General features: G+C 37.0%; 2 protein-coding genes across 4 annotated transcripts; one reads left to right on the top strand and one right to left on the bottom strand.

The window, feature by feature from the left end:
• Nucleotides 1-6471: 6471 nt before the first annotated feature.
• GTF3C3_1 (General transcription factor IIIC, polypeptide 3) lies at nucleotides 6472-37122 on the bottom strand. 2 transcript variants are annotated; one of them, XM_051210992.1, is made up of 19 exons: nucleotides 37022-37122; nucleotides 35495-36988; nucleotides 35219-35453; nucleotides 32624-32700; nucleotides 32452-32569; nucleotides 31527-31603; nucleotides 31139-31253; nucleotides 30847-31013; nucleotides 29054-29141; nucleotides 26841-26899; nucleotides 24233-24336; nucleotides 24079-24166; nucleotides 22014-22163; nucleotides 20440-20613; nucleotides 17235-17628; nucleotides 8787-14499; nucleotides 8207-8294; nucleotides 6811-6890; nucleotides 6472-6650 (listed from the first exon to the last, which is right to left on the bottom strand). In XM_051210992.1, the coding sequence occupies exons 2-16, from the start codon at nucleotides 35573-35575 to the stop codon at nucleotides 14105-14107; spliced, it is 2322 nt and encodes a 773-aa protein (XP_051071020.1). In that variant the 5' UTR covers nucleotides 35576-36988; nucleotides 37022-37122; the 3' UTR covers nucleotides 6472-6650; nucleotides 6811-6890; nucleotides 8207-8294; nucleotides 8787-14104. The 2 variants fall into 2 exon arrangements, with proteins under 2 accessions (XP_051071020.1, XP_051071019.1); XM_051210991.1 differs by lacking the exons at nucleotides 6472-6650; nucleotides 6811-6890 and having other exon boundaries at nucleotides 8787-8911; nucleotides 10271-14499; nucleotides 24079-29141; ... (1 more) ...; nucleotides 32452-35453; nucleotides 35495-35593.
• Nucleotides 37123-47041: 9919 nt separating this feature from the next.
• DGAT1_1 (Diacylglycerol O-acyltransferase 1) lies at nucleotides 47042-93160 on the top strand. 2 transcript variants are annotated; one of them, XM_051210989.1, is made up of 10 exons: nucleotides 47042-47526; nucleotides 60282-60410; nucleotides 69124-69209; nucleotides 70179-70334; nucleotides 72134-72700; nucleotides 77558-77820; nucleotides 81107-81345; nucleotides 83854-83919; nucleotides 85886-86209; nucleotides 91767-93160. In XM_051210989.1, the coding sequence occupies exons 1-9, from the start codon at nucleotides 47426-47428 to the stop codon at nucleotides 86190-86192; spliced, it is 1914 nt and encodes a 637-aa protein (XP_051071017.1). In that variant the 5' UTR covers nucleotides 47042-47425; the 3' UTR covers nucleotides 86193-86209; nucleotides 91767-93160. The 2 variants fall into 2 exon arrangements, with proteins under 2 accessions (XP_051071017.1, XP_051071018.1); XM_051210990.1 differs by lacking the exons at nucleotides 47042-47526; nucleotides 91767-93160 and adding an exon at nucleotides 55758-55846 and having other exon boundaries at nucleotides 85886-88452.
• The last annotated feature ends 30459 nt before the right edge of the window (nucleotides 93161-123619 follow it).

Genomic DNA, 123619 nt, shown 5'->3' with positions numbered 1-123619 from the left:
AACCAATTTCTCAGGTGAAGTTCAACGCTAAATAAATTCATATTAAAGGGCAGTGGTGCTGTTTCATGCTAACAACTTTGATTATAGGGTTGAGCAACATAAGCTAGATTTTCTTCAGTTTACGTGAGTACGTAAATCTACGTTGTGGAAGGCCAGATACACAATACCATTGACTACGAAATATCAAAATTCTATCTCAAAGTCATATCGACTCTATGTAAAATTCATAAGTTAGAAATAGGAATAAGGCTCGATCATAAATATATATAATTTATCAAGACAATGCTAAATTTACCTTTAGAGCTTGATCATAACGTTTCATTTGAAACAAAATCGATAAAGCCGAATTTCGATCTTCATGTAAAAAAGAGAGTGAATTTTATTGAAGTCGATATCAGTTATAGGAAAAAAAACACGCTTAGCTGCAAAAACTAGAAACATGATTGCTCAAACAATAGCATAGGAATTTAAGACAACGTAAGTTAGTAAATTATGATAAACTGTAATGACTTCTAGAAAATTTATATGACGTTGAACTTCAAGCAGAAGCGCGATTCCATAAAAGTCGAAACTAAACGGATCATTGCTTTAATTAAGAAAATTAATTCTCACTAAGACACTTGGAATAGTTTAATAGTCCATAGTACCGAAACAGAAGTTTATTACGGTAAATGCGGTTAAAAGAGAAGACATGAACTAGAAAAAAACCTGACTGCTTTTAATTTCTGCGTCAAGTAATTATCGGTCCTGGGATTTAAAAATAAATCATAGTGAATCCCAAAACCAACTTAAAGGCTCTATTCACAATTAAAGATAATTGTGTTTATTATTGAAGAACTACGGGGAAACTGTCAGGGGAAATATACTAAACCAGAGAGGCCGGTCAAGGACAAAGAAGTCAAGCCAATCACTGGGATTCAAGAATAGAGGAACAGATGAGTGGAATACTTCGAGGAGCTCTTGAGCAGACCAACTCCATTGAATCCACCAGGTATCGAAGCAGCACACAGACCTTCCAATAGATATCACTCCACCAACGGTCGAAGAAATCAGGATGGCCACCAGATAAATCAAGAGTGGGAAAGCAACAGGACCTGACAACTTACCAGCTGAAGCACTGAAGTTAGACATAGAGGTAACTCCTTGTTCAGATAGATTTGGGAGGAAGAACAAGTGCCAACAGACTGGAAAGAAAGGAGATTTGAGTAAATGTGAAAACTACAGAAGCATCACACCTCTATCGATACCAGGAATAATTTTCAACAGTGTCGCTGAACTAGATGAAGGATTCAGTAGACGCCCAACTTCCAGAGACCAACGGACCGTATTCCATAAGGATCGGTTGTGCACAGACCAAATCACGACATCACGGACCACTGCTGAATAATCAACTGAATGGAACTCGTCACTATACACCAACTTCCTTGATTATGAGAAAGCATTCGACAGTGTGGATAGGACAACATTATGGAAAATTCTTCGACACTATGGAGTACCTGAAAAAATCGTCAACATCATCGGGAATTCGTACGACGGGCTACACTACAAAGTCGTGCATGGAGGACAACTGACAGATGCATTCTAAGTGAGGACTGCAGTCAGACAAGGCTGCTTACTCTGCCCCTTTCTCTTTCTTCTTGTGGTTGACTGCATTATGAAGACCTCCACATCTGAGGGGAGGCACGGGATAAAATAGACAGCTTGGATGCAACCAGATCTGGACTTCGTAGATGACCTAGCTTTTCTATCCTATACACACCAACAAACACAGGTAAAGACAGTCAGCATGGCAGTACACAACAAGCATCAACCCAGTCACACTTGATGGAGAAGCTCTGGAAGAGGTGAAAACTCCCATGTACTTGATAAACAAAATTTATGAACAGGTAGGATCTGTTGCAGACTTAAAGGCGAGGATTAGCAAAGTAAGGATAACATTCCTATGGTTGGAGGACATACAGAACTCAAAACAACTGCCAACCAATATCGAAATAAGAATCTTAAATACGAACGTCAACATAGTCCTGCTCTACGGAGCTGAGACTTAAGGAACTATCACAACCATCATCAAAAAGGCACAGGTATTCGTAGACAATTGTCTATGTGACATATTGGGTGTCCATTGGCCGGTTACCCTCAGCAACAGCCTAGTGTGGGAGAGGATAGACGAACTTTCAATCTAGGAGGAAATTAAGAAAAGGGTCTGGATGTGAATAGGATACACATTGGAGAAACCATCAGGCTGCATCACGAAGCAAATACTAACTTGAAAAGCTGAAGATGAGCGGAAAAGAGGAAGGCCAAAGAACACACTGAGTCGGGAATTTCCCAGGCAAAGGTGTGATGGAGAGTGCTGGTGTGCGTCCTATGCTCTTCTACGTAGCCCATGAAAATAAGTCCCGCCATAGTCTGTGGAAAACACGATGTTGGTAGAGTTTCAGGTTCGTAACATCATTTCTCGCCAGCATCGGCAAAATTTCTCATACTAAAAGTGGTGCAAACCCATCAATTCTCTGAGTCTGCCACTTCAGTAACCATATGTTTTTCATAAGAATGTCAAGCCTCAATTATCAACACCCTAAGAGGAGATTTTTACTGTTTTATCTGTTCTAAATCTCTATCTTTCCATTTTCTCTAATTTTGTTGAACGCGTCGACAACCTCGCTTATCTTGGAAGTCTGGTCAGCCTTAATGAGTTGGTGTCTGACGAAAGCTCTGCACGGATTCAGAAAGCTCGTTTGACTTTTGCCAACTTATATCACCTATAGCGAAGGTGATATATCTGTTTACCAATCAAGGGAAGAGTATACTGCACAGGAGTTCGTTCTGTTCTACTTTACGACTGCGAAACGTGGCTATTAAGAGTAGAGGATACTCGTAAGCTACTAATATTTAACTACAGATGCGCTATAGAAATATTGCTCGCATCTGCCGGGAACACCGAGTAAGTGGTAGTGAGGTTAGACGCAAGTTATTAGGGAATGATGGTAAATCATTTGATGAGGTTGTGGATTTTCGCCGACTGAGATGATTGGGCCACGTGTTGCGTATGCCTGAACACCGATTACCACGACGTGCAATGCTAACCGGTGTTGGGAATGGTTGGAAGAAAGTTAGGGGCGGCCAAACCAAAATGTGGCATCAGTTCATAAAGCCACTAACTTCTAGTCTGAACCATGTTGATAGATGCAGACTACTTGGTTGGGGTGCACGTGACTATCGTAACCAATGGTTGGGGACTCTCAGTGACATGACTCAGAATCGATCACCATGGCGTACATGTTGTTTACACCCTCTGTCTTCCTTTAATCTAAGAGATTAAAATCACTTCATATCTTTCTCTTTACGAACTAATTCTATCTTCCTGTACTATATTCTTATAAGCAATCTTTTTTTTATATATTACAACCAATGACTTAGCCATTCCTATGAATCTGTTGTTCATCTTGCTGTGCCAATGCGATATGGACCGATGCATATATGTGCCTGGCCCTACGTTGTAGCTGACTGACTGATAGCATGTGTCACCCGTAACGTTTCCGTCCTTCTAAAAGTACTGAATCTGAATGTTGTCATTAAATTTCACACTCCTAGCATATAGCATAATGAACAAAAGAATAGTTTTACTCTTACTGCTGTAACGGCTATGATTATAAGATAAGCTGAAGAATAGAATGTAACAAGGGTTGTGAAACTCTAGGTGTAAATGTCGTATTATATTACAGCAAATTCAAAGGCTTTTCGGGGTGGGGGTTGAGTCCACAAGGTCAGACGAGTGATTGGTTGGAGACATTTACCGATGCGCGACTGACGAAAAAGTGGCTCATCATTGAAAACGAAACTCCTCTGATGTTTCAACCAACCTTGAGTCGGCGAGAGGAAGCGTCTGTCATTCCCGAGATGAATTTGGGACCCACAGTAATGCGAAAATCCCAGCCATTAACGTGGTCGCACAAGTGCTTGCACATTCCGCTACTTGTTGTTAAGAAAACCAACCCCATTTCTCGTTCAAAATAGCAGTTCAACGTAAACCACGTTTGCTTAGACGAACAGTGACCGATAAATGTGCATAAACTTACGATCGAACCATTTTGGTTTTACCGGATTTACTGAACACTGACGAAGTTAAGGTGTTCCCACAAGGCGGTATTTACTGACAACGGAAGGAACGATCTACAGAGTCGCATCCAAAAATGTCACCCTAGAAATTTTCACGTCCCGCATCAAAAGCTTTGACGTACAGATGCTTCTTAGATGAGACTCTAGATTGTTGTGCTTTCTCCGGAACGCAGAATCGAGAAAGAACCGTTAACTTCGTATGACCTAATCAATAGAAATAACCATCGAGACGTGGTCCTTATATATTTAGGTTTTTGATTGCTACATCATGTAGTCTTAAAATCAAAAACAGAGCAGGCTTATATATAATAGAATCAAATGGACAATTTCTTGTGCACTGTCCAACTACAGAGGACATTAAGAACAGGGAAAATAGGCTGAAAGTCGGTCAGGCCAAAAAGTGGCATGAATTCATACTTAGTTGAACTTGAAGATGCCACAGGTATTCAGCGATTATGCCCGCAATACCTTCATGATCGATAGATTCCAAAACACTTGAAAGTCAGGATGAATGAGTTCAGACATAGTTGCCGATATATTGAAAGGGGTTCGATTTAAGCTGGCTGGTAGTTGCAAAGTATGCACAGTGGTATAACGAGCCAATCAGAAGTAGTCAAACGAAGTCACTTGTAAGTGCAAACCAGCTGATTTAGTTACGTGCGCTTATTGTAGTAAACGATTAGTGTGACACGATTGAGAACCCTTCGCAGCTGTGAAAATACGTTTACTCTTTACCTTTCTACCTTTAGATCACTAACCTGGACTGTTCATCGCAATAAACATCTTCGCAGATATGTCCTATCCGTAATTCCTTCTAAACCCAGTAATCAAGCTACTACTTTGTGTATTGATGTGGAATTGCAACTTGAACAGATGCACACATTTTCCATGTCCCAAACTGAACATGACTGACTGGGAAACGTTTTCAAGTCAAACATGTAGACCATTGATATGACCACTCGGAAGTGATATCGGCAACATAAAAATTGATATTTTAGGTTTATGTGAGCGAGATGTAGAGAGTCCTAAAGAGTATGACAAACATAAAGCGATTACCGTTGAGTGAGAATTTGGGATCATTGGCAAACACCATTGTTTGTTTTTCACACTTTTTCTCATCAGGCATATTTAAGATTTGCATATATGATATTCATGTTTTCAACATGACTGAACGGAACTGCACTCAAGTTAATACCGAGGAAATCTGAATCATAAGCATGAAGACTATTCATCACTGTATTTATAGATTCTAATGATTTATTTGCTAATGACAGTAATTGTTAATCCGGTTCCGATCAATATTCGTTCGTCAATACTAGTCAATAAACTACTAAGTGAAATCCGGACATTTATACGGTCTCAACAGCTTATTTTGCGTACCAAATAGTATTCTGTGTACCGAGGACTCTCTCAGCATACCAGGAGTACCTCTCACGAACTCTGCATCATGCCGTCTCTTTGCATCACCAGTTAGTATATTTCAAGTCAGTATTAATCTGTATCCCAGTGACGTCAATCAAATAATTTATCCTAAAATTTTAAACCGACTATTCGGGAACACTAGCGCTTGTAATTATAATTTGGCGTCACAAGATAACGTCTTCCTGCCTATACGGCACGACTGTTTTATACAATGTTTCACGAAATTGGTAGTTCTCGGACAGAAAATTGGTTGGTATTCTACGTGTTTACTAAGTTTTTTCTTCTATTGAAATGCTTCACATTCTTGTTTAGCAGTTTGTAAGGGTATGAAACTAGTCAATCTGGTTCCTATCTACAAAAAAAATGAAACTTCTACACAATGAAATGAAATCATTAGTTTTAAATAAGAAAGTATTTAGAAGTACTGAAAACTCGAGACTATGGATTCGCGAATAAATAAACAATGTTCCAGAAGTGTGAACGTGACTATTTAACTTGCTCTGAGATAAGCAACCAGGTTTATTGGAGTTTAGGTGGAGCGAAAATTAATCACTGAAAAAACTGGGACTTGATATGCTTCTAAGTAGGATCACTTTTAAAAAGTAGCACAAAGGAAGGTGCTTTTGTTTTCCACTGAATCTGTCACTTTCATTTCGTACGATATGATGGATGTGTAAGTTTTGACAAATAAGACAAGAGACCTTTAGTAAGATTTCGTTTGAATTATGAATACATCCACCCTTAGTTCAAACAATATTTATCCACAATGTGTACTTCACAAGTATCTCAGACTAGGTCGGTAGAGATTAATTTTTACAACTGCACAACCTGGTTTTGAGCTGGTCTATAATGCTGACATAGTTAGCTAATTGGTTATACCAGTAAGAAATAATAATTTGATTTAAAACAGATCTTAAGGGAAATTAAAAGCTTGAGTTAGACTTTTATATATACTATTGTGTGTAAAAAGTAAATAAATCATAAAAAATATAAACACATTATTAGATGACAACATATTTTTGGAGTATATGACGAGCCATTGATGGATTCCCATTAGTTCGATACAAAAGAGCTAAATTGAAAGCAGCTTCTTTATACAGATTAGTAAGCTAATAAAATAAACCAAAAGTGAAAGAATAATAAATGCAGTCAGAAGATACGTATGACAAGAGTTTTTAAACTAAAACAATATACGAATATAGGTTAAGTTAATCAACCTCCGCAATAATAACAATAGTGTATATTCAGAGAAAAGAAAGCAGGACTCACAGACTTCTCTTCAGGATTGTTTCCAATAGGCTCCATATCAAGGACTTTTTCATAATAGTGAATAGCCATATGAGTGATTGCTGAATTAAAAAAAGTGTCTATTTAGTACAGTACCGATGATAGTTAACTACATGCTCAATTACGAAAGTGTCAACCATAAAATATACCACAGAAAGACGAGGTAGGAAAACTAGTATTGTTTTTACAAACTAAGCTCATGTCCATCCGTTAATAAATCTTAAGTTTAACAAGAAATAATGAATCTGAAAGCTGTTCTCTCGTGAATTTCCCTTGCAAATGTTTACAAACGATGTGGTCTGATTAACATATTAATATGCTTGTCAATGACAGACAAAGAAGAGATATAAAAATAAATTTCTATTTAACAAACCATATAAGATAAACACTATAACCTGCTTCAATTTGACTCATTGATATCCACAAATAACACAAAAATAACTGTTTGGAAGAACTTTGTTTAGTAGATACAAATGTCTATTTTACATTTAGTTTTGAACTAAACAAAACAGAGATTAAAATAACTCAAGCCGAAACATACACAAACTATATTAAGCATGCGTTAGTAAAATGTACCTTCGAACAACCTCATTTTAAAATGTTTCGTTAGAAAACACATAATGATGATGGAGACGCTCCTGCTTAAACCTTTGTTAGAAACAGAAGTAGACGCCCAAAAACTATGAAAAGTGTACAGATTAAAAACTTGTATTAATATCCATGATAATTTCAGTCGGAAAAGTATGAGTCACTTTAAACTTTAATTACATTTCGCTATTTTTACTATTGGGTGAATAAAATTGTTAGGACTATGAACCGTTGTCCTAGTCATATAGTACCCAGTCATAAAATCAAAGATTCTAATTTGTATGTGACCTAACAATAGAACTACACTCTATAGCTGTATAGGGGATTAAGGAATTTTGAATTAAGAAATTATAAATGGCTGCAAGAATACCAACAACCATGTGAAATAAAAATAAACAATAGGAGATATAACTTAAAATATGATTTTATGGTGAAAGCATACATCAATAAAATGCTTAATTTTTTGGTTACTTATGGTGAAACTATCACAAAAATAATGAGACAACTGATAAAGGGTGAAAATGGTATTCATGTAGCCGAATGAAAAAAGATCACTAATTTACTCTTAAAACGTTTATGTGTCCAAGTAAAGGACATTACAACCAATGAGCAAAAGCCTCAATTCCTCCTAATAAAAAAAGCTACAAAAGAGCATTCTATAATCCATCAGATTACCATCAGTCAGTTGACTGAGAAAACGAAGGACATCACCACGGGGAATGATACTATCGTTTGATGAAGATATGTATTCAAGTCAGGATTTTTGAAAATAGAATGCCAGTAAACTTACAAAGTTGATGACAAGCACGTGCTATATTGTAGTAAACCTCCTGACAATCACCACGTAAACGTTTATATTCCCCAAGAAAGCCAACAGCCTTAAATAAATAAATAAATAAGGTATAATGATATGACAAAAATGGAATATTTAGAAAAATATCAAACTATGTATATTAGGGGTCGTTACTACAAGATGATAAGTTTAAAGACATTCAAAAAGGGAAGTCAAATACCGTTGTAACTCCATAGGACGTCTGAGTGAGCAAGAGAACGTTTTTTTATGTCACTGACGCATGACGTAAAATATCACTTCATATAAATCTTAATTTCCTCTATAGGGAAGAGCTTCATGATCACAACTGATTATGGCTATCAGAAGCAGTTTACGCAAACTGCTCTCTAAAAAAGTTACATCCAGATAACAAAACTATTTTATTCACTAGTAGCGTTATTCCATTGTAACTGGATATGTAAGTGAAATAATTTTCGAAAAGAGTACTGATGTAATCCTCAATTTTTCTTTAGATTACGTTAACACGGCAACCGATCACGTAATATATTATGTTTTTAAGAGTAGAAAAGAAACTTACCTGTAAAACAGCAAGATGACGTGAACCAATGTGTTTTTGCATGGACATACTTAGAAAGCCAACAGCGAGTAATAAAGTAAGAAGTGCATCGTCCGGAAATTTTTCTCTCATATTGATTAGTCGGGCTTTCAGTTAAAAATTAGGAAAATAGCACAGTATGAAATGAGATTCGATGGTCATAACACATATCATTCAATACAAAGTTAACGTATGATTAACAGTAAGTAATGTATCATCAAAAGAGAAGACCAATTATGAAGCGAAAACTACCTGCGTAATTCTGTAGCACAGAGGTTCAAAATCCATTCACTGGGCCACATGATAAAAATGAATACACAGGAATTAGCATTGACAATCATACACGCACTATATACAACATGTACCCTAAGGTTTGTTATCCTTATGTGAATATACAAAATTTATCCGTGTGAAAATACACTAAAACTAAATAGTTCATGAATTTGGATTCCATTGCATCTAAGCAGCGTGATTAGCAAATAAGTTATGTGTGGTTTGTAAACAGCGAATAAAGCTTTACACAATTACTGATTTGAATACTATTTTTAAAAAATGAAAACGGATTACTTTGATATTGTTATAATCTCTTTCTTACGGTTATGACCCAGCTATTCCTATTGCTTAGTATTCTCGGACACCGATTCACTCGACAAGACCCCAAATCAAAACACGGTTGAACAGAAAGGAGATTATATTCCAAATAACAAGGTTAGATGGAAGTCAGAAGCCAGTAAGAAGCACAATAGGGAAAACGTCAGTGTATTTATAGTTTTTACATGAGAAGATTCTAGAGTATTCTCAAACTATCGACTAGTGCTGATTGGATAAGAATTAGCCACATTTGTGTCAGGTTCTACGTTAATTATGACTGAATTATTAAAGTCACAGAATTAAGTCCAAAACGACGAAGCGCTGGGTAACCTTTCTCAATTTTGTATCTAAATGCATCTACAATAACATACTAAATCAATAAGTCATGAATAATGGTACGATATATCGCATTATAATGCTTCACACAGATAACTTACACCCATTCATTTTTCTGATTTTCGACTACAAAAAACGAGCCAAAGATAGTTTACTTAAACAGACTATTCGTTCTAATTAAGATCACGAGCCGATCAATGTTAGACTGCCACTAAAAATCTGGAAGCACTGAACGGCCGTTTCGTCCTAGTATGGGACTCCAGAGCAGTACTCATACACGATACTACACGCGGGATTCGAACCCAGAACTTTCGGTCTCGTGCGATGATCTCAATCAAAGCACAACAATCTCCACAACCCTATACTTATAAAACTATCTTTTGTTGAATCAAGAGAAGACTAATGACCATCGATTCTTTAGTGAAGATAATCAGTAAAGAAATAACGCCAGAAAATCAACAAACAAAGCAAAAAATAACAATCACAGCAACAATGAAAGTCGACCATGTAATGGAAATAAGTAGAATAAGAAGACTTGCCAATAGCATAACGATATGAACCTCGAACCAAAGTGTCACTACTAGCAATAGTACCGATAGCCAAATTCAAACTATCCTGAAAAGCATAGAACAATAAATATGTATGACGGAAAAAATTCAAACCGCACTCAAGAGAATTGGTACGCCATTTATGATAGGCTCAACGGTAATCGCTTACCTAAATCAAAACGATAACGAGAGTAATATTAGTGGTATTAGTGTACCTTGTCTCACACATGTATATTATTCAGTTTATGGTGTAATCATCTAGTACTTACTTTTGATCAAATTATACGAACCAAAGTGTTGGGATACAGTCATAAAATAGATAAAAGAACATTAAAATGCAAAGAAAATAACGTTGAAATCTTGTCGACATTTAGTAGTAAGTCCTGTGAGATAAGCCTACTTTAATGTGAATACGCTTGTGAGCCTTAGAGATACAAACCAACGCTGATCTAAAATATAACGAAACTGTGAAACCGTCAGTAAATTTTGATAATGAACTTTCCAGTCTACAATTTCATATAATTAATATTGAGACATAACACTAAGATTTGTTTGTATTTCTAATAAAATATATATAATAAATTATTCCGTTAATTGCATTTCGATAAAATGATAAGCAATCAAGATATCATTTATTGTGCGGGTCCAGTATGGTTAATGCGTAACAAGTCAGTTGAACACTAGATTCATTTACAAAAAACCTACTTTAGTAACTAAACGATCCAAAAATCTACAATGTTTAAAATCACGTGAAAGAGTGATTGCCAGATTCATCACATTCCAATACTGGTTATATTCACTCCACTGGAAAAGAATTAAATTTATGTAAATCTCGTGAAAAAATATCACTGGTTTCAGAATTCATTTAAAGTTTGACGATAAAATAAATAAATACAAACATGCAAACAAATGAAGTTCGCCAAAATTATAATCATAATAAGTTACTGAATCATAATTATTTCAACATGTGTGCGTTAAATAGTTATCTATCCCTAGTAATAGAAAAGTCGTAAATTATAGCCTTCATTACATATCAATAGTGCTGTTTTGGGGACGTTAGATCCCCAGAACTCATTTGTAAATGCTTTAATTTTGTAATTTTATTTTGGAAATTTAAATTTCCTTGTTTTCGCGTCAAAAGCGCTCTTTTTACCTTCATGTCGTAATTCCCACTTGAGAGAATATTTAACGCTATTGGTCTGTTGTGTATTTTTAGTATGCTACTTTTGCTACGCTGTTACTATTCACTCATGCTTCTGGCTTACGGAATATACTTTCCCGTTCCAAGTTTGGACTTCTTCCTCTATTTAGTGGGGCTGAGACGCATCAAATAGTTAGCTTATTGGTCTACGGTCACAAGTCTTTGTTTCGTTTGCATACTAAGTGAACTCGTAATAGCTTCAAACCTAGTATACTGTAAGCCTAAAATGTTGGGAGTCTTTGTAGAATAGTTAAAAGGAAATAAGTATACTTCTGTTACTGTTATGTCCCGATAAACATAATGAATGATAACTTTTGTGATCCATTTATGTACATTTTTATCGTATAATTGTTGAATAACTAAACTATATATATTCATGTCCTTCGTATTATGAGCTATATTTTGACCTATGAACTATTGTTATACGATTTACCGTTCTTCAATTATACCCTGTCTATTAATCACTACATCCCACGTTCACAGCCACATTTAGCCAAATCTTGTACAAATGTTGCTTCCTATTTTATGGTACGATGTGGTCTGTCTGGTTGGTATGTAAACCCAGTATGCTTGAAATAGATGATTCATATTGCAGAGGCTGAGATTGGTGTTCTGAACTTAACTGGCTGGGCTAGGCATGAAGTAGGGCCAATAGGCACTCTAGACTACTCGTACGTGTTTCATGCGTCACTGGTGCGACCGATAATTCATTGCTGTCTAATTGGCGATATCGTTACGTTATACATTAGCAAGGCACTCAGGCCACAAGTTATAACAGTTACACAGCAAAATACTGTGAATAAAACATTCATGTGAGTGAATGAACTACGTTTGGTTGATTATCAGTTTGAAAAATACATGTATCAAGTTATTTTAAGCAGAGATGGATGATGGGTAGCAATGAAGCCCAGGACATATCTTAGTCCTAACCGGGACTCGACACCTGGATATACCTGCATCCCAGATCTGCTGATACCAGCTAAAATGTTGATATTTTGATAGTGGTTTGCTTCATTCTGTGTTATCATTGATTATTATAACCAATAAAAGTTCGCCAGAAAAAAAGAGTCATTTATTACAGTTAACTACAGTTCAAATCCCTTTTAATATGTAAAGTTTTCAAATCAACAGAATGATTACAGCTTTTCACCATACACATTTAATTTATATTCTACTTCGATTCGTTGGATAGGACTGTTCTCTGGGAGTCTATGGGAGAAGGGTTTGTCTGAGAAGTTTATTAAATTCTTGAAAGTTCTATACACAAACACCTGTCTTTATCGTTTCGTTCAAGCAATGGGGTTATACAGGGTTGCTCAATCTTACCATCCCTCGTCAACTTCGCCACTGATGACATTCTGGAAACAGCTCTGATGGATGTAGGTAATGGTGGTGTGGATCTGTTGCATGGAGACACAATTTTCGACCCTGAGTATGAGGATGATATTGTCTTACTGTGTGGTGATCCCCAAACCAATCCGTACATAGTCAGTTGTCAATCATTGCCAGTAGGTATGGTATGTTCTTCGCACCTTCCAAGTGAAAAGTACTTCTACAAGACTGTTAAGATCCTGATCCTGAAGGCGCCCTGGATAGCAAGCAGACAAAGACAGTTGAGAAGTTCGTGCATCTGAATAAATGACTAAGTGCTGGTGCGGGCGTATAGTGAAAGCCAAAAAGGCTTATGCCAATCTGGGCCATCTTTGGCGCATTAGTGATGCTAGTCCGGATGTAAAAGGTCAGTGAGAGCAATTTTGTTCTATGCTTGTAAAACTTGGCCTCTCCGAGCTGAGAATATTAGACGACTTTCTGTGTTTGGGGTCCTATAGATGGTGCAATACAATGGCCAGAGACACTAACAGAAACGGCTCAGGATACAAGCCAGTGGCGATCCTAGTGTAACTTTTTCTACTTTCTTTATGGAAGTGAAAGTAATCTTTCTAACTGAAAGAATCCTTTTTGGTTGTATCTTTCCTGACTGAACTACTTCAACCATTAATATCATTATTATTACTTCATCACCATACAGTAGTTTCTACTCATTTTTGTTCTTTTTTATTATATTCACCTTCCTTTCTCCATCTCTTTGCAACCTCATCTTTATTGTGGGGCGCACATATATTTTGGTTCCCACTTGTTCCAATGTTTATGTGTTTAAACAAATAAATAATAGCTGACAAGGCTTAAAAAATAACTGCTTTTCCATACGGCATTGAAATTATAACACATTACCCTCTTAAAGATGATGACTGAATTTCGAAAAGCCTGAATTGTAGAAGCGTTAGAAACGAGAGCATAAAGATTATCAGCTGGTCTCTAATGACATTTAGATGTAATTTTAACTATAAAATGTTGTACTTAATGGCTGTTGCTAATAACAACAGCTTGGAAATGATTAGCGATTTAGTCTGGTAGATCAAACGGTAGAGCAACAGGTCAGTAACGTTTAGATCGCTGGTTATGATTTTCCGAAGTATTAATTTACATTATTTCAGATAGTTTGATTATTGATTTCCTAAACTGTACATTCCTTATATTTGATGAAGATTATCCTCACTGGGAATACTTCCTACCATCGCTAATGAATATGTTCTAAACAGGGAAATACTGCAAAAACATACGTTTTAGACGATTACATATATATTATAACTGACCTGCTTTTGAATTTTTCGTAGTTCCAAAAATGCTGGCGTGCCATGACGTGCAATAAGTGAAGAACTAATTAAAAGATGACTTGCAGCTAACCGACGTAGATCATTGCCTTGAACATGAGGTAATAAAGAAGCCCATGCAGTAGCTGTTTCCAATTGGGGCAATGATTTTGGCAAACGAGCACGTAACACATCCACAACACGCAAAAATAATCCCCAAATATCTGAGCTGCTTACACCATTTGTTTCTGTAGTTGAGCGTTCAGCGTCTATCTGGTTAGATAATGTATCAGTCAATGCTGGAGCAACAGAAGCTAGTCGGTCAATCACTAATTTTCGATGCTGTTCACTATCAAGAGTTAAGGCAACTTTAGAAAGAAGGTAACGAAAGATAAACAAGAAAAATTATTCACCACTAACATTATCCTTATTAGATTTCATACAGATTTACATAAACTCAATTTTAAATGATCTGAGAGCAATTATTCTCTCTGTAGTCCATAAACAGTGTGAATGTTTCGATGAAAATAGATAAAACGGTTTACTTATCAGTTATTAAGACAGTGTTGTTGCACAGACAAATGAAGAAAAATCAAAATAAGTGGTTGTTTTTTGTTGTTATTTATACACAGAATATATCTTAATTTGCAGATAAAACTCTTGGACAAGGTAATGGTGGAATAAGTACAACACAAAGTATCTAGGTAACAAAAAGTACCGGCATCTCATAAGCAAACCTTATGTAGTGTCAGTTATTATGGCAAGCCCATATACCTTATTCTAACTTCCGGACATCCTATTTTATTCATTTTACTTGAGCATGTCCATGTCATGTTGCACAGGCTGTGCTGATTGCGTCGGATTGGAGATTGCGCTGGCTTCGCTGAATATGTTCGTCGAACGTATAGAGTGCAGAAGTGCCTTCATTGACGTAGCTTGCTGCGTTGCGTTCGTCGTCGGCGGGCTTACCAATGAAAAAGGCCCGTAGATCTGACTCCATTTAGATTGTATAAATGTTTGCTATCGCTTATTCTCGTTTATAATAGTCGACTTAAATCGCGTTAGTCCATAACGGAATTAAATAAGTCAATTAACGAGAATGGCATTTGAATACATATATTTTGTATATGAAGTGAATGAAACAGAGCCAAGCAAAATGACGCACAGGGAGGATGGCTGGGAAGCCAACTCCATTTTAATTAAGCGTTACTCAATATTTATAGGCAGACAAAATAAACTACAGACATGTGATGAATCATGGGACATGAAGTGTACACACATATACGCTCATGTGAAAACAGTCAAGGCTAATAAGCGAATAATTGACAAGGTCAAAATATGGCTCAAGTAAAATGAATAAAATAGGATGTCCGGAAGTTAGAATAAGGTATATGGGCTTGCCATAATAACTGACACTACACTTACACAGCGCAGTATAACGATATTAATTAAGAATCCAATCTAAATGAAATGAAACAAAATAAAATGAACTGTTCAGTCAACTGTTTCCAATGTAATCATGCTACAGAACATCAAAGACAAAGTTTAAGTGTACTAGAAAGAAATACTCTAATTCCAGGAGCATAGAAAAACGAATAACAAATCTACAGTAGATAGCATAATACTATAATTTAGATCATTTTACTTCTCAATGTGAATAATTGTAGCAGCAAATTCTAATTCAAACTATAACTAATTACTATTGTCCAAAAGATGAAAGTTAAACACTTTGATAAATATTACGCATCTGCTTATGTACAAAGTAAATACAGTCAGGCTGAAAGATTTATTTGACTTTAAATTTGATAAATCTTACTAGAACGGTTGTAGCTGGATTCTTAGACCCTTACCATATTTGCAGACTAATTCTACCCACTAACTCAAGCAACAGAAAAAGGGACGTATAAGTACATCAAATTGTTTTCATTTATAGTCTTCGAGATAATGTTGATATAGTAACAGAAGTAGTTGATCAACCAAAATTTGACACAATCTTTTATTTTTCCAAGCATTTCTGAGAAGCTTCTATTTAGTGCCGATTAGATGAAACGTTTTCAAATTTTTCGAGCATATAGAGACTCTACCGAGGAACATTTTCCGGTTCTCAACAAAATTATATAAGTAATATATGTGAGCGTATTATTCGAAACAGTATAAATCCCCCTATTTTACTTTAATATTCAGTAGACTATCAAGGTTAAATCATTCAGTTGTGGATTTAAATTCACTTGAACAGGTAATTAGTCCTTCGGTTACGGTGTGCAAATTTGTTTACATTAATGAAGGGTACGAAACTATATTCAGTAAAAATGTCTACAACTACCCATAGCCTGCACTTCAATTTGTCGTATTTATTAATTCCGTCCTCATTATTTCTTGAATAATAAAACATAAGAAGATAATTACTTATAATATTATGACAAACTGTGTACATTTCAATCTCATCGCGATATATAACATAGAGAAAACAGGATATTTTTCAAGCTGGATCAATAATAAAAGTGAAAACAGAAATCTGTTAAATTTTGTAATACATCTGATTTTGCCCCCAAATGCCCTGGTACGCCCGAGAGTGGGGAGAGTCCGCTCTCCCTCTCGAAATACTCTCACACGGCCACGCGTATATAGCCTCTGTCAGGGAAGTCCTACTCACTGCCTTCTCGTGGCGGGGGTGTTGTTTACGAAAATGAGAGGACGAAAAGCGAATGTCCGGCGCTTTAACCGGATTCAAAACCAATGGTGCGCATGGGCTCCAGTATCCTGCGGGAACAAATGGCGTATGAACCAATTGTTGGTCACCGGCTTCCATGGGACTGCATCTCCTTACGATGCTCCACTGCCTTGTGGATCAGACCTTCAGGTCGAAGGCTCGGGGTGTGGCCCCCTAAGAAAACCACCTGCTTCGGTTTGGACACCCGGGCAGTATCACAGCCCTCACACATATCGAATGAGATTTGTGTGGCGCATATGTATTTGGTGTCTCTTTGTACCATTATGTATGTGTTGAAATAAATAATAAATAAAAACATCTGATTTTAACAAATGACATTTACAAGTAAAAATATGGGAAATAGGCTATTGATTCAATAAAAAATTTACTTACGTTGAGTAAATCTAGGTCCGCAAACACGTGTCACATCACTAAACAGCAAAGCCCAAGCTTCTTCTAAAAATGAATCTACACTTTCTGGTGTATCAAGCATTCGACAACGTTCGTAGGCTAATCTGTATGCCACATGATCACGGGAGACAAGGTTAGCAGATGCATCGAGCCAGTCGCTATCTAGACAAACTTTCTCAACAGAACATTCATCACTATCGATGTCACCAACAACTGAAGTTTTTCGTAAGTCAGAAGAAGCAAATGATCTAACAGTTGATCTGTGACTGGATTTCAATGGAGATTTTTCTCTTTTCTGTACAATTAAATCACACTGTTCGGTCAAAGATATTTCGGGTTTAACACCTTTCTGAACTAAATTTGAGGGATTTAAGAACTAAAATTTCAGAGAAACAAAAAAGATAAAATTGATATTATAACCAGAAATAATAAACATAAACATATCATTACCAAAAATCCCATTTCTTAAAGATTCAGAGATTCGATACAGACAACGTAAGTGAAAAACTAACATATGCACATTTCAAAAACAAAAATAATAAATGTATTTACGAATAAGTAAAGATATAACTCAATAAAGTTCCAAACCCCTTGCGAGTAAATATCGCTCCAAGGTCTGGATAAAGGAGGAGGGTAGAAAACAACCTTGCTAAAAACCTTAACCAAGAGAATCATTTAAACTGTGACCTGGTAGTTGGAACGATCTTCATTTAGAAGAATCATAACGCCTTATGGTAAAAGCTGAGATCCTTTGGATATCACGAGGCCGATGCCCCTTCTAACAACTAGAGCAACAATTACGTTAGGTACATGATCTTGTGGACGAAGACTAAATTATAAGTAACTTCTAGAACTAATTATGGACTGTTATTATATATATATATATATATATATATATATATATATAGGCTTTCGTTTGACCCATTGGCGACTATTACTACAGTCTTTCACGCTAACATCGATTTAAGATTGATCTTCTATAATTGTTATTTACTATTTTATAGTATGATGATATCTGATTTCCTTGTATATAAACTAGGTATGTCTGAAATATATGATTCAGACAGTGGAAGCTGAGATTGTGTTCGCGAGTCAAACGGGCAGGTGTAAGCGAGAAGAACCAATAATGACTAAGAGTAAACTCAAGGTTGCTGAAAATGATTAACGCGTCATTGAGCTGGCACAGAGCCAAGGTCGTACAAGTCAGTGTTCTGATTATCGACCATGTCACATGGTGATTGAAGGGGCTTAAACATAACACACGAAATGCCAAAACAATGTGGGAGTCCATGAAGACCAGTCAAATAGCTGAAGAAATGAGGAAATCAAGTCTGTCTCTGCTCGGAATGAGTGAAACCCATGAACTTCGGGAGAGGTATTGTTGTACTCTGATCATGAAGAGTTGCACTGACGCTATCCGAAGAAACACCGAAAGCGCTTACATGGTGGGAATCTCATGGATCTAGAATCATCAAATCATTCTACAAAACAAAGGAGGGGATCACAATGAATGTTATCACCAATGAAAGTGAAGAAGACGATAAAGATCACTTTTGTGGGAGGTTGCCAGGATCAGACATGACTGTACTGATGGAGGACCTCAATGTCAGGGTCAATATGAACAACACCGAGTATGAACATATCATGGGACGACATGGAATGAGAGAAAGGAACAAGAATAGTGAAAGACTTAGAGATCTATGTACTTTCAACAACATGGTTATGGGAGACACTAACACTAACTTCAATCTGACAGGAGTTGCTGACCCGCAAGAAACGCCATCATTAAGAATGGACCCCTATCGAGACCCAGGACAAGAAAACAGCAGCTAACAACAGTTGAACAAGAGCAGAGAAGGCCATGGCACAGACCGAGTAGACACAAGCAAACTGGAAAGTGAAGAGCAGCATTAGAGGTGACAGGCTTGATACATGGAAAACTTAGCATGAACGGTGGAAAAAGATCCAAGATAAGGAAATATGAGACAACGAAGAAACTAGCAGGGAAATGTGGTGGACCACAGTAACTAATCCAGAACAAAGAATGTAAGCCAATCACTGAGTTCCAAGAACAGCGGAACAGATGGGTAGGATACTTCGAAGAAATATGGGGAAACTGTCAGGGGAAATATACCAAAGCAGAGAGAGCGGTCAAGGACAAAGAAGTCAAGCCAATCATTGGGATTCAAGAATAGAGGACCAGATGAGTGGAACACTTCGAGGATTGACAAGGAGGATGTGATGCATATAGAAAGTGATACGTCTTGTCGATTGAACGCTATATTCGATTCCTAAGCTATTCGGGTAACCCGCAAGCTAGAACTACACAGCGACTTGAACACCAGAAAGATGACGCAAAGTATGAGAGAAAAGACTTTACTTCAAGGTTCGTTCTCGTACAGAAAATCATGGGTATTTATAGATGTTAGCGTTTGTTAAATCAACATCATATTTCGGCCAATCCGTTAGCGACATATTATGCTACTGACCAATAGTAGTACGCCAAGTTGGAATTCTAGAATACTCCATCGTGCTCTATTTGGCAAGGACTCTTCAGTTCCTTTTGGGCCTCTGGAGACTCCGTTGAAGTTCTCCGAAAGCCGACTCAACAGAAGGGCACAAATTAGCAAAGCAAAGATAGCACTCCTGTAATTGAAGAACATCTCGGACTCGAAACAACTGTCAACTAACATCAAAGTCAGAACGTAAAGACAGTTTTATTCTACTGAACTTAAACGTGGAGAACTACTACAACCATCCTCAAAAAAGTACATGTATTTATAAACAGTTTTCTACGCAAGATACTCCACATCCACTGGACAGATACGATCAGCAAAAACCTAATGTGGTAGAGAACAAACTAACTCCTAGGTGAAGAGAGAATTAAGAAAAGACGATGGAGGTGGGTATGACATACAATGAGGAATTCATCAAACTGCATCACGAGGCTAGCCCTAACTTAGAATCCTGAAGACAAAAGAAAAAGATGGAATTTAATGTAGACATCAAAAGAATGAATAGCAGTTGGAAACAAATGGGAAGGAGAGCCCAGGACAGAGTTAGTCGACGACCTATGTACCACTAGGGGTAACAGGCGTAATTAAGTTAATAACCATTTAATATAAAATTGAAAACATCCATTTACGCAATTTATGAATCGTATGAATAAATATTTCTCGAAACTTACTTTTAAAGCCTCCTGATTCCTACCAAGGCGTCTAAGAAGATTTACAAGACCCAGACGTGCGCCGGTATGCCGAGGATCAAGATTTTCTATGACATGGCGATAGGCTTTGATGGCACTTTCTGTTTCACCTGCTTCTAAATAACATTCAGCCAGTAATGTCCAAACTTGTACCAACTGATAGAAATAAATAAAATTAAAACCAAAGTATGGAATAGTAAATTCCCTAAAATTACCGAAATAATCTGGAGATCTAAGAAACAGATTGATATATGGCTAGAGAACTACAATTACCGTTTTCCACACGTCAAATGATCACTCCGAATTTGAAAGATAAACTGCCTAGACTAGCCACCTTTTTTGTATTTATCAATTCAACTGCTCTTGTGGAGCAAGTTATATTGGCAGATGTTCTAGGAATTTGTATATTCGAGCTCGTGAGCACCTCTCAGTTTGTTTATGCAAAGGTGTAGTTAAAACGGTTAACAACCCCATTTTAGCCCATTTAATGACTTAACTCCCAACGAACCTAACAGATCTATATCTTCAGACTGCTGATTTATTCATAACACGACATTTTTGTTCACGCATTGTCATTAATTCTTGTACATCAATCCCCACAGTACAATTTTAAAAAAGATGTACATTTAACAAAAGGATGTTTAAATTTATAACAATCAACACAAATATTATGATGACAAATCTGAAATTAACAAAGCTTTACGAAATTTTAACTAGAATTGTAATCGGATATAACTAGGGAAAACTCATGGTAGACAATAGATGGAAAAGTTAAAACTTCATGCTAAAAATACACACTTATATTTTCTGCAAACAAATTAAGTGAAAGTTACTTTAGATTCTGTTGTCTGATTAATGACTGATCGAACCTATACTATATTTATTGTATGCTATTAGAGGAGTAGATTACTCTGATTCAACATAAGTAACACAATGCAGCCTACATTTACAGGAGCCTAAGTACATGTCATGCTTCTTAGTTTTGATTTAACGAATTTGAAAACTGGTGTAGGAAGATTAAGAAAAATTGTTTAGATTACTTTGAATTCATTACATGAATAAAATGCATCCTCAAAAACTAGACTACTGAACAAAATGTATATTTGTTCATTAAAATTTTTGAAACCATTTTTCATGTGAGGAAAGGGTAAATTACCCGTTCTAGTTACGTGATTTTGTATTTAACTCATGTGAAGAAGTGAACTCATCGTAGACGAGTCTAGTAAATTGATTTATCACTCGAGTTTCATCATTGCTCAAGAAAAATGAAATGAAAAAACGCTAAAAACCATACATATTTAGGAATACGGTTGGTTCTGATTAAAGCAGATAATATCTGAATCTACCTCATTATTATAAGCATGGTACTATTTGAACACAGCTTCAAAAAAACAGATACATATAGTTGCCCTACAAAGAATAAATCTAAAAAACCACTGATATACAGTTGATTTTATCCTAACAAAATCAACTCCAAAAATCATAAAACCGGATATAGTACACTAGTTACAGTAATCGCGATGTCAAATTAACGAAGGTGGAAACGATACAAATACCTTACAGGTAACATTTGATTTTTTGAGTTTCAGAATAAGCTGAATCGATATGGAGTATAAATTTTTCTCTTTGTAAGCGACAACGATATCCAAAAGCCAATTAGAATATTTTACAATATTTTCATTTGTGTACGTTGATTCAACACGGGACTATATTAAATAAATAAAAAGCAAATTTAAAGCTGGGGTGGAACAAAGATGAAAATGAGAATAAGGAGAAGATTTGTAGTTCAGGTGGATAATTTTCATAAAGTTTTGTTCTCTGAGCTGGATGGTTTGGTCGTGGAGCTTTCATCGTTCTTCTGAACGACACCATCAGCACAAACTTCAGATAGAAGTGAAGTGTTCGGATTTCTCCATATGCGTTTCACAACTTGTTCTGTACACCTCGACGTTGATTGGTTCTTATTGAGCTTAAATTTGTCATTGTTTACTTCCTTGTTTTGGTTGTGTTTCCCATTGGTTTGATTTTTGGTCCTAGATTTGTGCATAATTTTTCTAATTGGTTGATAAATTGGATCGATTTCAATGTGCTTGTTGATTGCTGATTGACCCGAGTGCCAGGCTTCTAAAAATTCTCTGGTGTTTTTGGAATTCCCCCTGTCCAAGATTTCCACATTTTTCCAATCGAATGAGTGTCCGCAGTTGTCCACGTGTATTGATATAAGTGAGGAAGTACCATAGCGTATGACTGCTAATTGATGTTCATGCAGGCGAAGGTGAAGGGGGCGTCCGCTTTGTCCGATGTAGTGTTTTTCGCAGTTGGCACAATTTATTTTGTAGATGATGTTTGATTTGTCTCCCTTTGTTATTTCATCCTTTGGTTTGCATAGGATTGATTGTAGTGATTTTGTCGGTTGGTGTGCTACACCTATGCCGAAGGTTTTCCGCAGTCTCGTTGCGGTTTCTGATATGCCTTTTATGTATGGTCGGGCGATCCTTTTGTTGATTTCTGTGCTTGACTTAGGTTCTGATGCTGCGTGCGGTTGGTATTTTTTGATAAAGTTGATTGGGTAACCGTTCTTTTGAAATACGTCCTTCAGGTACTTCTCTTCATTTTTTCGTGCTGCGGTGTGTCCTCGCCCTTTTGAACAAAGTGTGTACGCAGTTGATTTTGTGAGCTCTTGGGTTGTTGTTATTGTAGTTGAGAACAAAACTCCATCCAAAAAAAGATGAAAATAAATGGTCCTGACAAGCCAATAATATAATTAATTAAATAATGTTGCTCAATAATCCAGTACAGGTTTATGTACCCAGTTTTGAGTCAAACATCTATGGATGCTGGTGATACATTTCGGGACAGTAAATCTCAATATACGAAGGTGAGTTCAAACTTGTGGTGCTAATCCATTGGGGTTTCCTGGAGGGGGTTCGAATCCCATTCCCGTCGCCAAATTTGCTAGGGTTGAATCTATCAGGAGTTCACTTAATCTGTGAACGAGAAACAAGATTCGGTGACCAAAGACCAGTAAGCTAGCTATTGATGCGTCCCATCCCAGCTAATTAGAGGGAGAAGTCGATGCTCGGAATGGGGAATTATATTCTGCAAACAGCCAGAAACGAGCGATAACAACAAATACAATTCAAAACGTATATATACAGTAAAAAACTGTCCTTGGGAAGAGTTACCAAATGGCATACTAAAAGACATTGTGTCAAAAAGTAAGCAATCATTTTACTGTACCAGTAATTGATGTCAACATTTCATTACATGACGTTCATGGGTACACCTGTCATGTAGCACAAGTAGTGCTAAATATTGAGATGTCACTTGTAACTGTCAGTATTTTCTAAATTATAATAATCTGTAGTTTAGTAAGATTAACCTACTTAGCACTAAATGATGGTTCGAAGGATTTTTAAAATAGAATTTAGTCATAACAGAAATTACGTTTATGACATCTTAGTGAATCTTTAAAAACCACAAATAAGAATCACTTTTGTTTAACTTTTACGCCATTGCAATGGCTTGTGGATGTTTTTATAATGTACATAATCTATTCAAAACTTTTGTGCAGTTGTGTTAAAACAAAGAATATTAGAGAAATACAATGTATCAACTCACCACAACTAATGGGCCAAGTCCCAGATGTGCAAAAATAAGAAACAATTTCAACTGTAATTCAACAGGCATATTATCAGGGAATTCACATCTAGATAAAACAAATAAACAGATAAATTATATACGATAAGAAATAACCAGTGATGAGTCAATTTACCTTTTAAATTTCTCCACAGACGACAACTTCGATGAATGTCTGTCCATATCAAATAAATCCCCAGAATTCAAATACAGTTTGACACCACAGAAGGAAGTGAAAAACTATAATTTTCAACAATGAAAAATATTTTCCAATTTATCGTTTAAGAACTCAAAAGTTTATTAAAGTATTTACAGATATGGTAACACAATGTAACTGATTACAGAAAAAACAACTAAGTTAATAAGATAAAAAAGATTTTTGTTTATCTATGCGAGTTCACAAAACACATTACAATATTATGCAATTAGTTCTCTTGGTAAACTTTTGTAAAGTAACAACAGCCAGCAACGTAGGATGAATGAAATGGATTAAGGGACGGAGAGGATATAATGTAATGGAGTATAAGAAATATATGTAAACTGTTATGATTACGATAGACAGAATGATAAAAATGACAGTAATTAATAAGAAATAATTTTAAAGCAATCACCGTAGCGATGATAATAACACTAATAATGACAACAATAGCTGCAGAGAATAGGAGAGTGTTATATTCCGGCGGGAATTATGAATAGTAACTTTTGAGAATTATTTGTGAACCAATACGATACATATACTTTTATGGTATGATTATTAAGTAGATAAACTATGCATATTCATGTTCCTCTTATTAAAAGCTTTATTTTGACGCATAGAATATTGTTATACGATTTACCGTTCCTGAGTTCTGTCCAGTCTATTAATTACTGCCTACCACATTCACAGCCACTTTTGGCTATATCTTGCATAAATGTTACTTTCTATTTTATGAAGTGATGTGGTCTGTTTGGTTTGTATATAAACCCAGTATATTCGAAATACGTGATTTATATCGCAGAGGCTGAGATTGGTGTTCTGAACTTAACTGGCTGAGCTAGGCACGAAGCAGGGCCAATAGGCACTCTAGACTGCTCGTACGTGTTTTATGCGTCACTGGTCCGATCGATGATTCATTGCTGTCTAACTGGCGGTATCGTTACCTTATATATTGATAGGGCACAAGTTATAACAGAGAGAACAGATTAAATAGAAAAGAAGTCAAACATTCTACTGAATAGTGTTGAAATAATAAGACTAGTTGTAATGGTAGTAAATTAGGAATAAAGATCAGGCTAAAAAAATTGAATTTTATATATTTTGAAGACGAGAACTACTGAATACAAGGTAGGATATCATTCAAATGGTCACCATGAATGTCAGGTGAACCACAGACTTTTTCAAACACAAATTGGAGTAGAGACGTCAAATGGTGGTTGTTCTTTAGTAGAGTGATAGTCTACCATTATTTTGCTTGTTTATCACTTAGAAGACAGTAGTATAAGGGTTTACTGAGTAATCAGTGTTTAAAATATATCTTACTATGGTACTACTAGGTAGTTTGGAGCCATTAAAGGTTAAATTCTTTGGGATATTCCATTCTAGATAATACCCTATCTACGTGCTGATGCAGGTACAGGTGGAAAGGTAGATATAACTGGTTGTAATTAGCGAAGGTCTATGTTAGTTTATCTGACTAGCCATTTTGTTAAGTATGTGATAACTACGTTAGCAAATGAACAGGTCAGTGTAATTCTGAGCCTAAGTCAACGTTAATTCTGAACACTAACATCATCTCCTTTGATTGGAAGTTTGTCAAACAGTAGCTTGTTGCGGCATCTCAGGTGTATAAACAGCTGTTTCATCTAAAAATGAACATTTGCTAGTAAGTGACCACGTTGATAAATACAAACACGAGATTATTTTGAGTATACAAAACAACATAGGGACAATAAAAATAAATTACAAGACTAATCAAAATTGAAGTAATGAACAGAAAAAACCGTCACACTCAATGAATAGGTCATTAAAGGTTAAAGAAGATCAGCTAACCAAACAATTGTAGAGTTGACTGACACTAAATAAGAATTTTACGCTTTACTATGATATGCCTTTTTAAACCAAAGTAGTGCTAAAATTGTAGCATATTCATATCAAAACAAATTATAGAAATCTAACATAACCTAACAGAATTCCATCATATTCGTTAATATGGACGTATACCCATGATTTACTGAACGATTTTCTAGAACCAACTAACCAGTTCCGCATATTCATGAGACGCTCCAGAAAATATTTACTTGATAAAACTCGTAATTGTTTTTGCCTTCAACTTCTTTCGTCAAGAAATTTAGCGAAAATCCCAAAAGATATACAATGATAATATAAGCTACTTGTTTACTAACTGGAACATTTGATCAGTGTCAATGTGAACCCTGATTATTTAACTTATTCTGTTCTGTCATCTTAGCAAACCAATTTCTCAGGTGAAGTTCAACGCTAAATAAATTCATATTAAAGGGCAGTGGTGCTGTTTCATGCTAACAACTTTGATTATAGGGTTGAGCAACATAAGCTAGATTTTCTTCAGTTTACGTGAGTACGTAAATCTACGTTGTGGAAGGCCAGATACACAATACCATTGACTACGAAATATCAAAATTCTATCTCAAAGTCATATCGACTCTATGTAAAATTCATAAGTTAGAAATAGGAATAAGGCTCGATCATAAATATATATAATTTATCAAGACAATGCTAAATTTACCTTTAGAGCTTGATCATAACGTTTCATTTGAAACAAAATCGATAAAGCCGAATTTCGATCTTCATGTAAAAAAGAGAGTGAATTTTATTGAAGTCGATATCAGTTATGGGAAAAAAAACACGCTTAGCTGCAAAAACTAGAAACATGATTGCTCAAACAATAGCATAGGAATTTAAGACAACGTAAGTTAGTAAATTATGATAAACTGTAATGACTTCTAGAAAATTTATATGACGTTGAACTTCAAGCAGAAGCGCGATTCCATAAAAGTCGAAACTAAACGGATCATTGCTTTAATTAAGAAAATTAATTCTCACTAAGACACTTGGAATAGTTTAATAGTCCATAGTACCGAAACAGAAGTTTATTACGGTAAATGCGGTTAAAAGAGAAGACATGAACTAGAAAAAAACCTGACTGCTTTTAATTTCTGCGTCAAGTAATTATCGGTCCTGGGATTTAAAAATAAATCATAGTGAATCCCAAAACCAACTTAAAGGCTCTATTCACAATTAAAGATAATTGTGTTTATTATTGAAGAACTACGGGGAAACTGTCAGGGGAAATATACTAAACCAGAGAGGCCGGTCAAGGACAAAGAAGTCAAGCCAATCACTGGGATTCAAGAATAGAGGAACAGATGAGTGGAATACTTCGAGGAGCTCTTGAGCAGACCAACTCCATTGAATCCACCAGGTATCGAAGCAGCACACAGACCTTCCAATAGATATCACTCCACCAACGGTCGAAGAAATCAGGATGGCCACCAGATAAATCAAGAGTGGGAAAGCAACAGGACCTGACAACTTACCAGCTGAAGCACTGAAGTTAGACATAGAGGTAACTCCTTGTTCAGATAGATTTGGGAGGAAGAACAAGTGCCAACAGACTGGAAAGAAAGGAGATTTGAGTAAATGTGAAAACTACAGAAGCATCACACCTCTATCGGTACCAGGAATAATTTTCAACAGTGTCGCTGAACTAGATGAAGGATTCAGTAGACGCCCAACTTCCAGAGACCAACGGACCGTATTCCATAAGGATCGGTTGTGTACAGACCAAATCACGACATCACGGACCACTGCTGAATAATCAACTGAATGGAACTCGTCACTATACACCAACTTCCTTGATTATGAGAAAGCATTCGACAGTGTGGATAGGACAACATTATGGAAAATTCTTCGACACTATGGAGTACCTGAAAAAATCGTCAACATCATCGGGAATTCGTACGACGGGCTACACTACAAAGTCGTGCATGGAGGACAACTGACAGATGCATTCTAAGTGAGGACTGCAGTCAGACAAGGCTGCTTACTCTGCCCCTTTCTCTTTCTTCTTGTGGTTGACTGCATTATGAAGACCTCCACATCTGAGGGGAGGCACGGGATAAAATAGACAGCTTGGATGCAACCAGATCTGGACTTCGTAGATGACCTAGCTTTTCTATCCTATACACACCAACAAACACAGGTAAAGACAGTCAGCGTAGCAGCAGCCTCTACAGCAGTAGGTCCTAACATACGTAAGCAATTAAGCAAGATTCCTTAATATAGCACAATAAGCATCAACCCAATCACACTTGATGGAAACTTATATGTACCTGGGTAGCATCATAGATTAACAAGGAGGACGTGATGCATATGGAAGGGCACAAATTAGCAAAGCAAAGATAGCACTCCTGTAATTGAAGAACATCTCGGACTCGAAACAACTGTCAACTAACATCAAAGTCAGAACGTAAAGACAGTTTTATTCTACTGAACTTAAACGTGGAGAACTACTACAACCATCCTCAAAAAAGTACATGTATTTATAAACAGTTTTCTACGCAAGATACTCCACATCCACTGGACAGATACGATCAGCAAAAACCTAATGTGGTAGAGAACAAACTAACTCCTAGGTGAAGAGAGAATTAAGAAAAGACGATGGAGGTGGGTATGACATACAATGAGGAATTCATCAAACTGCATCACGAGGCTAGCCCTAACTTAGAATCCTGAAGACAAAAGAAAAAGATGGAATTTAATGTAGACATCAAAAGAATGAATAGCAGTTGGAAACAAATGGGAAGGAGAGCCCAGGACAGAGTTAGTCGGCGACCTATGTACCACTAGGGTTAACAGGCGTATGTTAGTGCGTGATTAGTGAGACAAAATGGTTTTTAAATAAGGACCGGATACAGAGAATTAAAATTTGATACGTACCATTATCCGTTCCATGATCTGGGTATTGTTCAAAAGCATTTTCATACGCCTTTACCGAGTTGTGTGGATCAAGTAGTTTGAAAAATTGCTATGAAAAACATTACATTTTTGAAGAAACCAAGTGAAAATGCAGCATTTGCTTACGAATAGAATATATTCCTACAAGATTTCTGAGTTGCAACCCGGTTCAAAAACAAAATAAGGGTACTGAGGATATCTTACTTAACTGCATTATCTTCAGGTAAAGTTGTCATGGCGATATTGACAATATAAATCCCCAGTAAGATCATTATTTACCAGACATGTAACCGAGTTACACAAATTGTCTTAAGCCTTCAGTACAAAACGTAATCCTCTGTAATATTATATCGTCCATTTTAGCGGGAATATTCTATGTAAGTTTTGAGGGTTACGCTATTACGATAGTCGACTTTGTCAATACACACAATTTTTTGGATATGAACCAAATGTTACTAACTGCAAATATTCTATGAGGCAACTTATCAATACACCATATTTACAATAATATATCCTAAATGTAGCAGTGCGATATTAGTAAAGTACTGTCCATTATAAAGTGGTGTTGGTAAATTAATACATGATCATGATTCAAACAGTAAGTCAGCAACAACGTAGAACTTCGTACGTACGTACATCAATTCAAGTCGCCATACCACATTAGCACAGAGATACAGTGGTCGATTCAAACCCCATAGTGGTAGATGTAGTAAGATTATAAGCGGTAATCGGAAAGATTAGGGTTTGAAGATGTTATTCAATGAGTATAATACAGTGAAATAAATTTGGAAAGAGAAAAAAGGACATGAAGAATTCAGAAGATTTGGATTTGGGAGACCACAAAGAGTGGATAAACATGCACCATTGCAAACGATTTTGAGCCATATCATTCAAGGTCTCTAACCATCGGTTGCTATAGTCTCGCGGATCCCAACCAGGTAGTCTACACCTACCAACATGACTCAGTCCACTTGTCAGTGACTTCATGGACTTGTGCCATGTTTTGGTCTGGCCGCCCCTAGCTTTCTTCCAACCTACTCCTATACCATTGAACATCGCACGTCGAGGCAGTCGGTCGTTGGGCATACGTAACACATGTCCCAGCCATTTCAACTGATGAAGTTTCACTACTTCATCAATTGATTTGCCATCCTTACCTAGTACCCGTTTCCTAACAACTACATTACTTACTCGGTGGTCCTAGGATATACGAGCAATGTTTCGAAGACACCTATAATCGAATACTAGTAACGTACGAGTATCCTCTACTCTTACCGGCCATGTTTCACAGCCATAAAGTAGGACGGAACGGACTGCTGCTTAGTAAACTTGTCCTTCGGTTGTTAGACGGATATCTCGCCTACTCCAAAAATGACGCAACTTGGCGAAATCTGGTCAAGCCTTCTGTATCCGAGCTGAGATTTCTTCACACACCAGACCATAGGGGCTGATGAGACTCTCAAGATAAGTGAAGTGGTAGACACACTCAACAACTTCACTCCCTATCATTGATTCGGATGTCGATGCAACCCAATCCTGAGGCAACATTTTGAGGGCGAGAATCGCATCCCGAACATTCATACATTGTTGCTTATGGTGGTCAGAAAACTGCATTTCGTCAGCGTCTTCTACCATATTATCGGCATATTTTAAGTCAACAAGTGAATCTTCCTGTAAAAGTTCAACCCCTGGAAATTTAGATGAGAAAAGTGTTATCTCTAAAAGCACGTCAACGACAAAGTTAACAGGTTAGGATAAAGTTCAATAAAACTTACATCGGCTAGCTCTCGAGCAACTTCAAATTGTTTCTCACCCGTCGACTCCGGAGTAACTGAAAGAGCGGCCAAACGTAACTGTAATGCCTCTCTGCTTCGACCAGCTACATGACATAAGTCTATAAGACGTTGGCGTAATGATGTATCAGCTCGATTTCTTCGAAGGGCTGAAGTGGTGAAATAATAAGAAAACCCAAAGATGTACTTCCTCTCTGCAATAAAAAATATTTTAAAAGTCCTATTGATGAATACAAGTAGGCTACTTTCGAGCTGATCACGCAAAAATGCATACCCTGTCGTGCATAGTGTATAGCAAGAGGGAAATCCTCAGCTTCTTCAGCCCAGTCCACTAGAGTAAGCCAAGTATTTTTGTCGGATGGGTTTCTCTGAGCAGCTTGATATAAAAACTGAAAAAGAATCACAACCAAAGAATCGAATTAGTTGGCAGAACAAAAACGTTGCAATCGGTGTGCTCACTATGAGGAAATTAGTCCTAAACATAATATAGCTGTAAATTTTAGAATAATTTTGTAAATCACAGGCCGGGAAAACAACCAACTTCTCATCCCTATTACTCTTATTTTAAATAAATGTTGAAGATCTCTCAATAAATTCGTAATCAACAAAGTTCTAATTATTTTTCAACTATAAAATGAACTGTTTGATTCGGTTAAACTCACTTCTTTGGCTTTTTCTTGATTCCCACGACGAAAACTAATTTCGGCCAAAACAATATATGGTTGGGAAGCTTGGGGAGCTAAATACAAGAAAGAATAACACTGTATGCCTTCTAAGTATTTAGTGCCAATAGATGAATGAGATAAAAGTAATAGCATCAGAAAACTTTTACGCAATACATGTCATATTAACTATGAACTGAGCGCATGTAATTTCTTAGTATACAACATTTTACCCAAGAATACGCTTGAAATAGCTAATAAAAGCTATCTGTGAATTCAAGATTTACAACTTAATTAGTAGATGTATCTATCAAATATTGCAAATAAGGACTGTTAAGCTCTTTTTCTCACCAGTTCTATGAATGTGTACTGTATTAAGAAAGCAATTCTACTTTTTCGAGCCAAAACTGTTTATACAAAAACCTAACGGTGACAAAGATGAACGTCTCCCCCAAATTCTGTTAAAAGGTACGATTGGCTAAAAAAGCGATGAGTTCGAACAAAATATTACTTTGACGGACAAAGTTTCGTCTTTCTGATGTTCAGAATTTTCATGCTTATTAGTATTTTGGAAATTTTGATAACCTGGTCATATTTTATCCATACAGGAAAGCTGGTTTTTCCGCTTAGTTAAAGTGTTTTGAGATATTAACATACTCGACAGTAACAGTAGAAATCCCACATCAAGAAATGTACTGAATCCAAAGCTTGTAAATGTTCATTTTGGCAGTAACATTCACGTATATTATCAGATTCTTTCATACATACCAACCTCACTATCGGATATTTCAACCACTAGATAGCACTAGTTAACTACAATCTACTTCTTAAAACTCACAAAATACAAGACTTGTTAAGTAAAAATAATAAACTGTATTCTTTTTTACTTAACGGATACTGTATAAACATCAACTAATAAGTTTACCTGTGTCAATGATCTGATAGCAAATACGTTCAGCGTGTTCAAATTCATCATTGTTCAAATGTCTTTCAGCTTCTCCAAGATATTGTGCTAACTCAATTGGTAATCGAGCACGTTTAGACTATTAAGTTTCATAGAGGTTAAATGTTAATTTTTCAGAACAGATAAAAGTTACAATAAGTGGTCCTCTCAATTTCAGTTTTTTCTTTCCAACTGTATCAGGATTTTGTCGTCTTTTAGATCTCCTAGGTCCTAAAAGAAATATTTTTAGAGTAATCTTTTTTTCTGAAAATATCACGTAAGTAAAAATGTCTAGAATGGCAATAATTTGAATCCAAGTATATCAATAAAAGCAAATTATTCGATGAATATGATTTACTAAACATCGGCTTCCTCAATATTGAAATGATGACAAGACCTGAAGGAATTCTAAGGATACGTTTACATAGGACATTCACTTGATGTCCAACTAACAAACTCTTGCATGTGAATGCCTATTAGTAGAAAGAGGAACTGGGTTATAACACTGCCCCATACACATATACATAAATGAGATGGATTTATGAACCCAACTTCAAATATGAGGGACTAAATCTAAGAAAAATCCTTATCGGGCATAGATATCCACTAATATCTATTGACCCGAATATAAAGCTCAAACTTCCAAAATTAACAGCCACTGCACCATAAATGGACATTGATTTCAATGGTGACAAAGCTCTCTGCACCTCAAAGAGAATTTTTAACTCTCTCAAAAAAATGTTTTTGCATCAACTTTGAGATTGGTGTTCACCAGTAGGCCTATATTCAATGATAATCTAAAGAAGAAGCTTTCGCATCCGACCACTTACATGTATATTTATAAATTCACTTGCTTCTGTGTTGTTACACATATCGGGTGTTCAATGGACATTCTACCAAATCAGATTTAAAAGGATTATCCCCGATGGATAAAAAGAGGTAGTATTGGACTAACGAAGACCTCAACCATTTAACATCTTGTGAACACTCGTCATTCAACAAAAGCAGACAAACTGCTCAAATTCATATACACAGTGAGAAAAAAACAGACTGAAAGCTGTGAGCTTCCCTTTCCTATGGTCTGTTGAAGCTTTTTTCAAATCTTAGGAGGAGCCATAACTATGTACCCAGAAGAAACTTACTCAACCTCTTTTACCGTCACAGTCTTTTATTTATTTAATCACATAAACATAGGTACAAGGAGGCACCAAAGGGATATGCACCACATAAATCATTCGACTTGTGTGAGGGCTGGGATACTGCCCTGGTGCCCAAACCGAAGCAGGTAACAGTCTTAACCTTTAATTTCCCAGTTATCGCCCTTTCGTTTAACACAATATTGAGTCTTGTGCATAGCAGTATCAAAACAGCTTACCGGCTGAGGTTGCAAAACTTATGAATACTAAAATTACAAACAATAAGACGGGTGCTGTTTACGAAATTGATAGGACGAAAAGCGAATGTCCGGTGCTTTAACCGGGGTGGTGGACGCCGAGGGTCCATCTAGGGGAGTTGGAAAACTTTAATTCTAAACCGATGGTGCGTATGGGCTTCAGTATCCCGAAGGAACAAATGGCGTATGGACCTATTGTTGGTCACCAGCTACCATGGCACTGCATCCGCTGATGTTGCTCCACTGCCTTGTAGATCAGACCTTTAGGTCGAAGGCTATGGGTATGGCCACCTAAGAAAACCACATGCTTCGGTTTGGAAACCCGGGCAGTATGATAGACCACTCACAAATCAAGTGATTTGTGCGGTGCAAATGTATTCAGTGCCCCTTTGTACTAATATTTATGTGTTCAAGTAAATAAAAAGCATCTTGTATTTTGAGCACCATAACTACAAAATGAATTCAGATAGTCGCAATAAACTTCAAGCCACTACTGAGAACTTTTAACAACGAACTATACGAGCAAAGTGGAAAATCTAAATGACTCTTAAAACATAAAAATAATATAAAGGTAGTAATGTAAACAGTTGGTGACTTTGGGAGTTCAATACGAAATGGCTGAGTTAGGAATAATCGTTTTAGGTCATTGGTCCGTAGGGTAGAAAGTTTTCTGCTCCAAATTTCGATTCAGTCAGGACTTAATTGGACAGCCGCGGTCAGTAGCCAAAGACCTTGGGTGATATGACTTAGAATCGGTCACAATGGCACAAATACACTTACTCTTTATCTTCCTCAAGATACTGAATTTCAGTATCCTTTCATATGTCTTCCAACCCTGAGCTTTAGAACAATATTTCCTTTGCTTATTCTATTGCATTACCACTGTTACACTACTTCGGTCTTTTTATCTTTTTGTTTTATTTATTTCGCCTAATCATCCCAGTGTTGTGTGGCAGATAAGGCCGACAGACGTCTGTCCCAAGCTCTACGTTCGTATGGACTAGACAATCTATTCTGTTGTTGGGCCACTTAACACAAAGCACTCAATCACCTCTGAATGATAGTTTAAGGTTGCTTTAAAATTGACAATTTGCCGAAACAATAATTCTTCATGGTTGTAGGAAGCACCTATTCTGATATTACGCATTTCGATCATGTATAAGGTCCCGAGGGTGTGTTCAGCTTTGAGACAATTATAGTATTGCTTCATTACTTAATGTCAGACTACATTGTGAACAAGCGATTTCAGAAAAGAGAATATCGAAACTGATTGTTAATATATCCTCATGGTTCTTACATATAATACAATAAGCGTATATTTGTGGTAAAATTTAAATAAATCGTAAGTAAAATTACGTGTAGAATATTCAGAATCGTCGTTTTTGCTAGAACAGTCTGAATCACTACTGTGGCAAGAATCATTATCCAGAGTAGTAGAGTGGTGCATTTCACGCATCAAATCATCAAAACTGATAATCCCATTCAAATATCGTGAATAAAGAGTTTCATCAGTTACGAGACCATTAAGAAACGAAGAGATATATGTTGAGTCATCTGCTTCCGAAACGTAACCACAACTAGAATCAAATTCCTATCGAAGGAAAATTTAGCCGAACTCTAGACAAAACATACATTCAGATCGATAACTTCGAAGTCTTGAGCCAATTCCAATTCACCACCGACACCCCAATCATCACTATGTTCCGCGTCCATTTAGGATAAAACAATTTACTATACAAAAGGAAAAAGCAAAAGTGATATCGATGTGTATAATTTGAATTAGGCATAGCAAATGATGTTATGACATCATTCTCATTGTAAATATTAGACAGATTGTGGGTAAAGAACGTTGTCTTTATCCTACCAACGTTGTGGATATGCACCTGCAGAACGGTGCCCAACCAGATGATAACTTTAATAGTTGAATTCACGAGTCGACCTAAGCTAGATCACTATTGAAAACCTGGAAGCACTAGACGGCCGTTTCGTTCTAGTATGGGACTGTTCAGCAGTGTTCATCCACGATCCTGTATGCGGAACCTCTGACCTTCGGTGTCACGCGCGAAGCCTAACTTTAAGACCACTGAGCCGGCATCTGGTGTTAATGTCTAGCCTCGATCCATGGTCTTGCGCAACAATACATCGTAGTTGCGCAGCGTTCAGGAGTCCCATGTTAGAACGGAACGGTCGTCTAATGCTTCCATCTTCAATGGTAGTCCAGCTAAGACCAAGTCACGAAGTCAACAAGTGGAATTACTATAGCCTTCACAACTCCTCATTCAGACGATAATTGGTTGACATTAAATGCAAGGTCATCCACTACTATGGTGAGTTAAAAATACAGACACTCATTTGCTATAGTTGATATAGAGACTGCGAATGGTGTCTTAGTTTAGTTCCATAGTTTACCTGGTCACCATATCAGTAATTTGACGGGCGGAAACACCTTGCCACTAAACGCATAAAAGCTTGAAAGTTAGGTACAATAATTCCATTTATGTGTTGTGGAGGTGCATTGAAAGGGAAAGAAGGGTTTTTTATAATTCCGTTGAGATGGATGTGGTTAAGATGAAGGCTGGAAACAGTCAGGCTCAATATCATATATTCAGGTCACTGAACAATATCGTTTCATCCTTTTCGAAATAAGCTTGTCTTAACGAAAAATAGTTAGGCACAATTGAATGTGTCACCCTACACGTCCTAGTCGAGTAAGTAACGTTTCAGATTTGAGTTAATCCTTAAGATTTAATAAACTTAAAGCTGTTCTGCAGAACGTGTCAGCTATATAAGACTTGAGTGCAAACATTATGCAGCTGATGTCTTATTGTGATGGACGCGAACATAATCGAAAACTTGATACTGGACAAGCAATTTGGTATTTCCTTTTGTCATCTGAAGAGGACCTGTGGAAGTTGGCTGCATGTCTTCAGCAGGATATGACTATAAGTTGCATGCCAGATGCATGATAATCCTGAAACGTCCATGTGCTACATTTTGTCATACGTCATGACACCTGAAGTTGACAGCCATTTCATCACCTTACTTGCCACTTCATCAAAAAAACGTCTCAGAAGCATACGGAGAAAATTCCTTTTTCTAGTCATTGTTTACGACAACGTCGCTGTCCTTAACGTCATTCGTCAACGAAAAAGGACTTACAAAACTATGTGATATCATGATGCAACAGTACTTTCACAGAGAGATTATTTTAATTGAGAACAGTAACGCTGAAGTTTAAAAAACGCGCAGCTACCCTTGGGCTCAACTTAATTTTCGACTGAGCTTCTTATCATTCACTTACTTTCGTGTAGACAACTGAACTTACAATTAAATGCGTAACAATCGTAGCTCGAGCATTTGTCTGTTACTAATCTAATTGTAAACTATAATGTTACCTCTAGACCATAAATGCCTTTAATCCTACATCGTTTTCGAATGTGATCGACTGCATTCACGGGACATAAGAGAAAATTGTGGTTAGTCGAAAGAAAGACGGTTAAGAGAAATCTAGTTAATTTAGCGACATTTTCAATATAGAACAACTAATGGGTGAACTTTCACATTACTTCACCATGACAGCGAGAACGACGACTTTGGTGCGTATTCCAACTCATTCCACTAAAATTCTAACGGAATGTCTTCTTCAGTAATTGACTCGGAATATTTTAGTACCTTCTTAATCATACATAAATTCGTCGGCCACATTATTTGCCTTTCAATAAGAATTCACTAACAAAGTTTGTGATGAAGTCACAGGTATTCAGTGTTTGACAACGCTTCTACCAGTAACGCCTTCTAATATATTTCGTTCCCACCCAGAGAAATCAAAAGACAGAGTCAAGGAGATCGGAAGAGTATATTTGGCGATGACCAATATATCGGAATTCTCTGATCTAATCTGGCTAGCGATTGCGGTTGATGTTGAGCACGGCGTTACCACACGTGATCTGGTGCGGATGCATGACCGAGCACCTTCAGCTAGATGAGTCCACTAAAACATATGGTCAGCATCCAATGTCGAAAACTTACAGAGCTATTTATTTTGGGGATTTATTTACCGCTACAGATCACTCCCCCCCCTAGTGGGGCTGTGACGACCCTAAGACGTGGCCAGCCAGAAGTTTAAACCCAACGAGTTTAACGTTGGTAAACACTCTTCTGATAGCTTACTAAATTTAGCAGCGTCTGGTCGTCTTTCCTTACTATATGGGACCGAGGTACAACATAGTAAAAAAAGAAAGTTACAATGAAAATTTCGGCTCCTCATAAACGTCATCGTTCTTTTCCAGCCGTCCTGGAAAAGAAAAAGAAAATGTAAGTGCATGTCGAAATACACTCGTATGTGCGTAAAAACACAATGTCGGCGGAAAAAATGGAAAATAAACTCATGAACACGTAATAGCATTAAAAAAATTGTTTTTTTTATTTTGTTTTTTTTAAATAGAAATAAAAATATATAAGCATATTAAAATCTTTTTTTTTAAAAATAATATTAAATGTCGAGAAGTGCCTTACGTGCAATAGTCGTTTAAATGTTCTGGAAATCTCACCCTTCTTCCAGAACGCGTCGTTTTAAGTTTATTTTCGGATACTGTCGAAGTATCATCGTGTGTGTTGGTTGTTGGATGAGATATTGTAAGTGTCGGAGTCGTGTCGTTCGATTGTACCGAAGGAAAGTCGACGTGGATAGGATTTCCTTCTAAATACGCTGCTTTTAAGCGATCGATGCTGATGCTATCGTTTGTTCCGTTCTTATCGACCATATAGTACTTAGATACACGTTGAAGAACTTTGAAGGGTCCTTCGTATGCTGATTCGAATGGTCGTCGATATGAGTCTCGACGAACGAAAACGTGTGTACTATATCGTAAGTCAGGTTGAACGAAAACATCAGTTGATTGAGGTCGAGTGGAAGCAGGTTTAACTGAACGCATTGCGTTTGTAAGCCTGTTCGTGTAGGAGGTTAGATCCATGTTCATTGAAGAGGATGAAGGATCCACGAATTCTCCTGGAAGTCGAAGTGTCGTTCCATAAACGAGTTGAGACGCAGTGTATCCAATGTCAGCTTTCACTGCATTGCGGATACCTAGTAAGACGAGTGGAAGAGCGTCGGTCCACTGTGAAACGTTTGCTGCTGATAGCGAAGCTTTCAGTTGTCGGTGAAAACGTTCTACCAACCCGTTTGCTTGTGGGTGGTAGGCAGTCGTTCAGAATCGAGTGATTCCTAAAAGTGTGGTCAGACGACGGAAAAGATCAGATTCAAACTGACGTCCGCGGTCTGTAGTGATGGTTGAAGGGCAGCCGAAGTTTGCTACCCATCGTTCGACGAAGGTGCGGGCCACTGTTTCAGCAGTGATGTCCTTAATAGGTACTGCTTCTGGCCATCGAGTGAAACGGTCTACGCAGGTTAAAAGATAAGAGTATCCATTTGAATCTGGTAAAGGTCCTACCAAATCCAGATGAACATGGTCGAAACGGGTATCGGGAGTTTTAAACGAGCCCAGGGGACATTTATTGTGTCTGATAACCTTAGATTTTTGGCAGCTTACACAGGAGCGTGCCAACTCCCTCACGTCTTTATTCATGCCAGGCCAGCAAAACCGTTCTGCTATAAGCTTGATGGTTGCACGAACACCTGGATGCGAAAGTTTGTGCAGTGTGTTGAAGACATTGCGTCGATAATATTTCATTGTGACTGGGGATAATTTGCAACCAGTAAAAGAAGTTACGCAAACGGACAAATTAGTGTTTCCGTCTACTAGCCTCCGTTTGCGCGTGTCGATGATCAGATTATGGTGTTGTAGAAGATCCATACCAATGATTGGCATAGAAACATCTGCAACAACGAAAATCCAGTGAATGGGTTTGCGTAAACCCACGTTAAGGTAAACGTACCTTTTGCCATATGTAGCGATCGGTTTTCCGTTTGCCGCCTGTAAGTTTAAGGTCGATTCGTGTAGTCGGTCGTTAGGATTTGCTGAGAGAACGCTAACTTCTGCGCCAGTGTCAACGAGGTAGCGAACTCTCGTTGTCACATCTGTGACGAATAACAGACGGCTTTGTTCGCCGGCTACGGTTGCCGTTAACGCGTGCCGGCTTGGAAGTTTCCTGAATTGTTTTTCGAATCAGTCGGTTTCGTGTTGGGAAAATTGCAGGGTTTTCTGCAATTTCTGGAAAACTTTCCATACTGGTTATGATACCAGCACCAGTCGGGGTTATTTGTCTCTCGTGGTCTAGAGACAGATCGCTTACGTGAAATGCTTCTACGTGGTGTGCGCGATCTCTTACGGTCGGTACGAAGACTAAGATAACGCGTGAGTGTGTGACATAAGTCGGTTATATCATTCTGAGTCGTGTGAGGCCTCTCTTTGACTGAAAATACCTCGGTAGTAGAAGGTTTCGTAATTTCTAGAATGCGGTCGGCAGATGCAGCTAGCTCGTCTAAGCCGTTGTTCTGGAACGAGACCAGAACTGCTTGCACCTGTTGGGGAAGTTTTGACAAGAAGAGTTGTTTGAATAGACCTTCGTCGAAAGTTCTTAGGCCTATAACCTCTCTCATCCGTTGCAACATGTCTGTCGCAGAACCGTGTTGCAGGTCGATGTTATTGAAGAGTTGATCTAACCTTTGTCGATCGGTTAGGTCTCCTCGTTTAAGAATCGAGCGTTTTAAGATTTCGTAAGGATCGGAAACATCACTAGTAAACATACTAGGTGCTACGTACCTGTTGAATTCGCGCGGTAGTGCCTTGACTACTGCGAGGAATTGTGCACGTGTGTCGATCACGCCGTGCTCGGAGAAGTCGGCTTCTGCGTAGCAAAACCAGGCTTCGATGTTGTCGGGCCAGAAAGGCATCAGTTGAAACGAAGGTGGGGACAAAGTCTTAAGCTTGAGTACTTAAGGTGTCTGTTCAGTCATGATGAAGTATGAATTACGATAATGAACGAGGGGAAAATATATATATCCAAGAAAAAACACGAAAAAAATCACAATGTTTAAAAAAAAAATAAAAAATAAGGCAATGATATACAAAAATCCCAAAAAGGAACAGACTCACAGTTGCAATTAGGTGTACCAGATCACGTCGGTCTCACCAATGATGATGTCACAGGTATTCAGTGTTTGACAACGCTTCTACCAGTAACGCCTTCTAATATATTTCGTTCCCACCCAGAGAAATCAAAAGACAGAGTCAAGGAGATCGGAAGAGTATATTTGGCGATGACCAATATATCGGAATTCTCTGATCTAATCTGGCTAGCGATTGCGGTTGATGTTGAGCACGGCGTTACCACACGTGATCTGGTGCGGATGCATGACCGAGCACCTTCAGCTAGATGAGTCCACTAAAACATATGGTCAGCATCCAATGTCGAAAACTTACAGAGCTATTTATTTTGGGGATTTATTTACCGCTACAATTGCTTATGGATAAACTTTAGTGCCTTAGAAATTCCATGGTATTTATTCGTAACAAAATGCTGAACAAAAACTACGATTCGAATTCTTTGGAGTGACTTAACTCAGAATCTTCGCTTTATGGATGTATGCTTATCTTGAGCCTAAAATTCTGTACAACGACCCACACCATTTCCTATGATGATGTCACAGGTATTCAGTGTTTGACAACGCTTCTACCAGTAACGCCTTCTAATATATTTCGTTCCCACCCAGAGAAATCAAAAGACAGAGTCAAGGAGATCGGAAGAGTATATTTGGCGATGACCAATATATCGGAATTCTCTGATCTAATCTGGCTAGCGATTGCGGTTGATGTTGAGCACGGCGTTACCACACGTGATCTGGTGCGGATGCATGACCGAGCACCTTCAGCTAGATGAGTCCACTAAAACATATGGTCAGCATCCAATGTCGAAAACTTACAGAGCTATTTATTTTGGGGATTTATTTACCGCTACAGATCACTCCCCCCCCTAGTGGGGCTGTGACGACCCTAAGACGTGGCCAGCCAGAAGTTTAAACCCAACGAGTTTAACGTTGGTAAACACTCTTCTGATAGCTTACTAAATTTAGCAGCGTCTGGTCGTCTTTCCTTACTATATGGGACCGAGGTACAACATAGTAAAAAAAGAAAGTTACAATGAAAATTTCGGCTCCTCATAAACGTCATCGTTCTTTTCCAGCCGTCCTGGAAAAGAAAAAGAAAATGTAAGTGCATGTCGAAATACACTCGTATGTGCGTAAAAACACAATGTCGGCGGAAAAAATGGAAAATAAACTCATGAACACGTAATAGCATTAAAAAAATTGTTTTTTTTATTTTGTTTTTTTTAAATAGAAATAAAAATATATAAGCATATTAAAATCGTTTTTTTTTAAAAATAATATTAAATGTCGAGAAGTGCCTTACGTGCAATAGTCGTTTAAATGTTCTGGAAATCTCACCCTTCTTCCAGAACGCGTCGTTTTAAGTTTATTTTCGGATACTGTCGAAGTATCATCGTGTGTGTTGGTTGTTGGATGAGATATTGTAAGTGTCGGAGTCGTGTCGTTCGATTGTACCGAAGGAAAGTCGACGTGGATAGGATTTCCTTCTAAATACGCTGCTTTTAAGCGATCGATGCTGATGCTATCGTTTGTTCCGTTCTTATCGACCATATAGTACTTAGATACACGTTGAAGAACTTTGAAGGGTCCTTCGTATGCTGATTCGAATGGTCGTCGATATGAGTCTCGACGAACGAAAACGTGTGTACTATATCGTAAGTCAGGTTGAACGAAAACATCAGTTGATTGAGGTCGAGTGGAAGCAGGTTTAACTGAACGCATTGCGTTTGTAAGCCTGTTCGTGTAGGAGGTTAGATCCATGTTCATTGAAGAGGATGAAGGATCCACGAATTCTCCTGGAAGTCGAAGTGTCGTTCCATAAACGAGTTGAGACGCAGTGTATCCAATGTCAGCTTTCACTGCATTGCGGATACCTAGTAAGACGAGTGGAAGAGCGTCGGTCCACTGTGAAACGTTTGCTGCTGATAGCGAAGCTTTCAGTTGTCGGTGAAAACGTTCTACCAACCCGTTTGCTTGTGGGTGGTAGGCAGTCGTTCAGAATCGAGTGATTCCTAAAAGTGTGGTCAGACGACGGAAAAGATCAGATTCAAACTGACGTCCGCGGTCTGTAGTGATGGTTGAAGGGCAGCCGAAGTTTGCTACCCATCGTTCGACGAAGGCGCGAGCCACTGTTTCAGCAGTGATGTCCTTAATAGGTACTGCTTCTGGCCATCGAGTGAAACGGTCTACGCAGGTTAAAAGATAAGAGTATCCATTTGAATCTGGTAAAGGTCCTACCAAATCCAGATGAACATGGTCGAAACGGGTATCGGGAGTTTTAAACGAGCCCAGGGGACATTTATTGTGTCTGATAACCTTAGATTTTTGGCAGCTTACACAGGAGCGTGCCAACTCCCTCACGTCTTTATTCATGCCAGGCCAGCAAAACCGTTCTGCTATAAGCTTGATGGTTGCACGAACACCTGGATGCGAAAGTTTGTGCAGTGTGTTGAAGACATTGCGTCGATAATGTTTCGGCACGATTGGGCGATCCCTACCTGTAGATGTGTCACAAAGTAAGGTTTCCTTACCTGTTCCCATCTGTTTGATGCGTAGTTTAAGTGTTGTGGACGATAACTCGTGCTGAAGATCACTGTCTTCTTTTTGAAGCTCGGCGAGTTTAAGAAGGTCGATTCCTTGGAAACTGTTCAAGGAAGTTATGCGAGATAAGGCGTCTGCAACTACATTGTTTGCTCCAGAGATGTGTTGAATATCTGAAGTAAACTGCGAAATGTAGTCCAGTTGTCGAGACTCACGAGGAGAGTACTTGTCAGAAGGAGAGCTTAACGAGAAAGTGAGCGGTTTATGGTCCGTGAAAAGAGTGAATTCACGGCCTTCGATATAGTGTTGGAAATGCCGTACAGCACAATACATAGCTAGGAGTTCCCTACCGAATGTGCTGTACCTCGATTCGGTGTCTAGCAACCTTCTAGAGAAAAATGCCAAGGGTTGCCAGGAGTTGTTAACCCATTGTTGTAAGACTCCTCCGATTGCCGAGTCGGATGCGTCTACTGCGATGCTAATGGGTGCTCGGGTGTCCTGGTGTGCAAGCATTGTTGCTTTAGCGATCAGTTCCTTAACTGTGGAGAATGCTTTTCGTGCGGTGTCGTCTAAATTAATGGATTTCGCATTTCCACGAAGTTGGTCGGTCAGAGGTTTCATAAGTAATGCGCATTTCGGTATGAAACGTCTATAGAAACTTACGAGGCCGTTAAACGTGCGTAATTGCTTGACGGTGGTCGGTTCTGGGTAATCCAGAATGGCCGCCACTTTGGTTCTAAGGGGTCGGATACCTTGAGCATCGATAGTGTGTCCTAGGAAGTCTAACGAGTCGGTTCCGAATTGGCATTTCTGAACGTTTACAGTAATGCCATGTTTTTGTAGTCGTTCGAAAACAAGGTACAGATGCTTGAGATGTGTTTCTCTGTCCGGACTTGCGATTAGACAGTCGTCAACATACGCATGTACGAAGTTGAGACCTCGAAAAACGTCGTCTATGAATCTTTGGAATGTTTGAGCAGCATTCCTTAGACCGAAAGGCATTCGCAAAAATTCGTAGAGTCCGAAGGGAGTTATGATAGCTGTTTTCGGAATGTCGTCAGTAGCCATAGGTATTTGGTTATACGCTTTAACCAAGTCGATTTTCGAAAAAACAGTTGTACCTTTCAAGGTAGCTGTCAAATCGTGAATGTGAGGCAACGGGTAACGATCGGGAATGGTTTTCGCGTTCAATCGCCGATAGTCACCAGTTGGACGCCAATCGTTGCTGTCCTTTTTAGGGACCATGTGCAACGGAGATGCATATGGGCTACTTGACGGTTGTATGATTCCTAAGTCTATCATATGGTCGAATTCGTTTTTCGCTAACCTTAGCTTTTCAGGAGCTAGTCGTCGTGCTTTAGAGAATACAGGTGGTCCTGTAGTCGTGATGTGGTGTGTAACATTGCTGGTTACACACAGTAGTTTCGGTTGAGTTTGTTGTATCCCAGGGTACTTATCGAGTAGTGGTTGATAGAGTGGGTCTATCATATGTTTAACTGTGACTGGGGATACTCTACAACCAGTAAAAGAAGTTACGCAAACGGACAAATTAGTGTTTCCGTCTACTAGCCTCCGTTTGCGCGTATCGATGATCAGATTATGGTGTTGTAGAAAGTCCATACCAATGATTGGCATAGAAACATCTGCAACAACGAAAATCCAGTGTATGGGTTTGCGTAAACCCACGTTAAGGTAAACGTACCTTTTGCCATATGTAGCGATCGGTTTTCCGTTTGCCGCCTGTAAGTTTAAGGTCGATTCGTGTAGTCGGTCGTTAGGATTTGCTGGGAGAACGCTAACTTCTGCGCCAGTGTCAACGAGGTAGCGAACTCTCGTTGTCACATCTGTGACGAATAACAGACGGCTTTGTTCGCCGGCTACGGTTGCCGTTAACGCGTGCCGGCTTGGAAGTTTCCTGAATTGTTTTTCGAATCAGTCGGTTTCGTGTTGGGAAAATTGCAGGGTTTTCTGCAATTTCTGGAAAACTTTCCACACTGGTTATGATACCAGCACCAGTCGGGGTTATTTGTCTCTCGTGGTCTAGAGACAGATCGCTTACGTGAAATGCTTCTACGTGGTGTGCGCGATCTCTTACGGTCGGTACGAAGACTAAGATAACGCGTGAGTGTGTGACATAAGTCGGTTGTATCATTCTGAGTCGTGTGAGGCCTCTCTTTGACTGAAAATACCTCGGTAGTAGAAGGTTTCGTAATTTCTAGAATGCGGTCGGCAGATGCAGCTAGCTCGTCTAAGCCGTTGTTCTGGAACGAGACCAGAACTGCTTGCACCTGTTGGGGAAGTTTTGACAAGAAGAGTTGTTTGAATAGACCTTCGTCGAAAGTTCTTAGGCCTATAACCTCTCTCATCCGTTGCAACATGTCTGTCGCAGAACCGTGTTGCAGGTCGATGTTATTGAAGAGTTGATCTAACCTTTGTCGATCGGTTAGGTCTCCTCGTTTAAGAATCGAGCGTTTTAAGATTTCGTAAGGATCGGAAACATCACTAGTAAACATACTAGGTGCTACGTACCTGTTGAATTCGCGCGGTAGTGCCTTGACTACTGCGAGGAATTGTGCACGTGTGTCGATCACGCCGTGCTCGGAGAAGTCGGCTTCTGCGTAGCAAAACCAGGCTTCGATGTTGTCGGGCCAGAAAGGCATCAGTTGAAACGAAGGTGGGGACAAAGTCTTAAGCTTGAGTACTTAAGGTGTCTGTTCAGTCATGATGAAGTATGAATTACGATAATGAACGAGGGGAAAATATATATATCCAAGAAAAAACACGAAAAAAATCACAATGTTTAAAAAAAAAATAAAAAATAAGGCAATGATATACAAAAATCCCAAAAAGGAACAGACTCACAGTTGCAATTAGGTGTACCAGATCACGTCGGTCTCACCAATGATGATGTCACAGGTATTCAGTGTTTGACAACGCTTCTACCAGTAACGCCTTCTAATATATTTCGTTCCCACCCAGAGAAATCAAAAGACAGAGTCAAGGAGATCGGAAGAGTATATTTGGCGATGACCAATATATCGGAATTCTCTGATCTAATCTGGCTAGCGATTGCGGTTGATGTTGAGCACGGCGTTACCACACGTGATCTGGTGCGGATGCATGACCGAGCACCTTCAGCTAGATGAGTCCACTAAAACATATGGTCAGCATCCAATGTCGAAAACTTACAGAGCTATTTATTTTGGGGATTTATTTACCGCTACACCTAGTTGTTATCCATTGTTAACCTCCGCCACTCTGGTGTAGTCTGTCCTATTGTAACTAGGGTGGTAAATGTCCTTTTCCCTACAACATATCGTGTTTTTCGCCACGTTAAACATGGTTTTACTATTATTACTACTTCCTATTTATGAGCTCCTCAACTAGGATAAAGTCATGGTTTACCACTCCACTCTGATTCATGTGTCACAATTTGGCACGGTCGCCATTATCGCACATCAGCATATAAGTCCTGTCACTCTTACTATCATCGCCGTTTCTTCTATTATTTTTACAACCTTGGCCTTCTCACAGTGCCGGGATTACCAATTAGTTGTCTTATCAATTCATTCTTGAAACCATTGTCTTCTATTAGCATTTGAGCAATTACTTAATTATTTCAATATTGAAACTAACCAACCTCCTGTTTGGCATCATGATGGCTATTGGTACCCAGAAGCCCTAATACCCTGAGACAAACTAATTCACTCAAACCACATGACATGCAAATCCACAAATAACTCTCAGTGTGACTAAAATTGGTGCAGTCAATTGACTGGACTTATATTTAGTGGACATTATCAAATATTAGGAAAGGTACTGAAACAACAGGAAGTGAGTGCAAAGAAAGCAACCAGTTTATACAATACAATGGCAGAGGTATTGAATATTGGATACCTTGACCACATTTTCGAACTGCGTATGAGTTTTTGCTGTGAGGCAAATTTTACTTCAAAATGACAAACAGAATTAAATCCACCAGGGCATTAAGCACAAGCAGTATACCGGCCTATGCCTTGATACGTAAACTTCATTTTGAACTATCTCCAGATAAACCGTAAGTAAACATAAACTATTGGTTTGGATAATTGTGATTGAAAATCGTACTTTCATAGAGTTGTATATGTACTCTGAAAACCGATACCGAATATCTCAGGCTTATTCATATATCTAGAAACTATTTAGCTGTCCAAATGGTTTAAATCCTATAGTTTAATAGAGCTATATGATATATAATTTATGCTGTGATTTTAATCAGAACTAAATCAGTTTTTATTCATTAGTTAAAAAGTCGTTTTCAAATGAGTAATTTTTATGGATGAGCTGCTAACAAATAGGTATTAGACACCGTCAACATGTAATCACCAATTAAACCTTCCACGACTCACGGGATATTAAATAACTATTTAAAAATGACATATCTAAAAAAACATACTTTTTCATGAACCATACAAATGATTCAACTTCGTCCGAAGTTTACCTCGCAAGGCATTGATGAGAAAATCGTAAAGGTTAGTGGGGATAAAATGTGTGACTCCCAAAACTCTACTTCTGCAGATGATGCATGATAAATAACACTGCCTCTGACAGTTTGTTTGACAGAAGTAGTTGATTCACAGTAGAACGATATATTGACAATGTGTTACGTAAATAAGAGGATTAACAGTATCAAAGCTTTGTGCTCTTGGTTGTTCTGCTTTGTTCTGTTATGGTTTCATGTATTTTAAGAAATTAGCATGTTATCTCACAAGAATATTTTGGCCATATTCTAGTTTTACTTATGTAGGGTTGAGACTCACATTCAATTCAAAAACTATAAGTTTCGACCACATTAGGTTTACTCCAGATGCTATGAAATGATGTAAAGAATGCATTTCATCTGCTTCATCAAAGACCTAGCTCATCATATCTGTAAATCAAAGGTGTTTTATAACCATTTGTGGTTAGTTTCAGTGAAAATTTGTTTCCCTTTATTCATGCACGATTTATATACATCTCTTCTGAATTGATAAGAACGATATTCGACCTTCAGTTTTAAGGATGGCATGTGGATTGACCAGTGTTAATTCTTTCAATTTGTTTTTCAGTGAAGATCCTGTTTTTACTGGCTGGTGTTTGTTGATGAGTCCACTATTACTTACTCAAATAAGGTGTTTGATTTCCCAAGAAAAAGTGACTTGAAAACATTAAACTTTCCACCGACAAAAGTACACAAAACTTCAATCAAACATATATATTTCTTAAAAAGTTATTTTTTGTCCCGTTTTCACTCACGAACTATTCAAATTCAAGTTGTCCGCATAATGAGTAAAAACAGTCTTTTATTTGTGCTCGTTTTCTCGTAGTAAAAACTAAAATTTAGTTTCTACCCGATGATAAGGCATATTAATTATGTGAACTTTAATATCAATCAATATCAGTGTACTTGTATTCTCTGTATCTGTTGTTTTAGAATAATTTCGTCTGAAATTCCAAAGATTTAAATTGCATATTTAATCTGATATACAATTTTTGCATGATTTATAGTTTTTGATACCTAAAACAGATCAAAAATACTTATGACTGCTGAATTGGTTTCATATAACTACCTAAAAACGCAAAATTGCAGCGTCAATTACAGAAATGGTTAATTCGGCACATCGGAAATTCTTACTATATGACTGTGCTCTAAAGACAGAGATATCGCTAACCTGAACTGACAGAAGGCAACAGAACCTGGAGAGTTAATTTTCCAGGTCATTATGAGTTGTGTTCCTGGATCAGCACCATGAGTAGACGAAATGTTAGGTACATTCTGAAACCGGAATATAATTCCATCCCACTGGCCACAGAAAACTATTGCTACTGTTTATAAGAAGAGACAGAGGTCGTTCTGCAATAAATGCAAATCAATTCCATAAATTGTAGCAATAAAATTCGGTTTGGCTAGTAGTGCTGTATATATAGATATGAAATCATTTACAAGAAATATTCTAAGTTAGAATAAACACTACAGGTAATGAGCTTAAAATCTGTATATATAGACCATAGTTGCACAACACTAAAGTTGTGTGAAATAAGAAACTGGAGGGTTTTTAGGCAAACTTTTAATAACATGACTAATTCCCTATCCCTCGAAATATTTTGAAACTCACACATACATACAGACTCTAGATAAAAAATAAATTCTTAAACTTAATGATAACACAAAATTGTTGATCAAGGTCCCCTATACCAGTGCTTATTGCATCAAAGCTTGCAAAAGAACAGCATCACCTTAATAAAAGTTTGTTACTCAACCACCACCTGTCATGCAAGAGCTCATTACAAGCTATTGTGTTAAAAGACGTCAAATAGTGTCTGTTGGGATTTTCATTATCATCATCGTCCTTCACATTTACCACAAATGTTTTTCTAGGAATGGGAATTTTAGTATGAATTTGTTTAAATCTACCCTTCACTTGGAGATCCACTTATCAAATCCAATGGTTCTGTTATTTAAAGGCACTAAAAATATAACATGTTTTTGGGTTGTTGGGAAAATGTTCCTTTTTCCGTGGTGAGATGACAGAAACCTCAAGGGGCTATACTACGCCTCATCCTTGTTAATATTTACATTCATCACAGATTAATCTTCCACACCAAATATTATAGTATCCGGAAAATCGAACAACAAGTATATATAGTTCTCCGAAATAAATGTTTTTGCTTTGTCACTCAGTGTATGACAGCTTATCTTGATTAAATCGGTTCCCGGAAAAATCGAAATCTCAACAATATTCGGCGATTGTGACTCGGTTATTGATACCCTTTAAAACAGTTTTAGAGGTTACCTTTGATAAACTTATTACAGGTTCCAGCCATAATAGATGTCTTTATTGTATTTGTACCTTGCCAAAGAATAAGCAAATCTTAGTTTGCATTGTATGTCATATCTTAATGTTGTTATATTTAGTCTGATTGAAACATCAAAGAACAGTGCCACTTATTAGTGAGAATTTTAGAGATAAAACAGAATTAACTTCATGGTAATTTGCAAACTATGTTCGTATCATATCTTCCACTATATAATTTATTAACGAAATAAAATGACACAAGTTCAGATTATAGTCAGTTAAATAGGAGAGGCAGATACTAGGTTGTTACATGTAGACAGCATTAAAGTTACTTCTAGTCCGTTTTCGTAACTTACCTGCCATTTTCAAAAAAATTCTTCTATGTTAGTACACGAATATTTGTTTAATGTTAAAATTCAGTTTTGCGCTACTGAGTAGTCATCATGGAGGGATTTTATGAACAGACTTGAACATCTTAAAAATATATATTTGTCTTTTCAATGCTTTTACGGTTTATATTTAAATTTAAATCGAATCAATTATTTCATATGTCAGTTTCAGCTGTATGCAATAGCTTGTACCTAAATATATTTTCAACAATAGATTTTCTTATTAATCACATTAGGCAGATAAAGTACGAATTGGAAAGGTGATGCAAATTTCGGTCAATATATAACAGTCATGGACCATTCATCTTTATGTTAAGTTCTTGTATTTGATTACATTATTATAATTCGTGCCAAATTAGGGACTAGTTTAAGACATCGTTGATAAGTGCTTTTACAAAGCCTTTACGAATTCTTTAACTGAATAAACAAGGGGAAAGTCATCAACAACCAGTGAGTATACAACATATCGAAGTACTTCTTGAAAACATGAGCTAACTGGTTTCCAGTTTTATAAGTATCGGTCAATGGACCTGTATTTTCTGATACAGATTAGAATAAAAGTTTTAAGACTAATGCACAAAATTTTGGATTCAGTTTTGACTTACTTAATAAGTGCAAATTAGTAAATAAATAAGAATTAGCATAACTATACACTGTCATCAAAATAATTAGCTACCTTAATCTTAAGTCAATTTAAGTTAAGCAGAGGTAATGGCTGATTGACTGAGTACTGAAAGTCGTTAACAATTGCTTTTCTACTGGCGTATTCAGGGGCTTGGAAAGGAAACGTTAGAGACAAAATGACTTGAAAAAATCCGTACATTTTAGTTTACTGACATATGCTGTCTAAACTTTTATCAGTGTATATTTATAAAGAAGCTTATTGCACTTATGAATGCCAAGGTTTTGATTGGTCGATATAGATAGAAACTACTTCTAAAACGAATTACTAATACAAACTGTCTATAACCGGGCGGTATTGGAATACTGTTGTTTCATCTATGTTTAAAAGAAATATGTAGGACTACTAAGAAGCCTGACCGTTTTTGCTACCTTGACGCGGTAGTCGGGCTTGCCTATGAACCGACCGAGCTATGCTGGCTGGAACAATCGTTTCTCAAGGTCCTACCATGCCAGCCAGGTCGGTTGAAGAGTGGTAAGACTAAAACCAACAAACCTGGTGTCTGAAGGCGAAGTCGTACCGCTGATAGCACAGAGGTGTGACAGCAGTAAGGTGATTCCTTCAGACAACCAGCATAACAGCAATGTTGCCTTCCCACAAAAGAAGGGTTGGGTTAAAGAGGTCAACCCTAAAAATACACACCTCGCCTTATCCCACAGATGTCCGTCTCCGGTGGTAAGGTTCCAATAAGTATGGAACTAACACAAAAATTCCCCACTAAAAGGTCGTATGTGATCGGTCTCAAGCAGTTGTCCCTTGAGCACTGCGGTCACGCCCTCAGGTTACTAAGACCACCTCCAATCATATTTTCTCTCCAGGTACCTCTACAAGAACCCTTCCACGGTGTGGGCAACCGGGAAGTGATAACCGTCCTCATACCTCTAACAGCACTCAAGATCACTGTATCCATAATCAATCTTCCTCTTCAATTCTTATTATTCCTCCTATGTCGAATTTCAACTTTATACTTCCTTTTTTGACTTCCTCCTCAAGTATCACCATGGCCAACGATTCTAGTGCACAAAATATTGTCCCAGGCCCACTGAAACCTCGCTCCAAACTAGACGTTAGAGCTTTCAACGTATGTACCCTATGTCAAATCAGCCAGCAGGCCTCTTTGACCAAGACCCTAGAATCTCGTACCATTGATGTATGCTGTATCTCGCCAAAATTGAGAGCCGACGAGATACACCCTCCGTGTATCTGGCGGACCGGTGACTAGTTCTCGTGGACTGGCAGGTGTAGACATAGCACTAACTACGAGGACAGAACAAGAACTTTTAGGATAGATCCCTGTTAACATATATGCTGTTCGGCTAAACGGCTCCGTAAGATCTCGGAAGGATGGGAACATACATCGTTTCTGCCTACGCTCCCATTGGCTGCAGCCTTGATGAAGTGAAATATGACCTTTACAGAAAACTTTCTGAACTTCTTTAGAAAGCTGAACGCTCAGACACATACTCGTAGCAAGTGACTTCAATGCCCAAGTAGATACTTTAAACCAAACAGAAAGATATTCAAGTGGGTATTTTAGTATTTCGGCTCAGCGAACAAATAATGGTAATCGTCTGCTGCAGCTGTGCTCAAACAGTCGTTCATTTTCAACAAGCCCTAACTTTTAGCATAAAGAGAGACATCGTCTAACATGGAAATCCCCTGCACCAAACCAATGCTGGACTCAAGTAGACCATATTGCCACCGGTCATCGTTGGAGAGGATCAGTAGGAGACTGCTGCCCGTTATGGAATACATGTTTAGACTATGATTATGCTCTAATACGATAATGCATTTGCTTGGACCTTACTGGAAGCAGAAAAACCACGTCAAGAGGACCCATTAGAGTTGAACTCCGTGACGAGAAAGCCAAAAGTATATTCCAGGAACAACTGAGGCCACACCTAGGCAAGTCTGAAAACGAGGCTGACCAAGATGTTGCTTGGAAAGATATATAAACAGCTGTGGAAACAGAAGCGACATCTATTAATGATTTAAACCACAGGGTTACGAAAAACCAGTAGAATTCTATTAAATCTATTGCACTGATAGATTCTCGTAAACTCATTCCATCAGGCTAGGAACATGATGAAGAATGTAAGCAAATCAAATTTAGGTTAACCAAAAGTCTACGTAACGATCATAAGCAGTAGTGGGCAACGAAAGCAAAAGAGATAGAAAAGGTAGCGGCTGTAGGTAACACAAGACAGCTTTTCAGACTAATAAAAGAAACCGGAACTAAGTTAAATGTGCGGCAATCTGGGGAAAAGATGGCACTCTTACCTGCTCTCAGTCTAGACGTTTAGAACGATGGGCGGAGCACTTTAAGGATCAGTTCAGCTACTGTACAACTACCCATCATTCCCAAACAGTCTGAATGGAACATTGAAATGGACCCCTCGACTCTAATTGAAGTCCAAAGTGCTATAGGTAATCTGAAACAAGGAAGAGCAGCCGGTCCAGATGGATTAACTGCAGAAGTCTTTAAGTATGGTGGTCCAGTTTTAGCGATTGGTTTGACTAATATTTTAGCTAAAATCTGGGATCTGGATGTAATCCCATCTAACTGGTACCAATCACTGATCGTCCCAACATATAAGAAAGGATCAAAATCTTCCTGTGATGACTGTAGAGGGATAAGTTTAACTAATATAGCGTCTGAAATACTAGCATCAATAATTATCGGGTGCCTAACAAAGACTCGTGAACTGCAAACACGAGAAAACTAGGCTGGCCCACTATCTCCATTTTTGTTCGATTTCATCATGAACCTACTACTGGAAATGACGTTCTCGTCGATTGAATTTTCGAGAATCGGTCCCCTACCAGGAGGTCCATTTATTGACTTGGAATACACATATGAAATATTCGTGTTTGGTGATGACGCTGATAAAATGCAGTCTTTTGGTAGCATTGAGCAACAGTGCGAAGATGTTTTGGATACGTTTCTTTTTCTCTAAATGTAAATTGTTGCTTCAGGACTGGCCTGAGTGGACACCTGAACTAAGGATAGGGAGTGACAACTTCACTTATCTTGGAAGTCTGGTCAGCCTTAATGAGTTGGTGTCTGACGAAAGCTCTGCACGGATTCAGAAAGCTCGTTTGACTTTTGCCAACTTATATCACCTATAGCGAAGGTGATATATCTGTTTACCAATCAAGGGAAGAGTATACTGCACAGGAGTTCGTTCTGTTCTACTTTACGACTGCGAAACGTGGCTATTAAGAGTAGAGGATACTCGTAAGCTACTAATATTTAACTACAGATGCGCTATAGAAATATTGCTCGCATCTGCCGGGAACACCGAGTAAGTGGTAGTGAGGTTAGACGCAAGTTATTAGGGAATGATGGTAAATCATTTGATGAGGTTGTGGATTTTCGCCGACTGAGATGATTGGGCCACGTGTTGCGTATGCCTGAACACCGATTACCACGACGTGCAATGCTAACCGGTGTTGGGAATGGTTGGAAGAAAGTTAGGGGCGGCCAAACCAAAATGTGGCATCAGTTCATAAAGCCACTAACTTCTAGTCTGAACCATGTTGATAGATGCAGACTACTTGGTTGGGGTGCACGTGACTATCGTAACCAATGGTTGGAGACTCTCAGTGACATGACTCAGAATCGATCACAATGGCGTAAGTGTATACACTTTTTGCCTTCCCTTAAACTCTGAGATAAAAACACCTTTATATCTCTTCCTAGGAACTAATTCTTTTTCCCTTTATCATATGCTTATATGAAATATCTTATTTACTACCATTGAAATAACTGCTTCTATGAATTTGGTGTTCATCTTGTTGTGTTAATGAGGTGTGGCAACTTGAACCGATGCATATATACTAAAGTTTTTATACAACATGGACTTAATGAGTTGAAAAGAAGTTTTCAAAAAGTCATCTAGGTTACTATTCTGGATAACTTGTTGACTGTTCAAATGTCCACATAATTACCGACATATTTCTGTCCGTACCCAAATGCACTACAAATCATCGCTACAACGAAAAGTCAGGTAAGGTTAGGGCACTTATTATAACACAGAAATTAGAAAGTATCAAAGGCTTTTTATCTTCAGTTAAGATGACTACGGTGAAGCATTACATTGTTGCGTACCTTCTTCAAAATGCAGTATTTCATTATGAAGACGTTTGTGCTAAACAAATGGAAAAACAACCTGGAAAGTGCAGATTACACTTTGATTATTATCACTTCAAAAATTAGACTTTCACGTGATTACAATTTTAAGATTAGATACATTTTGCTAATCACACCATATTAAGATAAACTTTGAACTTGTTTTGCAGACACTGGTACATTTCACCAACTTTACAAATTTATTGGTTGGTTAAATTTGTGAAAATATCTGATATTATTATAAATAATCATGTTTCAGACATAGTTTTTATTTTAATACCATGAAAAGTATCATCAAACAGTTATATATTATTGATTTAACTCTCAGTTAATACGTCACATACTGAAATGAATAAACCGTAAGTTATTAAATATAATTGTTAATACTAAATAAACTTTGTGATGTTCTTCGAGTAATGGAAATAATATGAAATACCGCTACAGTACATCAAGTATATCTGTTTTACCATTCATAATTTGTACAAATCAATTAGCTAAAATAGCTCACCTTCATTATATAATTTAAATGAATTTTCTCCTTCCATTCACGATAGATTATGAAATGACTCACATAATATAAGATATGATGAAATTGAAGTTCATAGCTCGGAACTTCACTGCTAAATATTATAGAACGCTTTTCCGTATAGTGTCAGCAAAACTAGGATACTGTGTAGCGAAACAATAGTTGGATATTTTTAGTAACTTGAAAAACTCCGGGTGTGGCAAGCTTTGGTTTCGAACTAATCTGTGTTCCAGATGTGTGGATATATTTATCAGTAGATAAATTCCTACAGGTTAAAAGACCATATATTCTATGTTTGCATCTACTTAAGTCTACCATAAACTAACTACTATTCTTTTTATTAAGAGTTTATTTGGGGAGTTATTTGTAATCTATCAATTTTTTCTTACAAAATTGGAACGATTGATACTGAAAGGCAAATCATGTACTTAAATAATTAAAAGTTGATATTCCATTCCTCACAAGGGATTTGAAGTGGTTCTTCCAGTAGTGAATACGAATTACTGCTAGCCTAACTAGGTATTGATATTTTCAGACTTATAAAAAGCATTTGAAATAAATGAAGAGATAATTGTAAACTTCAACTAAAAATGCTATAGGTCGTTGTTACCTTGATGTAGATATATACGGAAAATCGCTACATTACCATTTCAAAAAAGCTTTGAACAAATGAAATATCCTCTTAGAATGTGACAAAAACACAGTGAAATCACTTTTCTGCTACGAATTTTAATATTCTTGTTTTAACCACGTTATTCATCACTTGGCTTCTATTTGTAGATCTTCACTGCATCTTTTAATGAGTATCATTTTGTGTTTGGTTATCGGTCATCAATCGTGGTCAGTCGATTTCGTGTAGAATCTGTCTAGATACGATATATTACCAATAAAATTCAGTATTGTTTCAACCGATAGGAGCTTTGCTAATACTTAATTGCACATCCAGTGGAAATAAGGCCTGTGGTTCATTAAAGCTATTTTTATGACCTAATCAAATTCTTATGTATGAATTAATTACTTCATGTTGTAAAGCTTTTATTGTTAAACAAACAGAAATATGGTATAAATTTATTTATTTCAATTATCGGTGGAATAAATATGAAATTATCAGAAGAGGTTTTGTGGAGATTTTAGAAATTTCAATAGTTGAAATCATGAGTCAATTGAAGCTAGACCACTATGGAAAATCTGATAGGTCTGATAGGTCCTGGGTTCGAATCTCGCGGGGGGCGAGATGCGCACTGCTGAGGAGTCCCATACTAGAACAAAACGGCCGTCCAGTGCTTCCAGGTTTTCCATGGTGGTTTAGCTTCAACTGACTCATGATTTCAATTATTGAAATATGAAATTATTCATTAGTTTGATTACAAAAAGTTGTCCAAAATACTGTTCAGGAATGTGACATTTTTTTGTCTGCACCATAGACCAGAAAAAGGTTTTTTTAATTAGAGTTCATTAAGTTTAAACGTTCTTTTAAACAAACTTATTTTGCTAATTCACAATGAAGAACGAGCATAAATTCTTATCTAATGGATTCATTGTTGAGGCATTAAAAAACAGAAAGGCGATTGCCTCTTTACACTTCTTATTGTTATTGACGAAAATGTAACTTTTGAAACGTGAATAAACCGTAGAGCTGCAATAATAGCTTAATTTTTTCGCATAAACAGAGTTTGTTTCAATAAACTATCTATTTAATTCTTTCCATTTAATCCAACTGTATATATTCGAGTACAGGAATTTGGTGGTTAAAAAGTAACACCTTTTCCTATTTCATTTATTTTTTTAATAATGAGTGACCTGATAACATTATTTACTTTTAAATTCAATAATTTATAAACAACAGTTTTCTGATGTTACTTATATTCTGTAAATGACAAACTTGTATTTTAAATGCCATTGAACGTTAAACTACAGGTAATATTAACACCAAGCTTAACTTTGACTGAACACAATTTATAAACCAAAGATGATTGTAGTCATTTGAAATCACCTGAATAAATGCTGAAAATTTAAAAAGATCATTTGAGTGTCATCAGTGTTCATTTGTGTACTTTACAGAATCCATTATACAATATCCTCTTTGAAATGTAAACACTATGTGTCCATTAGACAGATTAAGAGTCATCACGTGTCTTTATTTTATTTTTATGATAAATGGGATTTAAGAGTACAAAGCATGATGTATCACAATAATATCTTTAGTTCTCGCAGGTATTTATATGTTTTTTTGTATGACCATGAGTAAAAATCTATACCTTACTGTGAAGGAAACATGAAGTTTGAAAATCGTACTCAGATATCCTTATGTATGCTCTTTCTTTAAGTGGAAAATCGAATTTCAAGCTTCCCGAAGACAGATAAGTTGGATAGCACTTTAACTTACTGCACTACACTCCTACTTCTTAGTTATCGAACCGGTTACTTTAATTTTAAAGGAATTAATCTATTTAAAGACTTTTGTTGAAGCTTTGAAACTGCAATCTTACGCAGTAATTATTATAAGGCTTTCAGAATTCATTTTAAGTAACAACATTTAATATACTTTACTGGATTCTGGAGTTCAAACACTCCGATAGTCAAACACTTTGTGAAAATAAATGTTGACTATCACAGTCGAAATCACTAAGTGATTTTAGTTAGACCACTGTTCAAAACCAGAAAGTGCTGGAAAGTTGTTTTTTCTTTATGTGGAACTCCTCACCAATGTGCACTCACGACCTTGACACGGAGAATCAAACCCATGACTTGATTTCACGGGTGGACAGTGTGATGACTTCATTCAAGGGAAGATGAATGTGTGCTATTGTGAATTGATTGAAATTAGACGTACACGCCACTGAAAGATGGCTTGGTGGTCTGAAGATTACGGATTCGCCTAGGAGACTGGGGATGCTGGATTCGTTTCACTGTACCGAAATGGTAAATACACATTCATTAGGATTCTCATACTAGGTCGAAATGGATGTTCAGCGCCTCCTAATTGTTATAACTAGTGCCCTTGTGCCCTATCAATATATAAGGTAACGATACCGCCAGTTAGACAGCAATGAATCATCGATCGGACCAGTGACGCATAAAACACGTACGAGCAGTCTAGAGTGCCTATTGGCCCTGCTTCGTGCCTAGCTCAGCCAGTTAAGTTCAGAACACCAATCTCAGCCTCTGCGATATAAATCACGTATTTCGAATATACTGGGTTTATATACAAACCAAACAGACCACATCACTTCATAAAATAGAAAGTAACATTTATGCAAGATATAGCCAAAAGTGGCTGTGAATGTGGTAGGCAGTAATTAATAGACTGGACAGAACTCAGGAACGGTAAATCGTATAACAATATTCTATGCGTCAAAATAAAGCTTTTAATAAGAGGAACATGAATATGCATAGTTTATCTACTTAATAATCATACCATAAAAGTATATGTATCGTATTGGTTCACAAATAATTCTCAAAAGTTACTATTCATAATTCCCGTCGGGACATAACACTAATTTTTAACAATGGTCTAGCTAAAATTCCTTTGTAATTAAAACTATAAAAATTCTATAGTTTGAAGGAATCACTGTATTCTGAAAATAGAGACTAAACTTAAATGGTCTTGAACTTGTTTAGGACTTTCGTCTTAATGGTGTTAATGATACTTTCGGGAAATGAGGTTCGTATCTTGAAAATCTATGGCTAAGAAGTTGTAAATCAGAAAAGTAATGAGATTGCTTTTGGTGGTATTCTAAGTCTTGGTCAATCTAGTGACACTGCAGTACTGTGGTGAATGTGCTTATAATATTTTAATCCATAAAAATGCCTTGAGATTTATTATTCTATTTTTTTCTCACTCTTCTGTTTTGCTTTTTTAAGGACGATTTTCTGTTATTGAGTTCTCTATGATTTAGTATGCTGGTTTTTCATATTACCCCCCAAAAATACATACCATTTTTTCTTAATAGTTTTTCTCTCATAGATGAATTTTAAGAACTTTATCGGCTTATCCTTGCTATTATCATACTACTGTGACAAAATTATTTGGTTTCATGAATGTACACCCACTAAATGCAGTTTTAGTATTATTTTGTGACAATTTTCGAAGTGTGATTTAAAAGGCGAACAACTAGAACATATATTTCTAGAAACACCCAACACTTAAGCGGAATGAAAAAAGCTGTCAGAATGTGAATAATCCAGGACAACAACCAGACAGACTCGTTACTGCTGATCGGTATTTTACTCATATAAAATATGTCTTCACCTTTCTCTTTCCACAGAATTCATCGACCTGTTCAATCCCTCTTTTCGACATCCAGCGGATTTAACAACTTTCGTGGTCTGTTAAATCTGGCTGCCTTTATACTTGTCATCTCAACATCTAGAATGGCATTAGAAAACATTATCAAGTAAGTTTTATTGTGTATATAATCTTTTTTAATATTGTACAGTGTTTCGTGCAGCCCAGTGATTTTCAATAAAGCTGATTTACTTAAAATTAGTTTTTACTACCTATTACAGGAATTTCACCAGGGAGTTATATTCAGTTTTAGTATTGTGATAACCCTTTTATTATGAAACAACAACCATTTTTAAGTTGTGTCATAACTACACCAAAATTTAAACTGATTGGTTTTTTAAATTTAATTGAAGAGATTAACTTGGGATAAGTGTTTATTACACAAATTGATAACAGACTTAGTCATCTGGTCAGTCACCATAAAATCAGTGTAACAGAAGGGCGAATTCATCTTCAGCAAGGCTACTTAGTGTACATCTACTTTAGCCCCAGTATCAATAAGTACTGATGTTTTTTCAGAATGACTATGTTTTGTATCGCAAATGTATAAACAGCTATAGTATATTGGTGAGTGAGTGAGTTGGAGTATTTCAGTATATTTTTACTGTTCACTGTAAATAGGTAGCATCCAAAGGTGCATCTAAAATTAAGATTTATTGCACAACGGGTTCCACTTATCATTCTACTAGTCATCAATAGCTATTCAGAAATGACCTTTAGGTTATTGAGTGCAATCTACATTTTTAATATTTTTAAATTCAACCTGATTCTAATGTTCATTCCATTTACTTTAGCCGAAATTTTCGCAATACTAAGTAATAATAGTTGGTTCGGTTCTGTCGGCCTCCCAGCTTCCTGAAATACATACTGCTCAATTTTAAGTAAATACTAAGTCTAAACTGTCTCAACTTTTCATTTTCCCTATCCTACATGTAATAGTAAGTCTAGACGAATAAAAACGATTACAAGGTTTAAAGGGCAAAATGTCTGTTATATGACCTGAAAATCACGAGCTTATTTTTATCAATATACTTGCAATTAGAATAGTTACGCAAGAATTCATTTTACAATTATTGTTGACTCGAAATTAAATTTCATTTCTTTAAGAAATTTCAACTGAACAGGGACTGTTTTATTCTCTTAAGTTTACTGGATTTAGTGAAAGTATTTCTGGAAGAATTTAAATAGGTCTTTAACAGTGATTTAACAAATCTTTATTAACGAGTCGAAATATTTGAGCTCTTTTTTCAAAATCAGGATATTTTAGTGGTGATTAATTACACTTCACGAACTTAAACTATAATTTATTGATTACTTCATACATTTCAGTAGAATTACTTTTTAAATCGGTCAAGTACCTCATTATAATTTTCATAACTACGGTCATATTATATTGATTGGCATACTTTTTATTTTGCATGATCCAATGTTATCGTCTTTTTCAGGTTTTTACTTTATATGCACGTATAAACAATAAATTTATTAACGAATTACAGCTTTAGTTAAGGTTTCAGTGACTAAATTAATTAGTGTAGTCGTACAAAACCAGAAATTTGAGTGAAGACCTTAGTTTATATCACGTTATCTATGTGATGTTTGTTGTATGTGTCCTGATCAATTTACAATGTTTTTGATAAGATGAACGGTATTGCGCTATTATTATTTTTTTATAATAACAGTCTTGCGTAATTGATAATTCCATTTCTTTAATACCCAACTTTAAAGGTTACTGAATATAATTGTACTTTGTAAAGTCTAACTTATCTATTCTCGTCAAGGCACACTCGAAGTTATTCTAGTCAAAGTAGTTAATTGACTGACATGAGCTAATGAAAAGTGAATGTAATTGGACTAAGGCAAACGGATCCTACAGTTTGATACGAAAAAAAATCATAATCTAAAAAAGGAATTATTTCTAGTTTACGCTTTCTGTTAATAGCTGATTTATAACGTGGATTGAAACAGGATTAAACATACGACACAACATCCCTTCATAAATTTCCTTGTTGTCATAATATTATGATATTCGGTTTTAGAGTTTCAACTTTGTTTGATTACATTTTCAACATATATCAGCCACAAAGTACTTCGGAAAAAACCAGTGTAATCTTATCCAAAAGATTACGATTCGAGAAGTGTATGAATCGTGAATGATTATCTTGAATATTAAAATTTCCCTCGACAAATTTCACCTTTATACCACTGATTTGTACATTAACTAATCCTTGATCGAATAGTATGTATCATGATCATATGAGATGAATATATTATCTTAAAAGAAATCGAATTCAATTATTCAATTTACTAATGATAATATTTTAATAGAAAAATCTGTCAAATGATTTTGTTTGGCAAATTCAATCATATGATAAAAATATAGATGGATTTGTTGAAGTACAACAGCTGACTACCAATTTTTATGGTAAATTCATATATTGAGTGGTTCAGATTGTTAACTTTTGTTAACCATAACGGAAAGGGCTTTTATTATTAGGTCAAAAGCTTTACTGTTCAGTACTCCGCCTGTTGAGATTTACTATAACTAAGTGTTCCTAAAGTGATATCTTTATTCTTAATAATCTATGGTATCTGTTCATTTAGTATCGATTCATCATATATAGTATTGGTAAACAATGTTTTGTTTACATAACTGTGTAGTCGTCCATAAATAAATACAACAATGTTCCCTGCACAATTTATAAATCGTTACAGTTTGTCGAAACTAAAACACCTATGACTAATAAACATCATTTATTCAGGTGAAGATAGATTGGAATACTGGTAAAGTTTAAAGTAGTAACGTGTCAAATGTTATTTAATAAGTTTGTTAACTGAAATATCGATCCATGTTACAAACGTATATTAATGCAATTAGGAATGTACATTATGCAGATAAGGAGGAATTTTATTTTATTTTACTTTTCCTAAAGATCGGTCAACAAACTGCTTGGTTATTTTTAAAAGGGACTCGAATATCTACCATCTCGTTACATGTTTTCTACTTAGTACAGATACTACTTAATACATATGCTAGGTTAATCTATTTTAATCACTGGTACTTTGAACAATGGGAGTGAATCAAGACGGTATTTCAGTGGCTTAAAATAATGAGTCCTAAAAAATACACAAATGAGTATTGCAACCTATGATTCTATATGAAGTAACATGTATTAGTCTTACTACCATTGACTTGACAAATAAATTTTTCAATGGTTAAGATCATGAGTCAGTTGAAGCTAGACCACCATGGAAAACCTGGAAGCACTGGACGGCCGTTTCGTCCTAAAATTTTGTAAACAATGAATATCAAATGTTTGCACTCACCAAGCTGGTATTATCAACTAGTTCAAGTGCATTAATTATGTAATTTACAGAAATTATACTAAATAATAGATTTTGACCTCATTATCCAACTCACCATTTATAACGTAAACCACGAAAACAATAATCAAGTTTTGTGACGTAAAACAAACAAAATGACTTTTACATTAGTCCATATCAAAATACACTTCTATGTTATATCATTATACATCACTAACATGAATTCTAATAAGCTTATTGAAAGTCAGAGGTTAAAGTCGCATATATGTATTCCATGAAAATTAAATAAAAATAGGTAGTAGTTAAACAATGCTGACAAAATAAGTTTCGACTTTGTCGAACAAAATAACTCACTTTTATATCTCATTTCGTTGTTACAATAGTAGAATTTAGATGTAGGCGTTTAATTTTAGTTCGTGGAACTTTCATGAAACCTAAACTGCATAATAATATAGTACCATAAGATATAATGGCGTTAATGATGTTACTAAATAACGAGCCAGAAATAAAGATTTTAAAACATTTTGAAAGACAACCAGTTCATACTATAAATGTTTATCTATCGTAAACTATAACTGATGTATTCCCACAATTATATTGATTATGGCCAAATCAAGGCTATGGATATCAAATGATTTCTTTTGATTACAGAATTTAACTTTCTGGATATTTTAAAGCAATTTTACTAGTAAAAGCTTGCATGATGTATCAGCATTTCTTAAATAAAGGGTTCTCATTCTTAACTGTGATTTGTTGTCCTGTCCTTGAAATTAAACGTTTGTTATCATTGATTTACATTAGTTTAACGAGAATATGAATATTTTTAATCATAGTTGTCAAATACATAGTTTGTTTGGTTCATATTACTAACTAATTACAAAAAATTCTCTGCAGGGACTCGAATGATTGTGGACATTTGGAGCTAACAAGAAGCCTTAAAATATAATGAATTCACTTTATTCTGTAACTATTCTCCTCGCTTTATTCAAGTATATATATATGACCAAATTTTTACATTTGCATATTAAACATCTATCAAATCTGACTGAATATAAAACGATTTTGCTTCTTATTGTTCAGGAAATATCTTCAAGTTCCAAACTTAAAACCTTATCCAGAGTGACTTTTTTCAGGAGAGGATAAGATCGTCTACTTAGATATTAGGGATTCCTGAAGGAGTTTGCTCTATGACAGGTCAGTTTGTTGTTACCTATTACACCTAGAACTGACAATTCTTTTACAAGTGAGTGTGTCAAGAGTTATATTTCATCAAACTGACCGAATCAACTCATATAATTACTTATCTTAATATTGTATATAACAAATTACTTACTAATCAGCTCGAATCTTTAGGCGAATTTCCATTTCAAAAAATGACAAGATATTCTGCAAAGAGCTCACTTTTCAACTACTCCATTATTGTACCATATCTCCTCTAAAAACAAAAGTTGGACCTATCTCCGATGGTTACTGATCTGACTGTAAGTCAGCTCTGTGAATTAGGTTCAATATAAAAAAGGAACTATATTCAAAGCATCTTTGTTAGCCTCATATTACTAAAACAAACTCTTGGAATAAAAACGGTTACTGTTATGCTGTATTCGTAAAAAGGTGGAATAAAATACATGTTTTGAAAGGAACACTTGTATCGTGGGCACATGACTAATTTGATGAAGTTACAAAATCACATAACTTTGTTTCATTCACTCAGTTAAGCAACGGCTTCCGGCAATTACATCATTCTACGTCTTTATGAGAAAATAAGAAATAGATATTTAGCCTGTCAGCTTTTTGACAGTAAACTGGAAAACGCAATTCTGTTATACAAATCGGTTTTAAAATATATTATTTGTTTATTTATTGCTAGAAAAATTCCATATATCTCATACAACTTTATTCACTTACATCGTTGCGAAGATTAATGGCACTACTCTTTACGTAAATCTGCAGTTTCTTATTGTGGCATTTTCTCAGTCAGTCTTATCATTATTATTTTTATCAATTTATGCCACATTCATAAATAGTGATTCAATAAATCTAAAATCTGTGACAAAAGTCACTTTCTATAGAGATTGAAATATAATATTAATCACGAACTGACAGATGTGAAATTTTAAAATTTAGGGAACGGTGGACAACTGTTCAATTTAGTCTGTTTATCAAATTAACTGTTGATCCAGTAAGGCCAAATGTAGGAATGTAAACAATTAACTGTATTCGTTATTTCTTGTAAATAACTTACATGCATCACAGTTATTTTGACAAATGGAAAAGTTAAAAATGGCAACTTACATGTCAGACCATAACCTTTAACCTCTACAAGCATGATGACCCTAAAGTTTTTACATGATGTCATTGACAAAACTCACAAGATCAGTGTATGTGTATGTAACACTTAATAGCTTATGATTTCGATAATTATACGTACGGGAGGATTTGTTTAAATTGTACGTTAGTTTCAAACTAGAACAAAACAGCTTCTCAATGTTTCACATATATTAGAGCACAAAAATGATCTAAGAGAATAAATAATGTCCCAGAGACAGGGAAGAAAACACCAATTCATTTGCACTGTGGTGGAAGGCTACAAATTCTTTTTGTTCTATCAAACTGTTTATTAAGCTTTTTTACTTTAGAAGCATCTTACAGTACATATGGGGTTGAAAATCCTGTAACTGTTCGAAATACTCTAATCTCATATCAGATAAGGGATACGGATAAGGTATCGATAGTTATTGTAATATTAGACGTTTTGTACTAGGGAGGTTATGTTTATGTTTTATTGTTTTCAGCCAATTTAGAACAAGGTAGAATAACATTACTCATAAGGTAACACTAGCCGTCGCTTATCATGTATTAAATATGAACCACTAATTGTGTTTAAATCGTCAGAGAGTTTCTGCGACGCTAATAAAAATCAAATGATGGCAGTTGAGTGGCTCTAAGCTGCAACATTTGGTGGCTGATTCAGTGGTAATAATATTAATTATTTCTTTATGGGACCGATTTCCTTTGTCATTGGTTCCGTAGAATAATAGATCAATAAGGAATACCGAATGTTGTACCGTTTATTTTTCATTATTGTCAATTTTCTGTTGACTCTTTCTGAAGTTTAGACACTTGTTTTCTCGATTTAAAGCTCGCTCACACTGCAAACACAGTTGATTAATTCAGAATAGCTGACAGGAACCTATAATACTATACTTAAGGTTCTGTTTTCTAAATATTTAGTATTTAAAATAGTCATCTAGTTTTTGCCTAACTTCAAGGATTTATGTCTTATTACAAATTTATGCATTGTACTGTATTAACAGACTAATCAGAATTCTAGCTGTCTTACTGCGGCACCGAACTGTCAGTAAAGTTATCAGCCATACCACATCAGATTTCTATTGCGAAAAAGATGTTATTTAACATTTAATATAGATACTGACTTTATGTCTTATCAATTTCGTGCGACTTTGTCTGTTCTAAGTATTTTTAATTGAATAAATAATAAGTTCTGACTATCCAAATACATCTCCAGTTTTTACCAATCTGTCTGTACACAACAGTTATGCTGACGATAGCTATCAAAGAGAAATAACTTGTTATTGCTCGTAACATAAAAATTTTCATATGCTGGTCTTTTAAAGAGTTCAATATGTTTCTGTAAAGTTCTCAATATGAGACTCAAAGGACTCTTTGATCATCAACTAAGGTTGGTCAAAACGTTTACGAAAAGCGATTGTAATTATATAGAAAGTTTGTTCTGTTACAATACTCAACCATGAAACACTCCTGAAACTGTGCTGTTGTCACCAAGAGCTAATAAGGTATAAATTACAACTAAACAGTTTGATATTATATCATCATTTAAAGTAGTTGTTCTAACTAAAATCTATAAGATTATTTGTAATCAAGGCTCAACAAAACTTACCTGATACTGAAGATTACCTAACACTATAAAATTTATCATCGGTTTAAGAAGACTCGAATAAGGAAGTAATTATTTATGGTATTAAAAACTAATTACATTTGCTCCCGAGTATTTAGAGTTGCTCGACATGATGATATAGACTAGCTGGAACCCATCAGTTTGTGATTATGTTTATCTGTCAAAGACTGTTTTATTACAACCATGGTCATTAACATTAAACTATTGAAACTCAGCTTGATGTTTTCTGAGTCTGCCACGTTAATATTTGTACGATATAGACGAAGGTTTATAAAACTGGATTTCTTTGATCACATATAAGTGTGGGTGCTTTTTCGTAACTCAGTAGACTACGGATCAAAAATAAAGTTTAGCGTAACATGATGTACTAGAGCAGTCAAAAGATAGTGACTAAATTACTACGGATATTTCGGTTATAAAATAAAAATCATGTTAGTAACTTTAGCAGATTTAAAAGTTAATTATTTCGAGTTACTTTTATGCCCAGTCTCAATAAAGAAGAAAACAACCGTAAGAGTCGAGTAATTTTGATCGTTCTCTTTACAAGATTCTTATTAGCTGCTTAGAACCTAAAATTATGAAATAATTTTACGAATCAAAACCTATTTGACTAAAAAATACTGCAAGAGTTAGTCGCAGAAATGTTTTACATCTGAAACCAATATAAGTGAATATCTGAAGTATCATACGTTGCCGACAAAAACATCTACTAAGGGGACGATCAAATGAATACTCAAAAGTATAAGGAAAGTTTGACAAACTTTTAAAAATATCAGTTTTCTGAAAATGATTAACTTTTTACAGGATTTATTACAGTAGGTTAATTATGAAGCTATACTTTCAGAAAACTCAGTTCTGAATAAGGTTTATTTTAACTCACATAAGAAGTGTAGCTATAAGTTTGAAACTATCGGCTTACATATATTTTACAAAACAACTAAACTTATTTAGATATAGTACACGACTAGGTTACAGATTGATAATATTCACTCATTAACTGGTTACGTTTTCGTTATGAAATCTATTATCTTACAATCTGATGTATTCAGTACATTGCGGTGATGAGTGAATAGATGAATTTGAGGTTCCATAGCGATTATTATGATCGTAATTGTTCATATGGTTTTATTTAGTATTTAACGAATATATAGGATTATTAGTAGTTTCCAACTTACACATAACTAGCTTCCTGTTTTCATTAGTCGTGTTTTAATTGAAACTTATACACATCTTTGTAAACTCAGTGTTATTTCAAGAGTGTAACTCATAACTACTTTCATGCAGAGTGGTGACTTATCCACAAAGAACTAATTAGCAGTTTTATTCTACTGTAGAGCTCTTTGCATACTATATCATTTATTCTTTTGTTAACGGAAATATAGCCTTCATGATCCAAAAAATACCATACTGACGTCAAGCCATTGTTAAAAAATACAACGGTTGATATCTTTATCTATCAAAGTAAGTATGTATCTATTGTTTATCAATGTTAAAATTAATTTCATAAATTACATAGTAATATTTCTTAACTACATATATGTGCGCATGTGGTTGGATTTTATAGATATGGAATCATCATGGATCCATTTTCATGGATTCGTTTTCTTTTACAAGCTCAACAGAAATGTGCGGTAATTGGGTTATTTGGTTGTAAGTTCGTTATCGTTTTCTGATCATTATTCGTCGTACACAACGCATTTACTTGTTTTCCATAAAATCGTAAAATACTTTCATGATCTCCCGTCGATCCAGCTTCATGAGTGACCTTCAGAGAAACTATTAGTCATCTATTCATAAATATCTTTATTGGAAACTATTAGAAGATTTAATAATGTGGGTATAAATTCACATTTATTTATACTTAGGACTGAAAACACTACTCATACAATAACCCTTATTTTTAATAAACGTGGTTTGGTTAATGAAATATATTTTTCGTAGATGTTTCTAGTTGTAACACACTTGTTATGTAAGTGGGGTTTTTCCATTAACACAAAATAAAGCCAGTTTTGTTTGATAATCAACGGTTGCAAGGGCTGATAAGTTTTGCTCGAACACTTCAGATCCGCTAATCAGACATCACTATCAGTATTCTCTAGAAAAATACCCCATTTCAATCAACGAACTTTGACACGAGTTGTGTATCATTCGCAATTGGTCAAACAGATTTGCCTTTCGTGTAAAAATAATGTTAATCCAGAGCTATACAATGGATTTCTCAACTTCATCTGTTACAAACTAGCTGATAACATGAGCTTTCTTCAACTTATTTATTAAGTGATTTGGCCTCACTAATCTGTCTAGTTGATATTACTACTGATCTCTGTACAACATAAATGTCATCACTACTTATAAGAGGACGCAAGAACAAAAAAACAATCCCGATTACTTATGAAGGTCGTAAGTCAGGTGTAATCTAAATTACTATAATTATTGGTCCATTACTGAGTTAAGGGAACGTTTTCAAGTGGTACTCAGGCTAATCTTATACCACAGTTGCACGATGACCCAATCTATAAGCAACCCTACCAGTTAGTCAATCACCAAATGTTATTTTAAATTCCAAGTTTACATACTTTTTAAACGATATCATAATGTTTTTTACAAATTTCCACCTAGGTACTAATGTTTTTATTATATTCGCTTGGTTAGTTGAACGTGCAACTGTTCGTGGTTTAGTTGGTGGTAAATTTGCAATGGTGCTTATTGGTTGGAATTTATTTTGCCTGCTCACCTTCCCGACCATCATGATCTTATCAATGGATTTTAGTCCTTGTACGTTACATATAAATGATTTATGAATTTATAGATCTTAATGTGTTCTTCATTTGTCTTTGTGCATTCACGTTCTTTACAAGTATGAACGTCGTGTTCACTAAAGGCGTTTAATCGTTTTCGATATATATATTAAACGAAACGGTTAGCAAAAGACTAATTATCATGTTATGAATGATTTAGAAAAATTAATAATAAATAGTTAAGTCTCATGTGGAATAAATTGTTGTTCAAACGTTCGCAAAAGATGATATCATCTCACTACTTGGTATGTCTGTCAAGCAGATGAATACACAATGGCTGGCTTGTGTCTAGTCTTCTAAGCTAGCTTTAATCGATAAGGTTTGGTGTAAGACTGTGTTGGCAAAATAAAAGTGGCCAGATAAATTAATAAGCTGACTGACCTCTCAGTAGTTTGAGTCACATTAGATTGCTAGCCATTGTTTTTGAAGGGATTAAATAACATGCCTAAAAATCATTTCTTATTAATTTGTTTGTTATTTTCTGTGGGGAAGTAAGATAACTTGAACAATTGCTCAATTATACGGCTTTCTGAAATGTCATTTCTCTGTTAATCTCATATAATATCATATGGAAAAATGAATATGGACGAATAGAAGCATGGTATGAAATTTCTGACCGAGAATTGTACCCTTTAAGTGGTATGATAATAAACCTTATTAATGTACATTATTAACGTATGTATGCTACTTATGTCGACGGACATAAGTAGTGTGTAACACCAATCAGAAGTGAAATGCTTGGCAGCAGAATGTTGAGAAGATCGAAGAGAAGAGAACGGGAATGTAAACAGAGAGTAATTATGATAGCAATGAAGGACGATGAAGTTTGAGACGATTGATGGAGGATTCGCCAATGAAGTATTTAATGTATGGTTTCCACATTCTATGAAGGAACTTTGTAATTTTGTATTAAACAGTAAATTGGTTGTCTACACCTGAATTCTTGTACACTACACGTATATTTTAACTGATCAAATGAACGTATCTTCATAACTTTGTGATGCTGAAGTTTAAATTGTACAATGTATATATTGTCGAATAATATCAAATGACAAGATTGTGGTAGTCAACAAGAAACTCTGGAGCTAGGTTTCGTGCTACTTGACACTCGTCAGCAAGATGTGCCTGTAATCTCGAGGGAAATTATGCTCCCTGACGGACTCGATCCCGTGTCACCTAGCTCCACAGCCAGAGAAGTTGCCACTGGGCTACCCAGGCCGCGGCTGACCCCCTGTGGGACTAAGTTGTATTTACAATTGGTTGATCACTGGGTGGTGATCAATGTCATGTGTGTCAGGTCCTTCTTAGTGCAGATCGAATCCTATTGACCACGTTGTAATATGGCCATCAATCTAGGTGACCCTACCTAACATACATAACATTGATCACCACTCAGTGACCAATCAACTGGAAATATCAAATGATATTAATCATTGTCTTGCCTTCGGAATATGTAGTTTAGAAATCGTTCTAAGTGACTAGGTAGTTTTCTCAATTTATTGATTGTGATAAACGATAATCTACTTTTAACTATAGACACTACTGGTCTAAAACCTATATGTCTAGGTCGGTCCACCGCGAGCAGTACATTTTTATTAGCACATACTGCCACCAACTATTGAATAAGGACTGATATTTTTACTTTCTGAACTACAAAAGCGACTGCTATAATTTGTATATTATGTGTTATAATAATGCTTGTTAACAAAGTTCAAATAGCCCATCACAGGTTGTCTCATTTATTTACGTTAATTTTTCTTATTAATACTACTTTAGTGTTTAGCGCTCCTGTGCTTGGAGTGTACACTATTGTTTTTCTGAAACTATTTTCGTATGCTGCTGTTAATCGGTGGTGTCGCGAATCAGATGAAGACGGGGATTGCAATGTAGATGTGGTTTTGGGTGTATTGGGAAAGTCGATACCGAAATCAGCTCCCACTCATAATGCCCATATCAGCAAACCTGAGAATTTGAATCCAAAACCTATTAACAATAATGTTAATTCTCATCAATTCGATGATTATTCTGAGACGATTAATAAATACAATTCAGTCAATGAATCTTCGGAAGAAAATCATGTATTCAAGCGAAAATGTTCTCTAGTGTTAGAGCATCCAGATATTAACTTTCAAGAAAATGGAGTGAATACTAACGCAGAGAGCAAAACCAATGACTTGCGATTAGAAAATGAAAACAACTCTGAAGTCACACATGAAGCTACCCGAAATAGAAAAAATAAAATTCCAAATTTTTCTCCGAATTCGATGACTTCGGAAAATAATGCAAAATCAACAAAGCATCTTAGCCAATTACATATGAAACATAAAAGTCAATTTAGAAAATGTAAGATATTTCATAGGTTTGTTATAATTACTTCATTTTATTTTTGTGACTTTGACATGTGAATTATAATTTTATCCTATCTTTTCCCTATTGTATGCTGTTGGGTAAAACCTGTAATCAGTAACATGTGATATATTAACAAATGGCGTTGGTGCTATGAAAGCCCATATGTTATTCAGATAAAAATCCTAAAAATTTCCGTTTTCTGTCAACACAATATTTATTATCAGAAGGGCTTTTGTGGAGATTTTAGTAATTTCAACTATTGACAGTATTTGTTATTAGATAAATAATATGCCTGTGTGACACTAGAAGTAAAAACGTTACTCAATTACCCTAGTTGATCACCATCCTGGTTAAATACATTTTAATTGTATGTCTCTGAGTGGCTTAGAGACTTTACAGCTAGACTTAGCAAACTGTTTTCTTAATTTCTACGAGGTTACACTCTGTTTTCCGTTCAGCGATTCAAAAGCTATTACACAGTTTATGTTCCTAGTTCGATGACTCATTTCATTCCTGTTTTCATTCCACCTTATTTAGTCAGGACACGATGACTTACACGGATGACTGAGAAGTTATTTACTAACGCGTTTCACAAAGAATTTGCCCTTTCATTATGTAGAATATTTAATTTCGGTGATGGTGCTTACCTCAAGGATCCATAGGGAACGCCTTATAGGTGGCAGAACCCAAACAATAAAATGGTTCAAATAGGTTTACGCTGGAAGCAATATTGTCTAGCAGTTACATGAAAAATGATTATCTTTCAGTCTGTTTGACGTAAGTCGTTTGAATAAAAAGACATATTATTAGCATTTCAACAGATTAAAAATACCTGAGTTTAGCTGACTGTAGAATTTCAGTGGGACTCTCTTATAAACAAAACGACAAACTGTTTTATTACTTATCATCAATTAAGTATATTTCCGTGTTTTGTTATCACAAAATCTTTAGTCATTTTAAGTTACCAAACTGTCCATTTAGCTACTTTCACTGTTTAAACCATTTCGTTACGGAAAATATTAACTTACGTTACGTGTAAAATTGGTGTGTATTTCTGTTTCCAATGAGATTAGTCTGAACTATTGTTAGAAAAGTCTTTCTGATGTAATATTTCTTAAGTAACAAGACAAGAAATGAACATGCTTTTAATTTTTCTACTTTGATGACAACACATGTGATTCGCTTCGACTATATTCGGTAATATATCCATCAGATTACAAAAAGATTTAAGAAAATTATACATTCATGCTGTTCATCCTTTATTAGTGCTTACTCAAACATTGCAAAAGAAGAATGTTTAACTTCTGACTGGAGAATATATTTTGAACAGGCTCATAATATATGTCATTTTTAACAGATTACAAAAAGGTGATATTTCTATAAGCCATTCGCTATACGGTTCATAACTGACGTTTTAACTCATACTACTGAATTGAAGTTGAACCAGTAATAAATACAGAAATAATTTGGACTCCTCTTCCTAAGATGAGAATAAACACTGGTCATCACATTAAAGGAACCAATGGTGAAGTTAGTACACCATCTATTCATTCATAAATACAGATGAGAAAGTCACGCTGTAACGTACTGTATTATATAAGAGCCTTTCAGCCCAACACTATGCAATAACTGGGTTTGATTTAGTGTTTTTTTAATAAGCTATATTATGAAAGACCAAAGAAAACCACTTAATCAATTACCATTATGAATCCACACTTCTTCGGACTCTTTTCCACCTCATTTCACAGTGACTCACAAAATATTGCTATTTTAGTTTAGAATTACGACTAAAAAGATAGAACTTAACATTTCTTACAGTCCTGATGACATAAAACTGCTGCCTCTCAAGGGGTGTTTGGTCATTTAATTTTTTAAAAATAAAAATATGAAGTTGTAACTATGACTGCAAAAGACAAAATCTACTTTTTCAAATTTTTTTGAATACGTATGTTTGAAAACTTTAATTTTGGTTGATTTGTGGATGAATCAGGAATTTCATTTGCATCGAAGAGTTGACAAATCCAAAGTGACCAGCAAAAATGCAAATATATGTGGGCAAAATATTTTTAAGACAAAGTATAAATGTGTTGGTCCCCTGTCTTGTAATTAAGTGTAATGACCTGTGACGTTCTCAGGTAGCGAAATTCTGTTGTTAACTAAAACTACTTAAAAACCTGATTCACTAAATTTCTAGTAGGTTATGACAAGCATTGATAACAGTTTTCAGCCAACAAGTAAAGCAAACCTTGAAATTTTTTTACATCTACTGACACGCTAAAAATGACTACTAGCTCGTGTATACATAACATCAAGACTTCGTTAGGTTCCACTGCACTTATCTACACTGATAAAATGACAGTTGCTACAGTCAGGAATTTACCAAATAGTTGAAATATTTCAGCACAACCAGTTTTATATTTGCTAACTATGAGGATGATGTACCTAGCATAGTTTTTACATTAAGCCTCTAATCAGTACAAAATCATAAAAGTTTTAATCGTTTCCGAAAAGGTATTTATCTTCCAAATTTATTCATTCTTCGATTTCCATATTTTCTAACGATTTCTTTTAATCTCAAATAAAAATGAGGCACTCTGCCCTTAAAAACTACTTCATTATGCATTATCGTACATCTCAAAAGGTAACTGTTTTCCACAACCGTGGTTATACCTTTTCTAAATATAATACTTCACCCATCTTTTAGTGGGACTGGGTTTTACTAAAATTCATAATAATAATAATCTAACTTTAGTAAATAGAACAGAGTACATTTCTGTCAGTGTTATAAATCATACCAAACTCAAAATCACATTGGTTCAAGAATGCTACTCTTTGTTCACAAGGTCAGATTATAAATAAGTAAGAAAATAAAAATTGGAGACGAATTTAGAGGAACATCAAAAACAAAATTAGGGTAAACAAATAATCAATATGAGATGTATCATCCGTTTCTGCATTTCTGACCTTCCAACTAACTTCTAGTCAAGAAATCTGTATTTCAACTACACCCACATGATAACCTTGAACAATTTATGTACGACCTCACCCATAGTTCTGTTTCCTCATTGGTGCTGCTTAAAGCTGTTGACTCTGAATGAAAATATGAGAAATTCTGATGATTGATTGTTTATGATGTATACGATTATTTTTCTGAACATCAAGCTCTGATTATGAAAAATAATCATTAGCATCTTCAACAGTTTTTCACCACCCAGATAAGTTCACAAGGTACGAAAGAGTAAAATTCAGAAATATCTGTATTCACTTACAGAATCTTGAGGTCAAACTATCCAGTCTGACATAAATCAACATCATTACCATCACTGGTTTAACTCAAAGCACCATAAACTAACAGACAATTACAAACGAAGTAAATCAATAGTCCCTATTATTAGTTTAAGGTCACCATATGAATGTAGGCTAACCAACTGGTTTTGTCCTTCATTGTCCTATGGAAGACTATTGGATGAAATTATTGATCAGTATATATGTAACTTGGCTTTTTGTATTCAGGCATTTAAAAAAATGAAATCGAATCAAATTACCAGAAATGTAATTATGAACATTCAGTAGGCCCCTTATTGGGTAAAGAAATTCGTTGCATAAAAATAGATAATTCAATTTGTAAATGATTATGTATGTTTACACGTCAGAGCAAAAAAGAAATATGTGAAGGAAATCTCAAAGTGGTCTTTAGAATTTCTGTTGATCTTTTGTACACGATTATTTAGCGCGTATGTTTTGTAGGGAATAATATTGATAGTGCAATTGTACAGTTAATAAAATTCAACATTTGTATGACACGTTGTACTCAGACAATAAAGTCTAATGCCTCAAACTACAAGACTCAAAGAATTTTGATCTGTTATCATATGTGACGGTCAGCAAATAGCCTGAGTCCATAATTCAGTTTTTTTAATTGACTTAGTTATTTAAAAATTTTTAATGTAGTCTAGTGCAATGCTATTAATTCAGATTCAATATTAAAGTACTGAAGTTTTAAGAATGCACAGATCTGTACGTTCTAAGAACCGTCGTGTTTCATCATAATTGAATTTTATTTTATCAACTTCAAAGTCCATGTTAATATTTCTTACAAATAAATCATCAAGCTGAGGAATTATTGAGATTTTCATCGAATATCACCACGTTTTTAGTGAGAGAGTGCCGTGACCTGACGCAATATACTACATAGCCGCATAATTAGTGGGGAAGAAATACAATAATAAGCAAATGCATATAGTGTAAATGGTTTGATTATCTCATCTACATTTGTCCAATTACATTTTGATGCTATAGATTTTGAATAGTCAAAATCTTCAAACAGTATTTTTTAATCATATTGATCTCGTTTGTTAAACACGAAGACCAGTATAGATGGCAGTATTCTGTGAAATATTTCATCTTGGAAACTTATGATTTTATTTATTTGATGCATATAAACTTATCAGATAGTTCACCCATTATGGTTAGGAATTATTTTTTCGTAAACCTACAGCATTTCATGAAACACTTAGGCTGTATGAAAACTGATATTTAACTTGCTTCTTAAGTTGACTAAATATTTTGATACCAGATATTATTTGACAGTTGAGGGCAATTTTTTGCATGGAACAATTTTGAATTTTATCAAAGTCCTGTTGATTATTAACTTGAAATTATTTGAATAAAATTACGGGCATGGACAAATTACCGTGCTCTAATTCGCAAATGAAAAACAAGCTTTTATTTCCGTTTAACAGCAAGTTTAGATGTTATAGATCCCACTACTTTAATACCATACTATATTTTTAAGTAATAAGAAGCACTTATATCCAAAATCTTTAACACGTTTGCTTTTTTTTCTACCAGCTCAACATTCAAGGCTTAGTGTATGTGAAAGCAAGGATTACAATAGTATTAGCTCAGACCCAGTTGAATTAGAAGTAAATGTATTGGTACACGATGAAACTTGCATGAAATTTAGTCGTAATTTATACGTTACTTATCCAAATAACTTGACACTATGGGACATATACTATTTCATCCTTTCACCAACATTGTGCTACGAATTAAACTTCCCGCGCACAATGACAATAAGGAAACAGTTTCTGTTCAAACGTGTCTTCGAATTGGTAAGTTAATATGATGAAGGAGTATATTCACAAATATGCTATTTTGTTGGCTTGACTTTCACTTCTACAGTCAACAGAAAGATCAAAACACTTTCATTTTGAATTCTTTCAGATAAAGATTATGTTGACATAAATCTTGTTTCATCGTTTCTGGAACTCGTAATCATTGAAAGTGTTCAGATTTGCGTTGTTCTATTTCTTATTATATGTAATTTAACAACAGATCACCATATTCCAAGACTTTACTGATAACCCATTCAGTTTGTGGTTATTCGTACAAGAAACTTTACAATAACAGATTTTTCGCCACAAAGGTAAATTTTAGGCCACTGAATTGATTAGTATGTAATGTTCGATTATTTGTTTCAGAAAAAAAAATACACTGGGCTATCTGTGTCAAATATTGAATAGATTAATTTAAACATAATTGTTACTGGCTTTTATGATCTAAAATTTTGAATTCCACGTCAAAAATAGTTGTCATCGAGAAGCACTTTGAATTCAGGTGGAATTATCACTAAATCAGACAATTATAAAGCAACAACATCATTGAGTAAAAACATATTATCATTAGTCTAATGTTAGGTGGTTGTCAATAGGGAACTTTGGATATAGTTTTCGTGCTAGTTGGCACTCCTCAGCTATGCTTATCTGCACTCTTGAGGAGACTTATGTTTCCAATGAGACGCCATCCCGTGACACCCAGATTCATAGTTTGAGACGCTGCCACTTGGACATTCACGAAGCAACCGACCTCCCATAAGAATGAAATATTAACATTGATTGATTAGTGAGTATGAATCCATATCACGAGTGTGAGTTATTTCAAAAGTAGCAATCATAAATATAGTTATCTTGATCAGCTACTGTGAGGAATTCCTGAATGATTCAGTACATAATTATGAATAATTAACCAACCGAAGTTTAGCAAGCGTCCAATGTCATTAGTCGGAGTTGAAAACAAAATGGAAATACAAGCAGAATCAGAAAAAATGTTACAACTTGTTCAGAGTAAAAAAATGAATATTTGAGAAAAAAAAGTAACTAACAAGTATGTTACATTCACATATATACGAAAAACCTGAGTTAAAATGTTCACAAGGAGATTCACTGGTTCATTGAACTATTGAATTCTTTGAACCTAAGATTGATAGAATGCAGGTAGGTAAGTGGACTTGCACACCTCGTCTTTACATAAAGTTTCAACTGCATTATTTTGAGAACCATGCCTTTAACAGCTATCAGAAGGTAAATCTCCATCAACTACGGTAGATGAGCCTGTATTTCTAGAATTTCTGAAAATACCCCGCGTTTCTATTGCTTTCCAACTGTCCATTAAATGGGACCATACAGAAGTAAAGACAATTCTAAGATTTTCTTTCACAATCCACATCAAGAGATATTATTTGAATAAGAAAAAAGAGTATTCAGAGAAAGTTTTCTTTTCGACGAAATCATTTACTTAAGCTGTACAGTCGTATATATAGTTATATGGTTTTTTTTTACAGAGATTTATATATAAAAAGCTACCTGGAATGGACAGTACACGAAGTTCCATAGTTGGGTTCCACTGAGTAGAAAGAGGAACTTAATTCACTCTTTATCCTCTAGGATCGAACGAATCTGTTCTACTGACACAAGAGATGAGGAACTATTTCAGCTTCGACAGACTCTTATCAGGAATGGTTATCCACCTAGATTCGTCGATAGCAACTTAACACCTAGACTTCATCTTGAAAAGCATCGATAGTACAGAAGAAAACGTTTATGAATATGGGATTTAAAGGAGACACGGCTGCTGAAATCTTAAATAAACGGATCTCAAAATCGTTGGATAAAACGTTCTACGCAGCTAAGCTTCGTTTTCTCAAGCCGACCTACCATTCTTGGATGTGTTAAGGATAAAATCCCGCTTTGGGCCACATCAATGTGTATCTATAAATTTGCTTGCTCATGTAGGGCACGTTACATGGGCCGTACAAAAGTTATCACTTTACAAACGCATCTCAGAACACTATCCGGCTTGGCTTTTAAAAGGTGAATGTGACGTGTGACTGCAGATTAGAGTGAAGCGTTTTGTCGATCGCTTCAGTGACACGGAAAACACGTACGAACGGCCTAGAGTCTCGATTGGTCCCGCTTCCCTGTCTAGCCCAGCCAGTCGAGCCCAGAACGCTAGTCTTAGCCTCTGAGATATGAATCATTATATTTCAGACATGCTCTATTTATATACCAATCAACCAGACCACATCGTACCATAAAATAGAAAACAATATTTGTACAATATTTGACAAGTGAAATAAATATTGACCAATAGGAAATGTCCATTTAAAGTCCAAGGACACCATTAGACTTAACATGACAATTATTGGTTTATTTTTTTGCACATCCTAACAAAAACAATTACTAGTTCTATACAGGAGCATTTAATCAACTATGGACATATCGCTCCAAAGGATTCCTTTTTTAAAGTGATCTACAGAGTCAAAGGAATTGGATCGAAGGAATGTTGAATCATTATTTTATGCACTGCTGAGGCATTAACAATCCACGAACTCAAGCCCGAAATTTGTGTGCAGAAACGATTCGTCCAACCTCTCATCCTTTCTAGGCCTTAATTCCCTTAATGGGTATGTTTCTGGGTATTTTTTTCTGCACTTTTATCTGCCCATTATTGAATTTTTTAAATTATTATTTTGCTATTTTAAACTCTAATCAGTTATTATTATTATTATTCTTATTATTATTACCTTATACAAGTTTTCTTGATTATGACCTTTATGTTTGTCGTTTTTTTCTTCATATCCGTCAATTGGGCTATTATCTGACCCATAAACGATTTTCTTCCTTACCCCTTGATTAGTACGTAACCTCATTTAATAATAAGAGTCTCGAATCCATTTTTGTGATGCAATGTTTTCTATCCTCCTATAGACATGTATTTTCCATATAACTATATATACGAATGTACAGCTTAAGTAAATGATTTCGTCGAAAAGAAAATTTTCTTTGATGAGTTCTCTTTTTCTCATTCAATGACACTATGGGTTATTTTAATTATCCAGATATTATTTGATGTCAATGTTGTGCATTTTGGATGGCCAACTCTATAGAATAGCTGGAGGAAATGCGCAAGACAAGTTGGTCTAGTTTTAGTTGAGCAATCTAATAATAATGAGTCCGGAACACATGATAGTAAAGCTTTTAAACTATGATTTTTACTCATTAGAATACTTTTTTGACTATACTTGTAAATAAATGTTTCAGCTTAAATTTCTTTCAATAGATATTCATTCCCCAACTTATACTCTGCTTGATTCAACAATGGATTTTACCTATACTGTCAAACAGTTACGTCCCATTCACAGAATCAAGATTTAGCTTGATTGTTGAACGTTGTTTGAAATTGGCCATACCAAATCATCTCATATGGTTACTGTTTTTCTACCTTGCATTTCATTCCCTATTAAATGTAATTGGAGAGGTTTTATACTTTGGTGATCGATTCTTTTACAGCGATTGGTGGTAAGTTCATGATACTGTATTTCTACAAGTTTGTATTTCTACCAGTTTGTTGATTAAGCCACCTGAGATTTAACGTGAATAATCATCACACAGTTCGTTTACGACTCAATTTGAAGAGTGAATTCCTCTAGTTCTGACGAGTAACCGTAACATTTGGTTTCTCAACAGCTCCGAATGGTATAAATCTGCAATTCATAGTATTCTTATAGACACAGTTTTACATCACATACCCAGTAAAGTTGAGTTCAAATTGGCACAAGATATTATAAAACAGTGAGAAAGCACAAAATGTTTAGCGTGGTAGTTAAGATCGATTAGTAGTTATGTTAAAAATAAAGTCATAAGAAAAAAGGGTGATGTCATGAATATGAACTGAGACAAAATGGAAAAATTTTCCAATGGGTGATAATACGTTCAGTCCTCTAAGTTGATATAAAATTAAATTCACGGATAAATATCAGTATTTCGTTTGAAATATGAAATAAAGATTATGTAAAGTAAGTTTCATAATTAGAATTAATTCAGAATAAAAATGAGAGGTTCACCACAGTTTCCTTATATTTGAAAGTTGAAGTTTAAAGAGTTTGATGGTAATGGTCTCCGCAAAGCTGACTAAAAGTAGGATCTACTGTTTGTTAATTACGTTTAATGTCTTGAAAATATCCGCATTTCATTCAATATCCATTGCGTATTTAGTAATAGAACTTGTGAACACTTTGAAACACAGGTAGCAAAAATCTCTACAAAATAACCCATCAATGTTACTTCGTTTTGAGTAGTTTGTGTAGCACCAGCTTGTAATGAAAGCTTATTTTGGGCACATCTGAGATTTTACCCACTTATCTCCTTTCACTAATTTCAAACTATCAAGAAGAACAATTTTCTCTAAACCAACATTTATTTAGTTAATGTATAGTATTTACTCAGTTGTCTAGCAAGAATTTCAATATCAGGTGACTTTTTACTCAGAAACGTAGTTTCAATGTAAAATGGATAAACCAGTTTTAAAAAATGACACAACCGACAAGTAGCATACTTCAAAGCTGTAAAATAATAGGCTTCTGAAATTTATATGGTATAAATGGTTTCTGAAATTCTTCGAGATCGAGTAAATTTTATATATCTACCTATAATGCAGGGGGATTTTGTTAATGATTATCTAAAGTGTAATAAAATACAAACGTTTTTCACCGTAAAATTACGTTAATAAATTCGGAATCGAAGTGGAGATATTCAGTTTGGTAATTTCCTTTCCAACACATTTCTCACCTTTTGCCTCCATAACTAAAACAAACATAGCAGCTGCACAGTGGAAAAGACATTCATTCTATGATTATGTAAAACTGTCGAATTAAGCAATCATTCTTGTCCTCGAATTAGTATTTTGTTAACAATTTTCTAGACAGAAAGCAGTGAATTCTAATTAAAATCACGATGTAACCAAATATACTGTTCAAATATATGCTTGATCTACCACCTTTGTCACAAAATCTCTTTATACCTTTTTTCTTTGCATGTGCATAATCTTTCCTACTACTACAAATGTTATTACTACTCTTAGTAATCTGGAATTTGTCTCGATAATTCTATCTCTCTGTGCTAATAAGACATGACAACTTGAGCTGACGTACTTATGTATCAGATTCTACGTTGCACATGACTATAACTGTGTAAGAGGAAGCCATAAGGCAGAATTTGATAGTAGAGATAGAGGAAAAGTATTAAAAAGAGATGAAGTTAATTTAATACAGACGAGGTGTTTTTGAATGCTGCTAGAGTTATGTGAACAGTTGATATTTCCCAGTTACCTACATTGAGGAAAGATAGTTTTTCTTGAGGTATCTGAAAAGAATATTGGATAGGTAGTGATTTTGCCGACCTGGAAGGGTGACCGTTGACCCCAAGTGACAAATGTTCAAAGCCGATCAAACTGCTTTTTTCTGAGTTGTTAGTGTGTTGGTTCGGCACTCCATATTTTTATTTACTCACAACAAACACCAAAAATATATCAGAAGGGAGTTTTTTGTGGATATTATGGTAATTCCAATAGTTGAGATCATGGGTCACTTGAAGCTAGACCACTATGGAGAACCTGGAGGCACTGGATGGCCGTTTCGTCCTATTGTGGGACTCCTCAGTAGTGCGCATCCACGATCTCGCCTCGCGAGATACGGACCCAGGACCTATCGGTCTCGCGCGCGAACGCTTCCTTCTCCTTCAGCTTTCTCAGCTGTCGTTGCTAGCCCTCCCTTGTTTATCAGCTCTAGTACTCCTCATCGCTTGCTTGTTTGCTCGTGCCTTGAATTTCTCTGTTCTTGTTCAACTGATGTTAATTGCTGTCCAGTGAGGATGAACTAACAACTCAGAACTTATCAGTATTATTCATATACATCACAGAATATCATTAATAATGTTTGATCGAAGTTATATTTCTATTTAAACTTTATAGTGTTTGTTCCTTTTTTCTTATGTTTGGTCTCATAAAATATTATTTTTGCGTTTATGCAGGAATGCGGAATCTGTGCCAGCGTTTTGGTCAAAATGGAATATTCCTGTCCATCGTTTTGCTAGACGGTAAGTTATATCAGTAACTTTCATAATTAACTACAAATTATTGAAGCAGTTGTTATTGTAATGAGTACTGATCTTATTGTTTTGGAAAACGTAGAATAATATAGTAATTAGAACAATTTGATGGCTTATACATATGTAATATTTATTCAGCTATGTAATTTTGGTAATTTTATCGACTACTCAAATGGTAGATCAGATTTAGACGGATCACACAGTCGCTATCAACGATTTTTCGATGCACTCCATTTTGTTCCATGTAACAGTTTAAAGTACTGCAGAGCAACAGAGAATCGACAAAATGCACACACTTACAAGAATGTAAATGCTTGTGTAAGATAAAATCCACTCACTAATCCTTAACTATGGCTCTATTGTTCTTATCTCGTTCAACACCAAACACTTTCGTTTGTCAAACTCACTAACTAGTTACAGGTATGTTTTTTGTTGTGACTCACAAGTTTATGTAATAACTAATGATAGCATCAATATACTCAAACTAAAGTAGGTTGAGCGTGGCCTAAAACTACAACCCAATGCTTGAAATGTTAGTGCTTTGACAATTAATCTACTGCTTTGAATGCTTCAACTAAAAGTGTGTGCTCAGAAATTTAAGACATTCCAGCCTTTATTAAAAATAATAATTTGTGTTGTATGCAAGTTATCTGTATAGTCATAATGCAAAACATAATAGCACCGAGTAACACTTGTTTTTACCGAGCCAATACAACTCAGGTGATATTCAAATGGAAATCGAAGAATAGTAAGGTCAACCAGTAATCAGTACATAAACAGATCAAAATTTAATTCATCAATAATTAAGAGAAAGATCATATTCATGCGATATTAAATCAGTTATCACCATAATAATTAATAGCGCTTCTATTCATAATGATAACATCAATCATGAGAAGTCATTATTATTCAAGAGTATGAAGGCAGAGTGACCTGTTATTTATGGAGATATGAAAATTCATCTGTTAAGTTTATTCTAGTTTCTTTCTTACGTAAAAAACTTTTCTTTGAAACTGAAAAAGTCATGTTTGTGAGGTGCACTATTGTTGGTAAGTCGTAAAACTCGATGCCAGGTTAAGCCATTTAAGTAACATTAATTTTTTCCATGCTTATAAATAGGTTGTTTGTTCAGTGTGAAATTAGACTCGAAACCATTATTCATTACTAGGTTCGTGTACATCCTTGTTAACTTTAAGAACGAATGGTATGATTCGCATGACCCTAATTTTTAACACATACACATACTTCAGTCAAAGTGATCTGCTGAAATTTTTATCCACATGTCGAACAGTGCCTGAATTCTATAATTATTTACTAGTAATGGTTTTGTTTCGTTAAGCGACTTTCCACTCATCCATTACTTATTGGCAAAAATGAGTCCAACGATTGCAGCTGAGGACAGTTCATGGGCTGGTCATGGTATCCATCATAACAGTGATGTCAGTCATTGGTTATAATCTCTAGTGATGTTACCTCAAATGTAACTGAAAATAAGACTCTAGAGAATAATCCTTAAACTTATCAGCATTATGTATTTCCGGTGTAACAGTATGTTGATTCGAAAGCATGTTTAATTCCTGAGTAACTTACACAGAACATTGTACAGTGAAGGGACTACTAGTTCAAATTACGTTCATCAGAAGCTGTTCCATCTTATCTTTGCAATTTTAGTTTAGGATATGTTATTTTAAACGAGAATGATATTTCGATGTAAATATTTATTTAATATCTAGATGACTATTTTAATTCTACTTTACTGAATGTTTAGTTTCTTTCACCATAACACATTAAAATTTGAAGTACATAGTTAAAAATTACTCGTCAAAACCAGATCTCAGTTAAAATAAACCTGTCTATGTAGTGTGACTTTATCCGTAAGTAGTTTGAAGTTCGCTTCAGAGTATTTTATACTTAACTTTTATGGTGTAACACTTCTTCTCTTTTAAAAACTTAGGCATATATACATACCCCTTTTACGGTCAGGGTTCAGCCGCTTCCAAGCTGGTTTAGTTGTTTTCATGATTAGTGCATTTTTTCATGAAATACTTGTTTCGATTCCATTGAAAATGCTACGATTCTGGGCCTTCTTTGGTATGCTAAGTCAAGTACCATATGCCTACATAGTTTCACGCTTATTCCCTAATGGTGGTCAAGGTGGTAACTTAGCTGTGTGGCTTACGTTAATAATTGGTCAACCATTAGCTATTCTCGCTTATTTCCATGACTATTTTATAATACATTATAATGTTGGTGGAATATAAACAGCTATAGTCAATAAGTGAGTAAACGAGATTTTTTATTGTTTGGTTTTTCGTGATATCATTTCCTTACTCGTTGCACAGTGAAGATTTATCGATTTAATTAGATATTTACACTTACCTAATATTTTCTTTATCAATATTGTTTTTCTGATTATTAATTAATGAGATAGTCATTTTTAATGTTGAGTAGTTTGTCGATTGATAACTGTTAACTTCATAAAAGTGATTGCCTGGATATTGATTATCCTCTCTGTGCAATTAGGCTTTCTTGCCTAACTTTTTTTTGCTTATCATTTCTTCTGATCCTCGCTGTTTTCTTTATTCTTCTTTACAAGTATTACTAAAGCAACGAAGAAGTCTTGTTATTAATCTAATTTTTTTCCTCTATTCTCATCATTGTAATTTGATTTCCATTTCAACTGAATTCTTACTTTTAATGTAATTACGATCATATTGTCGGTCCAGTGTGTTTAATTGATTCGCCATCTGTATAATTGTTAACTATTTATAAATATGTGCAAGATTTTGTTAGACATAATATCCAGTTTCATTCTTAACACATTAAAGTTTGTGAACAAAAAGTTCATATTTGTAGGTTGAATTCATGGCATCAATGCCTTCAGATACGAAAGATAAAGAAGTAAAAACGTTTTTCATTCCATTTGGAACTATCTGAAATGCTTGTAAGAACTTTCGTCTTAATTCGAATGGACAGTTTCAGAGTAATTGGGTCCCTAGTTAATGTGAGACATTAAAAAGGAAATCATATAAAAATTCTCATTGATTAAAGTTAAAATAAATCCAAATGTTTCGCTCGACATTCTAGTTCATGCTTTTTCAAGGGGAATAATCAAACATCAAAATGATCGAACATTAATATATGATTCTTGAATTAACTGTGTACTAAATAAATCCTCCAGTCATGTTAACAATTCTGAATGGGGAATTTGTTGTAGTGCTGGTATGAGTCATTTAGTGTGTGAAGGGAAATCTTGATAAGATAAGAAGTGTAGTTGTATGTAAACATGATGGGAAAGAATTAATTGGGTATATATTGCATCAGGGTGTGAATTTATTTATCCGTCTTTTATTCTTGGATAAAAGTATGATATCAGGGATTTTCGGACATTTTTCGTCCTTTTGGTGAGATTATTGATGTATGTAACATCATAATTTCACTGGGGATTTTTTGTTCATCGTTTAAAGCTATTTGCATGTGCCCTCCTATGAACTCGTCTCTGTAGCGCACCCAAGCTTGACGATGAATGAAGCAAGAAAACTGAGAGTTCGAGCTTGAAATGAGATTTTTAGTGCAATTCTCCTCTTATTTGTGGCACTCGACCACTAACTTCCATGGAAGATCTCTGAAAATGCTTAATACCACACACATATTGAGAATTTTAAAAAATCCATGCCCTACAAATTCACAGACAGGTATTCTCTCTCGACTTCAAGTGACAGTTGTTGATAAAACTGGGCAATCCGACAGATATTATAGTGAATAGACTTTATCATAGCAAATATAGAATGAAAATAAACAAACAAATAATTATAAATCGTTGTCCTAAACTAGCTAGTTGTTTATCGCATCTCCAAAAAATTAACTGAATACAACAAATTAGAAGTAGTAATGTGAAATACAAATTGATTAAATATTACCTGCTATGGCACAGCTAATTTTATGCCATCCCTAATTCATATTGTTTGGGTTCACCCACATATGTAGGACTTCAACTGTCAATCTTTCTTTTTACGAACTAAAACCGTTTTGAAAGATTCCTATTCCGTTGAAGTCAACTGTATGTTCAGATTGTATTGAATGTATCGCCGACTTGTTTTATAGTTATTTTGAAGTCTTCTGATGAGTTGGGAATATGCTTCAAGTAAATCTTGCTCTTTGTTCGTCGAGAGTAAAATTGTGTTAATGTTATTGTAAAGTTTAATAACGTTCTATTTTCAGTTCTTACCATTTGTTCAAATTTTGAAGCTAATTAAAACTTAACAATTCGCTCACTTCTATTTTGACATGTTTTGCAGACTCTAATTTACAAATACATCCTAATTAGTTACATTGGTTTATGTATAATATTGATGAACACCTCAGTAGTAGTTAAATATATGCCATAAAATCTGTTCATACATATCGAACATTCAAATTAATGCATTCTACATTCGACCTTTCATAAAACCAAATATTCGTTCCTAATATTTCACAAGTACGGAAACTGATTCTCTTGTTATTTATTTTTGCAGAAAATGAATAAATCTATTGAGAAGTGGAATTTACTCTACTATCTAATAACCTTTAAAACTAAGTTATTATTTCATACACTAAATGCTTTATAGGTAACATTACCAAGGTTTGACTTGATAATTTCGAATAAATTGAGCATTGGTTGGATTGTTGTAAATAAATTAATATATTTATAATATCCCAATGAGTAGAAAAATTAGATTTTCTGACATTTCGTGACTCAGTGTAAGCCAATTCGTTGTGAGTAATCACAGTTTATGGGTACGTAAGTCATCCATGAAGAGAATTTCTGTAAACTTTCAGTGAAATAAAACATTTGTCTATAGAAATTTCAGGTGAAGACTATGGAAACCAAAGCGAATTATTATAATATAGAATATACATATCGGTATGCTAAAACCAACTTGTTATTATTCATTGCGAAAATTAGGTTGAAACGAATATATCTAGCCTTGCTAGTCGTCCATTACAAGCAAACAGTTATCACAGAACGTATAGCTAGTTATTGTAGAGGAGCCTAACATGCTATTTCAAACTATTTACACAACTCCTGGCTGTATACACGACAAACAGTTTGACTTCCCACTGAGTATTTTGCTTTTTCAGCTAAGATTATTGCCGATATTGATGTTATGAAAAGGACATTTTTGACCGTTAAATAGCCATTGTTTTGGATAACTTTGCCTCGCACCTCAAAATGAAAAAGAAAATGGTAATTAGCTTCAAAATTACTGATTTTTATTGATGAATGATAGTTTTTCACTGAGAAAATAAGTGTAAGAGAAATAATTTCAGTGAAATATTTTCGCGAAAATGAATAGGTTTCAGAGTCCGTTTTCTATATTAATTGTACGTTTCATGGAGTATACTGTATAGACCCTACTTTTCATTTGAGTACGATTAAGTCAAATAGGTTTTAATGACAATTTTACTAGGGTCAATGAAATTTTCATAACATCTTAGATTTCGACCGGTTTATTGATTACCTTTATTCTCTAACATTATTTGATTTTCATATTAGTTATCGACCACTTCTCTAACAGAAAGGTCACAGTAAGCACTTTTGGCAGAGTATATGCATAAAATTAAGCGGGAAGTATCGATTAAGATAAATAAATTTGGGGATATAATTTAGCAAAACTGTTCTTCTAACGATTTCTTCACTAAAGCTGTACGAACAGAAGTTTATAAATAAAACAAATAATTATTATCAAAAGTATAATTTTGTGGTTGATAAGATCTAGGAATGAATTTCTTTGCTAAACAATTCTCTCTTGTTTTAGATAAAAACTAATCAACTTTTCACATTGTTTCATTACTCTAATTCTGGCATTATTTTTAACTGTGTTGCACAACCAATGTACACATACAAACGATCTTTCATGGTGTATATTTCCATTTTTCGGAATCTCACAATTAATACATTTTTAAGAGACCAGCTTCACGGAATATGAGTGACAGTGAAAGGAAGCTACTAATCTATTGCGTTTTGTTAAGTCATTAGCACCCATTAGACAATACCTAAAAATAGTCGAACTACAAGTTTGTGCAAAACAGTAAATTTAAGTAGAATAAAAGCTGTTGGGCTTAAGATGTCATAACGGACTATATGAAAGCAAGTAGCATAGTTAACTGTAGAGCAGCATAGTTAAATAGCCGCTTATCTGCAGATAGTTAAGAATAGCTATTGAATTATTAAGTCCAAGTTCTGTGTGTACCTATACATTACTGACCTTTTAGTTTTTCAGTAATTCTGACAGTTACCAGCAATACTGTACATTATTATATTATTGCTCTAACCAGATGATTACACCACGCTCCAGCAATTCTGATAATAGCATTAAACTAAGCATACTTGAAGTAAACAAGCAAGAAAACATGTTGACTTCTAAAAAGAAGATTTGGTATGTATTATAGTTCAATCTCTTATAAGCAATACTACAATAAGTGAATATGCAGGACCTTATATTGATTATGTTATCAAGTCTAGGTTTTTTAATAAATCGGTTTCATTTAATGGTTATAATGACAGTGAAATGCTCTCATAATCATTATTAAAAGTAAGTACTTATTTTCGTCCATTTAATACGCTTTTTATTTTTAATTCAGTTTCAAATAGTCATGCAGGTAAAGTAATTGAGGATGATGAGACAATAATAACTCAGACATTTCGTTACATATGTTCGGAAAGATCGTGAATTCGGTAAAATTATGGTGCAGAAATAAGCCAACTATAATTGAGAATTAGGCTTTTGCGCTCAGTTCAAACATCATGTACAATGATCAGTGAAAATACCTTTGTATACTGCTCAGAATGTTTAAAATAACTAGAAAAATGATTTTTGTCACCATTTAATATCCAATATTTTCGTCAAGAGTTGGTATAAACCGACTGATTTCTTTCCGCTTGCTTCTTCTTGTTTTGTTAAGGCTCCAGATATTTGGTAGTAAAGATGATGACAATAATAGTAATAATGATAATTCATCCTCAAAACATATAGGTGACTTGAGGCATGCTAATCTACAGGCAAGATCAAATGTCCAGTAGATCAAAAACGATAGTGTTGAACTCATTAAATGCTCAATTCTGTATCCGGAAAATGCATATAATAAGTAAATCGACACTACACAAAACCTAACCCTAAACTCAACCCTGAAACAAACATGTGGTGTATGTTAGCATTAAACACAAACCAAATATAATGTCGATTGCAACCAAGTAATCAGTCAGTGTAGAAATGTTTCCTAATAATTGCATAAACTTAAATGTTGGGATTTTATCACTGGCGTTAAGTGAGAGAGCCAACAGCCCCACTGATAACATGAAGGTTAGCTACTGTATTGTTTTAGTACGACTGTATTTGAATACCTCCAAGGTATTTTATTAGCTTTCTTGTTTGGGGGAAAACAGTTGTAGTTCTAGATTGTAAGTTTTACTTTGCATGATTAACCGGGTATTTTAATGTGAAGTTTCACAATAATTTGTTCGAGTGAATCTTCATTAACGACCTCAGATTATTTATGAAAAATTCATAGATTCCACAATCAAGATTCTTGATTCAGTCTTTTTCTGAATGCGCTAATTTCAGTAGATTGCAAGATCGGAATTAGGTTTCTGGAAAAGATTTTACAGATAAACGAGATTTGATCAAATGATACTTGATGTTATCAAACACACAGATTAGACACCATATAAAATATTCATATTTCTCAGATTTGTTATAAAATCTTATTCTATGCAAATTTGTTATGTTTATATTGCGGTCAACCAACTACTAAGTTTAATCAAATTTTTACTGGATCATTATTGTTATTATGAGGAAAGTTGTGCAGCTATTTTGGATTTTGAAGATCCTCCAAGCTGACGTTTGGTTGGTAATTGTTCCTATTCTTGTGGGGATATGAGAGACGATCCAATGAGGAACTGAATAGCAATTTCTAAAGGTGGGAACACGTTTGGTGGTTGTTTATCGTGTGATTAACTCCATTCATTATGTTCATGTATATTTCATCACGCTAAGTGCTTCAAGTATGCCAGGGTCGGAAACATCACGTCGATATGCGGAATAACTCTGTTTCCACACCAGAAATAATAGACCCTGTAATTAGGATCTGATTAAGTCATGTGTTTTTAATGATCACACATTGTTTTTTCCTACATTCAGAAAGGGTTTTATTTCTTCTTTGGTTTATTTATTATTTTTTTGCTGACACGGGTAGTATAAAATCCACTCTTTCATTAGGAGGCCCAAAATCTTTAGATTCTGACGCTACATTACGACCTACTGAAGTTTCAGTGTTGAAGATTACAGGGCATAAACTGTCTACGCGATGATTTTGTGTGGTTAATTAGAGATGACAATTCTCCATACATGCCATGTAAGTCTTTGTTAAGTGGAACAGAACCGTCAACACTAGGTTTGAGGATTTTAAAAGGTTTGAAGTGGAGTTGTCTTTATCAACTTCCAAAGAAGATCCTGATGCTTTACTTAAATATTTATTGGTCACATGTGCCAAGTGCAATGGGGGTTGAGACTTCAGTCTACAGATTTTCAGCTACAATGTGAAACTTAGAATATCTTGCGACTTAAATTTATGTTTAACTCCTTTTTGTTGGAGCAAACATGCATCATTTTGGAAGCTGAAAACATTCTCAACCTAGTTCATGGCTCTAAAATATTTTTGAAAGTTGATTCAAATGATGTTTTCTTTCAGATTCCTTTAAGTCAATCTTCATCCACTTTGACAACGATCAACAGTCCGTCTTTTATTTCGAGAAAAGTTAAGTTACGTAGTCAGTGATCGTTAAACTGTTGCAGCTTACCAAAACGAACTTATTATTCATGGTCTTGATAAGTTTGCTCATTATCAGAGATTCATTGCGCTTTCCACTTGAGAATAATTTTACCGTGAATCCAAATAAGTGTTCGTTTCTTGTATCCAGATTTGAATGTAATGAGTATCCAGTTGATGACTACGGTTTTAGACCAGACATGAAGCGACTAGCACCACTTAAAAATTCATCACCTCCGGAGTCGTGGAGAACTACATTCATGTTGGGGATGCTAGATCTTCAGAAATCACTTGGTAAACGTCTCATGTTTGTAATTTTATCATGGAAATCTGAATTTTTTATTTTCGTACTAAAACCGTCCATTTCTACATTCAGTATATGTTTCTCAACCGGAAGAACTTTAAATGCCATTAATTCACTTCCTCTTTCAGTACACTATCTTGTGACCTTTTTACAGACATTTTTTTATCGTATATATACTCATGGGTTATACATTTGTCACTCGCTCTTCCGCGCTGCTCAGGGAATGGATATGTTTTCCAGGTTAAATCTGGTCTTTTTCTCTAGTTAGCAAAACTGGGACGCAGTGTAATATCTTAGCTTGTTCTGTTTTTATGTTGAGGACTTTCATTCCATCTGTCGGTCCTAAATGATGTCTCGATCCCTCAAACATAGCAGTAGGGACAAGGCTGGGAAAGTATAGATCCTACAAAGTGGAGCTATTGTTGGAGCTACAGCTAAAACTTGATGTCACAGGTATTCAGTGTTTGACAACGCTTCTACCAGTAACACCTTCTAATATATTTCGTTCCCACCCAGAGAAATCAAAAGACAGAGTCAAGGAGATCGGAAGAGTATATTTGGCGATGACCAATATATCGGAATTCTCTGATCTAATCTGGCTAGCGATTGCGGTTGATGTTGAGCACGGCGTTACCACACGTGATCTGGTGCGGATGCCTGACCGAGCGCCTTCAGCTAGATGAGTCCACTAAAACATATGGTCAGCATCCAATGTCGAAAACTTACAGAGCTATTTATTTAAGGGATTTATTTACCGCTACAGATCACTCCCCCGCCCTAGTGGGGCTGTGACGACCCTAAGACGTGGCCAGCCAGAAGTTTAAACCCAACGAGTTTGTCGTTGGTAAACACTCTTCTGATAGCTTACTAAGTGTAGCAGCGTCTGGTCGTCTTTCCTTACTATATGGGACCGAGGTACAACATAGTAAAAAAAGAAAGTTACAACGAAAATTTCGACTCCTCGTGAACTGCATCGTTCTTTTCCAGTCGTCCTGGAAAAGAAAAAAGAAAGTGTAAGTGCATGTCGAAATACACTCGTATGTGCGTAAAAACACAATGTCGGCGGAAAAAAAATGGAAAATAAACTCATGAACACGTAATAGCGTTAACAAATGTTTTTTATGTTTTGTTTTTTTTAAGTAAAAAAATATAAATATATAAGCATATTAAAATTATCTTTTTTTAAAAAAAATTATATATCGTTAAAAGAAAGATCGAGATAATATGAAATGTCGAGTAGTGCTTTACGTGCAGTAGTCGTTTAAATGTTCTGGAAATCTTACTCTTCTTCCAGAACGCGTCGTTTTAGGTTTATTTTCAGATACATTCGGAGTATCATCGCTAGTGTTGGTTGTTGGATGAGTTGTTATAAGTGTCGGAGTCGTGTTGTTCGATTGTAACGAAGGAAAATCGACGTGGTTAGGATTTCCTTCTAAATACGCTGCTTTGAGACGATCGATGCTGATGCTATCGTTGGTTCCGTTCTTATCGATTATATAGTACTTCGGTTCGCGTTGAAGAACTTTGAAAGGTCCTTCGCATGCTGATTCGAAAGGTCGTCGATATGAGTCTCGACGAACGAAAACGTGTGTACTATATCGTAAGTCAGGTTGAACGAAAACATCAGTTGATTGAGGTCGAGTGGAAGCAGGTTTAACTGAACGCATTGCGTTTGTAAGCCTGTTCGTGTAGGAGGTTAGATCCATGTTCATTGAAGAGGACGAAGGATCCACGAATTCTCCTGGAAGTCGAAGTGTCGTTCCATAAACGAGTTGAGACGCAGTGTATCCAATGTCAGCTTTCACTGCATTGCGGATACCTAGTAAGACGAGTGGAAGAGCGTCGGTCCACTGTGAAACGTTTGCAGCTGATAGTGAAGTTTTTAGTTGTCGGTGAAAACGTTCTACCAACCCGTTTGCTTGTGGGTGGTAGGCAGTCGTTCGGAAGCGGGTGGTTCCTAAAAGTGTGGTCAGACGACGGAAAAGATCAGATTCAAACTGACGTCCGCGGTCTGTAGTGATGGTTGAAGGGCAGCCGAAGTTTGCTACCCATCGTTCGACGAAGGTGCGGGCCACTGTTTCAGCAGTGATGTCCTTAATAGGTACTGCTTCTGGCCATCGAGTGAAACGGTCTACGCAGGTTAAAAGATAAGAGTATCCATTTGAATCTGGTAAAGGTCCTACCAAATCCAGATGAACATGGTCGAAACGAGCATCGGGAGTTTTAAACGAGCCCAGGGGACATTTATTGTGTCTGATAACCTTAGATTTTTGGCAGCTTACACAGGAGCGTGCCAACTCCCTCACGTCTTTATTCATGCCAGGCCAGCAAAACCGTTCTGCTATAAGCTTGATGGTTGCACGAACACCTGGATGCGAAAGTTTGTGCAATGCGTTGAAGACATTGCGTCGATAATGTTTCGGCACGATTGGGCGATCCCTACCTGTAGATGTGTCACAAAGTAAGGTTTCCTTACCTGTTCCCATCTGTTTGATGCGTAGTTTAAGTGTTGTGGACGATAACTCGTGCTGAAGATCACTGTCTTCTTTTTGAAGCTCGGCGAGTTTAAGAAGGTCGATTCCTTGGAAACTGTTCAAGGAAGTTATGCGAGATAAGGCGTCTGCAACTACATTGTTTGCTCCAGAGATGTGTTGAATATCTGAAGTAAACTGCGAAATGTAGTCCAGTTGTCGAGACTCACGAGGAGAGTACTTGTCAGAAGGAGAGCTTAACGAGAAAGTGAGCGGTTTATGGTCCGTGAAAAGAGTGAATTCACGGCCTTCGATATAGTGTTGGAAATGCCGTACAGCACAATACATAGCTAGGAGTTCCCTACCGAATGTGCTGTACCTCGATTCGGTGTCTAGCAACCTTCTAGAGAAAATGCCAAGGGTTGCCAGGAGTTGTTAACCCATTGTTGTAAGACTCCTCCGATTGCCGAGTCGGATGCGTCTACTGCGATGCTAATGGGTGCTCGGGTGTCCTGGTGTGCAAGCATTGTTGCTTTAGCGATCAGTTCCTTAACTGTGGAGAATGCTTTTCGTGCGGTGTCGTCTAAATTAATGGATTTCGCATTTCCACGAAGTTGGTCGGTCAGAGGTTTCATAAGTAATGCGCATTTCGGTATGAAACGTCTATAGAAACTTACGAGGCCGTTAAACGTGCGTAATTGCTTGACGGTGGTCGGTTCTGGGTAATCCAGAATGGCCGCCACTTTGGTTCTAAGGGGTCGGATACCTTGAGCATCGATAGTGTGTCCTAGGAAGTCTAACGAGTCGGTTCCGAATTGGCATTTCTGAACGTTTACAGTAATGCCATGTTTTTGTAGTCGTTCGAAAACAAGGTACAGATGCTTGAGATGTGTTTCTCTGTCCGGACTTGCGATTAGACAGTCGTCAACATACGCATGTACGAAGTTGAGACCTCGAAAAACGTCGTCTATGAATCTTTGGAATGTTTGAGCAGCATTCCTTAGACCGAAAGGCATTCGCAAAAATTCGTAGAGTCCGAAGGGAGTTATGATAGCTGTTTTCGGAATGTCGTCAGTAGCCATAGGTATTTGGTTATACGCTTTAACCAAGTCGATTTTCGAAAAACAGTTGTACCTTTCAAGGTAGCTGTCAAATCGTGAATGTGAGGCAACGGGTAACGATCGGGAATGGTTTTCGCGTTCAATCGCCGATAGTCACCAGTTGGACGCCAATCGTTGCTGTCCTTTTTAGGGACCATGTGCAACGGAGATGCATATGGGCTACTTGACGGTTGTATGATTCCTAAGTCTATCATATGGTCGAATTCGTTTTTCGCTAACCTTAGCTTTTCAGGAGCTAGTCGTCGTGCTTTAGAGAATACAGGTGGTCCTGTAGTCGTGATGTGGTGTGTAACATTGCTGGTTACACACGGTAATCTCGGTTGAGTTTGTTGTATCCCAGGGTACTTATCGAGTAGTGGCTGATAGAGTGGTTCGATCATATGCTTAACTGTGACTGGGGATAATCTGCAACCAGAAAAGGAAGTTACGCAAACGGACAACTTAGTGTTTCCGTCTACTAGCCTCCGTTTGCGCGTGTCGATGATCAGATTATGGTGTTGTAGAAGATCCATACCAATGATTGGCATAGAAACATCAGCGACAACGAAGATCCAGTGAATGGGTTTGCGTAAACCCACGTTAAGGTAAACGTACCTTTTGCCATACGTAGCGATCGGTTTTCCGTTTGCCGCCTGTAAGTTTAAGGTCGATTCGTGTAGTCGGTCGTTAGGATTTGCTGGGAGAACGCTAACTTCTGCGCCAGTGTCAACGAGGTAGCGAACTCTCGTTGTCACATCTGTGACGAATAACAGACGGCTTTGTTCGCCGGCTACGGTTGCCGTTGACTAACGCGCGATTTTCGAACGGGAAGTTTAGTCCTAACGTGATTTGCATTTATCAAACTTTTGCTGTGTTCTTACGCAACAAAAGTACCATTCCAGTTCTAAAGAATCTATCCTGAGCTATACGTTCGGTAGATTACTTTTTTTTGAGTCTCACTATATTAAATAATTACCTGTGGTTTTGCCTCAGCTTACTATTCGGTTTTTTTTGTTTTTCACGTATAGACTAGTTTCAGTTTATATCACTCGTTTTGTCCATTTTTGTCCGTTTTCAGTGTGCTTTTTAGCGTTTTTTTAAAAGGCTTAGGCTCTTGCAAGCATCTATAACATAGTTTGCTTCAACACAGTCATGAAAAACTCATGCAAACGTCCGGGATGCCGTTTTGCTGTCACAACTGGCATGCAGTGCAACAACTGCAAAGGTTGGTTCCACGAAACATGCACAGATCTGACAGCAACTTCTTACAACAAACTCAGCAAGTCAGACCAAAAGTGGGTATGTGTCACGTGCAGCACGGACGCAGTTGTCTTGCTGAGTAACATCATTGTCCTACTGACAGGTCTTCGGAACAAGTTGTCAGTTAACTTAGATAACACTAGTAAAAAATCCGGTCGACAAACAAGAGCGTGTGACGGACTCAAAAATAGGGATGTCGACAGGCATACCAACGATGGAGCATCCATCAACACTAATGACGACGTGTTGAGGCTCAGCACCATCATTACGTCGACAGTACTAGACTCCCTAAGCAAACTCGGGTCTCCCAGCTCAGGGTCCCTGGACACAACAGTGGTTCCCAAAAACCCTGTAGGTGATTCGACCCACGTTAAGAGAGCCCATAAGAACCAGGCATCACCGCCTAAGCCGAGCAACCCAAGTGTTGCTGCACGGAAAATAACTGGTGATTTGGTCGCACAGTCTACCCCCAAGACTGTCCGTCCGGTCAATAAAGAGCCCAAGATTCAAAAACGCACACTGACCTCCAAACAACAAGTTATTAAACCTGAACCCATCGTGAAACCTGGTAAATTAACAACAGTTCGTGACGATTCTCTCATTATCATGAACCTCATTGACAATCCTGACCTTCCTCTCAGTCTGCAGGACAAAAACGACAGGATGCTCTGGGGTGAATTGAACAAGAAGCTTGAACTTCCTAGAATAGAGCCTTTAACGGTCACCCGGCTCACTCGAGGAAAGGATTCTAAGCATCTAAATCACCCGAGGCTTCTCCGAGTAACATTTAAGAATGCTACCGACGTAGAGGACGTCATGCTAGCAAGTCACTTGCTGAAATCAGATGGTAACGTAAGAATATTGCCCGACATACCGTACTCTGAGCGCAGTATCATACGAAACATCCCTAAAGAATCTCGCGAGAAGTTTTTCCGCGGTAGAAACATAATTGTTCAAGGTATACCGGAAAATGCAGACCCTACTCAATCACATTCTGACATCAGGGAATGGAAATTCATCAAACAGTCCTTGAGGCTCAAACACATACTGACTCAGCATGTGACGAGACTAGCCAAGAAGGACGGTGACCCCAGACCCCGTCTAATGAAGATAACCTTCCCATCTTCCCACATGGCGGCTGCAGTTCTGGAAGCATTTCGTGCTAATAGACGTCGATTGCCACCTGGAATCCACATGCACCCGGATAGGCCATACGAAGCTAGGACCAAGAACAAAGGCAAGTTGGAGTTGACCATTCCACTTGTGGACTGTCTAAACGATAAAAAAAACGTGTAAAGGACAGGGCCTACCACCTCGGCAAACCTCATATAGGTGGGCTACCTGTCCATTCACATAAGGTTCATACAGAAAAACAGGACGAAGCTCACGCGTTCCAAATTGAAAGCATAAACTGCTTATATATGAACGCCGCGAGTCTACCAAACAAACTGGATGAACTACGTGAACTTAGCAACGCTAATAAGGCCCATCTGATAGGAATATCTGAAACCTGGATATCTTCTCAGTTCTCGGACCAAGAGTTAGCATTACCTGGGATGACTTTGTTCCGCAACGACAGAAAAACAGGAATTGGGGGCGGAGTAGCCATATACATAAGCTCTTGCTTGGAGGTGCACCAAGTTCACAACCTCGAGTTTAACAATCTTGAGGAATCCATATGGTGCTCTGTAAAATTGTCTAGTACTTCGAGGTGTCTAGTCGGAGTCATTTACAGAAAGACAACTGCCGACATCGAGTACGATAGTCGTATGCTGGAAGGACTATCCCGCTCTATCCGTCTCGGTTTCACACACATCCTGATTCTAGGGGACTTTAATCTCCCTAGAGTCAACTTCGCGGAACACACGTACACTGGAGGCGACAACTCAATTGAAGCTCGGTTCTACAACCTCATCGATGACTTGGGCTTATATGAAAACGTGAGGTCGGCAACTCGTTGGAGAAACAGTCAGACACCATCGCGCTTAGACTGTGTATTCACTAACGAAGAATTCCTAGTCGACAACCTCTCAATCCTGGCTCCTCTGGGAAAGAGCGATCATGCCGTCATAGCCTTCAGTTTTGTCATCAAAACTAAGCTAAGGTATCCCAACAATAATTTGCGTTGGAACTTTAAACGGCTGAATGTCCCAGCTCTACATGACTATCTACAACAGGTGGCTTGGGATGTTCACCCTCAACTCGATGTGGATGGTCATTGGGACTTCTTACTGCACACGCTCTTATGTGCTACAGACCATTCAGTTCCTCAAACGGTTCCCAAAAGCTGCAAGCCACCTACAGTAATCAAGAACCGTACCCTTCGCCTGCTAAGCCGCAAAAGGCACTGCTGGGCGGAATACAAACGAACTAATAACGATGGAGCGTATAGGCAATATAAACATATCAGGAACATATGCACGAAGGCTATAAGAGAAGACAGGCTTCAGTACCAAACAAAGCTTATGGACAAATTCGCCTCTAACCCTAGAAGCTTATTCCGTTATGCAGCCTCTCTTCGTCAAGCCAAAACAGGAGTTTCTCAACTGGTAGGTCTTAACGGCCCGACCAACAACGATGGCGACGCCGCTAACCTTCTGGCGGCACATTACTCTCAAACGTTTCAACCGGCTGACATCAACTTTACTGACGACAGTTTCATCTGCAATTCCACAGGACTTTCCGAAGTAGACCTAAGCGCTGACTTGGTGTTCCGGAAATTGCAGCACTTAAGATTAGACACTTCTCCTGGCCCGGATACGGTTCATCCTGCCATACTGAGAGAGGCAGCCTCAATCTTGTCAACGCCGCTTAGCGTGATGTTTTCTCACTCGCTTAGCCGAGGCAAATTACCGGAAAATTGGAAGTTGGCTCACATCACACCAATTTTCAAAGGTGGTCGACGCAATGAACCTTCAAGTTATCGGCCGGTGGCTCTTCTGTCATTACCTTCAAAACTCATGGAGTCCCTGATATGCGACGGTTTAAATGACTATCTACTGTCCTTAAATTTCTTCTCACCCCAACAGCATGGTTTCAGGAAGGGTTACTCTTGTATAACCAACCTGCTGACTGCGGTGGACAGATGGACAAGCATCCTCGATTGCAAGGGAAAGGTTGATGTCATCTACCTTGATTTCTCAAAAGCTTTTGATAAGGTTAACCACATGTGTCTTATCAACAAGCTCAAACGACTAGGTATCAAACCACCCCTAATCGATTGGCTTACTTCATACCTAAAAAATCGACACTTTAAGGTTAGGGTTAATTTCACTTTATCTCAGGCTATGGAATGTCCTAGTGGGGTCCCCCAGGGCTCAGTACTAGGGCCTCTTCTCTTCTTGATCTACATAAACGATCTTCCTCAACAGGTAACGTCAGATTTATTACTTTTTGCCGACGACGTGAAACTTTGGAGAGAGATACGCAACCAAGACGATACACAGGCACTTCAGGAGGATCTGACTCGACTTCAAAGTTGGGCAGACGATAACGGACTTACCTTTAACACTTCAAAGTGTAAAGTAGTCCATCTGCGACATGTTGCAAACCACAGTTACAACTTAGGAAACTCCTCTCTAGTAGTATCCCAAGTCGAAAAAGATTTAGGAGTCCTGGTGCCCCATGATTTGAAGTCTTACGCCAACTGTGACAAAAATGCCTTCCGAGCAAACCTTGCACTGGTAACGTTGAGGCGCATTTTTGGCCAGTTTGATGGAAGAACTTTCCACACAATCTTCAATAGTTTCATCCGTCCCCATTTAGAGTACGGAAACATAGTACTCCCCCTCACTCCAAAAGGACAAGGTCACTTTGGAGCGTATCCAACGGCGAGCCACGAAATCAGTTCGAGGACTCAAATCTAAGCCTTACGAAGAACGCCTCCGTTCACTAGACCTTTACCCATTAGAATATAGGCGTCTTAGAGGTGATTTATTAATGGCTTATAGCATTCTTAACACTTCTGGACATCCTCTTAAACACCTACTTAAGCTTAGTTCGAATAACAACCTAAGGGGTAACACCCAGAAACTGGAAACACAACATAGCAAGACGGAATGTAGACACAATTTCTACTCCTTAAGAGTTGTCAAAAGCTGGAATTCGCTGCCAGCCGAGCTAGTCCAAGCGACTTCTCAGGAGTCCTTCAAGAGGCAACTTGACCTATTCTTAAGGACCAAGAACAGCATCACATTATGATTTACCAATCTCTTTTCCTCTTTTATTGTTAACATACCTAGGTTCCTGCCTGGAGGATTTGGTGATCCCCTGCTACTAGACACGGAAGCCTGTTAAGCGAAAGCTTCTTCTATTCCGTCCACAACCATTTGAACCATTTGAACCATTTGAACGCGTGCCGGCTTGGAAGTTTCCCGAGTTGTTTTTCGAGTCACTCGGTTTCGTGTTGGGAAAATTGCAGGGTTTTCTGCAATTTCTGGAAAACTTTCCATACTGGTTATGATACCAGCACCAGTCGGGGTTATCTGTCTCTCGTGGTCTAGAGACAGATCGCTTACGTGAAATGCTTCTACGTGGAGTGCGCGATCTCTTACGGTCGGTACGAAGACTAAGATAACGCGTGAGTGTGTGACATAAGTCGGTTATGTCATTCTGAGTCGTGTGAGGCTTTTCTTTGACTGAAAATACCTCGGTAGTAGGTTTCGTAATTTCTAAAATGCGGTCGGCAGATGCAGCTAGCTTGTCTAAGGCGTTGTTCTGGAACGAGACCAGAACTGCTTGCACCTGTTGGGGAAGTTTTGACAAGAAGAGTTGTTTGAATAGACCTTCGTCGAAAGTTCTTGGGCCTATAACCTCTCTCATCCGTTGCAACATGTCTGTCGCAGAACCGTGTTGCAGGTCGATGTTATTGAAGAGTTGATCTAACCTTTGTCGATCGATTAGGTCTCCTCGTTTAAGAATCGAGCGTTTTAAGATTTCGTAAGGATCGGAAACATCACTAGTAAACATACTAGGTGCTACGTACCTGTTGAATTCGCGCGGTAGTGCCTTGACTACTGCGAGGAATTGTGCACGTGTGTCGATCACGCCGTGCTCGGAGAAGTCGGCTTCTGCGTAGCAAAACCAGGCTTCGATGTTGTCGGGCCAGAAAGGCATCAGTTGAAACGAAGGCGGGGACAAAGTCTTAAGCTTGAGTACTTAAGGTGTCTGTTCAGTCATGATGAAGTATGAATTACGATAATGAACGAGGGGGAAATATATATATATCCAAGAAAAAACACGAAAAAAATCACAATGTTTAAAAAAAAATAAAAAATAAGGCAATGGTATACAAAAATCCCAAAAAGGAACAGACTCACAGTTGCAATTAGGTGTACCAGATCACGTCGGTCTCACCAATGATGATGTCACAGGTATTCAGTGTTTGACAACGCTTCTACCAGTAACACCTTCTAATATATTTCGTTCCTACCCAGAGAAATCAAAAGACAGAGTCAAGGAGATCGGAAGAGTATATTTGGCGATGACCAATATATCGGAATTCTCTGATCTAATCTGGCTAGCGATTGCGGTTGATGTTGAGCACGGCGTTACCACACGTGATCTGGTGTGGATGCCTGACCGAGCGCCTTCAGCTAGATGAGTCCACTAAAACATATGGTCAGCATCCAATGTCGAAAACTTACAGAGCTATTTATTTTGGGGATTTATTTACCGCTACAGATCACTCCCCCCCCTAGTGGGGCTGTGACGACCCTAAGACGTGGCCAGCCAGAAGTTTAAACCCAACGAGTTTGTCGTTGGTAAACACTCTTCTGATAGCTTACTAAGTGTAGCAGCGTCTGGTCGTCTTTCCTTACTATATGGGACCGAGGTACAACATAGTAAAAAAAGAAAGTTACAACGAAAATTTCGACTCCTCGTGAACTGCATCGTTCTTTTCCAGTCGTCCTGGAAAAGAAAAAAGAAAGTGTAAGTGCATGTCGAAATACACTCGTATGTGCGTAAAAACACAATGTCGGCGGAAAAAAAATGGAAAATAAACTCATGAACACGTAATAGCGTTAACAAATGTTTTTTATGTTTTGTTTTTTTTAAGTAAAAAAATATAAATATATAAGCATATTAAAATTATCTTTTTTTAAAAAAAATTATATATCGTTAAAAGAAAGATCGAGATAATATGAAATGTCGAGTAGTGCTTTACGTGCAGTAGTCGTTTAAATGTTCTGGAAATCTTACTCTTCTTCCAGAACGCGTCGTTTTAGGTTTATTTTCAGGTACATTCGGAGTATCATCGCTAGTGTTGGTTGTTGGATGAGTTGTTATAAGTGTCGGAGTCGTGTTGTTCGATTGTAACGAAGGAAAATCGACGTGGTTAGGATTTCCTTCTAAATACGCTGCTTTGAGACGATCGATGCTGATGCTATCGTTTGTTCCGTTCTTATCGATTATATAGTACTTCGGTTCGCGTTGAAGAACTTTGAAAGGTCCTTCGCATGCTGATTCGAAAGGTCGTCGATATGAGTCTCGACGAACGAAAACGTGTGTACTATATCGTAAGTCAGGTTGAACGAAAACATCAGTTGATTGAGGTCGAGTGGAAGCAGGTTTAACTGAACGCATTGCGTTTGTAAGCCTGTTCGTGTAGGAGGTTAGATCCATGTTCATTGAAGAGGACGAAGGATCCACGAATTCTCCTGGAAGTCGAAGTGTCGTTCCATAAACGAGTTGAGACGCAGTGTATCCAATGTCAGCTTTCACTGCATTGCGGATACCTAGTAAGACGAGTGGAAGAGCGTCGGTCCACTGTGAAACGTTTGCAGCTGATAGTGAAGTTTTTAGTTGTCGGTGAAAACGTTCTACCAACCCGTTTGCTTGTGGGTGGTAGGCAGTCGTTCGGAAGCGGTGGTTCCTAAAAGTGTGGTCAGACGACGGAAAAGATCAGATTCAAACTGACGTCCGCGGTCTGTAGTGATGGTTGAAGGGCAGCCGAAGTTTGCTACCCATCGTTCGACGAAGGTGCGGGCCACTGTTTCAGCAGTGATGTCCTTAATAGGTACTGCTTCTGGCCATCGAGTGAAACGGTCTACGCAGGTTAAAAGATAAGAGTATCCATTTGAATCTGGTAAAGGTCCTACCAAATCCAGATGAACATGGTCGAAACGAGCATCGGGAGTTTTAAACGAGCCCAGGGGACATTTATTGTGTCTGATAACCTTAGATTTTTGGCAGCTTACACAAGAGCGTGCCAACTCCCTCACGTCTTTATTCATGCCAGGCCAGCAAAACCGTTCTGCTATAAGCTTGATGGTTGCACGAACACCTGGATGCGAAAGTTTGTGCAATGCGTTGAAGACATTGCGTCGATAATGTTTCGGCACGATTGGGCGATCCCTACCTGTAGATGTGTCACAAAGTAAGGTTTCCTTACCTGTTCCCATCTGTTTGATGCGTAGTTTAAGTGTTGTGGACGATAACTCGTGCTGAAGATCACTGTCTTCTTTTTGAAGCTCGGCGAGTTTAAGAAGGTCGATTCCTTGGAAACTGTTCAAGGAAGTTATGCGAGATAAGGCGTCTGCAACTACATTGTTTGCTCCAGAGATGTGTTGAATATCTGAAGTAAACTGCGAAATGTAGTCCAGTTGTCGAGACTCACGAGGAGAGTACTTGTCAGAAGGAGAGCTTAACGAGAAAGTGAGCGGTTTATGGTCCGTGAAAAGAGTGAATTCACGGCCTTCGATATAGTGTTGGAAATGCCGTACAGCACAATACATAGCTAGGAGTTCCCAACCGAATGTGCTGTATCTCGATTCGGTGTCTAGCAACCTTCTAGAGAAAAATGCCAAGGGTTGCCAGGAGTTGTTAACCCATTGTTGTAAGACTCCTCCGATTGCCGAGTCGGATGCGTCTACTGCGATGCTAATGGGTGCTCGGGTGTCCTGGTGTGCAAGCATTGTTGCTTTAGCGATCAGTTCCTTAACTGTGGAGAATGCTTTTCGTGCGGTGTCGTCTAAATTAATGGATTTCGCATTTCCACGAAGTTGGTCGGTCAGAGGTTTCATAAGTAATGCGCATTTCGGTATGAAACGTCTATAGAAACTTACGAGGCCGTTAAACGTGCGTAATTGCTTGACGGTGGTCGGTTCTGGGTAATCCAGAATGGCCGCCACTTTGGTTCTAAGGGGTCGGATACCTTGAGCATCGATAGTGTGTCCTAGGAAGTCTAACGAGTCGGTTCCGAATTGGCATTTCTGAACGTTTACAGTAATGCCATGTTTTTGTAGTCGTTCGAAAACAAGGTACAGATGCTTGAGATGTGTTTCTCTGTCCGGACTTGCGATTAGACAGTCGTCAACATACGCATGTACGAAGTTGAGACCTCGAAAAACGTCGTCTATGAATCTTTGGAATGTTTGAGCAGCATTCCTTAGACCGAAAGGCATTCGCAAAAATTCGTAGAGTCCGAAGGGAGTTATGATAGCTGTTTTCGGAATGTCGTCAGTAGCCATAGGTATTTGGTTATACGCTTTAACCAAGTCGATTTTCGAAAAACAGTTGTACCTTTCAAGGTAGCTGTCAAATCGTGAATGTGAGGCAACGGGTAACGATCGGGAATGGTTTTCGCGTTCAATCGCCGATAGTCACCAGTTGGACGCCAATCGTTGCTGTCCTTTTTAGGGACCATGTGCAACGGAGATGCATATGGGCTACTTGACGGTTGTATGATTCCTAAGTCTATCATATGGTCGAATTCGTTTTTCGCTAACCTTAGCTTTTCAGGAGCTAGTCGTCGTGCTTTAGAGAATACAGGTGGTCCTGTAGTCGTGATGTGGTGTGTAACATTGCTGGTTACACACGGTAATCTCGGTTGAGTTTGTTGTATCCCAGGGTACTTATCGAGTAGTGGCTGATAGAGTGGTTCGATCATATGCTTAACTGTGACTGGGGATAATCTGCAACCAGAAAAGGAAGTTACGCAAACGGACAACTTAGTGTTTCCGTCTACTAGCCTCCGTTTGCGCGTGTCGATGATCAGATTATGGTGTTGTAGAAGATCCATACCAATGATTGGCATAGAAACATCAGCGACAACGAAGATCCAGTGAATGGGTTTGCGTAAACCCACGTTAAGGTAAACGTACCTTTTGCCATACGTAGCGATCGGTTTTCCGTTTGCCGCCTGTAAGTTTAAGGTCGATTCGTGTAGTCGGTCGTTAGGATTTGCTGGGAGAACGCTAACTTCTGCGCCAGTGTCAACGAGGTAGCGAACTCTCGTTGTCACATCTGTGACGAATAACAGACGGCTTTGTTCGCCGGCTACGGTTGCCGTTAACGCGTGCCGGCTTGGAAGTTTCCCGAGTTGTTTTTCGAGTCACTCGTTTTCGTGTTGGGAAAATTGCAGGGTTTTCTGCAATTTCTGGAAAACTTTCCATACTGGTTATGATACCAGCACCAGTCGGGGTTATCTGTCTCTCGTGGTCTAGAGACAGATCGCTTACGTGAAATGCTTCTACGTGGAGTGCGCGATCTCTTACGGTCGGTACGAAGACTAAGATAACGCGTGAGTGTGTGACATAAGTCGGTTATGTCATTCTGAGTCGTGTGAGGCTTTTCTTTGACTGAAAATACCTCGGTAGTAGGTTTCGTAATTTCTAAAATGCGGTCGGCAGATGCAGCTAGCTCGTCTAAGGCGTTGTTCTGGAACGAGACCAGAACTGCTTGCACCTGTTGGGGAAGTTTTGACAAGAAGAGTTGTTTGAATAGACCTTCGTCGAAAGTTCTTGGGCCTATAACCTCTCTCATCCGTTGCAACATGTCTGTCGCAGAACCGTGTTGCAGGTCGATGTTATTGAAGAGTTGATCTAACCTTTGTCGATCGATTAGGTCTCCTCGTTTAAGAATCGAGCGTTTTAAGATTTCGTAAGGATCGGAAACATCACTAGTAAACATACTAGGTGCTACGTACCTGTTGAATTCGCGCGGTAGTGCCTTGACTACTGCGAGGAATTGTGCACGTGTGTCGATCACGCCGTGCTCGGAGAAGTCGGCTTCTGCGTGGCAAAACCAGGCTTCGATGTTGTCGGGCCAGAAAGGCATCAGTTGAAACGAAGGCGGGGACAAAGTCTTAAGCTTGAGTACTTAAGGTGTCTGTTCAGTCATGATGAAGTATGAAGTACGATAATGAACGAGGGGGAAATATATATATATCCAAGAAAAAACACGAAAAAAAATCACAATGTTTAAAAAAAAATAAAAAATAAGGCAATGGTATACAAAAATCCCAAAAAGGAACAGACTCACAGTTGCAATTAGGTGTACCAGATCACGTCGGTCTCACCAATGATGATGTCACAGGTATTCAGTGTTTGACAACGCTTCTACCAGTAACACCTTCTAATATATTTCGTTCCTACCCAGAGAAATCAAAAGACAGAGTCAAGGAGATCGGAAGAGTATATTTGGCGATGACCAATATATCGGAATTCTCTGATCTAATCTGGCTAGCGATTGCGGTTGATGTTGAGCACGGCGTTACCACACGTGATCTGGTGTGGATGCCTGACCGAGCGCCTTCAGCTAGATGAGTCCACTAAAACATATGGTCAGCATCCAATGTCGAAAACTTACAGAGCTATTTATTTAAGGGATTTATTTACCGCTACAAACTGATCCAGATTTTGCCGAATACAAAAATGACGCCTACCATCCAACCTAGAATATCTATTTCTACTACCGCATCGTCAATGGATTGCATCAAAAGCAGTATTTCAGAATTTCACTACGATCTCGATGCTTATGTTACTTCTGACATGTAGTTTCAGCGTCATGATGATCTATTGAAACTTGACTTCGCCAATCAAGACGATGCTTTGAAAGTTCGGCTACTACTTCGAAAAATGGGTCCGAGTGAGTTAGATTGGTACTGAGAATCGGTTTTGTCTCTGAACCCATGTGACCGGTTAATTTTTGACATCATACAGTCATTGAACAGTTTGGAAAAAAATTCCCTATTATTCAAATCACGTCATCAAATTTTGAAGCTGATTATGAACGAAAATGCTGACTTTCCTGCGCATGTGTGCATCATTAACCATGAGTGTAAACGCTTCCGACCGAAGTCACTGACTGAAGATCAGATTAGAACCCTTATTCTCATCTACAGTTTTCAATCTCAAACGTTTAGCGACATTAAAACACGGTTACTGTGTCTAGTCTTCTGGCTTCCTACTGGCACTACGGTGTGTTGCATTTCGTACAAATCTGCCCATTTAAACAATATCGTTGCGAGAAATGTAAGTCTATCGGTCATAAAAATAGATTTTGTCAAGGGTGAAAACCAAATAGACCACCACATTAGTCCAGAAGCATCAAGAAGCCTACTTACAAATCCTGTGTAAATTTATTAAACCTACTAGCGTCCTGTCTGAGCATAGACCCGGGCGAGAGAAAATTTGTCTCTGATCTACGATTCTTTTACGGACTAATTAGCTACTACAAAGCTTTTTTTACGTCGATGCATAACATCCGTTCTCCACTGAACTGTCTGCTGAATAAGAACAGCACTTTAAATTGAACAAAATATGTGATGTAGCCTTATAAAAACTCAAGACGATTGTTAGCTCAAAAATATTACTGGCAGACTACCATCCGTTTACGTTAATAATCGTGTCTGCGGATGCTTCAACCTTTGAACTCGGTGCCGTCATCTCTCATTGATTTCTGGTCACGAAAGAAAAATCTATCATGCAAGTATCGCGCATGTAAACTCTGGAAGAAAAGAAGTACAGTCAGATACAGAAAGATGTAATTACCGTTGTTTCCACAGGTTCTTAAACGGTCAAAGATTTACTCTTCTCACGGATCGCAAGCCTCTCCTCACAAGTTTCGGTTAAAAATCTGGTACTCCAGCCCATTCTACAAATCGTCTCTAGCGTCAGGCCTAGATAATATTAGGATTAATCTCAACATTTAACACCGACTCACCCAAAACTTTGTTCAGACAGACGCTTTGTTAAAGGTTATCAGTAAACACTGCACGTCAATGAGAGACATGGTTTTCAACTCGCTTTTGGCAGAAGACCACGAAAATTGTTACCTGACGACCGTTATTTGTGCTTTGCCACTGTCAGCATTAGAGATCAAAGCTGCTTCCAGGAAAGACCCAGTTATTAAGAAAATGATTAGCTACCTCAGTAACGGGTTGCAGTCTGCTGTTTTTGAGGGCAACATCGAGTAACTTTGCAATCTTTGGAATTCTCTATGCGTTGTAAACAAATGGTTGATGCCTGGAGAAAGAGTGGTTGCACCGGGATCCGCACGACTGAAGGTACTGAAGCTATTTCACAGTGGTTATCCTGGAGTAAAGTGAATGAAACCTATGACCTGAAGCTCTATATAATGGTCACTCATGGACAAGTACATCACGAAATTGACGGGAAGATTCACTCAGTTTCAACAATAGTAAAATTTAGACCCTAAGTACTGCCGGTCAAATGGCCTCTGTCAGAATACCACTGGTCTGGCATACATGTTGACTTGTCTAGCTCAACAAGCGGAACTACCTATCTAGTTGTAGTTGATGCATTTTCGGAATGGCTGGAAATCCTGTCAATAGCGCCATCAAGGAGAGTTAAAAGCTACAGTTCTAAACAACGATCTTCACCCGGAACTAATTTACTGATGCAACCGTATCAGATAAAAGTTCGCAGTTTACTTCCAGTCAACTTCAAGAATTTTACCGACAGCCAGACACCATAAAATTCGGCTCCCTTTCTCATTACTCATAGTCAAAGGGCCAGGCAGAAAAGTTTGCGGACACGTTAGAGAAGTCCCTACCTCATTCAGAAGGGGAGGGGACACCAGTTGAGCTACAATAGAATATCTTACTTGTTTATCGAACGACGCCAAAAGAGTTGTTATCGCAGCGGAAGCCCCAGCAGAGATCCCGACGTGAAGAAGAAGACTGAGTACGGCCAGCAACCTGATGCTACCAAGTACCACACCACCACTACTACCACAGAATATGTCGCAGGAGCTGTTATCGCTGAATATCCGGTGTTCATTCGGGACCACAGACCGTACCTTGACCCCTGGACAGACGTGTGTTTGGTCGGAAGGCCAGACTACGTCATGTGTGAAGGAGAGTTAAGGAAAGACAGGTGGAATCGGCACTGCAACCACCTACGAAAACGGTTATCCACAAATAGTCCATTGAAAAACAATAATCTCCCACTTGGAGTTCCATTGGTTATTTTCAACTTACCACCAGTCTGAAAGGGAGAAAACTCCAAAAACAAATCGACCTACGTTCCAGTAGGTGGTCAGTTCAACAACGGCGACCAGTGGTCAAGGTACGAGTGAACTCCAACAACATATGCTATTAAAAAGATGAGCGTTGAGGATGTTATATCCTTAGAAATCCCGTAGTAAACGCCTCACTTTTGCAATTTTATCAAGGAAATTCGCAGTAGCTTAGCTTTTACAGTTGTTGTATTACTGACTTTCGTTCCGTTTACCGGTTCTATATGACATCTTGATCCCTCGAACATAACAGTTGACTAGCAGAAACGCTTTAATATAATTTATTTATTATTCTCAATTTTCTTTCGCATGCAAATTTTCTATTTAAATTCTTGTTCTCCAACTCATATAAATGGAGTTCGGGAGGACAGCTTTATATACGAAGTCTACTACGGTTTCTTCAAATTGGTGCTGTTCTTTGCGTATACTCCCCTGATGTACTGTCCACACCTATTACTGCTAAATCACATGTGGCCTAGTGATGTTCTGGTTCAGGACAACAGACCAGTGATTTTCTACTGAACATGGCTGTTCGCAAATCCATTCAGAAGCATTGATTGTGTTCAGACTATTAAATGGTGCCACAAATATTTATTTGGGATAGAATTCACGATTATTATAGATTATGATGCTCCAAAGTTCATTTATCATCCACAAAAATCACTGGTTACTCAGGTTCTGTGATTCAATGACGAGGTGTTGTTTCGAGCGCCTATGACTTACTATTAAGCACAGAAATTCCAAATAAACTAACGTAGTGAATACATATCTCGATAGTCATTACATGATCAACCTGCTGATACTGAAGACTGTTCATTAGTGCAACTCCTACCGATGAGCCGCCCAGATCTCGTAAGGGACAATTTCAGATAATTTAAATAAATATTCAGTGTTTTTCCGGAAGATTGAAATGCTAACCTGAAAAATTTCATTAGTCGAGCAATCACCATCCAAGGTGGACCCTAAAACTATCAGCACCCTGGGCCTGGCTGAAAATTTATGCCAATTGTTTTGGTTCGCCTTGAGAATACTGTCCATTCAGGAGTTTGTCCAAATGGTATTAGTGACTGATAAAGGCTACCACTTTACTTCAGAGGCAGCTACTAAATGGTTGGATGGTTCAAGGTGCAGACACCGGCCCACTTATCTTACGCTGAAAACTTCATCAGGAATCAGCAAAACACCCTTCATTGCTGCCATATAATTCGGTGGACTGGAGAGGAAAGCAGACACATTCTTGCTCCAAAATAGAACTGCTAAACATTCTGTGACGAAAGAAACCTTGACAAAATTATAACAAGTAGGGATTATGTCTTTTGAATATGAGGTGATTAGGGTTTACAGAAGTTACGGATTATCGATTATCGACTGAGATTGCGGTGGATAATTTTGTAAATGACTTAAGTGAACACAACCAACATGTTGATGAAGTATAATTTCAGGGATCAGACAGGTTTGCTTCTATGTCTGTTGCTTATTCCAAAGCTAGCGAGTAGATTCTAGAGAATACAGCGCTCTCGCCCAGTTCAGAACCAGGTAGACGTATAATGAACTTACACAGAAGAGGGTAATAATTTACGGGGATCTAGATTTTCACTGAACTCATGACAGTCGTGGCACTTGTATCAATTAATTTACTCTGTATGCGACTCAAATATGACTGTTCCAGTTGTGTTCTGTGTGTTCTCTTTGATTTCCTTATTGGACTATTCTTCATTTCCAGAGCCTCGGAATTTTGTTATTTAAGATCATTAGAGTTCTTCAATTCTTCAACTTTATTAGCAGTGCTTACTTCGTTCTCCTTGATTTCTATACTGATGTAAACAGTGTTCATGGCCATTCGGATTTCCACTAATACCCATTATCTCAAAACCTTTATATTTCGTAAACTACCTAGTCAGATAGCATCTTTTTAATGTTTTTGTAAAATTCACTGACCTCCTTTGCTTCAAAACATTTTTGTTTTATAGAGAATGTCCGTTCCTGACGAAACCTTGATCCTGAGTTACAGCGGAAACAACGCTAGTTAGTGAGAACAAATGATCAACATCAAATTGATTGAAACAACGTGTTGTGATTTTACTTCAATTTACAGAAGTGGAAAGCTGCAAATGTCAATATATTCCTTATATCAAATCTGTCTACACTTTACAGCATTAATATTTTCCTTTTTCCGAATTTCACATTTTAAAGGGCTGTCTTTTTGTTGGATGAAAATCAACTATAAATTGGTCTCAAGCGTTTTACTTTTGTTCTTATATAGTATCTTCTCCCAAAGCTCTTATTAGAAAGTGGTCCCATTAGGCAATTCAGTGATTGATGCTCAAAGTTCACGATGTCGGCAGTTATATAAACAAGGAAATCTTTCGTGCCTTAAGGTAACCCTCGTGCTATTGATAGAAGAAACCAGAGAAGTAGTGAATATGTCTTTATTTCGATCTTCGCGCAGTCACAGTGGAGCGTGGGATTATCTGTTCAGACAAACAAAGGCTCTCAACATTCAAGATAATAGGGAATATAACGCTTATAAAAAATAAGGAAGTGAATGAATACTTGAACAATACTGTTTCGGCATAAGCTTGGTTGTTTGGGGTCAACTCCTAACCAACCAACCTGAGCTGTTACATTAGCTTCCCCCTAGAATCGACTTCCGTAGGAACGTCGGTTCGATTAACCTATCTATCGAAAACACCTTAGTTCTATTTCTCATCCCAAGGGAAAATTATCAACTCGCTCACTATTTGACTTACAATCAGTGACGACTGACGCTGTCAACGATAGTCCATGGATGTCTCCTCATTTACTAGCTTGTCATCTTATTTTGTAGCATGTGATCTATTCTACAACTATCGCTGACGGTTTACTGCGTGCTTTCAAGAGAAAGAGTGTGAGAATGTGGAATAAGAATATCTGAGGAAGTGCCGTGAGCGGGCTACCCAACACCATGTTGGTGAGGTACGATTTTTCCATGCTCAGACCGGCTATCAGGTGTTTACTCCCCTGCCTCTTTAGTCGCCCTCAAGTAAAAAGTAAAGAAGAATCTACTTCAAAGGTAATGGTGAAAACCAATCACACCTGAAGAACTGCTCCACTGCCTGCATAAAAATAATAAGATACAAAATGGAAATACAAAAATATAATTTATAATTGTTCGGTTCCACGTAAGTGATTGGTCTCCAGAAAGGATTGGTATTCTGGAAGAAAATAGACATAGTGTAGCCATCTTATGTACGAAAAGGTATGAACACAAAAAAATTTTTTATAATGCATATATGTAAAAGTGTAAACTTGCTAGAAGTTGGACTCATTGTCAAACCCGATCAAATGTATGACCTTGGGCCTATGACGACCGCCTTTTATAACCAGGTACGTAACCAGGGGTGCATAGTTGTACTCCACAAAACGGAAAAGAATATACGGTTAAGGAGGAGAAAAAATTGTGTAGATTATGAGGATTAAGTACAATTGTGTCAAATACTCTTTTCTGGTTTGATCTAAGTACGTATGATATATTGAAGCAATATTTCGTCAATTCATCCAAGTAACGAATTTGTCTGCACCTTAGAAATGTGTAAGTCCTATTACTCGTTAGTATTATATATGATTAATCGGTAAAAGGAAAGATTGCAGTCATTCGCCCGTGGTTTGATGTGGTCTAATGGCTAGGCACACGGTCTAGCATCCAGGAGGGCAGAGGTTCGAGTGCGTGTGGGGCTAGTGTTTTCGTTCACCAAAACCCCTTCAATACGATGTTTGTTGGCCATATGTTGCTCAGATATGAGAGAAAGATAACAGGAGGACGGATTGATATGTCAAAGTGCCATATTGGAATAGTACAAGTTCTTTGTTTTTATTAATAATAATGCTATAGAAAAAAAACTACAAGTGTGGTAGATTTCCATTTTACGTTATAATTAAACCAACGAGAAAAAAAAGGTATATATATATATATATAAGTTATTGACATAACATGTTTTTTTATAACGCTAGTGTTAAGTTCCAGGATTTTGTATGGACCACTAATAATAATTGGTTTAACGTTAGCATAGCTGTGATATTCATATTAGTTCAATGTTGTGATTACTTAACAGTTCCCTTATAAGTTGTGTTTAAAATTAGGTATGTGGAATCAATGCGGCTAACATAGTAACCTTACAATAACGCACTGTACTATATCTTCACGGTTATTGATTCTTAAATGTCAGAAATTTAAAAAAAAATTTGAATATTGCCAATAATGATGGGTTATATGATCACACTAAAAAGCATGCTGTAGGAAAACTGGTTAAGTCATTATGTAAGTTTCCTAAACATGAAAAAAAATGATGAGAACTTTAATAAGTATTTGACCATGGTTTAATCCAAAATGTTTTGTCTAGAAAACCACTTAATAATAGTAGTATTAAGCGTATCAAGCTACTGAACACATCTTCGACCGAAAACTTTTAGAATTAGTTCATATGGTATATATGTATAGCCAGTCTACGTGAAAAATGTATATAGATATATAAGAAGTACAGCCAACATAGTTAATTAACCAGAAAAAGAAATTATAAAACTCGCCTGGGTTGCTTTTTGAATTCGTTGTATTTGCCAGTGTTAGTTGTATGAATTTGATTAAAATCCGCAGCCATCGTTTCGGAATACCTAGCTTGTGTCCAGTATTTAAAAAAATTTAACATAACACTTATATATCAAAGGCAAAAGGTCTGGGGAGTTGTAGGTGAGGCGGAATGAGGAGAAAAGTTATTTTTAAGTAGATGCAGGGTCTGATTAGCTACGTGGTTAGATTTTATCCTGCAGCTGAAACTGTCAACATCCTTGATTGGCTAATCGGATGTGCCCAGCGAACCGTTTTAGTCATTTGTAAAGATTTATCGTTTTTGCATTTCGATTCCGTAATGGATTTGTCAGTTAAACGATCTAACGACACGTATGGTGGTTCATGATCTAGATAAGCCGGCTTTAGCCTATCAATACTTACTGTGTCGATGTTTCCGTGTTTTTCTATCACGAAATATTTAGATTTTCTTGAGACGACTTTGAAAGGACCTTCAAATGGAGGGCTAAGTGGTGCTTTTATTTTGTCACATCTTATCCAGACGTGCGTGCAATTGCTTAGGTCTTTAGGTATATATACGGCACGCGATTGTTCACGAGTATTAATCGGCTTAATTTTAGACATGTGGTCCCGTAGTTGATCTACATAATTTTCTAAATTAAGTTTTTGACTGTTAGTATTAGGGTTAATAAATTCACCTGGTAGTCTCAGAGTTGTTCCGAAAACCAGTTCCGCAGCTGAACACTGTGCGTCAGTTTTGACAGATGTTCGTATTCCCAACATAACTAATGGTAGGAATTCTGTCCACTGATTGGGGTTTGAGTGAGATATAAGGGCGGTTTTTAGCTGACGGTGAAAACGTTCTACCATCCCATTAGCCTGAGGATGATATGCAGTGCAGCGTATCCTATTGGAGCCTAGAAGTTTAGCCAAGTTATTAAATAGTTCGGATTCGAATTGCGCTCCTCTATCCGTCGTTATTGTTATGGGTGTACCAAAAATGGTTACCCAGTTCTGCATGAAAACTTTGGCTACTGTTTCCGCTGTGATGTCCGCTATCGGGATGGCTATAGGGAATCTGGTAAATCGATCTATGCATGTAAAAAGATAATTGAAACCGTTTGAACGTGGTAAAGGACCTACCAAGTCGATATGCACATGGGCAAAACGTGCATCTGGTTGCGAGAAAACACCTATGGGTGAATTTGTGTGACGATTAATCTTTGATTGTTGACATGCTGAACACTCTCTAACCCATTTGTGTACATCCTTCTGTAAATTCGGCCATATATATCTGGCATTGATTAGTTTTGTTGAAGCTTTCGCGCCAGGATGAGACAAAGAATGAAAGTTATTATATATCAACTTTCGCATATTTTTGGGAACGAAAGGTCGCGGCATTGCCTTGGTCGTGTCACAATAAATTAGAATACCATCGATAGGTGATGGGAATTGTTTTAAATTAAGACTTGAATTGTTTGTTTTAAGTAGGTTTTGCAATTCTAGGTCCTGCTCTTGTTCGTGTCTTAACGTCTCGAAGTTTACTGTAGACTGCTGTAGCACGTTCATTTCTAGTCTGGATAAAGCATCTGCCGCCTGATTGTCCTGACCTTTGACATGTCGGATATCGCTTGTGAACTGTGATATATAGTCAAGGTGTCGGACTTCTCGAGGTGAGTATTTATCGGCTCTCGCTTTTAAAGCATTCGTCAGAGGTTTGTGATCCGTAAAGACTATAAATTCCCTACCTTCTAACATGTGTCGGAAGTGTTTAATGGTCAGGTAGATTGCAAGAAGTTCTCGCCCGAAGGTAGAATACCTTGTTTCGGCTGGAGCGAGTCTTTTCGAGAAGAAAGCAATTGGTTTCCAGGCGTTTTTAACCAGTTGGTTAAGGGTACCGCCTACTGCTTTATCTGAAGCATCCACCATCAAAGCAAGTGGGGAAAGAGAATTCGGATATATCAACGTAGTTGCTTGAGCCAGTTTATCTTTAAGCTGTTTAATAGCTTCGATGGCGTCAGAAGACAGTTTGAATTCTTTTGGTTTTCCTTTAAGTGAATCTGTCAAAGGTTGCATTAATTGTGCACAACCTGGTATGAATCTGCGATAAAAGTTAATTAGGCCTAGAAAACTTCTCAGTTGTGTTAGAGAACTAGGTACGGGGTATTGTTTGATAGTATCCACTTCTTTTTTGATAGGTTTAATCCCTTCTGGGCTTATTGTGTGACCGAGAAATTCTAAAGCTTGAACACCGAAAACACACTTTGATGTATGTTTATTCCATGTTCATCCAGTCTTTTCAACACTGCTTGTACATGCTGTTCGTGTGATTGCAAATCGGGGCTGGCAATTAACAAGTCGTCTATATACCCCTGCGCAAATGGCATATCTCGAAGTAGGTTATCTATGAATCTTTGAAATGTCTGTGCCGCATTTCTCAGGCCGAATGGCATGCGTACAAACTCGAATAAGCCAAAGGGTGTAGTAATAGCTGTCTTGGGAATATCTTCATCAGCCACCGGGATATTGTGATATGCCCTGACTAAATCAATTTTAGTGAATATGTTCATACCCTGTAAACCGTTGGTGAAATCTTGGATATGAGGTATTGGGTACCTATCAGGTACGGTTTGACGGTTTAGGGCTCTGTAATCCCCGCACGGTCGCCAGCCACCTTCATTCTTCTTTGGGACCATATGCAAAGGGGATGCCCATTGACTATCAGAGGGACGGATAATACCCAGTTGTAGCATATAATCAAACTCGGCCCTAGCGATTTTGAGCTTATCTGGTGCTAGTCTCCTGGGTTTTGCAAAAACCGGTGCACCTTCGGTTTTGATAGTGTGACTTACTTTTAGTTTGTCTTTAGAAGGCTGTGGGTTTGGTTTAGTTAAGTTTGGAAATTCCGCGAGTATATCTTGGAATTTCGCTGTTGTTACTGGGGGAGTTTGAATCAAGTTAAGAGAGCTGATGTGACTTTCTTTGCCTTTTGTGTAATACGAAGTTTCTTTTAGTGTTAATCGCCGTTTCTTGGTGTCAACTAGAAATTCGTATCTCTCTAGAAAGTCCATCCCCAGTATTGCCAGATCTAAGTCGGCTACCGTGAAAACCCAAGGGAATTGCCTCCTGAACCCCAAATCTAGGGTTAAAGTTTTCTGCCCAAATGTCGCAATTTTAGTTTTATTTGCAGCTTGAAGTGTAATTGATGATGTTTCTCGACTAATCTCAGTTTTATTTCGAGGGATGATGCTAAGAGCAGCACCAGTATCCACCAAGAAATTCAAGCCCGAGTTTCTGTCTCTAACATAAAACAAGCGACTGTTTAGGCGCCCCTCCTCAGTCGTCGCGACCTGGGGAGGGGTTACTCGTTTCCCGCTGCCTTAGAATTATGCTTAGGCCAGGCGCATGGTTGCATGCACTTGGTTGAGTTGACACCAAACTTCCAGTGGTACCAACAAAACTGCCCAGATTGTCTGGACATTTGTGACCTGTTTTGTGACTTGGATCGTGGTCGTTGTGGTGACCTGCTCCTGTTTCTATGACCCATTTGCATTCTGGTGACAGCCTCAGTGAGACTCTTAACACTCGCAATGAGTCCTTCTATTACGGGGTCTTTTGCTGATTCTACTTTTTGTGTGTGATTTATTGTGCCTGATCCAGTTGGAGGACCTCTTTCCATTATTCTGTCGGCTATACGCGCTAAGTGAGATAATGAGGTTTCAGGATCTTGTGCATCCAAACAGTGTTGGACGTAGCATGGGAGAGCTTGTATCCATCCTTGTTTTAGGACTGCTTCACCCACTGTGTTATCACCCACTAAGACTTGGAGGTGACGTAAAAACTGTGACGGCGACCGATCACCTAGTGTTTCACCTTGAAAAAGTCTTTGGATTCTTTGACTATCTGATAATGATAAACGGTTCATTATCTCTCGTCTTAAGATGGTGTATGGTTGTGGTGATGGTGGACTTAAAATCAAGTCACGGACTTCTTTGGCGACTGAAGGAGGAAGGATAGAACACAAGTCTCTATAGCGAATCCCTTCAGATTTGATATTGTGTCTCGTAAAATAATGCTCTAGTTGAGCAAACCACAACTCAGGATCACTACGATCAAATTCTGGAAGTCGGGATTTCGTAGTCATAACAGTGTCTATCTCCACTGGTGACAAATCCTCCAGATTATGGGTTTCTATTGAGTCTGACATGAGGTATGTGACAAATATAGCAATAAAGTTAGCACAAAAAGTGGTTACTATGACACGAATAACTTAAGATAATACGGAATAAACTAGTTATATACTCAAATTAGTTTACGGATAATCAGGTCTACTTTTACGATTGAGTAAAAAAAAATGTTAATAACAGAAATGAGGTTAAATTTGTGTTCAAAAGGGCTCACCAATTTCGTGCCTTAAGGTAACCCTCGTGCTATTGATAGAAGAAACCAGAGAAGTAGTGAATATGTCTTTATTTCGATCTTCGCGCAGTCACAGTGGAGCGTGGGATTATCTGTTCAGACAAACAAAGGCTCTCAACATTCAAGATAATAGGGAATATAACGCTTATAAAAAATAAGGAAGTGAATGAATACTTGAACAATACTGTTTCGGCATAAGCTTGGTTGTTTGGGGTCAACTCTTAACCAACCAACCTGAGCTGTTACAAATCATCGGATGAACCCTAAACCAGGACAGCATATAAAGTGACCATTTGAAGTCTGTAATGAATAAATGTGTAATTTCTTCCACTTAGTTTAGCCGAAGAATATCAACCAAGTATCCACACCATTTTTTCCAAATCGCAAATAAGACAGTTTTATAATCTAGTTACTCATACCACTTAACTATGACCAAAAACATCTTTTATTTTGAACATTGTCACCTTATGTTGCTTCAGTCTTTTAGGTAGAGAATTCAAGAGAGTTTGACACCAGAATCATACAGGCATCTACACTACTTGGTCATTTATTGTTATTCACGACGGTGGCCTAAGAGCTGACTTATTAACAGGAGTTTCGTTGGGAAATAATTAGATAATCACAAAAAATTCACTTGATAAAGACCACAATATAACCAAGTATTGAAAGTTTTCTTTTAGAAAAATGCAGTCCGTACCGATAAGTTTGTGAATGGGACTACAAACCCTATAGTGGGATTGGACCCTATCCGCATGATCTTTAAAGCCGAGCATACAATTACTGAGAAGAGCTAATTTAACAATTGACACGAATAGAAGGTTAACAATGAAGAACACGGGAACATTCATTCGACCCGTTCAAATGACATGACTCAGCCTTACAAGTGTGGTCATCCTCGTGCAACATATCTCTTTTATTCATATTAAATATATTATCCTATCTTTAGGCTAATGTGTTCTTCAAAAGCGCTAGACGTTATGTTGCTGGTTGCCATGATACGACAAGTCAGATTAGACAATGTTGTGACTTTCAGGTAAGGTCTTATGAATTGTGTTTTCACATCACGACAACTTTACATTTTTAGGATTAGGTTTATTATTATAGAGGTACTGATAACAAACTAGACCATTATCCTACAACCACATCAAATTAAAATCTCGTAACTTCACATATGTACTACATTATTGAAATGGTCAAAACCCATTCTATATCCCTCATTTCAGAAGACTACTGTTAAAATGTTTCTGAAAACCTTATGCCAACAGCCGCGGTTATTATTGACAATGGGACAACTGCTGTTGCGTTACACGCAACAGAAGATAGCCCTTCAGTCCTTCGCTTTAAAAGCCTACTTTGTTATGCATTAATAACAAAGGCATTTGATTATGGTAGCCGCTTTATGGTGATTATTGATGTGGTAGAAAGAAAAAAGTCAACCAGGTTCGACTTGAGATTTTACTCCACTCACGGAAAAAGTATACTTTTTAGGTTTAGGATTTCCTTAGCCCTTACGAAGGATCTCTGCTGCTATCGACATTTTAATACCTACAATAGGTATAAATCTATTTCAAAGTCACAACTTCCACATTGACTAAGCTAAAAACAGCCTGGAAGTTAGGAACAATAAGCAGCCATTTAGTGGGCATAAGTATCGTGCCATAACTTGCTCAAAGTTAAATTTCGCGAGACAATCTGCCGTCAAATATGTAATTATTGATCCACTGAAAATGAAATCTGTATTGTTCCAAGTAAATGTATCAACCTTCAGAATGATTGCTAATATCTATATGTGTCGGTTAGTAATAAGTCCATGAGTCATTTTTGTGGGAGGAAACGACACTCAATTTGCCCCCCTCATCTATTCCTAATCCCTTCATCTTAATCATCATCAAGCAATCATCTTATTTTAAATGAACAAATGAGCCAATATCAAAGAATAATTGGTGACTAAATATCGCCTAAGAAGCCCCTAGTGAACCAATTCAGGGAGAACAAAAACTGCTAAACAGTATAGGAAGACTAAATCTACAGTCGAGTTCTTAAGAGTTAAGCTTTCCAAAGAGACTGTGCTTAAATAACATGAGCATAAGCTTGTATTACCATTACGATGGTCGAATTCTACTCAAAACGATGCAGCTCGGCCCATTAATAATCCATTTAACCATTATGTTTCAGGAAAATCACGGCAAATAGCTACACTTTTCAGTTTCCTCTGGACGTCAAACATGTTTCAGGAACGTGACAGCGTTGTCACGTATGTCTTGTTCTGAATAAATTCCTCGAAACCCATATAAAGTAATGACCTAGTTTACCTAGCATATTTTCGAAAGCTGGACAAAAGACATCAATGATATTCGTCGACAACAAACGAATCATAGCAAAACTGACAGAGACAAATAAGGAAAGAGTATATTATGAATTATCTGCACATCAAGGCCAACTGGTTGAACACAACAATATTGTCTCACCTTAACCTTGTCAGATATTTATGAATCTATTGAGCCTGTCGTATAACGCTTTGTTGATGAAGACTGAATACAAATATGAAGTGATAAGGACAACAATTTATTCATCCTCTAAATCCACAAAGCTGTTTTATGCAAAAGATGTATGTAATCAGCTCATCTTTATCTTAAATAGAGTAAGAACAAAGATTGGTGCAGAATAATATGAATTCATTTTATTTCGTTAGGTTCTCATCAGCTGCTTACAACCTAAAATATTTGAAATTCAACATTATTACAGATATTGACATATTTATACATAAGAGTGTGATTAAGGATCAATACATGTGTATGATGATGTAGCAAAGATTCAGATAGAGTTAATGAGCTCATAAAATGTTTGATTCGAATAAATAAATAAAGTTAGAGAGGGAAAGTTCTGGAACATTGAAATGGTGATTAGAACTCATGAAAATAGATTAATGGTAATAAAGAAAATATGAATTGAAATCAATCAGTTATGTATGATGTAATTTATACTTCAGAAAGAGTTGCAATAATGACGCAATAAATAAATAAATAGGAGCAAATTAATAGAAAGAGTGGAGGTTATTGTTACCAGGGTAAAGAAAGATTTATTACTGTCTCTTTTTTGTATACATAGATCTGGTTTTAAACGTTTGATTGCTAACTCTTCAGGGAATTTCAAAAGGTTCGAGTTTGATTGTTTGTTAATCACCTCGAAGGACTTCAGTATATCAGCTTTATGTCCTGTATCAAGGAGATGTCTTGCGATAGCACTGTTGAATGAGTTCAATCCATTTAACCTTCAACTTTTCGGAATATGTTCTTTGAATCGGACGTAGGCTCTCCTTTCTGTTCTACCAATGTAACTGCTTTGGCAGGCACATGTAAATTTGTATACACAGTTGGTGGTAACATGAGAGGGATACCTGTCAACCTTTGATTGTGTCAAAGAACATGTTGTTTCGGACAGGACAATCAATTTCGCTGAAGGATAAGTTCTTGTCAGTGCAGTTTTTAGTCTCATATTTATT

Source organism: Schistosoma haematobium, chromosome ZW, assembly GCF_000699445.3.
Source record: "Schistosoma haematobium chromosome ZW, whole genome shotgun sequence".
NCBI classification, from domain to species: Eukaryota; Metazoa; Platyhelminthes; class Trematoda; order Strigeidida; family Schistosomatidae; genus Schistosoma; species Schistosoma haematobium.
The sequence above is the reverse complement of the archived record's forward strand: the minus strand, read 5'-3'. Positions and strand labels throughout refer to the sequence as shown.

Excerpts from the sequence above, each read along its gene's own strand:
- GTF3C3_1 (XM_051210992.1), bottom strand. The coding sequence starts at position 35,575 with ATGGACGCGGAACATAGTGATGATTGGGGTGTCGGTGGTGAATTGGAA. Across the intron at positions 32,701-35,218 it reads CGATTCTGAATATTCTACAC|GACCTAGGAGATCTAAAAGA; the intron begins GTAATTTTACTT and ends TATTTCTTTTAG. Across the intron at positions 22,164-24,078 it reads GACTTGGCCCATTAGTTGTG|TCCCGTGTTGAATCAACGTA; the intron begins GTGAGTTGATAC and ends TATTTAATATAG.
- DGAT1_1 (XM_051210989.1), top strand. The coding sequence starts at position 47,426 with ATGACAAACAGAATTAAATCCACCAGGGCATTAAGCACAAGCAGTATA. Across the intron at positions 77,821-81,106 it reads TCAAACGTGTCTTCGAATTG|ATATTCATTCCCCAACTTAT; the intron begins GTAAGTTAATAT and ends TTCTTTCAATAG. Across the intron at positions 81,346-83,853 it reads TTCTTTTACAGCGATTGGTG|GAATGCGGAATCTGTGCCAG; the intron begins GTAAGTTCATGA and ends GCGTTTATGCAG.